General features: G+C 40.5%; 1 protein-coding gene across 5 annotated transcripts; it reads left to right on the plus strand.

Annotated features, from left to right (window-relative positions):
- The first annotated feature begins 1308 nt into the window (after nucleotides 1-1308).
- On the plus strand, nucleotides 1309-89549 carry LOC124715145 (glutamine amidotransferase-like class 1 domain-containing protein 1). 5 transcript variants are annotated; one of them, XR_007005648.1, is made up of 8 exons: nucleotides 1309-1470; nucleotides 15146-15222; nucleotides 25737-25842; nucleotides 51988-52095; nucleotides 52171-52268; nucleotides 52871-53076; nucleotides 75338-75460; nucleotides 89231-89549. XR_007005648.1 is itself a non-coding variant. In XM_047243078.1 (7 exons), the coding sequence occupies exons 1-7, from the start codon at nucleotides 1404-1406 to the stop codon at nucleotides 73425-73427; spliced, it is 690 nt and encodes a 229-aa protein (XP_047099034.1). In that variant the 5' UTR covers nucleotides 1320-1403; the 3' UTR covers nucleotides 73428-74242. The 5 variants fall into 5 exon arrangements, 1 of the variants encoding a protein (XP_047099034.1); XR_007005646.1 differs by lacking the exon at nucleotides 75338-75460 and adding an exon at nucleotides 73400-73522 and having other exon boundaries at nucleotides 1317-1470; XR_007005647.1 differs by lacking the exons at nucleotides 75338-75460; nucleotides 89231-89549 and adding exons at nucleotides 73400-73522; nucleotides 78228-78246 and having other exon boundaries at nucleotides 1317-1470.
- The last annotated feature ends 22552 nt before the right edge of the window (nucleotides 89550-112101 follow it).

Below are 112101 nucleotides of genomic sequence, written 5' to 3' on the forward strand. Positions count from 1 at the left end.
TGATATCATTATCCATTGTTGACCACGTGCCCCCAAGCTCATTTCCTCTCGATACGCGCGCTCATCCTCCAACTTTGCTTTGTCTTGTTTTTCGTGCTTGATATCAGTTGTTTTTCCGAGTCTTCGTAATTCGAGTATTTGTTGTAAATTGTTTAGTTTCGTTATTCCTTTTGTTAAAATCTATAATAAAATATTAATTAAGCAGTCTGAATTGTACGACATGAGAGAGAGGAGGTACTCAAATCTGTTAGGAAAGGAGAAGTGTGGTACATACATATTAAACTTTCTCACATAGTGTTGTAATTATCATGTGTCAGACATGGATTTTCAGCAGTACTTGTAAATTACGTTACCTCTACAACATTTATAAAATGGATTTTAATATTTTACAATTAAATGGATTGCAATATGGCCGTCGTTTTAAGTGAAAAAGGTACTTTTGGTAGAAACACATTGAGTAGTAAGTGACAGTTATTTGCATGTTGTCAGGCATTTGTAATGTTTGATAAAGAAATCTTGAAAAGGGGGGGGGGGAAGGATATTGGTTGAGATACGTCTACTGCACAAAAATTTGCCCTGGAATGACAACTAAATTTAAATGAACCCATTATTTATGGGGTGTGATAGCAGTGTGTAATACTGTCTTCCTTTTAGAAATTCTGGGAGCAATTTGACATAACAAATGAAAAAGTTGGTGCTTCTATCTTCTAAAATAATTATTAATGCAGATTCCTCTTTCTATAGCTCCTTGTAGTATGTGTGAAATTCCCTTCTGGACCATGTAATGGTATTATTTTCCGGAACCACACTCTTTTTTGCGTTGTTTCGCACTTCTGTCTTCCTCTTGTAATATACAGGCTGTTTCGGCAATCAGTGAACCATATGAGTCAGATAAATATCATTTTCGTGTAAGTATTAACTGCAACATATAATGGTACCACGTAGATGGACGGGACGGGTGTGATGTGACATCAGTGTGTCCTGCCCGCCCAAAAACAGTTAATAATCATATTTCGAAGACCACAGCTCCCCCGTGAGAACGGTTGAGGACAGCAATACGAGTTGAGATCGCGTGACCTGAATTGACTTAATGTGACGTGACGTGACTCGACGGACAGTGGGAATACACTCTGACGTGACAACCTTCGTGAATTGACCTTTAATGAATAATTTCAGTTTTGTTTTAGATAACTGTATCAGAATAGGTGGTTATCATAACAGGTGGATATCATACGAAACCTAATAAACAGCCTGCACCACAGTCTAACATAGACTGTGGTCTGCACTCCTTGGACGAAGTGACACTGCCGTCTTGCTGTCAACACGCATTTCGATGCAGAATATCTTCCCCGGAGGCCGGAAGTGGTTTGGAGCTAAACAAAATTTAAAACCGTATATTGAAAATGACAAGTACAAGTGCAGGGAGTGGGCGTATAAGTTGTTTAATTGTTTTACCAAGTTGTGCAGGAGGTATTGCCATATTTTGGTTATTTGTTCAAGCGAAACTTACTGCTCAACCGAACTGAACAATATGTGATATTGCAACTTGGTGTTTTAGCGAATATATGCTTGTTTCTGTTTATGTTATATGCGTTTATAGACCTGCTGTTTTCTTATACATAATAGTTTATGCTCCTATATTAAAGGCCATCAAGTATTACACGATATAATGGAACTGTTGATACGAGTTGCAGTATGTCCTGTAGCATAGCGTGGCAAGACTACAGTAATTTGTATTGGAATACATATCGTCATCTTACTTTTTTAATTGATCATTGAACTTAATTAGGGAATATGTATTCAAACCGTGATAGCTAAACTTAACATGAAGCTAAACTCAAGAAGGAAAAACCAAATTGGGTTCCAGAAAAGTGGATCTTGTAATAATTATTCTTATTCGGCGCCAACAATATAGAAGAAATTTAGAAAAGATATCAAAATTAGTGAAAAATTCAATCGATGCATGCACCATTGGCCATCCATGAGGGTTTTTTTTCCCCCCAGGTTTCGTAGTTCACATAGTTCCGATGTAGTCCATTGATACCAGCTTTAGTCAGATCATAAAAAATAAATAGATACCTTTCCAGTGTAAGGATCAGCCGCCATAGAAGTGTATATAAAAGAATCAAAAATAACAACTTTTGACTTGATTGGTTTGTATGAAAGTAAAGTTCGCATTGAACCACACATTCTCTGTATGTACTGTGTTAAGAGAAAACTGAAAGGGATCTCAGTTTTACTTTTCTTCAAAGTTCCTACATTCATATGTGATGAAGCTCATTTACAAGCGAATTTGAACCGAACCATTTGTCTGTAGTGATATTTCAGTGTCAGTCTTAATTACTGATTGTGATAGATCGCTTTCTCACGTGGAGAAATGTTGTCTATCTCTGTCTTTCCTTGAATGAATGAAGGCACTGTTTAAGTATGAAGTTTTGACATATAACATTTATTCTATACCTTATAAGACTGGAAATCTACATACACTATTAAGAGGTACAAGTGTTTTGTGAACACACACACTACAGCCTTGAAAATAACTGTTGATGTTAGAGACTGCATCATTTTGCATTTTTCCCCCTGTCAGATCAGTTTTCAAATTGTACTGTTCCTGAAATAAACAACATTTTCTTTATCGTAGTGCCACTAAAAATGACCATTTCAGAGTAAAAATTATGATTTGTTGCTAGATTTGAAGATTGCTGTAAATACGAGTGAGCTTATAGTGGTTCTCACATGAAGACCATATTTTTATGTGAAAATTGACTTCTTCAAGAGAGAGTAACTCGCATTTGATCATTCACAGTCCAGGAACCTGCAGCGCAATGTTATTTTGTTGCATTCTGATATTAAGTAGCTCTGCCATTCTCCATTAGATGTTACCTCTGCTGTAAGAGTAGCAGTCACTATCGTGGCAATTGCTCTGAGTTTCTCCATCAGATGTTACCTGTGCTGTAAAAGTAGCAGTCAGTGTGATGTGAATTTTCCACATTTAGGCCTTCTTCACCTCTTGTAGTGCCTCTCATCATTATCTTCTGTTTCCTGCTCAGAATCAGTGTCATCACTTTATCTTCTAGAGTCTGGATCAGTATAACTGTCACACAAAACTTCATTTATTTTACAGTAGGCTAATGACTTTTATGTTAGGAATCTCCACTTGCAACTGAATAATGGTAATATTTGTTTTACTGGATGTGTTAATCTCTGCTTTGACCAGTAACGTCACCAGTATGGCGGAAACAACCTTTCACAACAACTGCCATACCGCTCCTTTGACGTCATCATGTACACATGACAACAAACACGAAATAGATCGAAAAACCATCAATCTCTCTCTCTCTCTCTCTCTCTCTCTCTCTCTCCCCCCCCCTCCCTCCCCCTCCCCTGCGTGCGCGCAAACAAACAAAAACGTACAAACCAACAGAAAAAACCACACCCAAATAAAACTTCCACTCCCCCCCCCCCCCCCCCCCCCCCCCCCCCCGCAAGCCACAGCCACTGCCCCCCACTCAACACCTAACTAACCCACAACCTTCGGCCTATACATCCTACTAACCACCGATAAAAAAACACTAAAAATACAATAGCCCTCAGGGACGCTCTTCCGCCAACAGTACTCATCTAGATGAGACTGAAGGTTAGAAGAGCGCCTCTTTCCCCTCCCAATCGCTGACTTAACGGCTGCCCAAAACTCTTCTATAGTATTCGTACGGGCCCCCGTCACATAATTCTTAAACTCAACACTGTGGTTCACTGCTAAATGATTGTACCCCTGCTGACCCAACCCCCTATAAGAAGAAAATGCGTCTGAAACTATAGTGGTACCCTCTTTAATAAAATCCTCAATCAATCCCACTAATTCCCTTTTTGTCCGGCCCTCCAAAACCCTAAATACCCATTCTGAAAACCCCCGATACCACAGCCCCCCACACCCATAAATCAACCTAAGACTTACCCCTCCTATACTTTCTCTTCCCAAACTGTGACTCATCAATCTTCACAACACCAGGCCCACGCAACGTACCCCTGTACTTAATATGTTCAGAACACACCTCACGACAATAAGAATACCAATCAAGCACCGTTCTCTCACTCGCACCCACCTCATGCGCAGAGAAACTGTGAGAGGATTTATAACAAAAATGATACGTCATTAACACAATTTCTCGCATGCCCAACCTAGACTTCTTGAACCAGGAACCTCGCCTAATGGAGCGCCATTAGTTATCCTTACGACACCCCTGGTCCGAGACGCCGGAACTTTAGTAAGCCTCATTTCTTCATGACACACTGAACACTTCACAACTTCAGCCAATAGGCCGAATAGCTGAAGAAATTTTATTGGAGGTAATGCACTCTCCCCCATTATCGTCGACAACCGAAAACTGTTGACCTTGTCAGTCATATCTGTACCTACCAAAGACATAAACAAAACAATTTACCAAAATTCACACACAACGAACAGAAAAAAAACCTACAATAATGTTGACATAACAAAACCAAAATCGCTGAAAAATATTCCGCTGAAAGCAGTCACCACCGATACCACACACGTGCAGTGCTACCATGCAAATGAACCCCATACACCACATAACACGCTACCTATAAATACACCACCAGAGAGAACCACCGACCGCAACAATACGCCACCTATAAACATGCCACACACGCAAACTAAACCAAAAAAATCACCTTACACACAACACACCACCAGAGAGCACCACCGATCCATCGAAACTACACCTACAAACACGCCACTCTCACAAACTAAACTCCACGCCGTCATGACGTCACGTGCCACAACAGCCTTACGTCACAGGTCAAAGCTGACGGGTGGAATTGGACGCTTCCATTGACCCAGTATCTCTCAAGAACCATAACTGCTTAATTAGTGCATCAGTCAGTGTCAGGTTGACCAATATTAACAACTATCCCCACCTCACTACCCCAGATTTGGCAAATGATATTTTGATGTCAAGAAAATCCTGTTGTACTTTGTTGAGCAAAAGTTACAGCTTTAAACACAATTGCGAAGCACACTGTTCCACAGGTTATCTTAAAAATTGTTCCCATTATTTTGTGTTAGCTTGTAAATTCAACTCAATCTATCGTAAGCAAGGTTTCGTTGATGATTCTGGAGCTCTCTAGGAGCACCAACTTGAATTTGTCTACTACAGCTGTTTCCTCTTGCACTCTGAAGGGAGAGATAGCAATGCATGTCCACCCACAGTTGGGGAACATTCCCAAGCTACTCAAGCCTGTTATTGGGTTGCTAAAAAGATGTTTCCAAGCCACACAGATGAATTGCCTAATGAATCCAGAGCTGGACCTATATTGTCAGAATAACAATTTTAGCATTTTAAATTTTACCTCACTCTTGAATGAGTACATTTGGAGAACTAAAATGTTAATCCAAAGAGAATGCTTCAGGAATTGACAGGTTTCAAGAGTAAATTTTCATAGATCCAGGTATACCTACCGGGAAAAATAAACATCAAGGGTCACAAGTATGGCTGAAACCAATCAAAGCATCATGTTCTTCAAGTGAAATTTCACAAACCTTACCAAAGCAGCAGTTTTTTTTTTTTCTCCATAAATGCAGGCAGTATACTGACCCGACTGTAAAACTGTAGCTTCAAGTTCTGGCTGATACTGCACAGAGTCTTAAATGTTGGCAAACAAAAAACAGCAAGTCTTCCGGGAATTCATGTAATTTAAATCAGTTGGAAGAAACATATGATTTTTGTCTTGTTATAGTGACATTAAGTACAGAAGAAAACCACCTCCTTGCCCAGTCCCAGACAATTCTGAGACTAGTCAACAAAAATAAATTTTGTTTTTGTCAAGTTTAGGTGGTAAAATGCGTATAGATCAAATTTGGATTTCCATTGGCTGTTGCAAGGTAGCCCTTGCAGCCAGCAGTGTGGGAGTTCCTCCAATCTCATGACAAGCTGATTTACTATGGCTGGTACCAGAGGTTCCGTTGAGCTTTAATACCAGTATTTTAGTGATAATTGCATGTACAAATAGAATTTTTGAAGTTTTTGTAGTGGGCAGCAAATCTATCACAAAAATGAACAATGTTTTGCATTTCAGTGATTATCTGTTTCATGAAGTTGACACATTTTGTTGTACCTTCTGTCACTTACAATGCAGGTGCTTTGTCACTATACTGTGTGTTTATTTGCAACAAAATGAATCGCTGTGAAGTACTTATTAGCTTGACTCTTTTGCCCATGAAAACATTGCACTGAATCCTGAAAATTGAATATTTTTTGCAAAATCTAATGGCACAGTTACTTCACTAGATTTCAGGCTTTCTTTTATAGGTTAAGGGTGCCTTCTTTTTTATTTTAATTTTAATGAAATGAAGACCTGTCAAATTGGAGGTTATTTTGGATGATCTTAATTTTAAATTTTCAATTATATTTGCTTTCTTTTCCCCCCTGGCGTAGCCAAAATACTGGTGCCATTTTTCAATTTTCATGTTTTTTCACCGTTCTCTAAGGAACACCAAACTGATCGTCCACATCTACATACATGTTCCACAAGCTGGTGTGCGGTGCGTTATGGGGGGAACCCAGTACAGTGCCCACAGAATAATGTGGCCGGTGGACGTTAAGTTGTCAGCACACACATGTGTGTTTGTGTGCAGGGGGAGGGGGGGTTTATGGAGGCGGTTGCGGTCAGATACTGTAAGGGAAATGTGGTGTGCTGGAGAGGAAGTGCCTTTCTAAACTGAATCCTATGTTCAAACTTTCTTTTTTTTTTTTTTTTTTTTTCTTTTTTTTCTTTTTTTTTGTGTGTGTGTGTGTGTGTGTGTGTGTGTAAATATTAAGTGGAGCCCCTCCATGCCCACATTCACACGGTGACCATCCAAAAAGATCTAGTGCCACCTCTGCTTTGGTTAGTATCTAAGAAGAATTCCACTGAAAATGCAACAAAAGCAACGATTTAGTTTTGCCTCTCTTGTTAACCATTTGTAACTTTCAGAGAAGTGTTGTGAGTGGAGAATTGTGATTGGCATCTACACTTTTCTTGTTGCTGTGTTAAAATTTGCTTCTTTTGTCAAAATACAGCAGAATGTATACAGCTCCACCCAACCAACATGTTATACAGACGCAATTCGAGAGAATTCTGTAACAATGGTTTATTAAATTAAGTGAGGAACTGAGGACGAGTAAGGTCAGTAGCTTATGAAGAAGTATATTCACGGTATAAAAGTAAACATGTAATGTCTTCATGTATGCTGTTCCAAAATTACATCATGTCTCATTTCACTAGTCATTGATGTCCCTTCAAAACTACAATCTTTCATCAAAAGAGTTTTTAGCTAGTGGAGTAACATGGTAGGTAATGAAGTTTCACATAATAACCATGCGGCAAGATACTCTCCTCTTTGCGTGCTATCATTTGCCAGAATCTCATATTGATATTTCAAACCATTTATGAAATATGAGAAATGTTATGGACATTTCACTCTGGCCTCATCGCTGGTAGGCACGATCGCAAACTAGTGTGTAACATTGGATCAATTTTCTTGAGCTTGGTGCTATGTAGACCTCCACCCAACTCTAAGCGAAAATACAATATGTGAGCTAAATTTTATGTGCAGCAATGTGTGATGTAATATGCATCAGACGCAAAATCATAGTGACCCCTATTTTTCAGTTTAAACTTTTTCGAATGTCGCGCAGTGGCTTACTTAATTGCAAATATTACAATAACTGTAACCATTAACGAAATGATGAGCACCTGATCATCAAGCTGACACACAAAGCTATGCATAACGCAAAAATGAAATTTTTTTACTGAATAGTTTCTGCAAAATCATTTGAGAAAGATTTTAGGGTGTGTGCCTCGATTCTCACATTGCAGTGTGTCGGAAACAGGCTGAAAGTGGACAATGTCAACCTCCCTTTCTGAAGAAACGAATGAATTCACCCAGCACTTGGGACAAAAATTGGTCACCACACATATGCCACCATATTCTGCACAGACTATATCACTAGTAGTTATTTTCTTTCCTGTTCCACTTGCAAATAGAGCAAGGGGAATATAACTGTTTATATGCCTCCATATAGGCCCTAATTTGTCGAATCTTATCTTCGTGATCCATACGCGACATGTACAGGGGTCATTTTTAAAGTAAGTACCGAAAGCGCATCATGTCACATGACGTCCATTCACAGTCGGCCACTCTAGGCTAGTCTCTCATTATGCCACCATTACGTTTCACGTATCTTCTGCCGTTGGTTGTATGGTTATATTGTTTTGTTTGTCACCATGTTGATGAGTAATCCAACTGAATGTGGAGTGCGCTCAGACATTTGGTTCGTAAATGCAAAACAAGTTGGTCCTGCTGAATGATGGAAATGTGCATAAATGGCGTGGGCAGTTTCATGAAGGGCAGACAGATGTTCATGATGAGCGATCTGGATGGCCTGCTGTCATGAATGAAGACTTGACACAAAAAGTTGATGCAATTGGCCAAAACAGGCACTTCGCTATTGACAAGCTGTATCAGAAATTTCCACAAATATCAAGAGCAATAGTTTCTCATTGTTACTTACTAAAAAAAAAAAGTGTGCGAGATGGATGCCGAAAATGTTTTTGGAGTGCTATCACAAGAATGGTGACAAGCTCTTGAGTCACATTCTGTTGTGACGTGATGAAGTGTGGTTTGTGCACTACACTCCAGGGAATAAACGTCAATCCAGTGAGCTGCATCATTCAAACCCTCTGCCGAAACCACGGAAAATTATGGCCACAGTTTTTTTTTTTTTTTTTTTTTTCAACGGGAAAGACATCCTTCTGCTTGACTACTTGCGAAGAGGAACGACAATAAATGCTAAGTGGTACTGTGAAACTTAGGAGCGCTACGGTACTCAAAATCACTAGTGGGGACTGCTCTCTAACACCATTGTTCCGCTTCATGACAGTCGTCGGCCTCACGTTGCAGCAAAGATGCAACTGCACAAGTTTCATTTTGGAATTACTGGATCTTCCGCCATACAGCCCTGACTTCACCATCAGACTTGTATCTGTTTCCAAAACTGAAGGAATTTCTCAGTGGGAAGCGCTTGGAAAATGATGGCATGTTGAAAGAAAGTGTTACTAACTGGTTGAACGGTCAGGTGGCAGAGTTCTTTATGCTGGGATCCAAAAGCTGGTACCAGAATTTGAGAAATGTTTAAATGTTCATGGTGACTATGTTTAAAAGTGGAAAAACTGTGCATACTGTAGTCTGTGATACAATTTATGTTCATAAATAAAGTTTTCCTTACTCCATTACAAATTGGTTCTTACTTTAAAAATGACCCTCGTATGTTGGCAGCAGCAGAATCGTTCTGCAATCAGCTTCAAATGCTGGTTCTCTACATTTTTTCAGTAGTGTTCCTTGAAAAGAACAGCGCCTTCTCTCGAGGGATTTCCATTTGAGTTCTTGATAGCATCTCCATAACGCTTCTGTGTTGTTTGAATGTTTTGGTAACAAATCTAGCAGCCTGCCTCTGAATTGCTTTGATGTCTTCCTTTAATCGGGCTCGGTATGGATACCAAACCTCGAGCAGTGCTCAAGAATAGGTCACACTACCACCCAATATGCTGTCTCCTTTACAGATGAATCACACTTTCATAAAATTCTCCCAATAAACCAAAGTTGACCATTCACCTTCCCTATTACAATCGTCGCATGCATTTTTCATTTTGTATTACATTGCATCATTGTGCCCAGATATTTAAATGACATGACTGTGTCAACAGGACACTACCAATGCTGTACTTGAACATTATGGTTTTTTTTGTTACTCATCTGCATTCATTTACGTTTTTCTACATTTAGAGCTAGCTGCAATTCATCTTACCAACTAGAAATTTTTATCTCAGTCACCTTGCATCCTTGTATAGTCATTCAACTTCACTGCCTTGCCATACACAAGCTTTATTAGCAATCATAGATTGCGGTCCACTCTGTTCACCAAATCATTTATGTACATAGACTGTTACAGTGGTCCTATCACACTTCCCTGGGGCACTCTAAACGATACCCTTATCTCTAATGAACAACTGCCGTTAAGGACAATGCACTGGCTTCTATTACTAAAAATATCTTTGAGTGACTCGCATATCTGGGACTCTATTCCATATACTCTTACATTTGTTAACAATCTGACATGAGCTTCATCTCAAATGCTTTTCAGAATCTAGGAATATGGAATCTGCCTATTCCCCTTTGTCCATAGTTCCAAGTGTATTGTGAGAAAAGGGCAAGCTGAGTTTCAAACAAATGATACGTTCCAAACCTGTGCTGATTTGTTAACATAAGCTTCTTGGTCTCTAGAAAATTTATTATATTGTCTCATAGAGAAAGGTGTAAGTGGATGAATGACGAACACTAACTTCACTTAACGAAGGTTTATTCAGCACTTGCACATGCAAGAGCGCAAAGCGAACTGCCTCCGGCCAGAACACATACGGTATATATACAGCTACAGAACATTCCAGTACAGTGGTTCTTGCTATTTGTGGACACTTCTAGAATGTACTCGAACAGAATTTGGAAATTAAAATTTTACAGTTAAGGTGAGTTTAGGACTCACAACCCTCCATGCAACAATCTTGTATCATAACCACTACACTATGGCAACTGCACTACTTGACTTCTTTAGAGACAATATTTGAATGGTCTGTTTGGTGCCAATGTTAAGAAAAAAATTAATTATGTTGTTGAAAGAAAACTTATGTTAAACTGACACATTCCACTTAATTATGAAATGTCGCATTCATGATATATGGAATAACTATTAATGTAATCTAATGACCCTTTGAACATGCCGTATAGAGTTTTTGGGATTACCAATAGTGAAGATGGCGAAGACCGCTATTCCAAGTATATACAGTTTGACGACCGTGACCTTTCTCATTACACCCACAAACAAGCAACATGCTAAATATTTAACTGCAGCAGTAGATTTATACTAATGGGACAACTGAGGCAAGTACAGGGTTTTGGACATGGACAAACTAAATATACAACAATAAGAATTACACCACCATTCCAAAATGAATTTTAACCCAAAAATCAAGTCACTTGACCTATATTGTTCAAACTATGTCCACAATACCAGAAAACCACTACTAACAGAAGCAACTGTCATCATAAACAAACCAGACCAAAATGAATATATCACCCTTCACTATAGCCACTACTGTAAACAGCTAAATATGAACTACTACGAAACCAAACCACAAAATTATGAACATCTCCAAAATAAATTTCGATAACCACATCTCAAAGAAAATTATGTACTACCACACTACACTTCTTACAATAAAGAACAATGAAAAACATAAAAGCTGACGAAAATATTTAGGCTGCCACATCATTCCCACACAAAAAAAAGAGAAGAAATGTAGTGAACCAGGAACAACTCCTAATAACGTCGAGGTATTGTCTTGCCACAGCACCATTACTCTTCCCTGGTTCGATAAGCATCGCTTCGCTTGTGTTACACAATGCAACACAGTTATGATGTAGGTCAAAGCCGATGGGTGGTATAGCAACTTTCAGTTGTTTTTGACCAAGTCAAACATGTTTGCCAACATTTCTCAATTTACTTGATACAATGTGGTCAATTGGATTCAAACCTTTGAACATATGCTGATCCTTTATAGAAAATATATTCTGCATAGCCCATGTTTTGAAAGTAGCTTGCCTTCTATTAATTAAGAATATGCCCTTGGGGGGGAGGGGGAGGGGGGGGGGGGCATGAGAACACACTCTTACACCACAGTCACAGTGTGGACACTTTAATTGTTCCAAGATGACTGGTTTCAACAGTCTTATGCTGCCATCATCTGATCTAAGGGGAGAACATGAAGATATTTGGGGGGGGGGGGGGGGCGCTGCAGTAAATTTCACCGATTATATAAAATACAAAATTTCACATACCTTATGGAACTTGTTATGAAATTCTCACTGTCAGTAAACACACAGTGTGTAATAACTACAAATTTTATATGGAGCATACGCCCATGCTAATTTTAATATGTATTGTCAGGTGGCATTCCTGATTGTTGTATTGGGCACTTTGAAAAATCTACTTAATTTCTCATGTACCACTATTCATTGCTTGTAACCATGGCATGTTATTATTTAGCTTGCACTACATATGCCATCCAGTGGGGAGATAGGTAACTTTTTAGTGAATCTGCCACCTTTAGAGGTTAACACTCCATTGGCACAGTAGAGCTCTACGGCAAGCTTGAGAGAGTCACAATCATCATTGATATGTATGGATGGTATGTGGATTTTATCAGCTGTGTGCAGTTTACCAACTGGTTTTTTTTTATCGAGATATGTGTACGTCTAGAGTGCCCTTAATGCTTTGACGTATGTAATGTAACATGACAGTGTTATAGCAGGTTTCATAAGGTACATGAAATTTTATATTTTTATGATTCAATGAAATTAATTGTACACCCCCCCCCCCCCCTTTCCTTGGTCCCCTCTACCCTCATTATCTTTATAGTTTCCCTTAGTGATGGCAGTTTAAGACTGTTGAAACTGGTTATATTGTAGTAATAGAACTGTTGGCAGTTCTGTCGTTGGGTACAAAGTGTGTGCTTCATTTCCAGCCATACAAATTGCTCCATGGCACAGCATGTGTCCCTAACAAAATCTGCTCTTTAGTTGATACCTTATTTACATTGTAATTTTTATTGTCATGTAAGTTACATTTGAACTCTGTACAGCTTGACACATTCCATATCCTTGTAATTCACTCACTACCAGAATCTATGGAACGCAAAATAAATAAAGTAGTATAAAGTAGGGGGTGTCAATCATCTTGATGGCATCACGGGTCAAAGCAGATGGGTGGTACTGCAATCTTCGTTTTTGCCCTGGAATAGTCCTTCAGCTGTTTGCTGCATTCAAATTGAAATATAGTACCAATTAGAGCCTGAGAAAAAGAAAGGAAAAATAACTAAAACCCTAATATTGTGAAATTCGTCATCACAGAATCTCATGACAAACATCTCCCTTCTCATTTATTTGGTCTTTTTTTGTGACCAGGCAGCTAAGCTCATGTTCACTACAAAGCTAAAGATATTGATTTGGCAGATTTCTAAAAAGTATAATGTGACAGTATTGTAGGCTTATCTTATAATGCTAGATAATAATAATTGAGTATAATTTCATGAAAAAGAAAGTAATCCTTAAATAGACAACAAAGTCCACTTATTTTGCCAGTTAGGACAATGTGAATGTGAACTTCAAATTAGTTGTCATGCACTTCCGTTATGGAACTACTAAGACAGTAGTATGTCTTTTCATGTAGATAGCTGACTGCAGTGTTGCCAAATGTCTGGTTTTAAAATAAAAACTATGGTATCTGGTCGAATGTCCCGGCCAGACATCAAAAGTCTGGTTTTCAGACCCCCTTCAATTAGGCTAAATTCATATTTACTAATTTAATTTTTTTTTACAGAAGTCAGATAATAAAAATGACAACAGTTAAACTTTTCAATTTGATTATTCTTTGGTTTCAGTATTTTGTATCAGATTGTGTCACAACTTGGGAGCATTGTGGACTCGCCACAATGAATTCCAATGTATCTTTGTATAAGTTGGTGCGCTCATTTGTTTGACAAGAGAAATGACATCTCATGTTTGCTGCATGTAACCAAACTCCCACTGAAAAGTACACAAAGAGAAAGGGCACATCCTTAGGAGGAGACAGGATGACTCTGGAAAATTTTGCAGCTGTCTCATTGACATGTCATGTCAGTTGAGTGTAAACACAAAACCTCTACTTGTTTGATAGCATGCCGTTTTCATTGTGAGAACCAAATGGAAATGTAATATGGGATCACAAATAGCTTGCAATGACTGCATCATCAGCTACTGAGTCAAGCCATCATTGGTGTAAGCAAAAGTAGTAATCTTACACAGTGACACATTCAAGAGTTTTCTGTAGTGTAGTGAGAAAACTTCAAAGATACAAAATCAGAATGGTTGAGCAGGGAAGCAAACAACATTCTTTGGATTTACTGTAACAGTTTTTTGTTTCTGCATCCACTGCCCTCAGCTGAGAGAAAAATAAAAAAACCTATATTTGTAGTTTACATTCTTAAGAACAGCTTCCAAACTTAGCTTTGTTATTAATCCTCAAATGGGCAGGCCATTTTTCATAACATACATGGGTGCGCATTTTACTTTTACTGGGGGTAATCGTGTATGAGCAAAATCTCGCAGTTTAATCTTAGCTTAATTAAACAGTGATCAAATAAACTTATATTATATGAGTAGCATCACTGTTTAATTAAACAATAACAAAATAAACTTTTGTTATATCACTCTGTTGCCACATACAAGTGTTACCCCACACTAATGACCCACATGAATCATTAAACAGAACAGTTGCATCAGATCCCTGCCAACCACTTATTTGATTACTAATTATCTCATAGATAACTGGCTCAGAGTAAGATTGTGCTGATGGCTTGGAATCATGGTCATTTTCATGCATGGATCATAGTTTAGTTTTTTTTCACTGTGCTCGCTCTTTATTTTATATTATTGCTCCTCACTTGGATGTATGACAACACAGCTTATCACTGTGTTAGCTAACCCAGTAATAAAGGAAAAGGTATGGGCTCACAATTTTAAAATAACAGTGGAATGGTACAAGAAAATGTTTTATGTGATTGGCACATTTTGTACATAGGCACACCCACTGTTTTATGTGATTGGCACACTTTGTACATAGGCACACCCACTCGACACTTAGCTGAAAAGGATCTATTAGGGCAGCTGAGGTCTGAGTTTTGTGACACATTCATCAAAAATGTAATTTCATGTTTAAAAACAATCTATTCTCTTGTAACTGCTTACCTCGATGAAAAGTTCAGTACACGCCACTAGATCATACAGTTTATTTGCAGCCTGTCAAACAGGTACATTCGCTTTCTAATGCATGTTGCAGCATTAAGTAGAGGTTCATAGTATATTATACTCACTAGGCATTTGGATTGTTGTTTGAGACACCCAAAAATATGTTATTTTGAAAACAGATTTGTGGCCTGTTTATTTCTGGGAAACTTTACAGTTTTCTTCATAGCATCTTACTTTGATTTGCAGGTGTTTCTTCACAGTCGTTCATACAGTGTTTCACACTGACACATTCTGCATTCACAGTCCAGTTGGCTACACCTGGTGTAAGTACTGAAAACTACTTTAGATTTTCATATTCAATTTTGGGAATAAATTATTGAGTGCATTAGTTTACTAAACATATTGTTGTTATTTCTCCCATAAATTATTCATTTGGTTAGAAATGTAAGTGGTGCATTTCAGAGGATAAACCTTTAAACAAAGGAAGAAGTACATTCATATCATCTTTATTCTTCATATTTGCTTAATGTATGGCTAGTAGTATCATACAGTAAATTGCTCTCATAGGTCTGCTACGATACAAAATTCATTTCCTTTTCCTGACTTCACAGTGCAATTATTTTTAGGATGAGATGCAGTGTGATAGATGTTAGGGAGTACAACATAAGTTGACTCCTCGATACAAACACATGTACATTGTGCCAGTAGAAATGCCTGTTCTTGTAAGTACAGTTGCAAAATTGTACATGTTGAAAATAATCTGTCAAATTCAGAAAGCCTACTTAAGTTACAGGGTGTTTCAGAAGGAATGGTCAGTATTCGGGGATATGACAGGAATGATCATTCGAAGCAAAAATATCTAGTAAACAAGGGCTCTAAAATGCATTCCTTAAGAGCCATGAGCACTTGTTCATACTGACCAATCCTCCTCGGACACCCTGTATATTAACAGTACACCAGTTGCCATAGTAAATGTAAATAATGGAATGAGAGCATTGCTATCTTTCAGTAAGTGAATCCGGCTTCAGGGGTAATAGTGTGCTACCCCCCACTTGCCCCCCCCCCCCGTGACCTCTCCCCCCCGTGACCCCCCCCTGCCCCCCCCCCCCCCCCCCCACACACACACACACACACACACACACACACACACACACACACACACACACACCAAGTTTACCTGACGCCTGACACAACCCCACACCCAAATATCGCTGCTGTAGTCAGGTGTCAGCTGGGGCAATGTAGCCATGAAGGTAGGTGTGGGTGGTGGTGGGGGGGGGGGGGGGGGTAGAAGAAGGTAAAGAAAGTAGGCAGTGGGAGGGAGGGTTAGAGACGGGTTCCTAACGATTATAAAGGAGAGGCAGCAGGCACATGGGACAGTCATGAGTGACCTTGTTTGGCCAAAAGCAGCAGTAGTTGTGCACAGTACACAATGATGTGGAATAATCGATAAGGAGGGGGAAATATGTTGGAGGAAGAGGGGAAACTGTGAAGGGAATGGTGTGTGTACAGGATAATTTCAGGGATATGGTGCAGAGGTATAGGCAATAGTGAGTGATGAGTCAGGGAATAGTGGAAACGGAGGTATAAAACTGCTAGCCAACTGTTGCCTGATGACTACATCACTGTCGCCAATTGCCACAAGTATTGCTTCAGCATTACATCTCCTATCAGTTCCCAGCATGTTGATATGGCCACTGATTGGCAACCAGGGTTTTACTGAAATTCAGGACTCCACTTCATCGTAGTGTCAGAAGGACTGCATAATGCATGGGATGTCTACACGATGACATGTCTGGTTCCGGCACACGTAAATAGCAGGTGCCCAACTGACAAAGGGCATATAGCTGGAGACTTCTCCTGAGTCGCCAACCATCATGGAGTCTATAGAAGCTTCTTACAGCATCAGCCAGCTTCATTCGTGGACCATTTGCTGTACGGTCCTGCATCTAACATGCTGGGTGCAAGGGTTGAATTGGAGCCCTACTACTCACTTCATGCTTACTAACTGCCATCACTGGTCCTCATGAGCCAGGCAACGGAAGCCTACCAGCAAAAATGTTCCACCCCAAGCCACCCTCCACTGCCAACAGCTGTAGCCAGGATCGTTACAGTGGATTGGGTGGCCATCCTGCCTGCTCTGCCATAACAAAGTCTAATAAATATAACCTTCACATATGATGTGAGCTGCAAAGTACGATATGGTCCCCCATAATGTGGTAAGAATTTCCTGTTTTTTCACCTTTTTAATTGCAGGATTTCTCAATAGAACTCAGTCATCCTGTTGTTAGGGTGGTAATATTGCACCTTTATTACCTCTCTCTATTTGTCTAGCAATTGCCCATGAATTATTGTGACAGACATTTTGCCATATAGTTTTAAGTCTCCGTGTTAATCCTTTGACTTCATTTGAATCAATACCCACTAGTAATTTTTCTAATTCAAATAGAGACCTCATTTTTCACCTGTACATAACATTATAGGGGGTGCATCCAGTCAACTGATGGATTCATCTGTTTTAGGCAGGTACAGTGTATGGCAAATACCTATCCAGTCATTCCAGGTTTTATTAATTTAGTAAGAAAGCATCATAATTATGCTTTTGTGACTGTGCTCCACATTTCCATTCACTACAAGATGTTGAGTGAGGTGGTTTTCCCCCTGTAGGTCCTGGGGTTAGAATAGTTCTGAGGTATTCGTGCCTGTTGTAAGAGGCAACTAAAAGGAGTCTCTCACTGTTCGGCCTTTATGTGATGGTCCCCTGTAGGGTTTGACCTGCATGCTCCAAAATTTTCCCAAAGAGCAAGCCAATTGGGGAAGGGCGCCGTACATGGTGCATTATGTCCATTGTGCATTGAGATCTTTAGCTCTCTTTCTCATTGTCACATTGCAGTCCCACCCAGTCTCCATCTCTTGTGGAAGGACACCTTCCTGGGTGCATTTTCCACCATGCACTATGCAGTGTCACTTTCTGTGCTGACAATGACCATGGACTACTTCGCACCTCATATCCAGCACGTTAGCCAGTCCGTTGTGGTGAGGCCACCATGTTCCCTGTTGGTTGTAGCCCCCTGACAACGCAGGGATTGCTCTGCTTATGCCTGCACTGTTAACTCCCCACATATGCCGAGGAGTAGATGCCCGTCACCCTGGGGCATCGGGACTCTTGGCAATGGCCATCCTGCCAGGTGGCCCTTGCTGCGGCTGGGTGGCGCCCATGGGGAGGGCCCCTGGTCGGAGTGGGTGGCATCAGGCCGGTTGACACGCCGTGAAGCGTAGTACGTCATCTCTTGCTGGTGGTCTGCATACAGCAGTCTCTAAGCGGGCATCATGCCTCATAAGAGCTTAAATATGGTCCAGGGTATTATATTTTACGGGGACCTTTTGCAGTCTGATGACAAGCTGCACGCCAATTCAATGCTAAGGAATATGACCCCAAGTCATTCCCCTCCTTGGCCACACTATGAGAGGAGCACCAGGCTAAGGATGGCAGTGAAGCTTATTCGCCCCAGTACCTTGTATGTACGAGAGTTGATGGGGAATCTTTCATGTCCATGAAGCCTCAGTTTTTTGTGGAACATTTGGAGAACAAGTCTTGGGAGGTGGAGGGCTTGTTCAAAATGCGCTCTGGGTCAGTTTTGCTAGAAACAACGTCCTCTGCCCAGTCACAGGCATTACTCGCTTGTGGCAAGTTGGGGGATGTTTCTGTTACCATCATGCCTCATAAGAGCTTAAATATGGTCCAGGGTATTATATTCTACAGGGACCTTTTGCAGTCTGACGACAAGCTGCACGCCAGTTTAGAGTGTCGAGGTGTTCATTCCACCCAGCGCAGCCATCAGGGTCCGAGGGGTAACCACGTTGCCACCGGTGCCTTCATCTTGGGCTTTGAGAGTGACACATTGCCTGAGAAGGTGAAGGTGATGGTCTGCCGTTGTGACGTCAAGCCATATATACCTCCCCCGATGTGGTGCTTTTAAGTGCTGGAAGTTCAGCCATATCTCTTCCTACTGTACTTCCAGCCCCACCTGTCGAGATTGTGGACATCCATCGCATCCCAATACTCCATGTGTCCCGCCTCCCATTTGTGTCAGCTGCAGAGAGCACCATTCACCTTGCTCGCCTGACTGCAGGATTTTACAGAAATAGAGGAAAATCATGGAATATAAAACCCTGGACCAACTGACCTACACTGAGGCTAAGAGGAAATTTGAGCTCCTGCATCCTGTGGTTATGACCTCATACGCCGGTGCTACGAGAACAGTTGTCGCCCCATCAGTTCCTCGAATTCCTGTCACCTCTCAGAACCGGGTGACTACACCTGCCCCCTTGATGGTGGGGGGCCACTTCCCTCCCTGTTGCCCCCGCACCACCTATTTCTGGAGCAACAGCCCCCCGCCCTCCCCGCCCCCCTGACCATCGGGGATTTCAGTTCCCATTTCTGAGTCAGAGAAGCGTAAGGCTTCTTCGGCTCTTCTCGCTAGGATGGGGTCACTTGGGTCATTCTCTTGCCGGGTTTCTGCTAATGGGAAAGATGACATCTGCCAGTGGCTGAGGAGCCCAAAAGCAGCTGGTTGTAGGGCTTCACGCTCATCCTCAGTCCTGGAGACTGATTCAGTGAAGTCCTCCCAGCCAGGGAAACTCAAGGAATAGCGCGAGAAATCGGAATAGAAGACAACCCCCCCCCCCCCCCCCCCCCCCCCCCCCAAGAACAAGGAACTTGCGGTGGCACCCACACCACTGCTACCTACAAGCTCTGCCCCTGAGGATGGGGTGGAGATTCTGGCATCCACTGATGACGTGGATCTCACTTGACCCTTAGACACAATGGATATAGACTGCTCAGGCAATAAGTCGGTGGCAGCAGGTGACCCTGAGGCATAAACTGCCTCATTGAATGTTCCATGCCTTCCCAGTCTCATGATGATGTCGTCCTCCAGTGGAATTGCGACAGTTTTTTCAATCACCTGGCTGAGCTACGGCAACTGTTAAGCTTTACACCTGTTTTCTGCATTGTCCTCCAGGAAACCTGGTTCCCAGCAATGTGGAACCCTACCCTCCGAGACCATAAGGTATATTACATGAGTTGTATTGACTATAATCGAGTGTCAGGTGGAGTTTGCATTTATGTCCTAAACTCAGTCTGTAGTGAAACTGTGCCCCTTCAAACCCCTCTAGAAGCTGTGGCTGTCAGAATACTGACGATGCAGGCATTAACTATCTGCAGTGTATATCTTACTCCAGATGGTGCATTACCCTTGAATGTATTAGCTGCAATGATTCATCAACTCCCTAAATTTTTCCTACTTTTGAGAGATTTTAATGCCCATAACCCCTTGTGGGGTGATACCGTGCTTACAGGCTCAGGCAGTGATTTCAAAACTTTACTGTCACAGTTCGATCTCTGGCTCTTAAATACTGGGGCCACCACACATTTCAGTCTTGCTTGAGGTAGTTACTCAGCCATTGATTTATCAGTTTGCGTACCAGGACTTCTCCCATCTATCCACTGGTTAGCACATGACGACCTGTGTGGTAGTGACCACTTTCCCATCTTCCTGTCATTGCCCCAGTGTCAGGCCCACAGATGCCTGCCCAGATGGGCTTTAAACAAGGCAGACTGGGAAACTTTCACCTCTGATGTCACCATTGACTCTCACCCACATGGTAACATCGATGCAGTGGTCGATCAGATGACTGCTACAATCGTTTCTGCGGCAGAAAATGTGATCCATTGCTTTTTAGGGTGCCCCCGGTGGAAGACAGTCCTTTGGTGGTCGCTGGAAGTCACTGAGGCAATTACAGAGTGTCGGCGAGCTCTACAGCGACATAAGCGGCACCGTCCCCTAGAGCACCTGATAACCTTTAAGCGGCTCCGTGCCTGTGTATGCCAGCTTATAAAATGATGGAAACAGGAGTGTTGGGAGAGGTATGTGTTGACCATTGGGTGCCATATGTCACCTTCCCAAGTCTGGATCAGATGTCTTGTTGGGTACCAGACCCTAACATGTGTCCCTGGCGTTACCATCAGTGACGTGCTATGTACCGACACAAACACGATTGCTCAACACTATGCTCGAGTCTCTGCACTGGAGAACTACCCCCAGCCTTTCACACCCTCAAACGGCGAATGGAAAGGGAAGTCCTCCCGTTCACTACACACCACGGTGAAACCTATAATGCCCCATTTAAGGAGTGGGAGCTCGTCAGCGCACTTGTACATTGCGCCGATGCTGCTCCGGGCAGGATCAGATCAACAATCAGATGATTAAATGTCTCTTGTCTGACTACAAGTGCTGTCTCCATGTCATCTTCAACTAGATCTGTTGCGATGGTGCATTTCCATCGCAGTGGCGGGAGAGCACCATCATTACAGTGCACAAACCCGGGAAAAACCCGCTTGATGTGGATAGATATCGCCCCATCAGTCTCACCAATGTTGTTTGTAAGCTGCTGGAATGTATGGTGGTGTTGGCGGTTGGGTTGGGTCCTGGAGTCACGTGGCCTACTGGCTCCATGTCAGGGGGGCTTCCCCCAGGGGTGCACCAGTGTGACATTCATCTAGTGTTGGGAGCTTTTAGAACGAGTCTGGTGACCAGTGTCCTGGTGGAGGCAGGAGTCCCTCCATTGCAGATCCAGCGCAAGTTTTGTTGCACACATTAGTAGTTCTCCTGAGCATCCAAATTACTGTCTTCTTTTTTCACCCCTGGCAGTTCATCTCCCACGTCAGCAGCCCAGGTCTGGGCTAACGATTGTGGTTCGCGTGTGATCCCTTCTGTCTGAACTGGAGTCCATCCCTTTACCACCTCCTATCTAGGCCCATCTGCATACACCTCCATGGTGTACATCCAGGCTGCAGATTTGTCTGGACCTTTTGCATGACCCTAAGGACTCAGTTACTCCTGCCGCTCTCCGCTGTCACTTCCTCTCAGTTCTTGAGTTGTTCTGGGGTTCTGAAGTGGTTTACACCGATGGCTTGAAGGCTGATGGTCATGTTGGCTTCACCTATGTCCACAGAGGCCATTTTGAACAGCATTCCTTGGCCAGTGGCTGCAGTGTATTCACTGCAGAGCTGGTGGGCATCTCTTGTGAACTTCAGTATATCCGTTCAAGCCCCGGGGAATTGTTTCTTCTGTGTACTGACTCCTTGAGCAGCCTACAAGCTATCGACCAGTGCTACCCTCGCCGTCCTTTGGTAGCATCCATCCAGGAATCCATCTATGCCCTGGACCAGTATCGTCGTTCAGTGGTGTTTGTGTGAACCCCAGGACACGTCGGCATCCCAAGCGACAAACTTGCTGACAGGCTGGCCAAACAGGCTAGACATACAGTTACCTCTTGTGCCATGTCGATGTGGCACCCGGTTGACAGTGGCCCATATTCTGGTGCACTGTCCCACTTTGACTGCCCAGCGATGAAATCTTGGGTTACCGGACTCATTGCCACTAATTTTATCTGACAACGTCTCATCGGCTGATTTAGTTTTACGTTTTATTAATGAGGATGGGTTTTATCATTTGATCTAAGTTTTAGCGCATATCCTTCGTCCCTCTGTGTTCTCCACCCTAGTGCTTCTAGGGTGGAGGTTTTAATGTGTTGCATAGTTCTGGCTTCTCCTTTTTTTATTCTCATGGTCAGCCAGCCACGGTAATCTGCTTTGTTGTTTTAATCTCTTCATCCCATTTCTGATGTTTCTGTGGTTTTCTTGTCCCCTTTTGTTCATTTACATGTTTGTTACCCTTCATCGTTCTTGCGATTTTTGTTTTATTCTCACTCTTGTGACTTTGTTTTATTCAGAACAAGGGACTGATGACCTCGTAGTTTGGTCCCTTTCCCTGTCTTTTAATCCAACCGACCAACTGAGGTGGTGCAGTGGCTAGCACACTGGACTTGCATTTGGGAGGACAGCGGTTCAAATCTGGGTCCAATCATGCAGATTTAGGTTTTCTGTGAAGCCCCTAAATCAATCCAGGCAAATCTGGGGTGGTTCCTGTGAAGGGGCACAGCCAATTTTCTGCTCCACGCTTGACGTAATCTGAGCCTGTGCTCCATCTCGAATGACCACAATGTTGATGGGACATTAAACTCAGTTTTCCTTCCTTCCTTTGCTGTAGGTTGAAAATATGTTGTCCTTTATCTGTTGATTCTCAAACGTTTACGAACTTCAATGGACAATGAAAATGTGAAACTTGTCGTTTGATCTGTATCAAACTAGGACATTCAAAAGGTGGAACCGAATGTGTAACAAATGTTTTTGCCTTAGTTTCTACCATCTACATCTACATCTACATCCATACTCCGCAAGCCACCTGATGGTGTGTGGCGGAGGGTACTTTGAGTACCTCTATCAGTTCTCCCTTCTATTCCAGTCTCGTATTGTTCGTGGAAAGAAAGATTGTCATCACGTGAACAATCGATGCCATGACTAGGAAACATGGGTGACCAATAAGACATACTTATTTTCTTGCTGTGTTTGCGGAAGTGGTTCTAGAATGCCCAAAACAGCTATTGCAAGGGGTGTGGAAGCTTTGGGTATTGTTTTCAACCGATTTTTATGCCTAATCAGCTGGAAAGTCATGCACAAGGACTACAGGTGTGTATAATTCTGTGTGTCACACTGTTGTCATGTCCACCAATATTTAGTGGCTGTATAGGCATTTCTTGCCCACATCCTGTTAAGGCAAGAATGAGTACTGTCATGGCATATAAGTCATGCTATTACCATTTGGTTTTGCTGTTGGGTTTTGTGGCATAAAACATCATATCTGAACATAAATTTAGCAGTGTGACAAGTTGCTGCTATTCCTCATCTTTTCCCTGTGCCTCATTCAATTCAGCTGTGAGGACCTTGTCCACTCGCCACTCGCAACACACAGACTTTTCTACTTAGAGCATTTGTTTTTTGGTGATTTGGCGGGCTTATGAATTTGTAATCATACTCTCTAAGTTTTAGGATCCATAACATTAATAGACTACTCGGGTCTTTTAATTTGGTGCCACAGTAGTCCAGCATGATCAGTGGATACTGTAAAATGTATGCCATAAAGATATAACTTATCAGAGCTAGCAGTTTCTTCTTGAGAGTACTGTAGTTAATTTGAGCTTTGTTAAGCTGTCGAGATGCATAACCAATTGGTTTATTGACACTGTCATGTCTCTGGTTTAGAATACAGCCAGTAGCTTAATTGCTGGCATTATGTGACAGAATAAACAGTTTTGCAAAGTACTAATAAGCTAGTAGAGGTATTTTTTGTCAAAACATCTTTAAAATGCTGCATTACCCACATATCAGCGCAGATGTGATAAGATTTTTCCCCATTAATACTTTTTTTAGGCACTCTTATAACTGGTACGCTCACAGTGTAGTAGGAGGCTGAATAATTCCCACATATAACTGCTTTTGAATACTTTCTTCTACAATATAGTGTAAATGATAGGGGATTCGATAAGATATCTGAGCTATTGGCCATGTGTCTCCAGTTGGAGTTCCATGATGTGTTAATTTGTGGATAGTAAATACTGAATTTCCTCTAACATTGGATACAACAAGTTCCTGTCCAGTTCTGAAAAATATGTTAGTTTCTCTCTCAAGTTATTTCTGATGGGTAGTTTTGATTGCATATACTTCTTGTTTCAAGAGTGTTTTCTGATTCTTCATGGATTACTGTCTGTGTCTTCCAAGACAATGGTCATTCCTCAAAGTTCTTCTACCTGAAACTGTTCAGCATCTACTGCTGTATTTGTTGTACACCATACAATTTGGTTCATGGAATTGTCACTTCTTGCATTCAAATATTAAATTGTCTATGTGTACAGGAACACACATTTCTCCATTACTTCAAAGTGGCTCTGAGCACTATGGGACTTAACATCTATGGTCATCAGTTCCCTAGAACTTAGAACTACTTAAACCTAACTAACCTAAGGACATCACACACATCCATGCCCGAGGCAGGATTCGAACCTGCGACTGTAGCGGTCATGCGGTTCCGGACTCAAGCGCCTAGAACCGCACGGCCACACTGGCCGGCTTCTCCACTACTACTTTGGGCTAGGAAAATGTCGCTTTTTGCATGTACACTACTTGGAAGTGATGTAGAACTTAATTTCTGGTGAGCAGATCAACCAGAAAGATAGTTCCTGTTTTCTTAAAATGCTAATAATATGCAAAATGAGAGAAAAACCTAGATAACTGTAGGAAACAACAATAAGCCTCATACTGAAAGGTGTTTTGTATGTAATGTGCCATGTTAACCAGATAAAGTTTATGTATTAAATAGTGAGTATAATATTCCTTGTTAACTACAGTCTTAAAAAATGATATATGCATGAAATGCATTGGAAAGTTTACTTGGTAAACTAATGATAGTTACTGTTACCTTTGAGGAGCCTTCAGTCATTTTGTGCCTCACAAATTTTCAAGTATACTTTTAACAATATTTGTGAATCGGCAAGGGCCCATTCTGAACTTTGCCTCAGTGGCACTACAAAGCCATACAGATCTGCTTTTGAATACCATACAGTAAATCAAAAACTGTCATTTTCACTTATCTCACTGAAACAACCTATTTGTAGGGGGGGGGGGGGAGAGAGAGAGAGAGAGAGAGAGAGAGAGAGAGAGAGAGAGAGAGAGAGAGAGAGAGAGAGAAAACCTTATTGAATCATAGTGTCTGAAATTTCTCATTATTTTAATTGTAATAAATACATTTTGCTGTTTTGTTTATTGAACATCTAGCATCTTTGTTTTCTTCTGAATTTTTGTATGTGACCAAGGATTCAGATTTTCAGAATACATTGTACTTTCTAATTGATGTTGAGCCATGATTTTCCTTTTCAGGGCAGAACACCAGAATTCATAAATCAAGATGAACAGAGTCGAAGATGGTTGAATGATTTCCGTTCAAAACCATTTTCAGTACCACTATCACTGGAAATAATTGATGGTGAGCTTCAGGTTAATAACACATCATGTGATCATTCCACAGTAAGAGAGTTGCCTTTAATTAATATTAGACTGTTTTAGAGTATTTTGTTAAATTAATTTCAGTTATAAATATAATAGTTATTGACTGACAACACATGTTGCAAGACCTACCAAATCAGGAAACTTTTATGTCTTACTATTTCATATTTATACAGAGAGTTCTTTTATCTTATGACTATTACTGTTGTTTCGAAACATTCAAAGTAAGATTATATTGATTTCAAAATTTACTAAGCCATGACGAATATTTATAGTCGCTAATAACCTTGATGATGAGTGGCATGAATCACCATAGCCAGATAGCTCTGGTTTCTGTTCAGTTAATTATACATATAAATTTACATTTCATCAGTTGCATTTGCAGTTGAAGTCATTTGCTCTAATTGTGTTACATCTGTATTTAGATGTTTATTCTGAATCCTAATACTGTGTATTACGTATAATACGAACAGTCAATAAGGGAGGAGTAATTATCATTTGTGGAGTGGACTGTCACTGCTTGACGTTTGCAATAATTTTTTGAGTGTACGTTTTTATTCTTTGCATAACATAGACCAACAATGAAAAACATTTTTGCTGAAAATATCTTATTCTTATTGTTGTGACTCGCCGATCTTTCAAAGTGCCGCCCCGCAGTTACACGCGTCCTCTACATGCGCGTAAAGTGTACACACGTCTTACTCTGTTTACTTGATCTGTGACTTTCATGTATTGCATCTTCCTTGAAATATATTTGTTCAACTTGAAGTTATTACAATTGGCGACGAGGTAGTGATTTTTCTTTTCCATCGTTGACCCACATGTTTCCATGGCTACTTTAGAACAACTATTGCAAGGTCTCATAGGACAGCAAACGCTCCTCACAAATACGATTCGTGATTTAGTCGTGGCATCAAATGCGGGGTATCTCTCGTCGTCTCGACCTACTTTTCCTCCTTACGATGAGGCGGCGGAAGACTGGTCTGATTACGAAAAACGCCTTCGACAGCACTTCTTGGCATTTCATGTCGTGGACGAACAGACATGTAAGTCTATGTTCCTTTCATGGATTTCACCTCAAATGTATCGGTTGTTGTCGCAGTTGGCTCCTTTGAAAGATACTGCGTCTTTGTCCTTTGCTGAAATGTACTCACTTCTATCCATCTATTTTCAAAAGCAAACGCATGTGGTAGCCTCTCGTGTTGCCTTTTATTGTTGTCAAAAACAACCGAATCAGTCCTATTGCACTTGGGCTGCTGAACTTCACGGCCTCGGTAGAAAGTGTCAATTTGTTACTGAAGTTCACAAAGAATCCTACGCCGATTCCATGGTACGGGATGCTATTATCCGATCGGCGCCCGACAAAGAAGTTAGGCAACGTGCCCTTCAGGTGGCAAATCTGACTCTAGATGAAGTCCTATCCATCGCTCAGTCTTTTGAAATTTCTCACACTGCTGGAGCGCAAATAGAAGCATGGGGCGATGTCGGGGAAATACAACCTCTGTACGGTGTTGATGAAGCGTGTGGCGTGTCCCCGCCGGCCGACATGACCGCAGTACGCTCCCAAGTGCAGTCTGGGCCTAACCGTAAACAAACCTGTAAGAAACTGCAGCAAAACCCACGGCAACTTCCTTCATGTCGGCGGTGTTATACGAAACATTCACGAAAAGATTGTCCACAACGTTGGGCCGTGTGTCACAAATGCAAAAAAAAAAAAGTCATGTGTCATCCGTTTGCAAATCCGACCACATACACGATGTTCATGAACATGACGCTGATCTGATTCTGTGTTGTCTGTCAATTGTACTTCTTCCCTTTCACTAGGCAATTACGGACTTACAATAAACAGAAGATTTCTCTCTTGGGACAATTTGATGCTGATGTATCTTACAAATCTGTCGTTCACACTGTTCCCGTATTTGTGGTCGACCATAGTAACGTGGAGAATCTTTTTGGTTTTGATGCTTTCCCGTTTTTGGGTTCTCCATAGATGACTCTGTCAATATCGTCTCTGATGCTATTCCTTATGCTCAATTGGATTCCTTGTTGATGACATTTTCGTCCCTTTTTTCTCCTGGGTTAGGCCGTGCAAACGACTTTGAAGCTCATGTCACGCTCAAACCCACTGCTCAGCGTAAGTTTTTTCGGGCTCGGCCCATTCCTGTGGCCCTTAGTGATCAGGTCAAACAGGAGCTGGATCGTCTCACTGCTTCAGGGGTCTTGCTTCCTGTCACTTCTAGTGAGTGGTCCTCTCTTGTCATTGTCGTTGCTAAGCCAAATGGTGATATTCGTCTCTGTGGCGATTTCAAAGCCACTGTAAATGCTCAATGCCTTATCGACACTTACCCTATGTCTCGACCTGAAGAGTTGTTCACTAAACTTGCTGGAGGCCAATATTTTTCTAAACTTGACCTGTCAGAAGCTTATCATCAACTTACTCTTGACGTTGCTTCCCCGCAGTTTCTGGTCCTTAACACGCCTTTTGGCCTCTATCAATACCAATGATTGCCATTTGGGGTTGCCAGCATCCCTGCTCTCTTTCAGCGATTCTTGGAACAATTATTGATAGCTGTCCCTGGGTGTATAAATTACCAGGACAACATTCTTGTCCCTGGCTCCACCACTGACGAAGATCTTCAGAATCTCCGCACACTTTTCCATGTTTTACAGACTGCCAGTCTTAAGTGTAATGTTCAGAAATCAAAATTTTTTCAGACATCTATCATGTACTTGGGGTTTCAACTCTCCCGGGATGGTATTCGTCCACTTCAGCAAACTGTCGCTGCGATCGAGGCCCTGCCTCGTCCTACATCTGTTAAGGAACTGCAGGCCTTCTTGGGGAAAATAGCATACTATCACAAGTTTTTACCATCTGCTGCTTCGGTGGCTCAGCCTTTGCATCGCCTGTTGCATAAAAACGTGCCTTTTCACTGGTCCATGTCATGCGATGTGGCATTCCAGAAATTGAAAATTATGCTGAAACAGGCCCTGTGCCTGGCTACTTATCGACCTGGCCAACATCTTGTTCTTGCCTCGGACGCCTCTCAATATGGGGTCGGTGCAGTCCTTGCGCGCCGTTTTTCTGACGGTTCTGAATAACCCATTCCTTATGCCTCCAAAACGCTCACGGATGCCCAACAAAAGTATTCTCAAATTGAAAAAGAAGCTTTGGCCATTATTTATACTCTTCATAAGTTTGGTGTTTTTCTCTATGGACCCAAATTTCATCTTGTTACGGATCACAAACCACTTGTTTCCTTGTTTCATCTATCAACGTCACTTCCCGACAAGGCTGCACACCGCCTCCAGTGTTGGGCTCTTTACTTGTCTCGTTTCAATTATGAGATTCATTTCCAGTCGATGGCTCAGCATGCAAATGCTGATGCACTGTCTCGCCTTCCCATGGGTCCTGATCTGGCATTTGATAGGGATGAACTTTTGTGTTTCCACCTGGATGTTGCCAAGCAGCGGGTTGTGGGCGGGTTCCCCATCACCGGGGACCGGCTGGCGGCTGCTACAGGTTCTCTCCCAGGTTTTACGCTGTATTCAGAAGGGTTGGCCAGATCGTCCGTCCGCTAAGACTTCTGATCCGTTGCAGAACTACTACGCTTTGTGTTACCGCCTCACAGCTAGGGATGGTGTTATCCTCCTTTCCACCAAAAATGCTTCGCCACGTGTTGTGGTACCTGCGTCTTTGCGTGCTTCGGTCTTGCGCCTCCTTCACCAAGGGCACTGGGGTGTGTCTCGCAGAAAATCTCTGGCGCGCTGTCGTGTACTGGCCCGGCATTGACTTTGAAATCGCACACATGGCTGCTGCCTGTGGCCCTTGTGTGTCACAGGCCGCCACCCCGAAGTCATCTTTGTCACCGTGGCCTTTGCCTGAGAAGCCCTGGGAGCATATTCATGCTGACTTCGCGGGACCTTTTTTAGGTACTTATTGGCTTCTCGTTATTGACACCTACTCTAACTTTCCTTTCATTGACCGTTGCACGTCGCCTACCACCGCGGCAACCACCAATGCTCTAGCTCGCATTTTCTCTTTGGAAGGCCTTCCCTCTACTCTTGTTACTGATAATGGTCCGCAATTTGCCTCTTCCGATATTGCAGATTTTTGTGCCCGTCACGGCGTCATGCATGTCACGGACCCTCCGTTCCATCCACAGTCAAACGGAGAGGCTGAATGAGCGGTCCGCACATTTAAGGCTCAGATGAGGAAACTCCTGACTTCTTCTTCTGCTGATGATGCGCTTCTCCAATTTCTGGCTTCTTACTGTTTCACCCCGATGGGCAACCACAGCCCGGCTGAGCTCTTAGATGGCCGACAGCCCCGCATGCTACTTCATCTTCTGCGGCCTTCCACCTCACAGCCGTGGGTGCCTTCGCTTGGCCGGTTCACTGCCGACGACCTTGTATGGGTACGGGGATATGGCAGGTGGCCAAAATGGAGTCCCGGCCGCATCTTACGACACCGTGGCCGATGCCTGTATGAAATCCAGATGGACCCGGGTGTTGCAGTGCGTCATTCGGACCAGCTTCGGCCTTGTGTGCCGGCAACGCCTGTTCTGGATGCCACTACACCACCTTCGGCTCTACCTGATGCTTGGCATACTGGAATCTCTCATTACTCACAACGCAGTCCTCTCACCATCATACCGGTGCCAGCACAAGAACTGACGCCACCAGGAGATGTGCCCATGCAGGAACCAGACGACCATCATCTGTCGGAGCAACTCTACGTGCCTCCTTCTCCTATGGATGCGGACACATTGCCCATGTCTCCTGTTATAACAACCGAACTTGCCGCAACGGGTAGATTGGTGCACGGGGCCCCAGCAGATTTGACCCCCACGTCTCCTGTCATCTCGACCCGTTACCATCGAGGACACTTCCGTCCGTATGGGAAGCCTCCTCCTCGAGACTTTACGGCCAGTCAAACAACACCTATGGACGTTAGCAATCTACAGGCCACCTCCATCAAGACCTGTGCAAAAAATTCAAAGGGGGGAAAAGTGTTGTGACTCGCTGATCTTTCAAAGTGCCTCCGCGCAGTTACGCACATCCTCTACATGCGGTGCTGTCTGCCAGCCATGCAGCAGCAGCGCCACCTAAGTGGCCAGCCACCCAGCGGCCGCTAGACTTGGACTCAGTTATGATTTGACTGTTATGTTAAAGTGTACACACGTCTTACTCTGTTTACTTGATCTGTGACTTTCATGTGTTGCATCTTCCTTGAAATATATTTGTTCAACTTGAAGTTATTACACTTATGTTTTTTAGGGTGGGAAATCCAAATATGCTCAGTACAATATCCAATCGTGGTTGTAAAAATTCTGCTGGCAGTTTTTGCTATATTTGTGGTGAATTTGTGATTAAAAAACACCAAAGTAACATTACAGACTTTGTGAAAAAGGTTTATCTATCATACTTTGGATTTAAACTTGGTGATCAAGGTAAATCTTGGGCGCCACATAAGGTGTGTTATGTGTGTGTTGAAGATCTGAAAAAATGGTCCAAAAAGGAGAAAAAAGCCTTTACCGTATTTAGTCGAATCTAAGCCACACTTTTTTTCCTGTCTTTGTAATCCAAAAAACCACCTGCGGCTTAGAATCGAGTGCAAAGCAAGCGGAAGCTCTGAAAAATGTTAGTAGGTGCCGCCACAACTAACCTCTGCCGTCGAATATACGTAGCATGCTTTGTAGACACAAAGATAAATACTGGCGCCAAAACCTCTGCGTCAATAAATAAATTTTAAAACAGGTGGAAGACGAGCTTTTTTTCTCCGTCCCGAGTTTCGACCATTTTCATACATTATCCAACGAAGTAAATATAAATTCCGTATTGTTCATCTTCGAATGTAGCAGAATTTCAATGTACTACGAAAATACGACTGGCAAGACTGTTTGGGATATTTGTCAATATGGCCAACTCTACGTTCTGAATTTTTTCCTACCTGTGAGAAGAGATGGTTGCTAATACGAACCTGATGAAATGTGAATCACATGCACTATTCTCTTCACCATAAGAATAATACGAATATAAACATTTTGCCATGTATTCTTTCGTGTTTGCTGCTATCTCATTTAAATCCTGTCTGCCTAATAAACTACGAAACTAGAGCGAGACAACAGCAAACGCGGAAGAATATACGTATCGTGTCATGTTTATATTCGTATTATTTTTATGCCTAATAGTGATACAGTCAGAAATGAAGCACGGCAACTGAATAGATTTTTAAATCTAAGATGACTAATTTCTGTGCAGAATTTGATGTACTAAAGAAGCGGCCGCAAAGATTTTCAAACGGAGAAAAATTTTCGCCTAACTCTCGTTCAGAACATGTTCTATCATACGCAGTCTATTATTTGGTTCTTGTTGATCATTATCAAAGAAAGCAGCAGTGTAAGTAACAACAAATAGCAGTCTCTTGCCATTGTTTCGCTAATGAGACGATTCCTCTCTTTTTTTTTTTTTTTTTAATTGTAAGCGGCGGTAGCGCGCACAAAAGCAAGCCATGCCGCGAGCGGCGACAGGCCGTAAACACGCACTATCAGAATGCGACAAACAGTGCATTTTCGGCTTACAGCGGCGTAAACACCTATAACAAAGAAAACGGCACTTATCAGATCAAAGCAAAATAAGCAATCGATTCAAACCAGACGAAGCACGTGAAAAAGGAATGGTACCCGTATAAATACTGACGGAGCGCCTGACGCATGGCAATGGCTACCTGGTAATGCTCAACTGCTAAGCTTACGACTCGAACCAAACTACTGTAGCTGTATCGTCATTCATTCGACCTAAATTGTGTCTCATATTACAATGGACCAACTTTGTTTCGATTTGGAGGTGCGGTCTAAAACTTTTCTCTCCCCTTGAATTTCGAGTCTCAAATTTCAGGTGCGGCTTAGATTCGGGAAATTTTTTTTTCCTTTATTTCGAGTCTAATTTTTCAGGTGCGGCTTAGATTCGAGTGCGGCTTAGATTCGAGTAAATACGGTAGATTTGCTGTTCCTATGATATGGAGGGAGCCAAGAAATCATTCTGATGATTGCTACTTTTGCAGTTTTGATATTATTGGTCATAATTTGAAAAACAAGAAGGTAATAAGCTACCCTAACCTTCCGTCTGCCATCCAACCAGTAGGGCATTGTGTAGATTTGCCGGTTCCTGAACCACCAGACAATTTAAATTCTATTCCAACAGAAGTATTTTCTGATGTACAATCTGACTTAGATGAACCAGATGACGATGAATTCCATTGCAATACAGAAACTCTAGAGCCCAAATTGTTTGCTCAGGCTGAGCTTATCGATTTGGTTAGGGATCTGGACTTAACACAAGAAAAAGCTGAACTGCTTGGCTCTAGATTAAAAGAAAAGAACTTATTGGCAGTTGGAACCAGCATATACATGTATAGAAAGAGGGAGCAGCAATTTTCCAAGCTTTTTCAACAAGAAGGTGATTTAGTGTACTGCTCAGACATTCCTGGTCTGGTGAATGAGTTTGGTATTGAATACAAAAAGGAAGACTGGAGGCTGTTTATTGATTCATCCAAAACTAGTTTAAAGGCTGTTTTAATACACAATGTTAACATGTATGCATCTATACCTGTTGGACATTCTGTACATATGAAAGAAAGCTATGAAAACCTAGAAATAGTGCTAAATAAAATAGGCTATTTTGCTCATGGTTGGTTGATATGTGGTGATCTAAAAGTAACATGTATGCTCCTTGGTCAGCAAGGTGGCTGTATGAAATTTCCATGTGTCTCGTGTGAATGGGACAGTAGGGCTTGGGACTCAACACTGGTGCAGAAAGAACTGGCCTGTGAAGGAAGCCTTTAAAACCTGGTGAGAAAAACATTCTATGCAAAAACCTTGTAGATCCAAAAAACGTACTCCTACCACCTCTACATATAAAGTTAGGCCTAATGAAACAGTTTGTGAAGGCTTTGCCTGAAGATGAACCATGTTTCAAGTATCTCTGCCAAAAGTTTCCATGCCTTTCAAAAGCTAAACTAAAAGAAGACGTCTTTGTAGGACTGACATTATAAAATTGACATTTGGTGTTAACTTTGAATCCACAATGACCTTAAATGAGAAAGAAGCATGAGTATCATTCAAGCAAGCCTTTACAAAGTTCTTAGGGCATGAAAAAGACCCAGAATATGTGTTGAAGAAGTTTAAAACTTTAGGATGTTCAATAAGCCTGAAAGTTCACTTTTTGAACAGTCAACTTGATTACTTCCTGGACAATATGGGAGATGTTAGTGAGGAGCAAGGAGAGCGTTTCCACCAGGACATTAAAGTGATGGAAAAACCCTACCAAGGCCCCTGGAACACCAACATTAAGGGGGGGTTACTGTTGGTCACTTCACTGAGAAGTTCAGCAGGCAACTCAGCATAGAAAAAGCTACACAAGAACTTTCAAAGAAAAAAGAGAAAGAAAATACAAACCAATTCCAGCTGACAAGTGAAACCTCTATTGACACATATCATTGTTTTAAGTAGCTTACTGTAAATACGAACCATGCTTATGTTGTAACAAAGCATTTCATTAATTTCCCCATTTACCGTATAGCATAGGATTTTTATACCATATAATTAAAAGCCTATTGCTCAAAAACTATGTGAGATAAAATAATAATAATAATAATAATAATAATAATAATAATAATAAGGCTAGTTTTGGATTCAGCTCATAAAAATTTATAAATACCAGCTATCAAAGTAAAAAACGTTTTTTTAAAAAAATTTTCGTTCGCCTGTGTAATCTCTGTGCTTCTGTAAGAACTCAGTATATTGCTTTGCAATGCTGCAATACAGTTTCTTTTGTTTACTGCGGTTGATTCATTTGAACTCTAAATTTTTTTCTTTTACGCGTTTAGATTATCTTAAAAGATTACATTAATGTGACCATTTGACCATCATGTTTTGACAAACATTTTACCACATGGTTTCTTCTTTTACCTCACTGTAAACTTATGAATAAAAGGTCACAAGCCTTAAGTTTTTAATAATGACCGGAGTAAATCCTGTGTGCTTATAGAAATGTTACTGTAGGTAACATGCCACATCAATAATTCCAAAGGTCGCTCTCTCTCTCTCTCTCTCTCTCTCTCTCTCATTTAAAAAGTGAATGCACAAGTATTCACATATTGATGGAGGAGGGGGAGGGGGGTGATGGGAAACACAAGGGAAATGAAGTTGAGAATGAAAATGGAAGGAGACCAGTCTAGTGTGAAAATAAAAAACAGCAAGAGGAAAGCTGAAGTTTTAAATTTTGCATTTAAACAATTAGTCATGGCAGAGAATCATAGAGACCTATCATCATTTGATTGCTGCACAAACTTGTGTTTGGAGGACATAGAAATAGACATTCCTGGCATTGAAAAGTAAATGGAGTTTAAAACAAGTAACTCACCAGATCCACATGGGATTCCAGTTTGGTTTTACACATTGAGTTCTTCAGCATGGACCCCATACTCAGATTGCATTTACTGCAAATCTCTCACCCAGGAAAGTCCTGAGCAACTGCATAAAATGTGTAGGTGACTTCTGTATATAAGAAGAGTAAAGAAATGACTCCACAAAGCTAGAGATCAATATCCTAAACATTAGTTTGCTGCAGGATTCAAGATCTCATTCTAAGTTCAAATATAATATATTTCAATAAGAGAGAGAACAGTATTGATTGACAAATCAACAAGGATTTAGAAAGCATCACTCATGTGAAAGTCAGTTTGCCCTTTTCTGCATGATATCCTGTAAACCATGGGTGGTAGTGAACAGGCAGGGCCTGTATTCCAGATTTACAGAAAACATTTGATGCAGTGCCACACTGCAGAATGTTAACAGAAGCCTGAGAATACATAAAATCAATTACCAGAAGATGCTTAACACAATGTCACATTGCACACTGCTAACAAAGGCCAAGAGCATACAGAATAGGTTCTCAGATATGTGAGTGACTCAAAGACTTTAAGTAATAGAATCCATATGTTGTCCTGGGCGGTGCGTGTTTGCTACAGGCAAATGTATCATTAGGAGTGGCCCAGGAAACTGTGATAGGGAAGCTCTTATTCTCTATATACATAAATGTGATGGATAGGGTGAGCAGCAATCTGCGACTCATTGCCGATGATGATGATGATGATGATGATGTAGTGTGCAGGACAGTGTCATCTCTAAGTGACCATAAGAGGATACTGGATGACTTGTATAGAATTTCTGTTTGGTGTGATAAGTGACAACAGACATGTAGATGTAAAGTTGCAAAGTAATATGAAATGGATGGATCATTTAAAGTCAATTGTAAATAAGACAAATGATCGACTTTGGTTTACACTTGTTTGACACGTTCTTGAGTACTGCTCTAGTGTTTGGACTCCCCATGTGTTTCAGTTAATGGAAGACGTGGAAGCAATTTGGTGGCATGCTAGTAGATTCATTACTGACAGATTCTGTCAATATGCAAGTGCTACAGAAATGTTATGTAAAGACAAGATAAGAGAAACTAGGGCTCGCATGGAAGCAAATAGACAGGAAAGGGAATGACTAGCAGTTGTACAAGGTACTCTCTTGGATGTGTTTTATGGTGGCTTGCAGGGTATTTGAATAGATGTAGATGGACCAGTGGGCAGAAGTGGTATGAGATGGGGGAGCAACAGGATGTGAGACTGAGGCGAGAGAGATACGGGTGGGTTGGAGGTTGCAGAGAATTTGAAATTAGGATGGGCGAGAGGTTGGAGATGGTGCACAGGATAAAACTAGATCATTTGGAGTATGTGGTAGTGGAGGAAGAGGAGGAGAAGGAGGTGAAAAGAGAAAGGTGAGGGAAGCCTTGGGGACTAGTAGTAAAATAGGGAAGAGGGTTTGCAAATAAGAAACTCTTTCACCTGAAGAAAAGTTGAATATGAGAGGAAAAACTCAAAATACAGAGGATCCTAAAAATGTAAAATGTACACTACTGGCCATTACAATTGCTACACCAAGAAGAAATGCAGATGATAAACGGGTATTTATTGGACAAATATATTATACTAGAACTGTCATGTGAATACATTTTCACGCAATTTGGGTGCATAGATCCTGAGAAATCAGAACCCAGAACAACAACCTCTGGCCATAATAACGGCCTTGATACACCTGGTCATTGAGTCAGACAGACCTTGAATGGCGGTACAGGTACAGCCGCCCATGCAGCTTCAACACGATACCACAGTTCATCAAGAGTAGTGACTGGCGTATTGTGATGAGCCAGTTGCTCAGCCACCATTGACCAGACATTTTCAATTGGTGGGAGATCTGGAGAATGTGCTGGCCAGGGCAGCAGTCGAACATTTTCTGTATCCAGAAAGGCCCGTACAGGACCTTCAACATGCGGTCGTGCATTATCCTGCTGATATGTAGGGTTTTGCTGGGAGCGAATGAAGGGTAGAGCCATGGGTCATAACACATCTGAAATGTAACGTCCACTGTTCAAAGTGCCGTCAATGCGAACAAGAGGTGACCGAGACGTGTAACCAATGGCACCCCATACCATCACGCTGGGTGATACGCCAGTATGGCGATGACGAATACACACTTCCAATGTGCGTTCACTGTGATGTCGCCAAACGCAGATGCAACCTTCATGACGCTGTAAACAGAACCTGGATTCATCCGAAAAAATGATGTTTTGCCATTCGTGCACCCAGGTTCGTCGTTGAGTACACCATCGCAGGCGCTCCTGCCTGTAATGCAGTGTCAAGGGTAACCGCAGCCATGGTCTCCGAGCTGATAGTCCATGCTGCTGCAAACCTCGTCGAACTGATCGTGCAGATGGTTATCATCTTGCAAATGTCCCCACCTGTTGACCCAGGGATCGAGACGTGGCTGCACGATCCGTTACAGCGATGCAGATACGATGCCTGTTATCTCAAGTGCTAGTGATACGAGGCCGTTGGGATCCAGCACGGTGTTCTGCATTACCCTCCTGAACCCACCGATTCCATATTCTGCTAACAGTCGTTGGATCTCGACCAATGCGAGCAGAAATGTCACAATCGCGATAGGTTACAATCCGACCTTTATCAAAGTCGGAAACGCGATGGTATGCATTTCTCCTCCTTACACGAGGCATCACAACAACGTTTCACCAGACAATGCCGGACAACTGCTGTTTGTGTATGAGAAGTCAGTTGGAAACATTCCTCATGTCAGCACGTCGCCACTGGCGCCAGCCTTGCGCGAATGCTCTGTTAAAGCTAATCATTTGCATATCACAGCATCTTCTTCCTGTCAGTTAAATTTCGCGTCTGTGGCACGTCATCTTCATGGTGTAGCAATTTTAATGGCCAGTAGTGTAATTATTCTTTGATAATTAATATCTGTGGGAAACAATTAAATTTAATTACCATTCTTGCCTCACTATACTCAATACGATTGCCATCTGTGAATATATAGTCTAACCTGGTGAACTACTGAGTAAACTGTAATTGTAAATGTGATGACAGAGTACTAATTTTTGTAGTTTTAGATAAAATCTCTCATCTACCAACAACTCTTAAATGACAGGGAAATTGATGTTGTATAGGTGTATTGAGGTACTTTTGATAAACCAGGATGATCCTTTTAGAATAATAACATGTTATGTTTCACATTAACGCCTGGCAAGTTTCCTTCCTTCTCCATGTAAATATGTAGACTTACATGGTAACAATGTAGTCTGTTCTGGTCGAATAGAACTTTACGAGGTCAGGTAACTTTCCCTGTGAACTCCTCATCCTCACTAACCTTGACTTCAAACCAAGCACAGTACTGCAATCTTCAAACCTTGTTGCCCTTTTTCATAGCAGGTATTAGTCATGGAATGTACACTCTTTTGACATAAAACCTGGACAGAAAGCTGCCACAGAGCCTAAGTATGTGCTGTTCGTGATTTGGGACAGATAACCTGGCCAGATAAATGTTCTAAGTCTAGCCATCTGCATGATCTGGCAACACTGTATGCTGCGGCACTTCCTGGAGGAAGTCATGCCACCACTTTGAGCGATTTTGTTCCATCTGTGCCTGTGGTCTAGCAGTGAAACACATGATGACTGCATGTGAGGTCTTGCAGTCGAGACCACTAGCTGCTTAATGTCATGAATGAAATTGTAATGCAGCTGCAGTGTGTTTAATCTTCTGACACACCAGTAATAACAATTGCGCCCAATGAAGGTTTTGCGACAGATTGCTTTGTGGACTGTCTGCTTCTGAATGCTACATGTGCCAGTGCTGTCTGGGACCCATTGGTTAGGTACCTACTGCCAACGGTTGCTGCGGCACTGCTGCGCTGCTTTGCCCCTTGTCAAAGGCGCCTGCCGCTGCTCATCACTTTGTAGAGTATAAAATGCTTAACTGGTGTTGAGTGATGCTCCACAGAAAAGCATATGATTAGCGTTTCACTCTCAATACCAACAGAGGCAGATGATCCATTTTAGTATGGCACAACATTATTTTTATAATTTGTACTTTAATGAAAATGCCTCATTACATTGTTTAATTTTATTAATGATTTATTTGTCACTTTTTTCCTTTTAGAGGCGATTCTTCATGCAAATTATTTTGTCAGAAATTCATCAGCTTCTGTCGAGCCGCAGTGAGTAATGGTCGAGCACAGTGTGTTGCTATTGTTCTTTGATTCCTTACTTTAAATGTTTGTGATAAACTCTGTGCATACTTTGCAGTGCATGGTCTTTAGCAACGCAGGCATGTTGCACATTTTGAGGACCACATATGGAAATTGATATTTAAGGTATTCAGTTATATTTAACGCTAGAACTGCCGGAACATGTTGTATACCTAGAACTGCCGATGCAATCATTTTGACCGCTATATGAAAATTATTATTTTCGTTCTCATTATCATCATTTCAAATGTGTATTTAGGTTTATAAAACTAAAATAAGATGAATTATATAATTTTTTAAAATTTAATATTTTTCCATTTATTACGAACAAGAATGAGTTTTTAGAAACATTTTATCTAATTAACAAACACAGTTTTTCCTTAAAATTCTTTTAGTAAAGAAGCTGATGTATTTATTGTGCACTTATTATTTTAAAATTAATTATGCAATATTTCAGGTAGTGCACTTATAATCATGAAATCTGTTTGCTAAATCCACATACCACAAAATATTTGTAAAACACTGCCTGACTTTTTTTCAGTTTATTTGCACTCACTGGTGTGAATTGCATATCTTTAGCAGCAGGAACTACATACCACATCCTTAGTTATGTCTTTTGAACAAGAACCACACACTCGCCATTTGCACTTTTTGCAGATATAATTGTGTTATTCCTACACTTCTTCATTTGAAGAGTTTCCAGATTCAGCTTCTGTTTCCTTCAAGTTACTTTTTGAGTCCATGTGCCCCATACAAAGCTCCTCTGCTAGCTTCAGGATATAATTTTGATGAGTGATCTTCATCCATGTTACTTTCTTGAAAATGATCCATGAACTGACCCTCGCCAAGTCAAGAATATTATAAAATACATGAACTGGCCATCTACAAATACCAGCTCGAACAGTGTATTTTCTTGCCATTTGATCCACCACATCAATTTTGTATTGTTGTAAAAATCAATTGTTTCTAGAATTTTTTTCAGAACAGTTTGAAGTTCAACTTCTGAATGCAAAGTGCTATACCGAAGCACATTCTTGCTTCGTTTGTCTTGGTATACAGTAGTAGTGCCACTGGAATGTTTGAAGAGACCTGAGTTGTAAAGATTAACCTACATTGCCTTCACAGCATTAGAGATTTCTCTTCTTGGTAGTCTAATTCTTCCAACAATGCTAGTACAAGTAGTTCTCAACTTCTCGCCCAGTTTCACTGTTGTAAAAAAAATTGCCCGTAGTCATGTTTTGCCCCTTCTTTTGAAACAGCTCCATCAACTCCATTACTACACTTTCAGGAAGAGTCTGGTCACATGATCTGTGGCCATCTTTTCCTAAATAAGGGAACTCATTGCACAGAAACTTTGAGTCAAAGTTGACAAGAAGCCAAAATTTTATGCCAAATTTGTCTGGTTTGTTTGGCATATGCTGTAAGAATGGACACATTTTGCTTAGAAAAAGCTGTTCATCAGCAGTCAAATTTTCACCCGGAACATGGTCAAATGGCAATTTTCAATGAATTTGTTCCAAACTTTTGATACTAAAGCAAATTTATCTATCTTCAAACGTTCTGATCTTGTGTTTCTAATGTCAAAGCACAAAAATCTTAGAATTTCTCAAAAGCAGTTTCTCCCCAAGTGTCACTGAACATGGGTGGGCCCCATTTTTTAGACCACAGTTCATCAATTTCAGTACTGTTGGCTCCAAGAACACAATGAGCATTCAGTAAAGCAATAAAAGCCTCCAGTTCTCCAAACTTACACTCCATAATTCATTTCCTAGAACATGTTTTGCCTCCATTTCCGTACAGTGTTTTATATCTTTCAGTATTGATTCATCAGTAAACAGACGCGATGCACCTACTACACTGGCGTCAGAAACATACCGCTTTGAATCTGGTGTAGGTTCTGGATTTTCTCTCATGATGTTATGATTCACCCATCTGCCAGATGTGGTCTTTCCAATCTCTGCTACAGTCCATTCCGTGATTCCATCAGTACCCAGCAACATATAACATGGTCCTGGGAGGCATGTGTTGCTCTGTCCCTTCTGACATCTTCTTTTATGTACATTTTCTGCTGCTGTAGTAGAACAATAGAAAACTTCAAATTACAAGTTTCCACTCAGACTAATTATCTAAATCCTGAATTTTATATGAAAGTTGAATTTTGACGTGTAAATAACACATTTCATAATTATTACTAACCTGGCTGAACAACTACGTTTTCAGCATAATCTGTATCACTGCATCCAGATTGATTGTTTAGTTGTCAGTAATCTTCATCCTGATCTTCTCTTAGGTCTTCTGCATCTAGGTCACATTCTCCTTCAGCCTTATTATCTGGAATATCAAGTAAGAGAGTGAACAATTCTGCATTGTTAAGTGATGGAGATCTACAAGCCATGATTACTATGTTGCTACGAGCTAACGAATGACAATATGACTGGAGACACAGAGACAAACAGTGGACTTAAGTAAATTAAGAGTTTCATTATTGTGGGTATTATTGCTGTTTTGAGACTGATTGTTAACAGATTTAATCTCAACCTGAAGAAGAAGGACATGTTGTAAACTATTTTATTACAATAATCAATACAGCGGTCAAAATTACCGCTCTTGTGGTTCTAGGTATCCTTGTTAACAACATCCTAATCATTTTTCAAAAAATAAATACATTTAGTATGGGTGATTCTGATCTTTAACCAGCAAAAGTCATTGAAGCTCATTGCAACACAACAAAAACTGCAGTCAAAATATCGTTTTGAAAATGTGTTGCAGTCATTTTGACCACTCTGATAGTTCTAGTGTGAAACCAACAGATCTGCTCATATTTTAAGCCACACATAATGGAAAGAAGTTACTAACACCTAACTGCTACTACAGAAAATTAGCACAGAGGAACTATATTAATCAGCATGTTCTCTTTATAACTATTCCCCTTGACATGTTGATTCTATGTGATGAACAAAACACAAATTAGTATCGTTGACAGTTGATTCACATCCCTATAGAGATGTTTGGGTATTGATGGAGCTTGATATTCACAAAGCGGACATCTATGATCTTCAAAACAGCGTACAGAATTGAGAGTGCAAAAAGGGTGAATGTGTAAAGGTTTTCTTTTGGTTCCAGTAAAGAATTTCTTCCAACAGTTTTCAGCTCCATGAAGTGAAACGGAAAAAAATAACTTTGTGTGCCTTTGTACCCACTGTGATTTGAACTTACAACCCACAACCCTGACGCATGGTAATGTGTGCAAACCTCTGAGCTAATGAGGTGGAGCTTGCAGCAGCATCCTCATATTGCAGCCTCGTAATGCACCAACAGACATAAGAATGGTTGTGACTTGTAAAGTATAGAATATTTGGAGTCCAAAAATGAAATTTTACTTCCCAGTGTTCCACCTTATGTGAAGATTATGTAAAATAAATCATTGAGGTGGAAGGTGAATGTCTAGTGAAGTTACTGTGTCTAGTCAGTGACATACATGAAAGTATATGCACTCTTTCAGTGTTGCCAAATATTTATGACAATGTTGCCAGTTCTTAGCTGTTCAAGGAGAAGCTATGTAGCGAAATGCTCAAAGTGCTCGTCATGTATTGTTATCTCCTGATACGTTCTAATGTTGTTTTTAGACTATCTATATGTAAGTCAGTCAATTACATTTAATCCAAAATTTCTCACTTTTTAAGCTTTCCAGCTGGGAAGGGGGCTGTTAATCCCAGTGTTGTATATCATCAGCTTAGGTATATCTAAGCTAGTAGCAGTTAGACTCATTGGGGATATGGCATGTGAAATATTGAGGTATATGATATTCCAACACGATTACACATTTTAAAAGTCAAAAAACGAATAAAACCTGTTAATAGCTTACATCAAAAGCTTATTTCAATTGAGTAAAAAGTAATTGGAAATAAAACTTACCCCACATCATGAAACAATAAGACATCAAACACATTGAACGTTGAAATCGGCTATGTATGTTGGTGGGGATGGAAGCAAGAAGAACCACAGTTAACTATTTGAGGCCATGCTGTTATAAATTAATTGCAGCATTCAGAGAAAAAGAAACTAAGAAATATGGTCATTAACACGGAAACAAAACTGCAGATATGGGCAAGGTGTGTCATTTCAGCTCCTTCATACAGTTATACTTTGAATCGTCCAAGCGACATTTGTTTGTGTATTTTAAATATTTCTTATTATCACTACTGCTTCTTGGCCTTGCCCATTCCCAAATGCATATATAGAGACAAATGTGGAGACATCATTGGCATTATTTGAAAAAATCATGTGCCATGCATATTTGTGCAGAGATATACATGACACATGATTTTTGAACAATGCCAAGATGTGTCCACATCTGTCACTACAGATGCACTTGAGAATGGACAGTGTCTGAAACTAGTAGTATAAATAAAAAATATAGAAAACACAGCCTGGTGGAACAATGTTGTTTTTCAAATTTATGTATGTTGTTGCTTGCTTGTTGCAGAACACTATGCCTGCACCCAATGAGATATTGGATCAAGATTGCCAGAAGGCTTATGAACTGTAGGTGAAATGTAAAGTCACAAGTGAAACATGCACTTGATTACCTGGAAATTAAATAATACTTTACATAGCCGTGTAAACAAAAGCAGTAGGAAACTTGAATTTATCCACTGTCATAACCCATTTGAATAGCAGCACAAACATCGTCTTCCAATTACAGTTGTTACACTGCAGCCAGCAGCTTTGCCAAGGGTAAAGAACAGTCATGGTCACAAATTCACAGGTATCTGTAGCAGGCGCAGAGACCACGCTGAGTATTCGATTGTTAAGTAATATACTATGAAAGTTGCGGAGTTCTGCTTGCTTCATCAGCCTTCTGTTTTCATCTTTGCTTATTGGGCTACTCCTATTAACCTGAACATGAGATAACAAGGTAAATGTGTGTATTCTGGGTGGCGAAATATTCAACATTCCATTCTTCCAGATTCACCAGTCATACGGATCGGCACAAAGTAAGGATATGAAAGTTCTTGTGAGCTAAGAAATAATCATAGTAACAATAATAAACTGATAATGAATGGAGTTTATTGCATTACAGAGAAAGGTTGTTGATTTAAAATAAAAATTAATAAAAATTGGCTGATTGTTAGTGAGAACAACACAAATTTTTCTTCACATTTTGTTATTGAACTCTGTTCTGGCTATCTGCAGAGATAGAAGAAGAAAGTGAAGTGTTGCACATCAGTAATCCAACGAGATTTTAACTGACAACCACCCTTGCCTGAGATTGTGAAACATGGCTGGCATTATGGTGCTAACGTGACACTTGCTGTATTACACTCTTTGCCATTGCTCTGGTGCTAGTCAATGCAGACAAGTCACAACATGAAATAAAGAACCAGTTGCAACTTAACCATAGATTGACCTCCCAAGAGACAAAAAATATGACTATAAGATTTAAAACAGATGCTATTTATTCTCCGGTCTCATTGCACATTTTCAATGATTGTGCAACTGAGACTGGAGCACATATAAGACTTGTTTTAAATATAAGTATCGATGTTGTTCTCTCACAGTAAACAGAGAGGCAATTGTGACTAATCAGAATACTTCATCAGTATGAAAAGAGACTTCGAGAAATTAGCATACTTAGCACCAATCCCAAAAGTGAGTGAGTGATCACAGAGGTGCCAGATATCATCAGCAGTATTTTCACATCTGCATTATCACTAGGAAGAACTTCAGGATCAGCTCAGAATGTCCTGACTGCTATTCACAGCCTGCTCCAGTCAGCCCTGCACTATCAGTGTAATCAAGGAGGTTGGTAGCTGTTACCAAAAGTGAAAGTAGAACAAGAGTAAAGAAAGAGATAAATGAAACACAAATTTCACATAGGACAGGAATCAAACCCACATACCAGTGCTAGTGTGGGACATTACTGATACTGCTATCTCACCTCTTTCCAAGCGGAATATCTCCTGATCAATGTCCACTAGGGTGAATGGTTTATGGTGAGATATCTGGCATCTGAAACTAGATCACCGTTCTTTCCACTCTGATCCCAGTTCCTGACTTCACACGCTTCCCCTGTCAGAGAGGCTGGTGGTAGGTAGTACATATGACCTGGGATTGGTTACATCAAAACTATATCAGAATCTGACAAGACAGTTAACGGTATAAAATTCAGGCCAGTACCCATACATCCACAGCTTCAAGAAACACAAATCTCATAAATAATTATTTAAACAAGGAAATTTTTAATATAATATGTTTTAGGCTGGAATAAAAGACACAAAATAATTTCTCCTAGAACCATACAAATTTCTTACCCAATAAAGATAGTCCAGAAACTTTGAGCTAGTGAATTTTCAATAGCTGTGACAAAATACTTGCCAAAATTTAAAACAAAAAAGTTGGATGCAAGCGATTCTTCCTCTTAGTCAAGCTTTTTTTAAATAATTGTTTTATATTTTTTAGTCTTGTGTGTTTGAAGTATTTCAATCACTGTCAAACATTTTCCTGGGGTTACAACAGAGACATGGCATATTTCAATTGCCCTTCACCTGAGTCAACCAGTGTACTGCTTGATCCTACTTATATCTTACGACAGGGTGGTGAAGGTAAAAATTAGAGAGAGTTCACCTTACACAGAGGCTTACCAGCACTCGTTATTACCGCGAAACATCCGGGACAGGAACGGGAAACGAGGGACATAATAGTGGTATACATACTACCCTCAAACACGCACCAGCCAAGAAAGCAAATTAATATTTGATTGTCATCCAATTCTGAGATATGTTGTAAATTTCTTGTCTGTAGCTCATCAGGCAGTTAGTTTAAAATCAATTGGAAAATTTTTACCGAACAGACAGAAAAACAAAGGATCATCCATCTTATACCACACAGGAAAGTGAGTTAATAATGTATTGTCATCTAGTTCTGAGCTGCAATGAAACTTCGTGATTTCAAGAACAGGCAGACACAAGAAGGTGACCTAATACAAATGTATTACAAAACATGAATAAAAGGAGAAATTGATTGGTGCTTTGAGACCGATTGAAAAATTTTACCAAACAGGCAGACATAAGGAAGTGACCCAATAAAAACATGTTAAATACACAGAAAAGGAGAAATCAGTCAGTGTATTGGGAGTGTGTTTAAATTAGGAACAATACAGACTTGTGTGTGGTGCTTGTTAAAAACACTGATGAATGTGTCTCGCCTTCATTGATTTAGAAATGGTGCCAACTAGAATCTGTAATTTGAACAGTATAAAAAACATTAGGCTGGCATGAGTATGGAAGATTAGTTGCAATTTGTGCATAAATCAGAATACAATAATTATAAATTGAGTAAAAGAGAAATGTGAAGTAGGAAATGAGTAAGGGATGGATGTCCTGTGCCTACATATATGCTTGAAATACAGGGTGTTAATAAAAGTACTCTCATATTTTGAGAGGTGATTGTATGAATCAAAACAAGATAATGTCTACATCTACATGGATACTCTGCAAATCACATTTAAGTGCCTGGTGGAGTGTTCATCGAACCACCTTCCCAATTCTCTATTATTCCAATTTTGTACAGCACACAGAAAGAACACACACCTAGATCTTTCCGTACGAGCTCTGATTTCCCTTATTTTATCATGGTGATCGTTTCTCCCTATGTAGGTTGGTGTCAACAAAATATTTTCGCATTCAGAGGAGAAAGTTGGTGATTGGAATTTCATGAGAAGATTCCATCGCAACGAAAAACGCCTTTCTTTTAATGATGTCCAGACAAAATCCTGTATCCATTCTGTGACATTCTCCCCATATTTCATGATAATACAAAACGTGCTGCCCTTCTTCGAACTTTTTCGGTGTACTCCATCAGTCCTATCTGGTAAGGATCCCACACCATGCTGCAGTACTCTAAAAGAGGACAGACAAGCATAGTCCCCGTAGTAGATCTGTTACATTTTCTAAGTGTCCTGCCAGTAAAATGCAGCCTTTGGTTAGCCTTCCCCACAACATTTTCTGTGTGTTCCTTCCAATTGAAGTTGTTCGTAATTGTAATACCAAGGTATTTAGTTGAATTTATGGCTTTTAGATTAGACTGATTTATCGTGTAAATGAAGTTTAATGAATTCCTTTTAGCACTCATGTGGATGACCTCACACTTTTCGTTATTTAGGGTTAACTGCCAATTTTCACACCATTCAGAAATTTTTTGTAAATCGCTTTGCAATTTGTTTTGATCTTCTGATGACTTTTAGTTGATAAACAACAGCTTCATCTGTAAACAACCGAAGACAGCTGCTCATATTGTCTCCCAAATCATTTATATAGATAAGGAACCGCAAAGGGGAATGCCACAAATCACTTCTGTTTTCGATGACTTTCCGTCAATTACTACGAACTGTGATCTCTCTGACAGGAAATCACAAATCCAGTCACATAACTGAGACAATATTCCATAAGCACGCAATTTCACTACAAGCCGCTTGTGTGGTACAGTGTCAAATGCCTTCCAGAAATACGGAATTGATCTGAAATCCCTTGTCAATGGCACTCAACACTTCATGTGAATAAAGAGCTAGTTTTTTTTTTCACAGGAATGATGTTTTCTAAATCTATGTTGACTGTGTGTTAATAGACAGTTTTCTTCAAGGTAATTCATGATGTTTGAACACAATATATGTTCCAGAATGCTGCTGCATATCGATGTTAACAATATGGGCCTGTAACTTAGTGGATTACTCCTACTACCTTTCTTGAATATTGGTGTGACCTGTGCAACTTTGCAGTCAGATCTTTCGTCGAGCGAACTGTTGTGTATGATTGTCAAGTATGGAGCTAAAGCATCAGCATACTCCGATAGGAACCTAATTGGTATGCAGTCTGGACCAGAGGACTTGCTTTTATTAAGTGATTTAAGTTGCTTCACTACTCCGAGGATATTTACTTCATCTTCTTTTGCGAAGGCATTTCAGAAGGTTGTGTGTAGTAATGTCAAGTATACATTGGCTCTAAAGTGCATATCTTAAGAGGTATGAGCAGTTGTTCACCTTCACTCCTGTGAAACATCTCTTCTACCAAACATTGACATTAAGAAACAGTGAGCAGGTGTGTGTGTGTGTGTGTGTGTGTGTGTGTGTGTGTGTGTGCATGAAGTTTCTCTGTTAATGAACATATTTGCAGTTTCTTCTCTACTAAATCCTCAAATGAATTGATTACTGTGTGGCATTGAATAATGAGCAAACTGTGTTTCTTCTTGCTTCTATCCCGCCAATATATATATATATATATATGAGTGCACCCAGACAGTCTATTTCAAGGCGTAAAGAGTTTGGCTTCTTACTGTCTCATGATGTGTGAGACAAGGTTGATTTTCCAATATCTTTTTATTCCATGGAAATAAGCCTCCATTGCAAATTATTAATGTAAGCATTTTATTCCTTTGTATTTTGGAGGAATTGTATTCATGATGGAAAATTATATACCTCAATACCTCACATGAGCGAAACTAATATCACTGCCTTTGATATCTCTATGTTGTTACTATATAACTTCCACGCTGGACAGGTTGCAAAATGAAGAATTCTGGTTAGATGTAATACATTGACTTAAATACATATAGCCTGAAAGTCAATGTTAGAAAGTGTCAGGAAATAAGACAGTATAAATCCAAACGCAAGTGTGCCTCCCCTCCAAGAACTGTACAAGATGAACACGTCAAGCATTTCACTACATAGTTGTTTCTAGCACAGATAAGAATTGCCAACATCACCACAAACATCTGACAACCCTGTGAGAGGGCATATACTTCTGCATTTGTCATTGAGTAGACCTGCTAAATTCACTGGATGTTCGCCTTCCACCTCGATGGCTTATGCTGTATAATCTTCATGTAAGATGAGACACTGAGAGCAATCATTTCATTTTTGCTTTAGATATTCTGTTGTTACGTTTATTGCTGTGTTATCAGGGATTCCTGGTTAAATAATTGCATGAAGAATTGCCTCTAAAAGGAATCAAAGTAGATATAAAGCATTAATAATAATATTAAACAATGTAGTGAGGTATTTTAAATGGATCACAAACCATAGAAATAGTTTTGTTATATTAGTGTAATAGAAAAGTCATCATTGTAAAACCAGTTGTATGCCTCCATTGCTGTTGAGTGTGAAACATAAATCATGGACATTTTTGTGGGAGCATCACTCAAAAACATTAAAGCATTTTGTACCACCCAAAGCAATTAGCCGTATCAGGTGCCTTTGACAAGGGGGAGGGAACATAGCATCACCGCTGCAGCTGCTGCCAGGAACTAGTAAATGGACCTCGTATACTGTGGAGGAGGTATTGAATAGAATAGGGGAGAAGAGGAGTTTGTGGCACAACTTGACAAGAAGAAGGGACCGGTTGGTAGGGCATGTTCTGAGGCATCAAGGGATCAAAAATTTAGCATTGGAGGGGAGCGTGGAGGGTAAAAATCTTAGAGGGAGACCAAGAGAGGAATACACTAAGCAGATTCAGAAGGATGTAGGTTGCAGTAAGTACTGGGAGATGAAGAAGCTTGCACAGGATAGAGTAGCATGGAGAGCTGCATCAAACCAGTCTCAGGACTGAAGACCACAACAACAACAACAACAACAACAACAACATACTGTGGAGTGTGTGGTATTCAGAGGCAAGCAGTTGGTTACTGTTGTTGGATGAAATCGTCATTACCAGTATGTCAGAAAGTGAAATAAATTGTAGCTTTGCTATTGTTTCTTTCATGACTTCAGCATTCAGACAAAAGGCACTATAAAAATATAGCCAAGGACAAGTCATGAGCGTGAGACCTCACATTTGGACATCATGCACTTTATTGTCAGACAATGGCGATAACTGGAACAAACTCACTCAAATTGGAAGAAAGACTTCCTCCAGGAAGTGCCGCTGCATAAGTGTTGCCAGATCCTGCAGATAGCCTTGCTTAGAATATTTATCAGGGTGGCAAGGTTATTTGTCACAACTTGCAATTGGCATGGACTTAGGCTCCTTGGGGGCCAGTGACCGGACATGTTTTATGTAAAAGAGTGTACATCCTCAGCTTACAACCCTCTGAAAACACTGTGCACTGGACCAGCTTACCCTGCCTTTTCGTGTAAATCAGTTCAAAGCTTTTTATGATGTTCGTGTAAAGTGAGGCTACACCTTAGCATTGGCATTTGGTGATCTGTTTCTCCACTTATGCGTGTCATGAACAACACTGACTGTTTCTTGGTGTCTTGGTTGCCAGATCCCTATCTGATTGTGGCATTCTCATTGTATCTCTTTTTTGTGTATTACAATTATTAATCCTGTTTAGTTTTACACTGTTCAAAGGATAATTTGATATCAGCCATTCTTGTTGCACTGTCTTAGGTTCATTGCTTATTCATAACTTGTGTGACTTTCACCAGTGGTTATACCACTGGTTTTAGACAACACTGCTACACAGGACTGGTAACTATGTAGATATAATTTTATTCCAAAGATATTTATTATTAAAGAGTGAATTTTTTGGTGCCACTAAATGTAAGCAGTGCCACAGGAATTACTCTGTTGCTTGGGACTTAAAGAGTGCCACTTATGAAAGGGATGTCTCTAAGGAGTGGCTAGAAATAGAAATTGAATAATGCACCGCAAATGGTGATATATGATATTTGAGGTCTTGCAAAGTCAGTGAAGGAGAATCTCCCAGGTAAAAACTAGTTGAAGACAGTAGAAGGAACAGAGCAGGGTAAAACACACGACAGACATTGAGGAGGATTGCGATTCAAATCTGCGTCCAGCCATCTAGATTTAGGGTTTCCATGATTTCCCTAAATTGTTTAGGGCAGATGCTGAGATGACTCCGTTGAAAGGACAGGGCCAGTTTCCTTTCTTTCCTTTTCTAATCCTAGCATTTGCTTTATGTCTAATAATGTAGTCATTGACAGGATGTTAAATTACAATTTTCCTTTTTTTATGCATTAAAAGAGAGATCACTCAAGAAAATAATAAAAAAGATGGATGTCGAGAGAGGGGGGGAGAGGGTTGTAGAGAAAAGGCTACAAGCAATGTCTGTTGTGAGTTAAAGGGGTGAATGGTAGCAGAAACAGAATTAGGATTGACACCCATGAATTTCTGAAACCTGGACAGTAAGAGGGTGAAAATCGTTCATTCAGTTCCTGCAGAAGTTTCCCTGGGCATGGTTTGTAGCAGGTCTCACTACATTATATTTTATAGTAGCAGGTAGCAACTGTGAAGTGTAGTGGTGTGAAACTTATGTGATATATGTACATAACACTGTGTGGAGAATTTTTCATTGTCACATTTTACTGTAATTGTTTTATGTCTTGAGAGTCATTAGTTCACTATTTAGATAAACAGTACTGTGAGGTGAAGATTTCTTAAGAAATTAAATTGGCTATAATTAATGTGGAAACTATAGTTCATATTGTTGTCCTTATACTTTGTGTTGATTTCAGCTAACAGATACATGTGCCTGTTGATACCACATGCTCCAGGAGCAGTCACAGACCTCGCCACTAATGCAGATCTGGGACAGATTCTTATGCACTTCATAAAAGAGAAAAGTATGTTTGCATTTCTGTACGAATATTGGAGTCCCGTTAGTGATGAATATATACTTGAGTGACTGTTTGTTTCAGAGCTCATATGTGCCATTGGGACAGGAGTAGCAGGCCTTTTGTCAGCAAAGAATGAAGAAAATTCTAGCTGGGGTTTCAAGTCGTACTCAATCACAGGGGTATGATAAATAATAATTTTAAGTGAGTGTGTGTAGAACTTCTTTTATTTAGCTTGTGAACTAGATTAATGTTGTGTGTTACATATTCATATTTTTTACATAGAAAGAAAAATTAAGCCTTAAATCAAATGTTTCTCTTGGAATTTGCAGTTTTAAAGGTATAAATGTTTCCAAGCAAATAGAAAAATTCTCCTACATTCACAGTGATATGGGAAGATTTGTTGGCTTGGTGTTAATTCAACTTTTGGTTCAAATATCAAATTTTGCACCCCATGAATTTGCTCTTCTAACTATAGTACGTACGCACGCACACACGCGCACACACACACACACACAGACACACACACACACACACACACACTCTCTCTTTCACTTCACCTCAACATCTGTAGTGTACGTGTGTGGGTGGGTGGGCAGACAGGTGTGTGTGTGTGTACCTAACAGAAAAGAAATAATTTTAAAAAATCTGAATGGGAATGAAATGTTCTTCCCTTTGAGGTTTTTTTCAGTTGTGTATTTTAATGCTGAAGTTTTTAAATCATATAACAATGTGCTGCCAGTGAGTCATGCAAGTTATTTTTTGTCTGTCTTTTTATTTGCAGTCTTCAATATGTGAACTAGCGCGCCGGTCAGATTTTGCTGACATGCCACTTCTTGTGGAGGATGCCGTCAGAGATGCTGGAGCAACATTCTCTCTATCAGAACCATATTGTGTGCATGTGGTTGTGGATAGGCACCTTGTAACTGGACAGAACGAAGCTTCCACACTGACAGCTGTCCAGAATCTTGTACTGCTCTCCAATCAGAGGTATTCTTATAAATAATTGTTTTGAAGGGGTATCTTCACTAACAGAGCAGCTGACAGTAGCACAGAAATTGAATTTTCTAGTATCCACAAAATGTGTATTCTTGTTGTGATATGACTGAAATTTTAAGACAACATGCTGTGAGTGAAGGTGGATCAAGAGTGCAATTTACCATGACCACCAGTCTTTGTTTTTTAAGTCAGTTTGTTTTGAATTTCAATTATCTAGTCATAGGATAGAGAAAAGTTGAATAATTCAGAAAGAGAAGTATATGCACGCACTATGTTGGAGAAGATACAAAATGTGAATTAAAGAGGAATTGTTAAGGATGAAAGATAATAAAGAATAAACAAAAAGTGGATAAATAATAAAAAAAAGGATGTTGGGAAAGCAAAGTGCAGAGTAGTATACCATGTAAGTAGGTGCTATGGAGAAGAGTGTGCTAGTGACCTAAATTTAATTTGTAACAGCACTGGAGTAAAACATGGAGAAGTTTTTTTCAGTGATGACAGTCACAAGTGGAAAAATCCTGCGCAGGGTAGGCTAACAATGGTAGAGTTCAAGGGGGCTGCGGAATAAGATGATTTGTGGAAAGGCTAGTTCTCACCGCCAGAGTTCAGAAAAACTGGCTCTAGATGAGAGTATTCAAATAGCCTATGTGGCATACAACTACCATTTAGGTCTCTTCAGTCATGCCATAGAGCATGCCCTTCAGCTGAGTATTGGGTGTCCCTGATACAATCAATTACCTGTGACCAGTGATGCATTCTACCATTTCCTGTGTAGAAACCCATACAGTGCCACAAAAAATCCTGGGAGCCATATTGTCATCACCAGATCTCACCACTACCTCCATACAACTCATTAATTCATCTGATCTGTGTGTTCCTGGCTTCTGCCTGCTATCTAAAAATCATTGACAACCTTCCTGACCATCCCATTTTGATGGGGATTAAAGCTCTTAATGATCATTTCTCAGCTCTGATGGATCAGCACTACATTCAATGTCCACTTTTCTTTCATGATTTCGACCGTGATGTGATGGAAATATGCTTCTGTTAAAAACTATGAGGTTCATCCAAGTGAAACCTGGTCAGTGCATCTACCTTTGCCTCACATGTAAGGTGGCGCCACATAACTGCTGGTATGGTGGCGCCATCTATTGGTAGAGTGTATGACGTGTGTGCACTGTTTGGTGTTGCATAGCACCAGTGTGGTTTCACGACAAAGAGAAGGTGGTCACACAAGTTATCGTCCACTACCAGACATGCAGGCGAGTAAGCAGGAACAATGAGGAGTGATTCGATTTTTGGCGGCGGAGGGAGTTGGAGACCGTGAAATGTATCAATGGATGAAGGCTGTGTACAGTGAGGACAGTCAGAGTTGTTCAAGTGTTGTGGAATGGCGCTAACAATTCCTTGAGGGGCACGAGTCACTGGAAGACAATGCTTGTCCTGGACAAGCTCATCATGTCGTCATGCCGGAAAAGGTTGCGGAAGTGAATGCTTTAGTCTTGGACAACCGCAGAATCACCATGGACAAGATCCATTGGTTACTGGGTATTAGCCCACACCATAATGCATCAACACTTGAACTTTAGAAAAATCTGTGCTCATTGGGTTCCCCACCAGTTGATCACTGAACAGCAAAATACTTGAATGGTTTCGGTGGGAAATGCAGGAACATCCACCATACAGTCCCGACCTTTCACTGTGTCACTTTCATATGTTCCGACCTCTAAAACAAGCTATTTGCAGGCTTCGATTCCCAACGGATGATAAAGTGTGTGACTGGGCCCAGGCCTGGATCCGACAGCAGCCTACTAGCTGTTTCAAGGATGGAATCGACCAGCTAGTGTTGCAATGGTATAAATGTGCCAACAGTTTTGGCGACTATTTTTGAGTATGTGTACTGTGTATCACTACACTTTTGAGTTACTAGTAACCGGGTTTCATTTGAATGCCCCTCAGAAAGCAGAATGTTGCAGAACAGTGATACATGTTGTACTGGTAACACTGCCATCTTAAAACTGTGTCATCACAGCAGCAGCACAGAGTGTCAGCATGCTCACCTAGCTTTCTGTACATATAAGCACCACACACTTTTTTTTCCAGTTACTCAATTCCCACATTGACCATTAGACTGCACTGTCAGTCAATGGTGATATGCATCCAAAAACATAAAATTATTCAAATACAGCTTTACAGACACAGATATATTACATTCACATAATTTTAGAATCTCATTCAGTATTAAATTGCCTTAAATGTAAAATCAATTCTCAGATTGTGGGCCATAGAAAAGCAGCAGTGGGATGTATCTGGCACCCGGGTCATAGTTTGCTACCACCTGTTCTAGGACTGCTCCCCCCCCCCCCCCCCCCTCCCCTCATCTCCCACATCTTTACTGGAAGCCATCGATGTCACTTCCAGTTTGACCTATGTTTAAAACAATATATATATATTTCACGTATTAAACAACCATTTCGGCTAGTTCTAATAACTTTCACTTTATTTCCACTTCCATTTTTCGCACATCACTGACCATTTTAGCCGCTCCCCACAGGTTTTAACGTCATTATTTCTTCGTCAGACAATTGTTAGCCCCATTTTCGTAATCTTTCACCACAACACCACTCCTTTTAATACGTTTTTTCGAAATTTTCCCGAATTTCTCCGTCCTTTAACGTGTTTTAGCGGCAACACAACCACCTAACCTTTATGCACATCGCTGTCTACCAACCCAAGTTCACCACAGGATCAACTTAACCAACACTTTTTCGCCTTTTTTCATACCAGATCTCCAGTTGCTTTCTAGTTCACCTTTATCTCTCCCCATATATTTTTATCTTTCATTTTCATTTCAACCTCATGTTAAACTTTCCACCTTCTAATGCCATGTCACCCTCACAACACCCCCACAATGACCCCATTAAGTTTTATTTGCACTCCCTCCACAAACATGCCTTCACCCTATCCAGATTACGCTCGCATATTTTATTTTCTCAGGCTTGTCTGACATTTGGCATAACCCCCAAAGGCCTCACACTTAAAGTTCCCATCTCTGGCTGCAACCCTTCTTTCCATCAGTCCCTATACCAGTTCCAAACTGAACAATCCATTGCCCTCACCCACCTAATCCTTCACCTACACATCAACTCAGCCAATGAACACACCTGTCAACTCCTATCCTTAATAAAAGTCCTCAATCTTTCCTCTCCCACATCCACACCGGCTATTCAGAGCATCCTCCTACATGCCAACTGCAAATTAGAACAGTATGCCACCCTTCACCTCAAAAAACTATCCAATCTCCTGGTTTCCCACCTCCGGAAAGGCAACTCACTCACCCTTCACAACCTTTCCAGCAAACCTCAACCACCTCTCATTGCACACAAACCCAGTCTCTCCCATCTACTCAATCTCCCACTTTCAGCTCCACTCCCTCCAAAACCTCAAAATTCCAATCAACACAATCTGGTACCACAACACCCTAATTCAGTAGTTAACCTTTCCTCCAAACCTCTCTCCCAATCCGAAACCTCTGTCCTATCCAAAGGCCTCACCTTCAGCCCCACTCCCAGATTCAACCAAACAGCCCTCGTCAAAGATTTACTGTCCTACACTCGTACTCTCTGCTGGAAGTATCACTTTGCCACGAAGAAAAATGATCCTAATCCTACCCCTAATGATACAACTCCCCAAGACACTATCCAAATTGAACCCTGCCTGGAACAGTTCCGTCCTCCGTCACAGCGGGACCCACCTCCTCTTCCTCAAAATCGCCCTCTCCAAACCTTCCAGGAATTTCTGACTTCCAGCCTTGCCTCTCAATCCTTCTTAAAAAACCTTAATCCTACTCCCAACAACACCACTGCTGAAGCCCAGGCTATCCGTGATCTGAAGGCTGACCGGTCCATCATCATTCTTCCGGGGGACAAGGGTTCTACGACCGTGGTACTTGATCGTCGGGAGTATGTGGCTGAGGGACTGCGTCAGCTTTCAGACAACACCACATACAAAGTTTGCCAAGGTAATCCCATTCCTGATGTCCAGGCAGAGCTTCAAGGAATCCTCAGAACCTTAGGCCCCCTACAAAACCTTTCACCTGACTCCATCAACCTCCTGACCCCACCGACACCCCGCACCCCTACCTTCTACCTTCTTCCTAAAATTCACAAACCCAATCATCCCGGCCGCCCCATTGTAGCTGGTTACCAAGCCCCCACAGAACGTATCTCTGCCTACGTAGATCAACACCTTCAACCCATTACATGCAGTCTCCCATCCTTCATCAAAGACACCAACCACTTTCTCGAACGCCTGGAATCCTTACCCAATCCGTTACTCCCAGAAACCATCCTTGTAACCATTGATGCCACTTCCTTATACATAAATATCCCGCACGTCCAGGGCCTCGCTGCGATGGAGCACTTCCTTTCACGCCGATCACCTGCCACCCTACCTAAAACCTCTTTCCTCATTACCTTAGCCAGCTTCATCCTGACCCACAACTTCTTCACTTTTGAAGACCAGACATACCAACAATTAAAGGGAACAGCCATGGGTACCAGGATGGCCCCTTCGTACGCCAACCTATTCATGGGTCACTTAGAGGAAGCCTTCTTGGTTACCCAGGCCTGCCCACCCAAAGTTTGGTACAGATTTATTGATGACTTCTTCATGATCTGGACTCACAGTGAAGAAGAACTCCAGAATTTCCTCTCCAACCTCAACTCCTTTGGTTCCATCAGATTCACCTGGTCCTACTCCAAATCCCATGCCACTTTCCTTGATGTTGACCTCCACCTGTCCAATGGCCAGCTTCACACGTCCGTCCACATCAAACCCACCAACAAGCAACAGTACCTCCATTACGACAGCTGCCACCCATTCCACATCAAATGGTCCCTTCCCTACAGCCTAGGTCTTTGTGGCAAACGAATCTGCTCCAGTCCGGAATCCCTGAAGCGTTACACCAACAACCTGACAACAGCTTTCGCATCCCGCAACTACCCTCCCGACCTGGTACAGAAGCAAATAACCAGAGCCACTTCCTCATCCCCTCAAACCCAGAATCCCCCACAGAAGAACCACAAAAATGTCCCACTTGTGACAGGATACTTTCCGGGACTGGATCAGATTCTGAATGTGGCTCTCCAGCAGGGATACGACTTCCTCAAATCCTGCCCTGAAATGAGATCCATCCTTCATGAAATCCTCCCCACTCCACCAAGAGTGTCTTTCCGCCGTCCACCTAACCTTCGTAACCTCTTAGTTAATCCCTATGAAATCCCCAAACCACCTTCCCTACCCTCTGGCTCTTACCCTTGTAACCGCCCCCGGTGTAAAACCTGTCCCATGCACCCTCCCACCACCACCTACTCCAGTCCTGTAACCCGGAAGGTGTACACGATCAAAGGCAGAGCCACGTGTGAAAGCACCCACGTGATCTACCAACTGACCTGCCTACACTGTGATGCATTCTATGTGGGAATGACCAGCAACAAACTGTCCATTCGCATGAATGGACACAGGCAGACAGTGTTTGTTGGTAATGAGGATCATCCTGTGGCTAAACATGCCTTTGTGCACGGCCAGCACATCTTGGCGCAGTGTTACACCGTCCGGGTTATCTGGATACTTCCCACTAACACCAACCTATCCGAACTCCGGAGATGGGAACTTGCTCTTCAATATATCCTCTCTTCCCGTTATCCACCAGGCCTCAATCTCCGCTAATTTCAAGTTGCCGCCACTCATACCTCACCTGTCATTCAACAACATCTTTGCCTCTGCACTTCTGCCTAGACTGACATCTCTGCCCAAACTCTTTGTCTTTAAATATGTCTGCTTGTGTCTGTATATGTGTGGATGGATATGTGTGTGTGTGCGAGTGTATACCCGTCCTTTTTTCCCCCTAAGGTAAGTCTTTCCGCTCCCAGGATTGGAATGACTCCTTACCCTCTCCCTTAAAACCCACATCCTTTCGTCTTTCCCTCTCCTTCCCTCTTTCCTGATGAGGCAACAGTTTGTTGCGAAAGCTTGAATTTTGTGTGTAGGTTTGTGTGTCTGTCGACCTGCCAGCACTTTCATTTGGTAAGTCACATCATCTTTGTTTATATATATATATATTAAAAAAAAATAGACTTTTTATCCGTAAATATTACCTCTCCCAATGTCCCCTTCAAAGTTTCCCAAAAACCTTGTTCATTGTCACACTAAGCAGCTTCACACTCACACACAACTTCTTCGGGCTCTGAGAATGAGGATGGTGCCTTCATATACCAACTTTTTTGAGGGCTGCATAAAATAGGCCATCCTTCACTATCAGAGGCTGGAGCTGCTGTCTTGGTTCAGGTTCGTTGATGGTATCTCCATGTCCTGGAGTCATGATGGACAACTGCTTCATTTTTAACAGCTCAACTCCTTTCTCCAACTCAAATGTATCCCATTTCTCTTCAAATCCCAAGCTACCTTCTTGGTCATGAGGGAGAGGGGGTTTGCATCCAAATTTCATTGCATTGTTTCTATACAGGGATCAAATGAATGGCTGCATATGACCTGTCTACTTTAGGGATAATAAGGATGCTGTTGCCCTACCTTGAGTGCCTGCAGTACCACACAAGTTGTTAGGGTCCTTGCACCCAGCACTAGTTTTCATGAAATTTGAAGATGGAAACTTACTCTAAACATATCTTCTCTTCCAGCCACTCTCCCAAACTTGACCTACATCAGCTTAGCTTCTCATCATTCCTTCCGACATTAATTTTTGCTAGAATTTATATTATTTTCATTGCTACTTTTCTTTGCCCTCTTTTAGGTCCCTCCCCCCCCCCCCCCCCCCCTTTTATGTCTGTTGTTTTGCTCAGTTTGTTTTATTGTCTCCACTTGCCATGTTCTTGTCTTCTATATATGTCATTGCATCCTGTTCTAGAACTACCTCTCATGCTATTTTAATTGAATCTAACACATTGCTTTCTGATGTAGTGTGTCTGGCCTCCTGTGCTCTGACACCTTCATTTTTGTTTTGTTTTGTTTCTTTAAGTAGAATGGTGCATCCCTCTTAAGGTGGATTTCTGAGTGATTTGTATCCTCCCCATCTCTCTCCAAATTCCCTCACAATTTCTACATTTTTTTTCTGAAGGAGGAAATAGTGGTTTTGAAAGTTAAGGGCACTAGCTTCATTTATTCTTGTGTGTGTCTTTTATTGATTCTGGTAGTTAAGCCTTCTGACCAGTTCTTCTGTCTCTTTGTGGGATTGGATTTTTTTTTTGTTTATACCAGGGCCAGTTCTACCATTAGGCAAGACTAGGTGACAGCCTTGTGCAGAAAGGGTGGAAAAAATAATTTCAAATCAGTGAAAAAATTTAGCAAAAGAGGAGAAAAAATGAAAAAGAGGAAAAATTAAAACATTGAATTGTTTTCAAAAGCATATGGAACAGTTATTTTGACAAAAGTAAACAGATTGCCTCTACGTACTTCAAAACTAAAGCATCTGCTACTGAGTATGAAATGGAGACAAACATAACCTTGATTCATTTCTGTTGAGTACTGGATCGGGGCACATGCACTGGCTGAAATAGCAGATATGCATTGTTCTGCCATTTGATGTTGGTGTGGTGGAGTGGAGATATCAGAGAGACTGATGGTAGTGAAAAGGAGAGGGCATTATTTTTCAGTTCTTGTCTAGGGTGGCAAAACACCTAGTAATGGCAGGTTATTTGCCTTCCTCTCCTAAAAATGTTGATATAGCAGACATTAGGTGTGATGCTTTTCTTAATCTCACAGTTTTAGATCTGCTTCTTGCTTTTCAGTTCTATTTTGTTCCATACAGACTTGCTTGATCATGGTTTTCTTTTCTTTGTGAACTTTCAAATAATTTAATTATGAAATTTAGTTATGCTTCATAATGTTTAACTTGTGTCAAATTTTTGATCTGTCAAGAACAACAAACAAAAGCAGTTAAACTAGTATGCAGCATAGATTGGAAATTTCAAAGCACTGATGAGTAATGTCTTAGGATTGGTTCAAACGACACTGCAGAGGCTTCAGACATGTAGTATGGCTGTCACGCATAAAGGATGGTCAGAAAGAGTCTGAAAAGACTGTTGCAGGGCAGATTGTGCAGAGTAATAATCGTTAAGAAAAAAATTGTATGTTGAAAACAATAGACTGGCTGGGTGAGATTAAGATATGTGAACACAAAATAAGCAGTCTTGCATATGCGGATGACTTAGTTGTGATGGCAGATTCGATTGAAAGTTTGCAGAGTAATATTTCAGAGCTAGATCAGAAATGTAAGGACTATGGTATGAAGATTAGCATCTCCAAAACGAAAGTAATGTCAGTGGGAAAGAAATATAAACGGATTGAGTGCCAAATAGGAGAAACAAAGTTAGAACAGGTGGACGGTTTCAAGTACTTAGGATGCATATTCTCACAGGATGGCAACATAGTGAAAGAACTGGAAGCGAGGTGTAGCAAGGGTAATGCAGTGAGCGCTCAGCTACGATCTACTCTCTTCTGCAAGAAGGAAGTCAGTACCAAGACTAAGTTATCTGTGCACCGTTCAATCTTTCGACCAACTTTGTTGTATGGGAGCCAAAGCTGGGTGGATTCAGGTTACCTTATCAATAAGGTTGAGGTTACGGATATGAAAGTAGCTAGGATGATTGCAGGTACTAGTAGATGGGAACAATGGCAGGAGGGTGTCCACAATGAGGAAATCAAAGAAAAACTGGGAACTCTATAGATGTAGCAGTCAGGGCGAACAGGCTTAGATGGTGGGGTCATGTTACACGCATGGGAGAAGCAAGGTTACCCAAGAGACTCATGGGTTCAGCAGTAGAGGGTAGGAGGAGTCGGGGCAGACTAAGGAGAAGGTAGCTGGATTCGGTTAAGAATGATTTTGAAGTAATAGGTTTAACATCAGAAGAGGCACCAATGTTAGCACTGAATAGGGGATCATGGAGGAAGTTTATAAGGGGGGCTATGCTCCAGACTGAACGCTGAAAGGCATAATCAGTCTTAAATGATGATGATGATGATGATGATGATGATGATGATGACATTGCGACATTTCTGAATTGGCCAATCAGACAGTTGTGCATGCAAATTCAAGCAGCCCAACAGAGGCAGTGTCACCAGATGTGTTCTTTATTTGGTTTCCTAAAACTGAACATAAGACGGTAGTAAAGATTGAACCTGACCAAAAGTCTGTACAGTCTTGTGCACTATTGTCTACACTCTGAGAAGAACTGACACTAATTGTATCCAGCAGGCCACTTGAATCTGTGTGTGCAACGGCCTGATTGGCCAACTTCAATGTTAATTAACTGGGAAATTGTAAAATGTGTTGAATCATTTCTTAACAATTATTTCTCAGCACAACCTGCCCTGCAACACCCTTACGAGCTTTACAGGCTGTTTCTGACCGCTCTGTATAACTTACATTGATATAGCAGAGAGCCTCACTTCCACTTAGCACACTGCAACAAATGCAGGCTGTTTGAAAACATGTTCAAATAACGTTACTATAAAACTTTATCACCTTGGGCAAATAGTGCAACATTCAGTACTCCAATAAATGAGATGTTAAAGTGAACTTTGTGTGTCATTTGGAAAGGAATTGTGCTATTTCAGCAACAAGATTTAGAGAATGGAAGTTTTTGGCAGCCCTCGGACCCTTTTACTTAAATCATATGGTATCTCATAACCTATCCCATTGTCCTAGGTAGACTTAATAGACCATACCAAATACAATAACTTTCTACATTATATCAAACATACACACAGCATTCTATCCTGCCTGCTCTGTTTCTTTGATTTGAAGCTCTTTCTTGACTGAGTCTCTGGTTTGGTTGATTATCATCTGCAGTTTGTTAGTAAATAGTTTCATTCATGTATTAAAGATACATACTCACTGCACTGCCAGACAATCTGCTGCTGAAAATTTCCTCTGCCAATGATTGACTGAAACAAAACCTGTGATCTCCTTCATCACATTAATCATTTTGACACTTAAATGTAACTAGTCTCTCTCTCTGTTACACCAACATTTAGTGTTAACTTTCCTGAAGTCTAAATGTTCTTGGCTGGTCTGGGTCCGATACATAAAAAATCTTTACAGTACCTTCAAATCCTTGCATCAGTCTCAAGCAACCCTTCTTTGCCTTCATCTTGTTGATGGTCCTTTCCATAATTCATTGCAGTCAAATCCTCCAATACACAACAGTAGTTCCACTTTCACTGTTACCTTTATTTTTCACAGTTACCCCATTAGATCGCAATCGCACACTGTAGTTCCTCCATAATCCCATCAATAACACAACTGTTGCCTCCTCTCAAAAAAACTCCAGGAAAGTTTACGTCTAATCACACACTACTGTCATCATCAGGAATGCATCAGCCACCTTATCTGCCAGAGCTATGTCTCTTGAAGTTGTGCTCAGAAATAAGGCTATTGACTCACTGAGTGCTTTGGCTTCCTGTTCCATCTTCTGCAACATCTTAGTCAAATATATGTTCCTTATTAACCTGTTTTCAAGTAAGTCTTATGTTCGTACGCTTTTGACTGCTCCAGCTTCCCTACATACTGCAACCTTGTTGTTGGTAACCCTTACCTCAGTAGTGAGTGATAGAGGACCTTTCTAACATGCCAACTGGCTTATTGACCTCTGTTTAGCTTCCCATACCGGCGTGTAGGTGATAAACACAGTGTCTATACTACTAACACACAATATCCTATCACAATACACTCTCTGCAGCGCAATAGGCATGACCTTCATGCAATTTATATCATATAAGCGCTTCAGGTTCTCCCTTCAGGTAGGAGTATCTTCAGGTCTTTACAGATGGGGCCTTTGTTTTACAGTATGTGTCTGTTTCTAGCATTTGTTCTTGGCTTAAAGCAGCAGTTCTTTTCATTACCCAACTCTTGCTCTCATCTCCCCCTCCCCTCCCATCCCTCTCATGTTATGTATCTGACACAGCTTTCCCTCTTTCACATTTTGGGACATAGCATGTCTTTTTTTTTTCTATGGTTGTTGGATCATTAACATATGCTGTGTCATTTCTCCATTTTCTCTGTTGCTAGACATTTTTGCTTTATTTCTACACCTGTCTTTCTTTTCTGTATCGCCAACTTTTTGGAGGTCCTTTTAGCTATCTCTATTTTTCAGAGGTGCAAGCCTTACCTGTTGGTTGCATTTCAGAGTTAATTTTTGTCTTGTCATATCTTGCTGCATCTTTCGTTATGATAGGGTCTTGATGGAGGTGGGGAAGGTTTCTTTCTTAACAAGTTCCTGATACTCATTTTCTTACTCTTACCTCTATAACTCTGAGAGCAAGGGTTACTGTGACATAATATTTAGATGTGTGTCTGATACGCCTCAATAAGTAAATTGTTTTTGTGATACTTCCGTCTAATTATAAGTTCTTTGCTTGTTATGTTAATTTCATTTTTAGATGGCTTTTAACCTATTTTTTGTTGAGTCTCCATTTCTTTCGTTGTGCTACTTCTACTGTGTGTGTGTCTGCTACTGGATCACATACTTGAATGAAGTTCTTACTGTAAATTTTGAATTGTTATTTTTAAACAGTGTGAAGCAAACTACTTTTTAATAATATATATATTGGCTAATTAATATGTTGTGAAAAGAGTAAAGGTCACCATTGACCATATAATTCAGTTGACAGTAGATTGGAACTAGTACCTCAGCTTTCAAATAATGTCCTTTAGAACTAAGAAACACACACACACACACACACACACACACACACAATACTACATTGTCCAGGCATTGTGGTGTGACTTTGGTAAGGTGCAATATTGCCTGAGTGGATCGGAGGAACAATAAAGATAGGACAGGAAAGGAGTAGTGATGTAAAGGAACAGTGAGTACTAGGGAAGGAAGGGACAGCAAAGAAACAGGATGGGGTACAATACCAGCTAGCTCAATTTGGTGTAGGGAGGGAAAGTCATATGTAATACAGTAAGGGATACGAGTTGGTAGGAAGGGCGAAAGCACCATAGAACAAAACACTACTTTCCTCAAAGTCCTCCAAACACTAAACCCATCTCTCATACAGACAGTCAACTATATTCTTACCATGTTTGAACAGGAGAGGAATACAAACAAATCCATGTCACAGCCAAGAACACTAATGTGGTGTCCTCATATACTAACCTGTTTACGGGCTCCTGAAAGGAATCCTCTTTAGCCATCTAAGAGCCCCATGTCTGGCTGAAGTTCATTGACAATATCTTCATGGTCTGGACCCAAGGCCAAGACACACACCCTCTCCTTTCCTATATGGACTTATCACATTTTTCATATACATATCACCTTGTCCGCTTTAGCCCTGTTTACCAATTTTTCATATTTCGATCTCCATTTCCTTGATGGTTCCATGTTGTTGTTGTTGTGGTGTTCAGTCCTGAGACTGGTTTGATGCAGCTCTCCATGCTACTCTATCCTGCGCAAGCTTTTTCATCTCCCAGTACCTACTGCAACCTACATCCTTCTGAATCTGCTTGGTGTATTCATCTCTTGGCCTCCCTCTACAATTTTTACCCTCCACGCTGCCCTCCAATGCTAAATTTGTGATCCCTTGATGCCTCAGAACATGTCGTACCAACCGGTCCCTTCTTCTAGTCAAGTTGTCCCACAAACTCCTCTTCTCCCAATCCTATTCAATACCTCCTCATTAGTTATGTGATCTACCCATATAATCTTCAGCATTCTTCTGTAGCACCACATTTCGAAAGCTTCTATTCTCCTTTTGTCCGAACTATTTATCGTCCATGTTTCACTTCCATACATGGCTACACTCCATACAAATACTTTCAGAAACGACTTCCTGACACTTATATCTATACTCGATGGTTGGTGGTCATGTCAACATAAAAAGCTGTTCAGAATCTGCAGTGGACTTGATTGATGCCTTTGCTAGTTTCATCAATGTCTGTGCCCTGACAAAGAACTGACGTAGGATGTGCTGCATTGGTGCATGGGAGTGGTTCAGCACCTGGGGCTTTCAAAAAGTTATGACTCATGTGGCAAATGGTTGCAGAGGTGCAAATATACCATAGCTTCAACTATCTTTCATTATGCCCTCAAATGAGGAATGTCCATCCTTCCAATAACCATCTTTTCCACCTTTCTTGAAGTGCCATTTTGTAACCAACAAAACTATGACATTTCTTTGTCCTTCCTTATACCACACCTACCCCCAACCATTTGCCACATGAGTCATAACTTTTGGAAAGCCCCAGGTGCTGAACCACTCCCATGCACCAATGCAGCACATCCTACTTCAGTTCTTTGTCAGGGTACAGACATTGATGAAACTAGCCAAGGCATCAATCAAGTCCACTGCTGATTCTGAACAGCTTTTTATGTTGACATGACCACCAACCATCTGTCCAGTCACATGGATGTCCACCACCAAAGTCTGACCAGAAATGAAGTTGAACATCCTGTGGGAGAGGATGTTACTAAGCAGGAGATATTTCCCACATTGCACCATGCAAATTACCGTCCTCCCCACAACACTGCTTTCTCAGAATTGCAAAGACAAGAATTATCCCTAAAATTGCCACTGCCTTGCTTGTATGTATACAAAATACTAATTTTCACAAAAGGGAGCATCTTAAAAAAGGAAAATCTCTTCAAACACAACTATGATATACACACATATGAAACTAGACAGAAGATGAACCTACACAGGTACACAATAAATACAAGCATATGCAAAAGAGGAGAGTGTCATTTCGGAGCTACGTTATATAACCATATGCCTTCTTACCTAAAACACATACCAATATTAAATGCATTTAAAGTAAAGTTAAAACAGTTCTTGCTTGACCACTGCTTCTATTCTTTGTCTGAGTTTATGGAACATCATAATAAGTAAACCTCATTTACCAAATTTCACTAATTGTCAATTCATTATATAGTTTACATTGTGCTTATCATGTCACCTCACTTAATAACTGCTATTATCACATGTAGAAGCAATGTAGTACACCAACCTACATTGTTATGTATTTTTATTATGTCAACAATGTAGTCAAAATGACTACTGTATTGTAAACTAACTAGGTTTACCACTGTCCTATATCACATGTACAAACAATGTATGAAACTGATTCTTGGACCAATAAATAAATAAATAAACTAATTCTTCTTTCCTACAGACACTCTGGCCTCCATCTCTTCTAGCCCCAGAGGTCACCTCTGCATCTAGTCTTGTGCATATCCTCTGGTATTCTGCCCCCCCCCCCCCCCTCCCTCTCTCCAACACCATATCCTCTCTTCATTTATTCACTTATGTCTAACTTATTTCTCTATTAATCTAAACCCATATTTCTCTTTGTGGTTATCATCTTCCCACATTCTGTTCTGCTTCTTCCGCCCTCCCACCTCTCTCCCCACTTTCATGCAACTTCCTTAACCCAAGCCTTGTCTTTCATCAGGTACTACATACAACTTCCTCTGCCTGGATCAGAGTGAATTTACTGATGCACACTTACATCCCATTTCCTTGTTGCCCCCCTTCTTTCTGTAGTCTTTGACCTCCTTTCCTACATACCTCCCCTCTTTGTTTTCTCTCTCATTATCAAATCAAGTCAATTTTACAAGTGCTGTCAGACTTCCCACAATCACATACACACAATAAAAGAATTCAGAAAATGCTGAGGAAGCAAAAACTGTTGCACTTGCAGTTCAAAAGAGAATGCACAAATGAAGACAGGCAAATTTTAGTAGAGATTTGGGCATCAGTAAAAAGATCAATGCGTGAAGCACACATCTATCGCCACTGTCGTACCTTAGCAAGGGACCTAGCTGGGAACCACAGAAAAAGTAAAATCACTAAGTGGGTTGACAGCTTCTATCCAGTCACTGATTGCAATAGAAGATAGCAAAAGGAAAGCTAAAGTTTTAAATCTTGTGTTTAAGAAATCGTTCATGCAGGAGGATCATTCAGGCACACCATCATTTGGACATTGCACAGACTCCCATATGGAGGACATAGTAAGAGCAATCCCTGGCATGGATGAAGAGTAATCTGTGGTGTTTGACCCCTTACTTAGCTTGCATTTTGTCATGAATCTCTTACCCAGCACAAAGTCCCAAACAACTGGGAAAAATGCATAAATGTATGATGTTGTTGTTGTGGTCTTCAGTCCTGAGACTAGTTTGATGCAGCTCTCCATGCTACTCTATCCTGTGCAAGCTTCTTCATCTCCCAGTACCTACTGCAACCTACATCCTTCTGAATCTGCTTGGTGTATTCATCTCTTGGTCTCCCTCTATGATTTTTACCCTCCACACTGCCCTCCAATACTAAATTGGTGATCCCTTTATGCCTCAGAACATGTCCTACCAACCGATCCCTTCTTCTAGTCAAGTTGTGCCACAAACTTCTCTTCTCCCCAATCCTATTCAGTAAGTCCTCATTAGTTATATGATCTACCCATCTAATCTTCAGCATTCTTCTGTAGCACCACATTTCGAAAGCTTCTATTCTCTTCTTATCTAAGCTATTTATCGTCCATGTTTCACTTCCATACATGGCTACACTCCATACAAATACTTTCAGAAACGACTTCCTGACACTTAAATCTATACTCAATGTTAACAAATTTCTCTTCTTCAGAAATGCTTTCCTTCCCATTGCCAGTCTACATTTTATATCCTCTCTACTTCAACCATCATCAGTTATTTTGCTCCCCAAATAGCAAAACTCCTTTACTACTTTAAGTGTCTCATTTCCTAATCTAATACCCTCAACATCACCTGACTTAATTCGACTACATTCCATTATCCTCGAAATGTATATAATAAGAGTAAAAGAACTGATGTATATAATAAGAATAAAAGAACTGACCTACAAAATTACAGACCAACATCCTTAACATCAGTTTGCTCCAGAATTGATGAACAATTTCTCAGTTCTAATGTAATAAATTTCCTTGTGATGATAAAGCTTCTGTCCAAAAATTGGCATGATTTTAGAAAGCATCACTTGTGGAAATTCTCAGCTTGCCCTTTCCTCACATATAAGTTGTGAAATATGGATGAAGGGCAACAAGCAGATTCCATATTCCTAGATATTGAAAATGCATTTGACATGGTGCTCCACTGCAGACTATTAACAAAGGTATGAGCATACAGAATAGGTTCCCAGATATGCGAGTGGCTTGAAGACTTCTTAAGTAATAGGAACCAGTACACAGTCCTTGATAGGGAATGTTCATCAGAGACAAGTGTATCATCAGGAGTTCTACAGGGAAGTGTTATAGAACTGTTTTTATTCTCTTTATACAAAAATGATCTGATGACAGGATGAGCAGCAATCTGCAGCTGTTAGCTGATGACGCTGTGGTGTATGGGCATGTGTCGTTGTTGAGTGACCGTAGTGGATACAAAATCACTTATACAAAATTTCTAATGGTTGTCTGGGAAGTAAGGACAAATTTATATTTTGCGCCATTTTGTCATATGATGGTTGACAACCGTGGTTTTTTCATGTTTATTATCTGCAATCCCCATTAGTAGCCTGATACCTTTTGTATGGCGAGCATTGTTGTTTGATGTTTATTTTCATCATGGAGCAGGTGAGAACTGAGCAATGTATCCAAGTGATAAAAAGTTATTACAGAAACAATTACAGTCCCATGGCAGCCGTTCGTGAATTGCGTGTGACACTCAAACGTAATGCTACTCCAATGGAATCATTAGTTTGGAAGTTGATCCGGAAGTTTGATACCATGGGTTCTGTTTCAAATGTTAAGGAAACAGGATGTCTGCATTCTGTTCGAACACAAGACAACATTGCTGTCATGCATGACAGTATGACTGTTAGCCCCAGAAAATTGGTTCACTGACGAGCTCAACAGTTCAATTTATCACCAAATTCACTGCATGAAATACTTTCAAAAAATCTGAAAATATATGCTTCAAGATTCAACTTCCACAAGAGTTGAAGCTTGCACAGCGTGGAAAGAGACACAGTTTTGCTCAGTGGGTCTTAGCTCAACATGTGGAGAATGAGAACTTCACAAAAAGAATAATTTTCTCAGATGAGGTGCACTCCATGCCAGTGGGTACGTCAGTAAGCAGAACTGCAGAATTTGGGGCAATGAAAATCTGTGAGTCCACAGTGCACAACTGCATGGTGTGGGTTCCAGGCAGGAGGAGTGATTGGCCCATATTTTTTTGGAAATGACGAGGGAGCTGCTGTCATTGTGAACAGCAACCATTACTGAAGCATCCTTTCTGATTGGTTTTTCCCTCTTATTGATGAAAATAACAATTTTTGGTTTGAGCAGTTTGGTGCGACATGTTACAGGTTCCGTGAAACGATTGCTCTTCTGAATGAAAAGTTTTCTTAAAAAAATTCTCTCTTTGCATGGCAACGAGGAATGGCCTGCCAGATCATGTGATCTTACACCTTGTAACTTGTTTTTGTGGGGATTTGTGAAATTGAAAGGGTATGTGAACAGACCACAAACATTACACCAACGGAAGGAAAAGAGTTATTAACAGCATCCCACCAGATGTTTGTGAATGCATCATTGACAACTTCAATAAACAGATTGCTCATTGCCGCACTGCCTTGGGTGATTGTATGGAGAATATAAGTTTGCATATATAAACGGGAGAAGTTACTTAATGTGTTTGTAAAAAAGAAAAAAAACACAGTTTCAATAAATTTTGTGTGTTCTATATCACCTTATTATTCGTCCCTACTTCCCGGATACCCTCTAGCTGGTGTGATGAATGGCAGCTAGCTCTAAATGTAGTAAAATATAAATTATTGCAGTTGAGTAGGAAAAACAATCCCATAATGTTAGAATGCAGAATTAGTAATTTGCTACTTGACACAGTCATATTGATTAAATATTTAGATGTAACATTGCAAAGTAATGTGAAATAGAACAAGTGTGTTTCAAGGATTGTAGTGGGGAAGGTGAATGGTCAACTTTGGTTTATTGGGAGATTTTTAGAAAAGGGTGGTTCATCTGTAAAGGAGACCACGTATAGAACACAAGTGTGACCCACTTTGGAGTCGTTCTCGAAAGTTTGGCATTTGAAGCTGACTGCAGAACAGTCCTACTGCTGCCAACATAAATTTCACAAAAGGACAATGAACATAAGAGAAATTAGGGCTCATACAGAGGCATATAAACATTTGTTTTCCCCTAGTGAGTGAAACAGGAAGGGTACGACATACCCTCTGCCAAGTACTGTACAGTGGCTTGCGGAGTATGTATACAGCTGTAGATGTAGGTTACCACCAGCTGTGACTTGAAGTCATACCTGATAGCTTCCCACACCATGACACCAGGAGGAACATTACTGTACCTCTCCAAAACAATGAATATTGGGACCTCTCCCCAGGTTGCTGCTATATTTGTGAGTGATGGCCATCTGGGGTTGTGCAGAACTGTAATTCTTTGCTGAAGATATGCGATGCCATTCATCAGCAGTCCATGATTCTCAGTCATGATGCTACTCCAAATGCAGCCTATGTACGGGACGATAATTCCGTAGCCCTGCCACTAGTAGCCTCCGAGGAATGGTGCAAGGTGATACAAAATGTTGCAAAGAGTGAAGGTGTTACCAAGTACTTGGTGCACAATATGGCTAATCTCACTTGTGGTGGTCAAATATCGCCGACCAGAATGTTGATGACAAAGTTTGCCTGCCATCATTTTCCAATGCAGGCCAACATCAGCAGTCCGTAACATCCAAATACCCTTATGAATCTGTATATTGCACTATTTGACCAGCCGGTCTCATGGAAAAGCACAATGAGGCTACTTTCAGACTACGTCAGGTGCTGATAACATTGTCTTTCACAAATACATGACATCTTCACTTCCTTCACAGTGACTACTCAACATGTGATACTGTTTACACCCCTTCTACATCTACCTCTATATTTATACTTAGTATGCCAACAGATGCTGTGCTGAAGAGGATCCTTTGAGTACAAATGTCACTTTCCCCTATTCCATTTCTAGTCGCAAATGTCTCGCAGGAAAAAAAATTGCTGATAGTACTCCACGTGGACTCAAATCTCTGAAATTTTTTTTTCATCGTCTTTTTAAAAGATTTATGTTGGGGAAGCAATATGTTTGTTGACTCTTCTAAGAATGTACACTGGCAGAACTTTAACAGTAAACAATACCGTGATGCAGAACTTACCTCTTGCAGTGTGTGCCACTGGAGTTGGCTGAGCTTCTCCATGGTGTGCTTTCATGCTTACTAAATTAACCAGTAACGAAACTCACTACTCTTCTTTGGATCTTCTCTATTTCCTGTATCAATTTTGGTCGAATTGGGGGGCGGGGGGGGGGGGGGGGGTGGAGGGAGTTTATAAGCTACCTCCTTTGTTGATAGTCTACGTTTCCTGAGATTCATGCAGTGACTGTCAGCCTGTCATCCACATCACATCCAATTAGTTTTACATGGCTGTACTACTTTAAATTGCTCCATAAACATGCTCTTAGATATTTTGTGTTTGTAACTGCCTCCAGTAATTGTTCTAAAATCCTGTAATCATACGATAATGGGCCTTTCTGCCTATTTGTGTGTGTTACATTGCAGTTGTTTATATTGAGGATCGATTGCCAGTCTCTGCATTTCACTACAATTTTCTCACATGCTGGCTTCTCTGTGTACAACAGCATCATGCACGAAAAGCCTCATGGTATTTCCTACATTACTCACTTGTTCATTTATATATATTGTGAGGAGTAATGATCATACAAAGCTCCCTTAGGTAAACCTGAAGTTACTGTTATTTCTGAAGATTTCTCTCTGTTGAAAATGACATGCTGTGTTCTGTTTGTTAGAAACACTTCAACCAGTCACATAACAGGTCTGATGTTCCATACACTCATATCATCAGGCAGCAGTGAAGAACTTATATGCCCTACCAGGCCTGGTAACAACACTAAACATGAACAATGCTAATGCACTCTTGTAGCCATTCAACCTGCCAGAGAAAATTATCCAACCATATCTTCAGGGCACTTCACCTTTTCTCTCTCTCTCTCTCTCTCTCTCTCTCTCTCTCTCTCTCTCTCTCTGTGTGTGTGTGTGTGTGTGTGTGTGTGTGTGTGTGTGTGTGTGTGTGTGTGTGTTGGGGAGGGGGGGGAGGCACTTACTGTCTTAGCTGTAAGATGGATGGTTATCTTTGCTCTTTACATTATTTGCATGCCATGCATATTATTAGTTTTAATGTAAAGTGATTTGAATTGAAGTGTGTTTTTACTATTAAGAAATATTTTATTATTATTTGCCAGCCGCCAAGGTAAAGGATCCAGCAAGTAGAACTTTATTTATCCAGTATGAGGAGACTATATTCAGAACCAAGAAACAACAGTGCAGCTTCAAGTTTTTGCTGCTGGAATTGTAATTTGTCCATTGTAAGTATGTTTTTGTGTTATAAGAAGGCTTGGTACGGAGATGGACAGATGCTTCAAGAACAAGAAGAAATCAGGGCAGTCATTTTGTATATTATTGTTTATTTGCTTTTTTATTGTACATAAGATGGTTAATGAGGCAACATATTTGCAGTGCAATGTAACACAATTTATCTTACCAATTTTAATTATTTTATCTCACAATTTTAATTTTATGGTGTGATGAAATGTAATGGGTTATGGCATGAAAAAGTATGTCTCAATGTATGTTTTTATAAATTTATTAATGATGTAGCCATCGTATACCTTCTTGTGGTTCTACACCAAGTACAGACAAAAGATAGCCATAAAATTCTAAAGATAATACTCCTAACTTTTGGAACCACAGCTCCATTCTGCATGACAATAAAGCTGTTGTAGGTGTATGGTTGAAGAAGGAGGACATGTTTGCAATACCCAAATTACAGACTACTCACTGTATTTGTGTAGGACAAATTGGATGACTGTTAACATACTTGTGCACATTTACAGTCAGTCATTAAAATGGAAACACATTATTCTGAATGACAGAGTCCTAATCCACAGCAGCAGTCTCGGATTAAGGTTGGTTGGGGTCCTGGAAGCAGAAAAAATTGTTGCTGCTTTTCTCCCCACACCAAAAAGATCATAAAAATAAGAGTACCTATTAACCACATATTTAAATAAATAAACAATATTATTTGAGATTTGTGTTTTATTTCCATTAGAATTTGAATATGGTATGTGTATAATGTAATTACGTTCTTCTCATACTCTGTCACATTTAAAGCAGCATCCACTTGTTTGCATTAGCTTCTATCTTAAGTGAGCATTGTCATCTTGAGTGACAACTTTCACATTTAACATATTATTCCATACGGCATCAAGTCAATGTTTCCTTAATGATAGTATGTCTTCCAGTCACATTAATGTGACCACCTATAAAAGGCCTGAATAACCACCTTTTGCAGTGCTAGATATGCAGGAAGAGAACCAGTGAGGTTCTAGTTGTTACCAACAGGAATGTGGAACCATGCTGAATCCAGTGCCACGTTCAGATGTACTAGGTTTTTTGGTAGAGGATCCATGGTGCAAATAGCCCGGTCGAAGTGGCCCTACAGATTTTTGTTTGCGCTTAAATCTGAGGCGTTTGGTAGTCAAGGGAGTACAGTAAACTCACCCTGGTGCTCTTTGAACCATGCACATATGCTGCAGCTGTGTGACACATTGCATTGTCCTTGTGTCACCAGTATGAGGAAGAACGAACTGCATGTAGTGAAGTGTTACATACTGTTTAGGAAACAACATTTCACACTCCTTGGTAGTACAAGGAAAGATGATAGTGATATAATAAATTAAGTAGCAAACAAGTCACGGAACATATACTGTGTGTGTGGCTGTTTGTTTTTGTATGTGTAGACATTAAACAGGAGATGTAGACTACGAAAAAATGGCAAGATGTGACAACAAATTAAACAGCTTCACCTACTGTGGGTGGGACCTTTTACATTTTGAGGTTGCAGATCGATGGTGGCATGACCGTCAAAAAGCAGTCATGCTCTCCAAGAATGAAAACAAAAGACAAGATTGTTTTGTGACAAATGAAATATACTGTAATCTTGAATGTCATGGTGAGCCTATTTAGTTTGGCATATTTAGTTTGAAAAGTTGTGTTCTATTCAAATTCATGAGTTACTTTAATGATCTGTACACTCATTCAAGGCAATATATGTTTGTGAAATGAAAGGAGTGGACATTTTTCTTCATGATATGAGTAGAAGTTACCTTCTTTTGTTCCAGTAACAGCTGCAGAACATGAAGAAGTCAGGCCTTTCCTCAACTACATATGGGATTTCAGAGGCACTGATTAGCAGGACAGCTACTTCAAGATCATCAGTTATGATGACCTGATTGGAAAAAAAAGTAAATATGTCATATGTTACATCGGGTGACAAATCTCATGAAGTGTTCTGACTCAGCTTCAATTACAAGGTTCAAGCCAGTAGCTACATAAAAACCTAAACCAACAATAAAAACACTTAACATGGCTCCCAGTATACAGAACGTGGAGTATTGGAGCAAAAGGAAGAAAATAGAGAACTATACATTTTCAAAATCTTGAAAGTCCACAAGTGATAAATCATCCCACTGCCAAGAGCAACAAGGATTAAACAAAAGGAGAAACTATAAGTGAACAGATGTAACTATATTGTCTAAACTCAGTAACAGCCTGTTAAGAAGAAATCAGTAGGAAATATTGGAACAATTCATGAAATCTGAAGACCGACCATATTTGTACAATTGTGGTACAAGTATCATGTTAACTTCAAATTAAATTTACATATCAAGTAAAAAATGTCTTTATATGAATAAAAGAATTTTTTAACAACAACAGAGTAATTCTTGGTGGGTTTAGAGGAAAAGCATTTTTAATCAGGTTCAGAGAAGAAGATTTCAAATCGTGACATCGATACAGTAGTAACTTAACAATGCTCAGGGGTGCTGCTATATGACACAGTGCAGTCCACCTATCACTATTATTTGAAACATCGGCTATGCCGGGCGGTGAAAATCATCGTGGTACATCACCACATCCACGCGGTTGCATCAGCTACACAAAGAGAGAGTGCAGTTCATAAAAAAGGGTAAGCTGTTGAGAAAAGACAGAAATTCACTTTCAAAACCTTTTTTCTCTTTTCGTCTAGACAGTGACACCATGTTTCAGTGTTATCACTTTTAAGGAAACTGTGCAGTAACAATTTATTACAGTAATAGAGGGTACATAATAGAGAACATTTGCAATGTATGCCAGTCATTCCTAGCAAAACGGCCATGGAGGCTCTAGAGTTGTTTAAAGGTTTATTACAATAAATGTCTGATGAAATTAATCCTGACTTTAAGAAATTATCTGACAAAGTAGACGCAACAGATAAGAAACTGTCTGACATTAGGAAGGAATTATCTGATAAAATTGAATTTCAAATCAAAAGTCTCCACCAGGAACAACCTACTGAGAAAACTGGGCAGATCAAATTGGGGCAGCCAAGCTGGAACCATTTGAACTTCTGCAATAGCACTTTGCTGCTCTGCTGCAGAGTATACCTGTCCTGTTTGGTATGAGTCAGCACATGCTAAACGGGTGGATATTGCCCTAAACGACACAGGAGAATTATAACACGCTGCTTGTAGTCACCTCCAGTTGAATGGCTCTACCACCTTGCATGAATTGCACCACTCCTGTTCGAAGAGAAATAGCAGCAAGCAGGGAAAGAGCGAAACTGGAGCAGGAAAAAATGCTTACCATGCATGGGCAACAACCCTACCCACGATGACTAAGGTCAAGGAAAAGCTTCCTTAGAACCACTGATGAGGAAGCCAGGCTGCAACTACGAGGGGCTGAGATATCCCAGCCTCCTGGTTGGAGAAGATTTTCAGAATCTTTACCCTCTGTTCATGATGAGAACTGGCCATTCTGGAAGTCTTTGAATAGGCTGAGGTCAAGAGTGGGCAAATCAAGGGCTAACCTGGCAAAATGGGGATAGGTTGAAGAAAACAAAACCCAATGTGACTGTGCAGGCTGTTCAACATATGCTTCTTTGTTGTTTGTTCCAGCTACCTGCACAGATGATGACCTTCACCGGACAGTGAGAAATGCACTGGAAGTGGCCAAATTTTGGTCAAATATCATATAAACTGTGTTGCTCTGTCAATAATCTTACAAACTGTGTTTTATGTATGTTTCTGACATGAGACTAATAATAATAATCTGGCAAAATATATTTTAATATTGAGGAACTACCTGAAAAAGTAGAGTCTAAAAGTAATGAACTGTCTGTCAAGGTAGAAAAACTGAAACTAGAGACAACAGGACACATCCAATAGGAAATAGAAGCTAAATTAATTAGCATTGCAAGTACTTTGACCCCATTGCCTAGGTAGTTGAAGAATGAGATCAGTAAACAATGCAATTTAGTTCGCAAGGAACTAATACAACAATTCAAAGAATTAGATGTAAAAAATCAACAGAGTAGGTAAATTTGCCATTAGCATTCATCCAAGTTCAAAAGCAAACCTCAGAGGCAAATGAGCTTGTAACTGTTTTAGAACGATGCAAAGAATTTAGAGAAATAGTTATCACACCTGAAACACTATGTAATTTGGAGGAACCATTACATGAATTTGTAAATTCTACTTTACAAGAGAAAGAAGAATTACTTAATACTAATACTCGAGGGAAGTGAAGAAGAAAAAAAAAATTAACAAGATTATGGGAGGCTATTGAGAGTACTAAGGAGGAAATCAATAAGAAGGCAGATGTATATAACAGTGGGTTATGAAGTAGTTTATTTGAGGATTTACAAGTGGGGAAGTAATATGAATTTATCAAAGCAGTTTCTGAAATTAAACCAGACAGGGAAGTTCACTCCACCTATTTTTCAGAGTATTTTGTAGATCTTTACCAAAGACCTGGGAGGATAGCAGAAAGATAGATTTTGCCTTGAGTTATTTGATAGTGATGCAGCAGAATGGGGTACTGCTCATTCTGAGGATTTTTAGCTTGGGAGGATTTTAACCCTTACACAGGTACATTTTTTGTAGCAACTCAGTGAAGATAATTTTTTGATGTCTTATTATAAATGTGATCAACTGACTATAATTAGTCTTTGATAATTTTATTTTTGTGATTTAGGACCAAAATCTATGGTGGTACATATATCATCATGGCGCCTTTGTGAGATATCAAAACTGATGGCAAATGGATTTCCCACGTCCCTTTTGTGTGGTGTTGTGTGCTGCCGTTACACATAAAAAAAAATAATGAACACTGTTTTGTTTTCTTTTACTTTATTTAAAAATATTTGTTAGTGATATTAAAGTTTACTTACCCCAACATGAAAATAATCCTTGAAACTTTACCATACAGTAAAGGTATGAGCTGATACACTCCGCAATAACACATATTGCAGAAGCAAATCAGTGTGTTCCGACAACAGTAGTGATCCCACGACAAACAGAAAGTGATTGTTGTAGCAGTTTTCATACACTTGGTGCAGTCGACCACCACAAGATGTCAGTCATAGACAGAGATGGTAAAATGTATTCCCAAAAGCTCTGGGATACCACTGCGTTGATGGTAAGCAAGCTTCTGAAGGACCACAAATGACAGATTAATTTTGTGGTGAGTATACTTCCCAAGCCCCTTCCAGAAACTACATTTGTGGTAACCCTACTTCCTAATAACTTAGAACACTGTTGTTTGGTGGGATATATACTTCCCATGGTCCTAAAGACTATATTTTACAACAAAGAGAAACTACATCTGGTGCAGCGGACTGTCACTAGATGCCAGGAGCGTACAGAAGTGGTAACGCATATTCCATTAAACACTGTAAAGAAATATGTTTCGAGGGAACTATATCCTCCACAGGCTGCAAAGGGTTAAGGGAAAATTTAGGAGAAAATATTGGTCTGATAGCACACAAGAGAAATTGAGATTAGAGTTAGTTATTAGAACCAACATGCTGTAACAACTCCTGGCGAAGTCTTAACAAGTCCATAGAATGGCACCTGACTCGGTCTAAATATTTGGATGAGCCAATAGAGGAGTCTCATTTAGTCAAAATATTGGTATGAATGTTACCATATTATGTACAATAAGAATGACAATGGTTAATGATCTGTTAACTTTTGTTGATAGGATAAATACACTAAACAAAGAAAGGAATGAACATATGCTAGAGGATAACAGGGAACATAATAGCGTGGATAATAAGACATTCCCAGTCAAGTTCATTAAGAAACAAAATATTACTCATTGCCAAGTCATCATCATCATCATTTAAGACTGATTATGCCTTTCAGCGTTCAGTCTGGAGCATAGCCCCATTATAAAATTCCTCCACGATCCCCTGTTCAGTGCTAACATTGGTGCCTCTTCTGATGTTAAACCTACTACTTCAAAATCATTCTTAACCGAATCCAGGTACCTTCTCCTTGGTCTGCCCCGACTCCTCCTACCCTCTACTGCTGAACCCATGAGTCTCTTGGGTAACCTTGCTTCTCCCATGCGTGTAACATGACCCCACCATCTAAGCCTGTTCGCCCTGACTGCTACATCTATAGAGTTCCCAGTTTTTCTTTGATTTCCTCATTGTGGACACCCTCCTGCCATTGTTCCCATCTACTAGTACCTGCAATCATCCTAGCTACTTTCATATCCGTAACCTCAACCTTATTGATAAGGTAACCTAAATCCACCCAGCTTTGGCTCCCATACAACAAAGTTGGTCGAAAGATTGAACGGTGCACAGATAACTTAGTCTTGGTACTGACTTCCTTCTTGCAGAAGAGAGTAGATCGTAGCTGAGCGCTCACTGCATTACCCTTGCTACACCTCGCTTCCAGTTCTTTCACTATGTTGCCATCCTGTGAGAATATGCATCCTAAGTACTTGAAACCGTCCACCTGTTCTAACTTTGTTTCTCCTATTTGGCACTCAATCCGTTTATATTTCTTTCCCACTGACATTACTTTCGTTTTGGAGATGCTAATCTTCATACCATAGTCCTTACATTTCTGATCTAGCTCTGAAATATTACTCTGCAAACTTTCAATCGAATCTGCCATCACAACTAAGTCATCCGCATATGCAAGACTGCTTATTTTGTGTTCACATATCTTAATCTCACCCAGCCAGTCTATTGTTTTCAACATATGATTCATAAATAATATGAACAACAGTGGAGACAGGTTGCAACCTGTCTTACCCCTGAAACTACTCTGAACCATGAACTTAATTTACCGTCAACTCTAACTGCTGCCTGACTATCCATGTAAAGACCTTTAATTGCTTGCAAAAGTTTGCCTCCTATTCCATAATCTCATAGAACAGACAATAACTTCCTCCTAGGAACCCGGTCATATGCCTTTTCTAGATCTATAAAGCATAGATACAATTCCCTGTTCCACTCATAACACTTCTCCATTATTTGCCATAAGCTAAAGATCTGGTCCTGAAAACCTCTAACAGGCCTAAACCCACACTGATTTTCATCCAATTGGTCCTCAACTAATACTCGCACTTTCCTTCCAACAATACCTGAGAAGATTTTACCCACAACGCTGATTAAAGAGATACCTCTGTAGTTGTTACAATCTTTTCTGTTTCCATGTTAAAAGATTGGTGTGATTACTGCTTTTGTCCAGTCTGATGGAACCTGTCCCGACTCCCAGTCCATTTCAATTATCCTGTGTAGCCATTTAAGACCTGACATTCCACTGTACTTGATGAGTTCCGATTTAATTCCATCCACCCCAGCTGCTCTATTGCACTGCAATGTATTGACCATTTTCTCCACTTCCTCAAATGTGATCCTATTTCCATCATCATTCCTGTCCCATTCTACCTCGAATCTGAAACATTACTGATCGTATTTTCACCTACATTGAGCAACTCTTCAAAATATTCCCTCCATCTGCCCAAGGCATCCACAGGATTCACCTGGCCTGTCCAAAATACTTGTCATTTCCTTCTTACCTCCCTTTCGAAGACTGCTAATTACACTCCAGAATGGTTTTCCAGCAGCTTGACCCATAGTCTCCAACCTGTTTCCAAAGTTTTCCCAAGATTTCTTCTTGGATGCTGCAATTATTTGTTTGGCTTTGTTTCTTTCTTCAACATAACTTTCTCTGTCTACCTGAGTTCTAGTATGTAGCCATTTTTGATACGCCTTCTTTTTCCTTTTACAGGCTGCCTTGACCGTGTCATTCCACAAAGCTGTTTGCTTCATCTTACTTTTACACACTACTGTTCCAAGACATTCTTTAGCCACTTCTAGTACTGTGTCCCTGTACCTTGTCCATTCCTTTTCCAATGACTGTAATTGACTACATTCAACTAACTGGTACCTTTCTGAGATCGCTGTTATGTGCTTGTGCCTGATTTCCTTATCCTGAAGTTTCTCCACTCTTATCCTCCTACATACGGACCTGACCTCCTGCACTTTCGGCTTCACAATCCCAATTTCACTGCAGATTAAATAATGATCAGTGTCATCAAAGAATCCCCTGAATACACGTGTGTCGCTCACAGCCTTCCTGAATTCCTGATCTGTTATTATATAGTCACTGACAGATCTGGTTCCCCTGCCTTCCCAAGTATACCGGTGAATGTTCTTATGTTTAAAAAAGGAGTTTGTGATTACTAAGCCCATACTGGCACTGAAATCCAAGAGTTGTTTCCCATTCCTGTTGGCCTCCATATCCTCTCCAAATTTACCCATAACCTTTTCATACCCTTCTGTTCGATTTCCAATCCTGGCGTTAAAATCACCCATGAGCAGAACACTGTCCTTGTCCTTTACTCTAACAACTACATCACTGAGTGCCTCATAAAAACTATCCATCTTATCTTGATCTGTCCCTTCACAATGCGAATATACTGACACAATCCTAATTTTCTTGCTAGACACTGTCAAATCTATCCACATCAGTCGTTCGTTTACATACCTTATTGCAACTACGCTGGGTTCCATTTCTTTCCTGATGTAAAGCCCTACACCCCATTGTGCTATTCCTGCTTTGACTCCTGACAGGTAGACCTTGTATTCTCCCACTTCCTCTTCTTTCTCACCCCTTACCCGAATGTCACTAACAGCTAAAACGTCCAGCCCCATCTTACTTGCAGTTCTGCCAGTTCTACCTTCTTTCCAGAGTAGCCCCCATTGATATTAATAGCTCCCCATCTCATTACCATTTGTTTGCCAAGTCGTATCTTAGGAGTCCCTGGTTTGTCCACTTAGAGGTGCGACTCCGTCACCTCCAAAGGTCCGAGGCATTTTGCTCTGATTGTTGCCAGCATCATATTTAAAGAACCAGGGAAGCAGGTTGCTAGCCTTACTTGCCCCGAGTCCCATTGGGTTTTACCCCTAACGATTGAGGGACTAACCGGTGGATTTGGTAGTCTTTGCCGTATGAGCACAAAGGTGACCACGACTCAGAATATGTCCGAGATGCCCAGCCTTATTCCAAAGTAACTGGTATCCTGACTGCCGCGACCACTTACTTGGCCACTCATACATTGCCCGTGGTTCATGAACTAGGACATGACTACAGGAACCCACACCATGAACCATTCATTAGCAAGTACGAAGAGAAAACAAAAATAGAAATACACCTATGAGTGGGCGAAATGTGTCCTTCCATCACCTCAATAAAGAGTGTCAAAATAGCAATGTATAAAGCAGCTGTAAATTTTGATATGAAAACCTTATTTTGTGATTTCAATGGAAGCAATAGTGAAATATTATTTAAGTAAGATGCGGAGACAAATCCAACCCTTATCTTAATCATGGAAATACATTTAATTGCAACTGCTCAGTTAGTTTTGCAAGATGAAATGGCAAATGATGTACTAACTAGTGAAAGGCTGATATTTAACAAAGCTTATGAATCACCATTGTTAACTGCTGAGCAAAAGCAAGAGTTGTATAAAATTCTGACTAAGTATAGTGATGAAACTTCCTGGCAGATTAAAACTGTGTGCCCGACCGAGACTCGAACTCGGGACCTTTGCCTTTCGCGGGCAAGTGCTCTACCATCTGAGCTACCGAAGCACGACTCACGCCCGGTACTCACAGCTTTACTTCTGCCAGTACCTCGTCTCCTACCTTCCAAACTTTACTGAAGCTCTCCTGCGAACCTTGCAGAACTAGCACTCCTGAAAGAAAGGATATTGCGGAGACATGGCTTAGCCACAGCCTGGGGGATGTTTCCAGAATGAGATTTTCACTCTGCAGCGGAGTGTGCGCTGATATGAAACTTCCTGGCAGATTAAAACTGTGTGCCCGACCGAGACTCGAACTCGGGACCTTTGCCTTTCGCGGGCAAGTGCTCTACCATCTGAGCTACCGAAGCACGACTCACGCCCGGTACTCACAGCTTTACTTCTGCCAGTACCTCGTCTCCTACCTTCCAAACTTTACAGAAGCTCTCCTGCGAACCTTGCAGAACTAGCACTCCTGAAAGAAAGGATATTGCGGAGACATGGCTTAGCCACAGCCTGGGGGATGTTCCCAGAATGAGATTTTCACTCTGCAGCGGAGTGTGCGCTGATATGAAACTTCCTGGCAGATTAAAACTGTGTGCCCGACCGAGACTCGAACTCGGGACCTTTGCCTTTCGCGGGCAAGTGCTCTACCATCTGAGCTACCGAAGCACGACTCACGCCCGGTACTCACAGCTTTACTTCTGCCAGTACCTCGTCTCCTACCTTCCAAACTTTACAGAAGCTCTCCTGCGAACCTTGCAGAACTAGCACTCCTGAAAGAAAGGATATTGCGGAGACATGGCTTAGCCACAGCCTGGGGGATGTTTCCAGAATGAGATTTTCACTCTGCAGCGGAGTGTGCGCTGATATGAATAGTATAGTGATGTATTTTCTGACAAACCAGGCATCATAGAAAATTATATATGTAAATTTAGGGTAAAGAATTCAGACCCTTTCTTTTGTAAACCATATCCAGTAACTATAAGCTTGAGAGCAGCATTTCAAGAGGAAATCATCAAAATGGTAGGTAACCAACTCAACGAATGAAGTTTGAGCCTATATAATAATCCATTACTTATAGTGAAAAAGGCTACAGGGGATGGTTTGTTTGGTGTTGAATGCCCGTACATTAAATAAATGTATAGAAACCGAAAGGAACAGACCCCTTTGTATAGAGGAATTATTAACCAAATTCGAACAGACCAAATATTTCACCTCCATGGGTCTCACAAGTAGTTATTGGCAGATCAAGCTACACAGTGACTCTAAAACGTATACCACATTTTTATTTGCTGAAAATCTTACCAATTTAGGATATTACTATTTGGGTTAAATATTTCAGTGTCTTTGTTCACACGGGTGTTCAATGAAGCATTAGACAAATAACTGTTATAAGAACTCATTATTTATGTAGATGTCCATGGCTCGTGGTCCTGCGGTAGTGTTCTCGCTTCCCGCGCATGGGGTCCCGGGTTCGATTCCCGGTGGGGTCAGGGATTTTCTCTGCCTCGAGATGACTGGGTGTTGTGTGTCTTTCATCATCATTTCATCCTCATTCACTCGCAAGTCGCCGTAGTGGTGTTAAAGAACTTGTGGAGCAGCGGCCGAACCGCCCGCGAGGGGTTTTTGCTAGTATCAGAAACTTGGGAAGACCATCGTCATTTACTCAGAAATCTTTGCAAAGGTTGAATGAAAAGGGGATAACCATAAAATTGTCAACATCACATTTTGCAAGGGGAGAATTAAAATTTTTGGGACATTTATTAGGGTTAAGGATATAAAACCAGACCCAGATAGAATAAGAGTTACACAAGAGTGTCTGTAACCTAAAAATCAGAAAAAAATTGGGTTCGTTTTTAGAATTAGCAGGATTTTACATCGATACATTCAGGGACAAGTCCTGAATGATCCACAGTGACTGCATCTTTTAAAGGTACAGTCTGTATGGTCATGGGGTGAGGGGCCTGCAGAAGCATTTACAAATATTAAACAGGTGCTGGTAGATGCCCCTATTCTCAGTCATCCTGTAATGGATGAACCGTTTCAGCTGGCCACATATGCATCGGAGTACAGAACTGCAGCAGAATTATTGCAAGGGGAGTAGAATCCTGAAGTGGGGAAACAGAACAATAGCCTTTGCTAGCAGAAGTTTAACAAAGCATGAAATGCATTACACAGGCACAGAGACAGAACTGTTAGCAGTAGTGTGGAGTATTAAAAACTAACAGATAGCAATATGGGGATCACACATTGTTACCATCAAGCATTTTACTTTTGATGGAAAGCAGGTTATTACTTCACAGACTCATGCACTGGGCTGTTTTTAAAAGAATATCGTATAAAAATTAACTATTTGAAAGGGTCACAGAATATAGTTTCCAATGCATTATCATGATTACCATTAGGTACGAGTAATGTGAAATGAACTGAAGGACCGGGAGTGATTTTTCCCATCAATTTTTTGGGTTTAAGATACATGAACAAGGATTTAAGTGCATTTGTAAAGAACTATCATTGCTCCGGTCAGAAAAATCTGAATGGATTATAATAAAAGATGTGTTGTTTTGGAAAGCACCGTCAGATCAGTCAAGCAGGAGACTATGTATTCCATGTAGTGTAGAAACAGATCTGATATGGTTCTTACACAAAGGATATGGTCATTTTGGAATAAGGAAGTGTATCAAACACATGCATAAATTTTATTATTTCAAGAATATGAGTCGGAAGGTAGTTACTGTGTTGAGATTGTGTATGACTGTTAACTCGTTAAAGAGGATAATAGTCAAGTGCACTTTAAACTATATCCGATAATTCCAAAAGGTTTGCATGATCTAACAGCAGCAGACTTCTTTGGACAATTACCCACAGGCAGGGGAAAAGTAAATAAGATATTGGTGTTGGCCGTCTGTTGGTCAAAGTAACTTTATCCCATTGAACAAGCAAATACTAATATAGTAATGCATTGTTTGCAAGAGTATTTTCGAGATGTGGGTAAATCACAACATCTGTTAACTGATAATGGCTCACAATTTATTGGCCATAATTTTAAGGAATTCTTGACTTGGGAAGAGGTAAGACACATAACTATATCCAAGTATAGTCCACAAACCAATCCTTGTGAACATGTTATGAAGGAATTAGGATGATTGTGTAAAACGTTCTCTTCTACAAGGCACACAACCTGGGCACAAGTAGTGTCAGAATTTCTAGTAATCCTTAATGAATTGCAACATATGTCAACAGGACTAGCTCCTGTAGAAACTATGAATAAAACCTTTATAGGAGAGCCCTTGTTATAATTGTTTGTGGCTAAATTCGCTGGCGATTGACTTGGAAAAATTTGCAAGAGAAGGTACAAGAGAAACAGATTACACAGTCACAAAAGAGAGTTGGAACTTTTAATGATAAAGCTGTTGTACCAAGCTTTCAAATAAATGATTGGGTATTAGTACAGAGTTTTCATCATAGATTGAATTTCAAGAAGGAAACAAGCAAATTTTTTTCAGCGTTACAGTGTACTTTTTAAGTTCAGAATATACTGCATCCAAAAGCAGTGTATCTAAGAGACCCTGATACAGGGCAAGCTAAAGAATTATACAATATAGATATGATTACAAGACTTAAGGCACCAAGACAGTATGCGCCTTTTGCGAATTCGGTGTATTGATGGCCATTGGCCGTCTGAGTTAAATTGTTTCCGTATTTCTGTCTTAGTTTTCTCAGGAACAGTTTATATCTTCTTTGACTACTCTGTTAGCTTTTAGTAATATTATACCTTCTATCACCCTTTCTTTCAGATATAGAACTAAAAATACAACCCCAACTCCTCTATGCATACTGTCTATACTTTATCCAATAATAATTGTATCAATTCATTCATGAGATAACCATGAGCTTAAATAATAAACTTAATTATAAATTAACATTTCAAGGGAAATTTTGAAGCTGTGCGATTTGCATGTAGGACAAGAAATGCCAAGCATAAGAACGCTATTAGATCTATTATCATATGATAGTAATAGAAAGTGGAGGAAGTTATGGCACTATGAAAATTCCAGAGAAATGCTTTAACTCACCTTGTCTTTGCATCAGCTATGAATATAGTAAGCTGAATATTCTAGAATTTAGAATAAGAAGTTATTTGTTTTGTACATTTTTTAGACTTAAGGAAAGAAAAATAGAATGGTTGGGTTTGTATTTTAATTTTTTTAGAGGAGGTTAATCATGGGCAGTGATGTCAACTGTATCGAGTAGTGTCCAATAAATAGACCAATAATAGAAATCATATTGACTGTTGATGATGACTTATGTGACTATACTTGCCTATTCCAGTGCATTTCATAGGGGTTAGTTACGTTCAATTTTTGGGGTGTCTATGATGGTGAAGCCGTGGCAAGTCTGTTGTGTAGGGAATGCCAAACAACTTCTCTCTCTGGGTCCACAGTGAAGTACATTAGCAAATGGGGTCCCTGGCGTGGGTGGGGGCAGTGGTAAGGGAGTCCATCTGTGGGGTACTGTCATCTTTTGTTCTTCAATCCTAACACATGTCTCTCTATTCTCTTTTCTTACTTCTCCATTAGGAGTACCAAGTCTATCTTCCCTCTGTTGATATGCAAGATCACAGGATCGCTTCTTTTCACAGTCTATGTTGTAGAATTTACAACCTACAACAGTAATATTGCACTGGTGGATATTTCGCGTATGATGATGACAATAGACGAACAGGATCTTTCTTTAGAGTTACGTAAGTGACACATATTAGTCACGCCACATGTTGTAGGGGAGAAGAGTCCATGTAGGAGATGGAAGGCAAGACAAATTGATGGAGTGCTAACAAGTGTAGCCAAATAAGAAGCAAGATCTTAAGAGTTAACAAAAGAATTAGAAGGTTTGATAACTGGTATTCAACAAGGAGTAGGTCCACCAGGGATAAATCTTAATAACAGGAGATGAAGTGCTAACGCTATCCTGGTCTGTTCACAAGAAATACTTGGAATAAAATATTTTGTATTGTCTAAATCTAGTAATTATATGAAAGTAAAGGATAAGCTATATGGATCAGTAAGTATAAGCGAGAGAGTGAGAAGTATGTGTACATAGTGATATCATAAACAAGAATAAGGAAAAAAAGTTAAAAGATAGTTGAGCAATCTGGTAATGTCAGCAGAAAGCAATTATGGAGAAACTTTTAATTTAGAGTGAGAAAAGATAATATAAGGGGGCTAATAACTGTGTTTACTGATGAAGTTAAGATAGGCAAACCCAAATAGTGGATAAAGTGTAGGAGAGGAGAAAGGCAGGCAGATGTGTAGGGCCTATACCTTGGTCAGGTGAATCCATAGGTGGAATGACCTGTACATTTAATACAGGTAGGAGAGAGGTAAGGTTAGATGGATCCAAAGACGGGTTGTTCTATTCCTTGGTCAGGTGAAGTAATTTAGAGAATAACCTGTACTTTTTTTGAGGGGGGGGGGGGGGGGGTGCTGGGATAAGGATACACCCACGTCTACAATGGTATAGAGATTTGACACAGTGACTGCCCTTAGAAAAAGTTTAAGTGGAATGAATACAAAAGTATGAAGCTGTTTATGACTGGTGGTCACGATATGAAAGTTTTCTCCAAACTGGTTCTATAATCAAATAGACTTATGTGATAGTAGAGACGAAAATGATTGCTACAAGAATGTTCCATGCTTGTCGACTTGAGCCTGTACTGAGATTTGGCGCTAGAGAACAAATAGTAGGCATGTACCTGACAATTATCTTCTCAGGTAATAATAATGTGAGGAAGAGTGAAAGGTAGGCAACTATGTATAGATACAAGAGGTAAACATGAAACACTAGAGTATACTGATATGAAGGCAATGCAATACTGTTAAATAAATGTACAAATATGTTTAAGTAATTACCTTGTTTGCAGTTACATGTTAATGAGGAATCCATTTATTTTATTTTACTGTACTTTATTTATTTGAGATTATGAGAGATCCTGACATCTCTCTGTTAAGTGGGGGAAATGATGTATTACATGCTCTTTCCCATTCCTTGTGTAATACAGAGAAAGATGATCCTGATAGAATAATATTAAGTAGGGAGTAAGTCGTAGAGCATATACTGTGTGCAGGCATTTGTTTTCATAATTGCAGACATTAAACAGGAGGTGTGGAATACGAGAAAATGGCCAGGTGTGATGACAAATGAATGGCGTTAACTGCTTTGGGCGGGGCTTTTTATGTTGCGACATCATGGCTTGGCGATGGCGTGGCTGTCGCAGAGCAACCACACTCTTCAAGAATAAAATCAAAAGACAAGATGGTTTTGTGGCAAATGAAATATTGTAATCTTGAATGTCATGTTGAGCCGTTGAGGTGTATCTTGTATGTAAAGTTGTCTTCTACTCAAATTCACAAGTCACTGTAATGATCTGTACACTTTTTTGAAGAAATATATGTTTTTAAAAGGAAAGTGGTGGACATACTTTTTCATGATATGAGTAGAAGTTATCTTCTTTTGCTTCAATAACAGCTGCAGAATGTGAAGAAGTCAAGCCTTTCCTTGGCTACACATGGGATGTCAGAGGCACTGATTAGCAGGACCTCTACTTCAAGAGAATCAACTACAGTGACCGGATTAAAAGAGAAAGGTAAATACATCTGATGTTGGGTGACAGATCTTGTGAAGTATTCTGACTCAGCTTGTAATCTTACACTCCCAAATGTCACCATTAAATTTTCCAGTCTCTTCATTAGTTTCAAAATCTTTGAGAGGCGTAAGATATTAAAAAAAAAAAAACTTTTTTACTTAGCTTTATTTTCTCATTCTTGGCTGCAGTCACGTCTAGGGGTAGATTCTCAAGGCTGAAATTTCTTTAACTTTGTGGGTTCCAGTTGACATAATAATGTTTCAATATTTGCCTGTTTTGCTCTTGAATTTTATTTTCTTGTCACAAATTTTCAATATCACACCATATTTACAATTTCCACTTGCATAGTACCACAAATTACATCATTATTGCCAATCATAAAAATACGTCTGATTCCATCAGAGGTCTGCCCACTCCTACTTATATTCTGCGGTACTAACATTATTCCAAAGAGTATATGAAACAGAGAGTTTACAAACTTTCTTGACAAAAGGAAAACCTTCACCAAGTTATATCATTATTGTGTAAATGAATCCAGAAATAAATTTAATAATTAGCATTAGATTGTACAATTAATAACATGAATTTTAAGTATGCCAAATATTTCATAATTTCAAATATTCATAAAAGAAGAAGAATTTTAGCAGTATTGATTGTAACAAATTAATTTCTTTTTACATATTTTAGCTTGAAGTATAATACATTCTTTTAGTGTAGCAGCTTAGGTAATTTTAACCTATACAAGATTGAAAAGTGCTTTTTGGTATTGCCTATTTCTATGTATAAAAAAAGGTATTGTTAGTGAAGGGTGTCTCACTACAAGTTTCAACTACAAGGAGTGAGCCAGCAGCTATATAAAAGCCTAAACCAACAAGAAAAACACTTCAAGATGCATTTGAATATTTACCAAATGGTAGAGGTGGTGTTATATCCTTTTATAATAGTTGAGTGTTGGTCAGAATATGTTGAATTATATCAAATCAAGATAACAAGTACTATCAATGTAATAGATAGTTAAAAATACTGTTTTACAGATGTTGGAGAACCTAGTTAAGGCATTTGTAGCATGTGAAGAAGTATATCATTTCACAATTTCTAAATACCATGCACAGGACATCTGTCAAAAAGAGTACTGAAGGTAACTGGATGAGTTAGTCTTACAAATAGTGTGTGTCAACAATCAACCTGGACACAGTTTATATCTGAATTCAAAGTAACCTCAAACAAGTCTGATCTATCTACTTCATTTTCACCCGAGGAGGTATTAAACGAGAAGTTCATTGAAAAATCTTTATGAAAATTATTTAAATGGTCAGAGGGGTTATAAGCATAATATTCATGAATATTTAGATGATGGATTAAATAAAAAGACTCAGAGTAAAACAGAATAAACCTAAGGCTTATAATGCCTAATTTCAAGGTGGATGATATGGTGTTAGTCAACGCTTACCATCCAAGCTCTAATATAAATAAAGATACTTGTAAGTTTTTCCATAGATGTGAAAATCCTTACAGGGTGGTAGACTTGTTAAATGAAAAAGATAAGGGAGTATATGAGTGCGTGTTGAAAAGTAATGCCTCCAATTTTTTTATGTGAAAACTCTTAACTCTCAAGCAGGCATGCCTATGTACAAAGTGCACCATCCATAAATAACATTGTCTTTTACTATTCCATTGTTGTTATACAATTGCAAGCACATATCTATTCCTTCGGTATTCCTTCATCTAACACAGTGATATATTGTGCTTCCATTCATCCAAGTGGGCATCAGTAATATAAAAGAAACAGCTATATATGTGAGAAAAAAATTTATGATTTTTGCCAGAAAATCGCCCAGATTATGAGTTAGTGGCACAAACCCACAACGAGGCAGTTGTCTAAGAGATAATTAGTAATTGAATAAATGGTTGGCTGGGATCTCATGCAAATGCACTGTTTAATGCTTCGAGTCAGCCATTACTGTGCGGTAACACTTTTACATGGCAGCAGGTGGATATAATGCAGTGCTTTAGCATGTGTAATGTAAGTTTATTTTACCACTGTTTAATTAAACTGCGACTTTGCTCAAACATGATTAGCTTGACAGCTATTCTTGACATGTGTACAAAGCACACTGCGCATCCACTCATGTTATGAGAAGTGGCGTTCTCACACAAGGGTTAAAGCTTATTCTTCACATCTATATATTTAATTTTTCAACATAGTCACCCAGGTGACAAGCTTCTTCCAAAAAGAGACCAGTTTGTTGATACCGTCACTGTAGAATGTTTGACTTTGTTGACGGAGCCACAACCTCACCTCTACTGGCACCATTTCATCATTATCACTGCTTCATCACTATCACAGTAAACTCCTCAGAGGTGTTCTTTAAGTTTTGGAAACATGAAAATCAAATGGGGCTAAGACAGGACTTTATGAAGGATGATCAATGGCAGTGAAACCAAGGTATCGGACTGTTGCAGATGTCGCAGTGTTTGTGTGCAGTCTGGCATTGTTGTGCTGAAGGAGAGGGTGCTCCATGTGTGGACAAATCTTTTGAATTCGAAACTCGATTACAGCATGCAATTTCTCACGCACCGGTGTATTTACATTACACATTGCCATGTTATGTCCTACCATTCGGAGCCCTATAGTGGCAGAGGGCTGCAAATATATACGCAAGAAGAATAAAGACATGAAATGTTAATAATGTTTGTTTTATTTAAAAAACTTTAAAGAGTTTTTGCATAAAAATTTTAAGTCATTACTTTCCAGCATGCTGTCATTTAATGTATGAGGGGTCTTCAATAAGTGATGCAACACACCATTTTTTTCAGCCAGTTTTGGTTCAAAAATATGGAATTTTTTGAGGGACATCATGGAATATTCCTGCTTCACTCAATATATTTTCATGAGGTTCTGACAGGTGATGGTGCTATACATAGCCTTCAAAACGGTATCTATAAAGGATGTGCGTTCCAAGCAGAGAACTGTCGTGTTTCATTTGGCAGAAAACCAGAGCGTCACAGATAGTGATAGGCACTTGCAGAATGTTAACCTGAAAATGAATAAAATTGTGGTGAGTCATTGGGCAAGGCATCTGTCATCATTCCAACAAGGTTGCACAAACCTGCCTGATCTCCCTCATGCTGGTTGATCCTCAGGAAATTGAAGAAACAACTTCAATGTGTTTGTCGCCATAAAAATGCAAATGAACTTCTCCTTCTCATGACAACACAAGGCCTCACACAAGTCTGGGCATCTTCATCCACCCTACAGCCTGGATCTCGCTCCTTCTGACTTCCATCTGTTAGGCCCAATGAAGGATGCAGTTCATGGGAAGCTGTAATGGATCTACATCTACATCTACATCCATACTCCGCAAGCCACCTGACGGTGTGTGGCGGAGGGTACCTTGAGTACCTCTATATGTTCTCCCTTCTATTCCAGTCTCATATTGTTCGTGGAAGGAAAGATTGTTGGTATGCCTCTGTGTGGGCTCTAATCTCTCTGATTTTATCCTCATGTCCTCTTCACGAGATATATGTAGGAGAGTGCAATATATTGCTTGACTCTTCGGTGAAGGTATGTTCTCAAAACTTCAACAAAAGCCCGTACCAAGCTACTGAGCATCTCTCTTGCAGAGTCTTCCACTGGAGTTTATCTATTATCTCCGTAACACTTTTGTGATTACTAAATGATACTGTAACGAAGTGCGCTACTCTCCATTGGATCTTCTCTCTCTCTTCCATCAACCCTACCTGGTACGGATCCCACACCAGTGAGCAGTATTCAAGCAGTGGATTCTTCCAATGAATCTCAGTGTGGCATCTGCTTTACTGACGATTAATTTTATATGGTCATTCCATTTTAAATCACTCCTAATGCCTACTCTCAGATAATTTATGGAATTAACTGCTTCCAGTTGTTGACCTACTATATTGTAGCTAAATGATAAAGGATCTTTCTTTCTATGTATTCACAGGACATTACACTTGTCTACATTGAGATTCAATTGCCATTCCCTGCACCATGCGTCAATTCGTTGCAGATCCTCGTGCATTTCAGTACAATTTTCCATTCTTACAACCTCTCGATATACTACAGCATCATCCGCAAAAAGCCTCAGTGAACTTCTGATGTTATCCACAAGGTCATTTATATATATTGTGAATAGCAATGGTCCTACGACACTCCCCTGCAGCACACCTGAAATAACCCTTACTTTGGAAGACTTCTCTCCATTGAGAATGACATGCTGCATGGGGAGGTTACTGATGCAACAAGATGTTGGCACCAATGTCGACCAATATAGTTGTATCATATGGGCATACAGGCCCTCCCAGTAATATGGCATAAGGCTGTCACATTGAATGGAGATTACGATGAAAAATAGGATTCTGTAGCTAGTCCTAAATAAAACCGATCTGCTTTCAGAAAAAAGTGTGTTGCATTACTTATTGAATGCCCCTTGTACGTATTGTTAAAAGATCATAACTTAAAAAACAGCCCTCAGGATCTTCACATTCTTAATGAATTTTGTGGACTGATGCCTAAAGGATCCGAGTTGAACACTGTGTTTCTTCATGTTTCTTTTAACATAGATCTATTCTCCTCTCCTACTATCCAGCATCAATTACACTGTCTACAATTATCTTAAATTAGCATATTTCACAGACTATAAGGTGCACTTTTTCTTCAAAAAATTGCCTCCAAAGTTCAGGTGTGTCTTATACTTGAAATTAATACAAAAATTCTGCTGTTTGATTTAAAATTACTGCCAGCCTTAAAAATGGCCATATATTCAATGCAATGGGAAACCTATCTCTGTCTGGTAATATTGGATTCAATTTGCAGCAGCAGTGCACCAATGTGATGAACATGAGTTGCGGAGATTCACAAGCGTGCACTGTCTCCTTCCTACCCTGCCATCACACACCCAGAACACGGTCTAGCATATGATGCATCATTGCAGTCTATGGGTGCCAGTGAAGTTGAGCTGAAAGTGATTTATATCAGTAACAGTACAATATTTTTGTTAGTAGCTAGTTTCATAATGGAAAATATAAAAGGTATTCATATGACGAGGGCTGTAAATTGAAAGTAATAGCATTTCGGTCCTCTACCAACAGAAAAAAAGCCATTTGCAATTGGCAACCTTGTAAAGAAGAACACAAAAAATGAGAAAGACTAAATGTGCAAATAGAGGAGTGAATGCAAAATGGATTCAAGGACACCATCAAAATGGCATTGGAATTAATACAAAAATGATTCAAATACATGCTTGTAAGCTAGCATTACAGTGGAATGTAACAGACTTTAACAGTGGAGTTGGTTGGTGCTACAGGTTTATGAAGTATCATGGGCTTAGCATGCAAACCAAAAGCAAAATATCTCAGAAAATGCCACAAGAGTATGAAGAGAAAATATTATCTTTCCATTGCTTTATTATTCAATCTCAAAAACCATTGTGGAACCAAGCCAAATAACGAACATGAAGGAAACTCCGCTGACATTTGATGTGTCAAGTAACAGAACTGTCACCATGAAAGGTGCTGAAAAACTGTAGCTATAAAAACAAATGGACATGAAACAATGCACTACACTATTGTCCTTTTGTGATGTGCTAACAGTACCAAACGTAATCCAATGATCATTTTCAAACTCAAAACCTTCTGAAATACTGGCAGGTGGTGCTGTTCACATACATGACAAGGGTTGGATGGATGAGGCTGGTATGAAATTATGGACTAACAGTGTGTGGGAGAGGAGGGAAGGTGTTTTATTGAAGATGAGTTCTCTCCATGTGCTGCAACATAACACTTTCGAAGTGAGAAATATCATTATAGCTTATCTTACAGTGTAGGAAGCTTTTCTTTTAGTAAACAATTCTGCTGCCACCACCAAGTTCAGTAATATGAACATCTTACTTTCATCATTGAGGTACCGTTCAATTATTTAAAAGTAAAGTGCGGTAGAGATAATTCTCCCTTGTAGGCATTATGCTGTTTCATCGAGTCATTTAACACCCAAACTTTTTTTCTTAGTTCCAACAGTAGCCAGTATTATGCTTTCACTTTTACAAAGTTTCCAAACAATTCCATGTCATAATCTTCCTATAAGTTTATTTTTGTGTGAAGCACTGTAATGGAACTGGTGAATGCAGATATCATCATTTTATTACTCACTGCAGAAAGCTTTTTTTTCAGATGTTAGCTGCATCACATTGATGAGAGGAAGAATAGGCAAGATAGTGGACTGAAAGCGTAATTGTTGACGTGCTAACATCAGTATTAAAAATAGTTGTGTGTCTTAGCACCTGTGAAAATAACTTGCATATTAGTTTAATCTAAATGGATAGATAAAAAAATCTGCTCACCAAGCAGCAGCTGGGAAATACACACAAAAGGATTTAACTTTTACAAGATTTCGGAGCCAGTGGCTCCTCCTTCTGGCAGAATATTTGAAGCGGAAGGAAGAAGGGTAAAGGAAAAGGACTGGAGAGGTTTAGGGAAAGGGGTACAGTTCAGAAAAGTCGCTCAGAACCCCAGGTCAGGAAAGACTTAACGGACAGGATGAGAAGCAAAGAGTGATTGTTGGGGACTGCAGTGGATGAGATTTGAAAACCTGAGAGCTTAAAGGTGATAGACAATGTAATATGCAAGACAGAGATTACTGCTAAAACATCATGTATAAGCTAATAAGACTGAAAAGCTAAGTGCATTGTGTGTAACAGAGGTGCCAAGGGGACGGTGAAAAATAGACAGGTCAAAAAATGAAAGATGTAGAAAACTAAAATGGAGTGAATAAAGGAGTAGTTACTGTGAATAAATGCTGTCATGGAAGAAATGAACATAAATTAAGGCCAGGTGGATGACAAGAATCTTGGACAAGTTTTAATGCTAGTTTCCACCTGCAGAGTTCTGAGAAACAAGTGTCTAGGGGAAGAATCTAGATGGTGCATGTGATAAAACAGGCATGAGGTCATGACTGTCATGTTGTAGAACATGCTCTGCAACAGGATATTGTGTGTTGCCTGTAGGATATTGTGTGTTTCCTGTATGCATCCTATGCTTATGCCCATTCATCCTGACTGATAAGTGGGTGGGAGTCATGCCAATGTAAAAGGCCGAACAGTGTTTACAAGCTGGTATATGATGTGTTATTTCACAGATGGCTCTCCCTTTGATAGTTTATGTTTTGCCAGTTAAAAGGCTCGAATAGGTGGTGGTAGGAGGATGCATAGGGCAAGTCTTGCAGTGGGGATGGTCACAGGGATAGGAGCCATAAGGTAGGATGCAGTGTGTAATAAAACGACGATATCTGAATTCACCAGTTCCATTACAGTGTTTCACACAAAAATAAACTTATAGGAAGATTATGTATGACATGGAATTGTTTGGAAACCTTGTAAAAGTGAAAGCATAATACTGGCTACTGTTGGAACTAACAAGGGAACCTCCCCATTGCACCCCCCTCAGATTTAGTTATAACTTGGCACAGTGGATAGGCCTTGATAAACTGAACACAGATAGATTGAGAAAACAGGAAGAAGTTGTGTGGAACTGTGAAAAAATAAGCAAAATATACAAACTGAGTAGTCCATGGGCTACATAGGCAACATCAAGGAAAACGTGAGATTAGAAATGCCGTGGTCCCGTGAGCAGCTGCAGAAGGAGAGGTCCTTGGTTCAGATCTTCCCACGAGTGAAAATTTTACTTTCTTTATTTTTGCATAGTTATTATCTGTCCGCTCGTTCATTGACGTCTCTGTTCACTGTAATAAGTTTAGTGTCTGTGTTTTGCGACCGCATCGCAAAACTGTGCGATTAGTAGATGAAAGGACGTGCCTCTCCAATCGGAACCGAAAACATTTTATTGCAAGGTCATAGGTCAACCGATTCCTCCACAGGAAATCACATCTGATATATTCTATACGACACTGGTGACGGCATCTGCGTCACATGACAGGAATATGTTGGCGACCCACCTAACTTGTACACTTGGCGAATGGGTAAAAAGATTCTTCTACCTTGCCCAATTTAGGTTTTCTTGTGGATGTGATAATCACTCCCAAAAAAGTGATGAAAACATAAGAGTTTGTCACATAAACTGAAAATAAAAAATTAAAGTTTTCACTCGATGGTAGATTTGAACCAAGGACCTTTCGTTTCGCAGCTGCTTACGTTACCACGAGACCACAGCACTCCGGCGGTCTCTGTGTCCTTGATGTTGCCCATCTACCCATGAACTATTCAGTTTGTATATTTTGCTTATTTTTTCACAGTTCCACACAACTTCTTCCTGTTTTCTCAATTGATCTGTGTTCAGTTTTTCAAGGCCTATCCACTGTGCCAACTTATAACTAAATCTGAGGGGGGTGCGATGGGGAGGTTCCCTTGTAAGCAAAAAGTTTGGGTTTTAAATGATTCTTTTGTAGTCCATGGAACAGGGTAATGCCTACAAGAGAGAATTATCTCTACTGCACCTTACTTTTAAATAAATGAACAGTATCTCAGTGATGAAAGTAAGATGTTCATGTTACTGAATGGGTGGTGGCAGCAGAATTGTTTACTAAAAGAAAAGCTTCCTACACTGTAAGTTCATCCATAACGATATTTCTCACTTCGAAAGTGTTAAGTTACAGATTATTCTGCAGATATATACTTCTTAATACAGTACATATGCTATTCATTTACAAAACACTAAATGTGACATGTTACCTGTGTACCCAGCTTGATCACAGATACCTGCACCAATACCATATTTTACGATCTATATGACACTATGGACTAAAGGTGCACCTCAATTTTCAAAAAGTTTTTTTTTTAATTTAAATTTTTACCATTTTCATTATTAGACTGCAAATCCAGACTAAAAAAAATTCTTCGTTTATAAAACCCGACTAACCTTTAAAATCCCTGAAAATCGCCATCTGAACTCTCTTCTTCTTCTTCTTTTTCTTCTTCTCCTTCCTCTTTCTCCTCCTCCTCCTCCTCCTCCACCACTTGTGCAGGAGCACAGGGTCTGTCAAGGAAATTGTGGATATTGGGAGGGCAACAAAAAGCTATTCTTGGTGTGGTGGCCAAAATCCCAATCTCTGCAATATCCTTGTCAGACCATGTGCACCTTCTGCACCCGTCTCCTTATCCTATGGCTCCTACCCCTGTGACCATCCCTGCTGCAAGACTTGTCCTATGCACCCTCCTTCTACCACTTATTCCAGTCCTGTAACTGGCGAAACATATAATATCAAAGGGAGAGCCACCTGTAAAATGACACGTCATATACAACTTTTATGTAAAGACTGTATACAAGTAACACATAATATCCTTTTGCAGAGCATGCTCTACAGCATGAAATTCATTACCTTGGTGCCTGTTTCATCACATGCACCATCTGGATTCTTCCCCCAGACTCCAACTTCTCAGAACTCTGCAAGTGGGAACTAGCACTACAACATGTCCTTGGTTCTCACGATCCATCTGGCCTTAATTAATGGTAATTCCTTCCATCTCAGCATTTCTTCACAGTAACTACTCTTTTCTTGACTCCATTTTAGTTTTGGACATCTTTCATTTTGTGACCTGTCGTTTTTTGCATATGACAAAGTTATTGAAACAATATTCATTGTGGTGATGGACACAAGAATGCACAACTGGGTTTTTAGCTATCAGGGACAGTCAGCACCATTATCAGTGCATTTTGATTCAGCCAGTTCTTTCATCTCATGACAGATGCCTCATATTAAGGCTTCTGGACCCAGCTGTGCCAAGAAACATGATTGGACACCGTAATGCTGTAAAGGAACACAAACCTATAGCATTTACAAGCCATATGCTTACACATACTGAAAGAAATTATGGCATAACTGAAAACATGACATTAGCTAGAAGTTTAAATACATATTAGCAGGACATGAGACAGTCATGCCTAGTGATTACACATCATTAACATTACTCTCGAAAAGTGAGTTGCTACACAGTAGGTTCTCGAAGTGGGCACTGTTCTTGTGGAAATTTAATTTTTCTATAAGTTACATCAAAGATAATTAAAATTCAGTTGTGGCTTCCAATACAGGGTGTATATATATGGATTTCCTGTTTAAAAGTACATCTTTTTCTGGGTGAAAATACGTATACATCAGGTGAAAGTACATTTTTGCAGTGTTAAGTGACAATATACTCTCCCTTGGAGCTGTAAAACTTACCAATCCTTTGAGTAGTAAAGGTTTTATACACCGATGTAGAACTTCCTGGTGCTTTAGGAAACAAAACCAAGCAAAAACCAATGATATTTGGGAAAATCTTTAATGTTATGCAACCTCTACACTGCGTGTTTCGGTATTACTAAAGTATGAATATAAATTCCACCAAATATAACATGGTAGCTTCCAAAGTACAGTTTCTGTGCAGTAAGTTAATAAAATTGGAAATAATGCTTTCCAATGAAGTAAATGACGCTTCTGTATTACGTCTTAATGAGCACTGGTTAAGAGAGAATATATTACAAACAGTGAACATAACGAACTATAAATTGGCAGGCACTTGCAGAAAGCAACTTCATTGTGGTGGAAACTGTATCTTTGTCAGAAAAGGAATAGCTTACAAAAATACAGAAAACTAAAGACACTAAATTGGGAAAAGGATTTTCAGATAACATCCATAGAATTACTATCACACAAAACAACTATAGTACGCCTTTACAGATCTCTTGATGGAGACATAAAAAACTTTCTTCAATATATGGATAAAACATTAATTCTAACCATGAAAAATAAACAAACACTCCTCATATCCAATGATTTCAATACAGACTTTAGAAAACGCCATAAAATGAGAACAGAACTATTGAATCTCTTAGTTTTTTATAACTTGAAAATCACAATACATTCCCCAATATGAGAAACTTGCTGTTCAAAATCCACAATAGACCAAATAATACAGTAATTAACTCTAATCAACAACATTGCAAAGCAGAAATAATAAAGAGTGGGCATGGAGACCACTATGGACACATCATATTTCATTATTGAATGTGATAAGGACAAGAAACTGACAAGTACGTATGAGACCAGATCTTACAATGATCAGAATATTGACATATTTAGAAATCATTTTAAAAAAGAATCACGGGAGCAAATTTATGGTGCTGGAAATATATCTGACAAATTTAATATCTTTATGGATACAATTAAATATCATTTTGATGTAGCATTTCTACTTAAAATTAGGAGGTCAAAACTCACTCATACAAACAAATGGATCACTACAGGTATCAGAAAATCATTTGCAGAGTAATGATTCCTCTACATACAAAAACACAACACCAGAATTTGATAGGTATTTTAAAAACTATAAAATAATTCTCAAGAAAGTAATAAAAATTACGAAAATGATGGAAAATGACATACATGGGATGTGTATCCAATAAAGTGAAAGCTGTTTGGAATTTTCTAAAGAAAGAAGTAGGAAGTAACAAACAAAAACTAATAATATACAGTTGAATGAAAATTCGCACACTGTCTGCAAACCAAAGGAGTTAGCTTATACATTTAACAATTATATCGTAGATGTAGCAGAAAAACTTATGAAGCAAAAGGTCATCCAAAGAACATCCCTCACAAATAATATCAAAAATTTAACAGGTAGAAAACACAAGAATCCTCATACCAAGTAATACACAAGAAGCACAACAAGAAATCAAGCTTCTAAAACCAAAACATTCATCAGGAATAGATAACATGTCAGATTTTGTTGTAATAAAATGTGTAGACTTAATCTGAACCTCTGACGTATCTTGTAAACTCATCCTTCTCAACTGACAGCTTTCCAACTTGTTTAAAAATTGCTAAAGTTAAACCACTGCACAAAAAAGGAAGCCAGGAAGAGGTGTCAAACTACAGACCAGTTTCTCTACTGTCTGCATTTTCTAAAAGTCTAGAGAAACTCTTTTATAAAAAAGACTGCCAAATTTCTTAAATAAATATAATATACTAATGGAATCTCAACATGGTTTTAGGAGAAATCACTTTAGTGAAACAGCAACATTTTCTTTTCTGTGTGAAACTTTACAGGCCCTAGATAGGCAGGAACATACCTCAAGCATATCCCTAGACTTGTCAAAAGTGTTTGATACCATCAATCATGATAAATTACCAGGTAAGATTCAGAACTGGGGTATTAGGGGAGTGGCACATAACTGGATTAAATCATACTTCCACGAAAGAAAACAGCTCATAGAGATAACACACGAAGTAAATTGGACAGTCAAAACTTATCAGTCAGATTTATTAGTGGTCAAACATGGTGTTCCCCAAGGTTCCATATTGGGTCCAATTCCGTTCTTAGTATAAGGAAACAATTTTCATACAAACAGCAAAAACAGTAAGCTATATCAATTTGCAGATGACAACAGCATCTCAATTACAGGAGGTAGCAAAGAAAACTTTGAAGATGACATTAAGACCATCACTGAGAAGATAGTACAGTACTTTGATGCAAACAGTTTGATTATAAATGTAAAAAAACTGCTACAATGGATGTTTTCACCACCCAGAATAGGATACCAGCTAATCGTCCTGTAGAAACAAGTGAAACTGAAATCCACTGAGACAGAAATTGAAGAGGTAGAAATTGAAGCTGCATGTGAGATTGTTTGGGCAAGACTCAGTATCAAGGGTAGATATAAAATGATAACTGGATTCTTGCATCACCCACCAGACTTATCTCTGATGTAACCGAAAACTTTAGAAGAAACCTCAGTTCACTTGTATGCAGGTTCCCCAGTCGTCCAGTAATCTTCAGTGGAGACTTTAATCATCCAACAACTAATTGTTAAATTACAATTTTGTCAGTGGTGTGCATGATAACACACCCTGTGAAACATTACTAAAGGCCTTCTCTGAAAACTACCTGGAACACATAGTTAGGAACCTACTCATGATGCAAATATATTGGATCTAAAGGCAACAAACAGACATGACCTCTTTGAAGATGTCTACATTGAAACTAGTATCAGTGAACACGACAGAGTTTGGGCAAAAATGATTATCAAAGTACAAGGGACAACTAAAACAAGCGAAAAGATATATGTGTTCAGAAAACTGGATAGAAAAATCAGTAGTGTCATACCTCAACAAACAACTTTAAACAATCAGCACAGGGCAGGAACATGTAGAGGAACTATCACTTAAGTGTAAAAGAATAGTTGACCATGCACTGGATGGATATGTATCCAGTAGAACAGTTCATAAGGGGAAGGACACTCCTTGGTATACAATCACTCTAAAGAAACAGAAATTGCTACATAATATGTCTAAAACAAAGTATAGGGCTACGTATAGAAAGATACTGATGAAACATGTTTGACTGTCAAGAGAGCAATGTGTGATACCTTAAATGACTACTGTAGCAGCATCTTGTCAAATGATATTTCACAAAACTCAAAGAACTTCTGGTCAAGTATAAAGGCTGTTAGTAACACCAAAGTTTGTGTCCAGTCCCTATCAATTGAGATAGGAACTGAAATTGAGGGTAGCAAAGCAAAAGCTGAAATTATCAACTCAATTTTCAAATGTTCCTTTATGAAGGAAAACCAAGGAGAATTGCCCAAATTTAATCATTGAAAAGATGAATGAAATAAGTAATAGTGTCCGTGGTGTTGAGAAACAGCTGAAATCATGAAAATTGAACAAAGCTCTGGGCCCTGATTGGAATCCCTATCAGATTCTGCACTGAATTTGTGGCTGAGATAGCCCCTCTTCTAACTATAATTTATCATAGATCCCTTGAACAAAAAATCATGCCCAGTTCTTGAAAAAAAGCACAGGTCACACCCATCTACAGGAAAGGTAGTAGAAGTGATCCACAAAACAACCATCCAATATTCTTGACAGCAATTTATTGCAGAATCTTAGAAAGTATTCTGAGTTTAAACATAATGAAGTATCTCGAACAGAATGACCTCCTCAATGCCAATCACTGTGGATTCCGAAAATGTTGATGATGTGAAACCAAACTCACACTTTTCTTACACGTCATACTGAAAGCTTTGTATCAAGGCAGTCAGATAGCTGCAATATTTCTTGGTTTCCAAAAAACATTTAACTCAGTACCACACCTATGCTTATTGTCAAAAGTGTGATCCTGTGAGGTATCAAGAGACATTTGTGATGGATCGAGGACTTTTTGGAAGGGAGGACACAGCATGTTACATTGGGTGGTGTCAGCATCAGATGTAGAAGTAACTTCGGGTGTACCCCAGGGAAGTGTGTTGGGGCTCTTGCTGTTCATTTTGTATATCAATGATATTTCAGACAATATTAACACTTTTTGCAGATGACACAGCCATCTGTGATGAAGTACTGTCTGAAAGAAGCTGCATAAATATTCAGCCAGATCTTGATAATATTTCAAAGTGGTGCAAAAATTGGTAACTTGCTTTAAATGTTCAGAAATGTAAAATTGTGCACTTTGCAAAACAAAAAATGTGGTAATTATGACTATAATATCCATGAGTGACTACTGGAATTGGCCAACTCACACAAGTACCTGGGTTGAACACTTTGTAAAGGTATGAAATGGAATGGCCACTTAGGCTCACTTGTGGGTAAAGGAGGTGGTAGGCTTAGGATTGGTGGAAGAATACTGGGGAAGTGCAATCAGTCTACAAAGCAAATTACTTATATAACACTTATGTGACCCATTCTAGAATATTGCTCAAGTGTATGGGACCTGTACCAAATAGAACTAACAGGGGATATTGAATGTATACAGAGAAGGGCAGCACGAATGATCAGTTTTGTTTGATCTGTGGCAGAGTGTCACGGAGATACTGAAGGAACTGAACTGGGAGGCTCTTGAAAATAGACATAAATTATCCCCAGAAATTCTGTTAACAAGTTTCAAGAACCAGCTTTAAATGATGACTTTAGGAATATAGTACAATCCCGTATGTATGGCTCACATAGGGACTATGAGGATAAGATTAGAATACTTACAGCACACACAGAGGTATTCAGACAATAATTCTTCCCATGCTCCATACATGAATAGAATGGCAAGAAACCCTAATCACTGGTACAATGGGACGTACACTCTGCCATGCACCTCACAGTGATTTGCAGAGTATATATGTAGATACAGATGTAAACAAACCACAGCAGAGAAACAGGCAGAAAAAGTGATGTAATTAAGCACACAACTGCACCAGAATCCATGAGAAGGAAAATTTTCACTGGAAGATAGCTACAAGGGTAAGAAATAAGCGGCATAATGTAGGTGTCTGATCATGTTCTCCTCACTGTCTGATGACCTACAAGGTAACCCATCCAATGATATAATGCACTGAACTTCAATATTTGTCCCAAATATTGTCCCTCACTCAGGCTACCCAAGGGCTACTACTGTAGTGGATGACAGCTACCTTCAGATTATGGCTCTGAGGAACCCTGACAGCAATGCCAACTCTTGATCAGATATCAGCTAGTAGCCACAGGCAGCAGAATGTAAAGAAGTGCAGTCTTCTTCTGTTTCTGGGGCAAAGGTACGCCTAGCCTACTCCTATAAAAAAATAAGAAGCTCAATCCTATAGCCATTACCACCTGTAATCCATACTCACTGGAGTGATAAAAAAATACTGAAGATATACCACCCCCATATGCAATTCAGGAACAACAATAAAGATTCCCTTTGCATTTATACCCAGAAATCCATATCAAAACTTTATCTGTGCTGCAGGTACAGTGGAACTGATGTCATCCAGGCAAATTGTGGCAATTGGTTGCAACTGACTTGATCTAGCTGCAGCATACTTAACACAAAAAAGTTATTGGAACTTGTGGTGAGCTTGTAGAGGGCTTACCAGAGATAAGTTGCACACCAGCCTACAAAATACACTCCTGGAAATGGAAAAAAGAACACATTGACACCGGTGTGTCGGACCTACCATACTTGCTCCGGACACTGCGAGAGGGCTGTACAAGCAATGATCACACGCACGGCACAGCGGACACACCAGGAACCGCGGTGTTGGCTGTCGAATGGCGCTAGCTGCGCAGCATTTGTGCACCGCCGCCGTCAGTGTCAGCCAGTTTGCCGTGGCATACGGAGCTCCATCGCAGTCTTTAACACTGGTAGCATGCCGCGACAGCGTGGACGTGAACCGTATGTGCAGTTGACGGACTTTGAGCGAGGGCGTATAGTGGGCATGCGGGAGGCCGGGTGGACGTACCGCCGAATTGCTCAACATGTGGGGCGTGAGGTCTCCACAGTACATCGATGTTGTCGCCAGTGGTCGGCGGAAGGTGCATGTGCCCGTCGACCTGGGACCGGACCGCAGCGACGCACGGATGCACGCCAAGACCGTAGGATCCTACGCAGTGCCGTAGGGGACCGCATCGCCACTTCCCAGCAAATTAGGGACACTGTTGCTCCTGGGGTATCAGCGAGGACCATTCGCAACTGTCTCCATGAAGCTGGGCTACGGTCCCGCACACCGTTAGGCCATCTTCCGCTCACGCCCCAACATCGTGCAGCCCGCCTCCAGTGGTGTCGCGACAGGCGTGAATGGAGGGACGAATGGAGACGTGTCGTCTTCAGCGATGAGAGTCGCTTCTGCCTTGGTGTCATTGATCGTTGTATGCGTGTTTGGCGCCGTGCAGGTGAGCGCCACAATCAGGACTGCATACGACCGAGGCACACAGGGCCAACACCCGGCATCATGGTGTGGGGAGCGATCTCCTACACTGGCCGTACACCACTGGTGATCGTCGAGGGGACACTGAATAGTGCACGGTACATCCAAACCGTCATCGAACCCATCGTTCTACCATTCCTATACTGGCAAGGGAACTCGCTGTTCCAACAGGACAATGCACGTCCGCATGTATCCCGTGCCACCCAACGTGCTCTAGAAGGTGTAAGTCAACTACCCTGGCCAGCAAGATCTCCAGATCTGTCCCCCATTGAGCATGTTTGGGACTGGATGAAGCGTCGTCTCACGCGGTCTGCACGTCCAGCATGAACGCTGGTCCAACTGAGGCGCCAGGTGGAAATGGCATGGCAAGCCGTTCCACAGGACTACATCCAGCATCTCTACGATCGTCTCCATGGGAGAATAGCAGCCTGCATTGCTGCGAAAGGTGGATATACACTGTACTAGTGCCGACATTGTGCATGCTCTGTTGCCTGTGTCTATGTGCCTGTGGTTCTGTCAGTGTGATCATGTGATGTATCTGACCCCAGGAATGTGTCAATAAAGTTTCCCCTTCCTGGGACAATGAATTCACGGTGTTCTTATTTCAATTTCCAGGAGTGTATGTGCCAGAAGTGCAATTGTGTAGCAGGAACAAATGGATGACATAGACGTTATGAAGATGGGTGTGGTCATACCGTGGCTGGTACCTGACTCACACACCAGTGATAGCACAGCTTCAGGCAAGTATTGGTAAGTCACATCAACCACTATGCCAAAACTGTAACTATTCAGTAAGTACTGATAAGTCACACAACTCAATATCACAGTATCATAACTATTCTAACCTATCAGACCAAATGGAGAAAATGATACACATTATAAGAAAGACACTGAATAGACATAGTATGGTCATACTCGCATACAAGAGAGAATGTGCCAGATGCAAGTAAATTACAACTAAAAGACTGTAGATCAAACATATCCTGTCGTAGGGGATTTGTAGATAAAATGGAGATTCAGGCAAATCTATTATAGCACATTTGGACTACTCTAGGAGTGTGTCATATAAACTTGAATGAAATTTATGGCAAAGCCCAGGTGTAAGGAAGAATAAAGAACAATTTGTTGCTTCACTTTCTGTGTGCTTATATCAAATACACTGCCTCAGAAAATAAGTGAAGCATCATGTAAACATGGTCAGATGTCAATGTAACTTCACACACATACACACCATTGGTGGGTATGCAAATCTACACACATCAAAAAAAGTTTTGCATCAACCCATTTCCCAGAACTCCTGAAGACAGACATTGACTGTGGATTTGTATCACAGACACAGTCCCTTCGATTGTTCAGAGATGTCACTAAACCTGCACAAAGATGTAAAAAACCATGCATGAGCACCGCCTATTAGATGGAGGGGGTCTGACAGCCGAGCAGTTCCAGTCATTCCACCAGGAAGTAGGTACACTGCTCATGTTGTCTGTAGACGGTTAATACCGCAGTTCGATCATGTCTGCAGTGTTACTTTGTGCCACTAAGGGCTCTCAACATGGGAAGCGTTCAGGCGTCTTAGACATGGAGAAGATACAGAGAGACAGGAACTGTCGATGGCATGCTTTGCTCAGGCTGCCCAAGGACTACTGCTGCAGTGGATGACTGCTACCTACAGATTATGGCTCGGAGGAACCCTGACAACAACGTCAACATGTTGAATAATGCTTTTTCTGCAGCCACAGGACGTCATGTTATTAATCAAACTGTGTGCAATAGGCTGCATGATGCACAACTTCACTCCCTATGTCCATGGCGAGGTCCATCTTTGCAACCACAGCACCATGCAGCTTGGTACAGAAAGGCCCAACAACATGCCGAATGGACCGCTCAGAATTGGCATCACATTCTCGTCACTGATGAGTGTCGCATATGCCTTCAATGAGACAATTGTCAGAGACGTGTTCGGAGGCAACCTGGTCCGGCTGAACACCTTAGACACACTGTCCTGCGAGAGCAGCAGTGTGGAGGTTCCCTGCTTTCTTGGGGTGGCATTATGTGGGGCTGACATATGTCGCTGGTGTTCATGGAAGGTGCTGTAAAAGTTGTACAATACGTGAATGCCATCCTCCAACTGACAGTGCAACCATATTGGCAGCATATTGGTGAGGCATTTGTCTTCATGGGTGACAATTTGCAGCCCCATTGTGCACATCTTGTGAGTGCTTTCCTTCAGGATAACAACATTGCTCGTCTAGAGTGGCCAGCGTGTTCTCCAGACATGAATCCTATTGAACACGCCTGGGATAGATTGAAAAGGGCTATTTATGGACAATGTGGCCCACCAACCACTCTGAGGGATCTATGCTGAATCGCCATTGAGGAGCGGGACAAGCTGGACCAACAGTGCCTTGATGAACTTGTGGATAATATGCCACGATGAATACAGGCATGCGTCAATGCAAGAGGGCGTGCTACTGGGTATTAGAGGAACTGGTGTGTACAGCAATCTGGACCACTACCTCTGAAGGTTTCGCTGTATGGTGTGGTACAACATGCAATGTGTGGTTTTAATAAGCAATAAAAAGGGCGAAAATGATGTTTATGTTGATCTCTATTCCAATTTTCTGTACAGGTTTCGGAACTCTCAGAACCAAGGTGATGCAAAACTTTTTTTGATTTGTGTATTATAGCACATTCGGACTTCTCTAGGAGTGTGCCAGTAGTACTTAATCTGTGCCGTAAAAAGTTGAATGAAATTTATGGCAAAGCCTAGGTATAAGGAAGAATAAAGAACAATTTGCTGCTTCACTTTCTGTGTGCTTATATAAAATACACTGCCAGACAAAATAAGTGAAGCAGCCAGAAAAAATGGTCAGATGTCAATGTAACTTCACACTTGAACATGCCATTGGTGGGTATGTAAACGATCAGAGTTGCAGATCTCTGTGACATGTGCCAGCAACCACAGTGCATTAGTATTGTTCATGTTTAGTGTTGTTACCAAGCCTGGTATGGTATATAAGGGGCATGGGTAGCATCAGATGTTGAGTGGTCACTGTGCAGGACATGGACGTGCTATGTACACATGTAGTGCAGCAATGTCAGCACTTGATAGAGCTTGGAAGGGGCTTCATTGTGGGTATCCACAATGCTGGTCAAATCATGCAAATCCAGATTTTTTACGGCATTCAGATATAATAGTGATCCAGTGTAAGATTGTTTGGGAACTTGAGGGCACACATATGCATCTTCAAAGTTGTACCTGGCCACCACAAGTGAGGACACCATATTGTGCACCAAGGTCATCATAATATCTTCACATGTGGCCAGGAACAAATAATGGACTCTGTGGTGCAACATTCTGTGTCATCATACACAATTGGTCGGAGACTAGTGGCAGCTGGAACAGGCTGCTGTCAACACAAATGGCTGCATTTGGAATGGTGACACGAGTGGGAAGCAGGGTCTGCTGATGAATGGCATCACATTGTGTTCAGTGCACCAACCTAGATGACCATCACCAGTGAGTATGGCAGCAACCTGAGGAGAGGTCCCATTCCTCCAATGTTTTGGAGGGGCACAGTAGTGTTGCACTTGGTGTCATGATGTGGGGAGCCATCAGGTATAACTTCAGGTCGTGGCTGACAGTGAGTGAGGGAACTCTGAGAGCACAATGGCATGACACGGACATCTGTATCCTCTTGTGTTATCTCTCTTGCAACAATACTGTGGCACCATTTTTCAACAGGACAGTGCTTATGCACACATGGATTTGTTTCTACGGTGCTGAGGTACTTCTATGGTCAGTAATATCCCCAATCTGTCACTGATAGAATATGTGAGGGACCAGCTCGGACTTCAATTTTGTCCTAGTGCCAGTATCCAGAGTATCAACAACCAGTCATAACGTTTGTGTGACAGCTTGCCCCAGAAGGGGATACAATGACTATACAACACCACGCCCAGCAGAATCAGTACATGGATCTATGCTGGTGATGAGAAGGGGGGTGGGTGAGGAGATGTGGTCCAATGTCATACTGATAAATGTGTTCTAACTGCCAAGTTTCTGTAAATTTGGCTCAGTTTTGTAATCACTTAAATAACATTGTGACGCCGATGAGGTCGAGACCAGCATCGATCTGAGTATTGTCTTTGAACTAAACTAAGATTATCTTTGGGGCGAAACCGCCATGTTAGTTCTCTGTAAGCCTTTGATGTGTTTAGGTGAATTAACAAACTACTGCAAAATGGGAGTGTTGTTTGGTGTAACTGACCCAAACATCTCCCTCACTGGTGACCCCGAGTTGTAACGTCTTCCATTTTCGCCGTTTTACTGTGTCGGCGACCTCCGTATCAGTTATTTTTGAGTGTATTACATCAACACAGCATTCGAGCAATGACTTCGGCCCAGCGCCTAATGCCGGATTTTGTGATCGACATGCATCGTGTTGCGGGCGATGTACACTCATCAGGACTGCAACATGATGCCTCTCACTAAACGGTTACACAAGATGTTTTCGAGCCTGCAACAATAAGTGAGGTTAGGAGTGTGCATGACTCCGGCTATCAAACGCCTTTGTTCCCACCACATGTGCCCTCCCTCATCGACTGTCCAATTACCTCTTACAGATCTCCGTGCAGTGCGGGACCAATGCCGATTTCTGCAAATGCTTTGTTGGACAACCTACCACCGCCAGGACAACAATTTGCCATGCCGCAATCCGTGCAGTACCACGCGGATACCTGCACATGGACGGAACTGCTTCGTTCACAGGTCAACCTCCTCAGCATCTGACCATGCCCATGCCTGCTTCGGTTCAGCATCAGTACATGCCTTGCCACTTCGATACCTCGGCCTGCAACAGGAACAATAACTTGTTATCTGTGCCTGACCTCCACCTCCGTCCTACTGCTACGCCTCAGTGTTTTGTGCTACGACATTCACCTCATCCGCACAACGTTTTGAGTGGAGTGACTATGAACAATGAACAATCACACATTCCATCCCACATTTGACATCATTTCCCACACTGTGCTTCTGGACAGCCCGCACCTCCACTGCTTCCCTGCAACACAGGTGGCCCGGCTCTGATCATACATTGAGCTTTCCACGGACTAACACGCATTCTCAAACTTTGAACTTTTTCTCACCTGTAGCCCCCGCGCCGGCTCCAGTCGAGCTTCCGCTACCATTCTCGGCACATCTCGGTACCTCATCCGCATCAGTCTTCCACGATGCGTCAAGCTTCCGAAACCGCAACCGACACATTATGGTGTTTCACTCGCGTCGGCCTTCCGTGTCGCGATGGATCACACTCAACCACAACGTGTCACCTTCACGCTGCCACCCAAACAGCCGTCGTTGCCACATCCCCTGGAGGCACACTCTCCTGGAATACTACAGCAACAACAGCTCGATTCAGGCAGTGCCCCGCCGAACTCAACTCAACCTGTTCTTCTGAACATTCTTCAATGGTTACCGACGCTGTCACCGTTTAATCCCGACACAGCAACAACCTGGTTCAAAATTGTGGACGAAGTGTTTGACCATTACAAACTCGACGAGTCAACCAGGTTTCTGTGCCTCATCACCCACCTGCACGACCAGGAGGACTTGATTGCTGACCTGGTCGACGCTCAGGACTCATCTACCCGGTAGACTCTAGCCACAGAGACAGTTCTATGTTGGCTTGCATGCTC

Source organism: Schistocerca piceifrons, chromosome 1 (genome assembly GCF_021461385.2).
Source record: "Schistocerca piceifrons isolate TAMUIC-IGC-003096 chromosome 1, iqSchPice1.1, whole genome shotgun sequence".
NCBI lineage: Eukaryota > Metazoa > Arthropoda > Insecta > Orthoptera > Acrididae > Schistocerca > Schistocerca piceifrons.

Coding starts and splice junctions, on each gene's coding strand:
- LOC124715145 (XM_047243078.1), top strand. CDS start 1,404: ATGACAAGTACAAGTGCAGGGAGTGGGCGTATAAGTTGTTTAATTGTT. Junction 52,096..52,170: donor GCACTTCATAAAAGAGAAAA/GTATGTTTGCAT, acceptor TGTTTGTTTCAG/AGCTCATATGTGCCATTGGG. Junction 52,269..52,870: donor AGTCGTACTCAATCACAGGG/GTATGATAAATA, acceptor TTTTATTTGCAG/TCTTCAATATGTGAACTAGC.